At 44.1% G+C, this 144,179-nt stretch overlaps 1 long non-coding RNA gene across 2 annotated transcripts; it reads right to left on the bottom strand.

Moving 5' to 3' along the window:
• Window positions 1-8,152: 8,152 nt before the first annotated feature.
• On the bottom strand, window positions 8,153-75,180 carry LOC148147483 (uncharacterized). 2 transcript variants are annotated; one of them, XR_015759633.1, is made up of 3 exons: window positions 75,079-75,180; window positions 72,665-72,807; window positions 8,153-8,285 (listed from the first exon to the last, which is right to left on the bottom strand). It is a non-coding gene; the product is annotated as an uncharacterized LOC148147483 (long non-coding RNA). The 2 variants fall into 2 exon arrangements; XR_015759634.1 differs by lacking the exon at window positions 75,079-75,180 and adding an exon at window positions 73,415-73,583.
• Between the last annotated feature and the right edge of the window lie 68,999 nt (window positions 75,181-144,179).

Here is a 144,179-nt window from a genome sequence, read left to right on the forward strand (position 1 = left end):
ACCTGTCCTGTCTGAACAATCCTCATTGCACAATCCCTCATCCCGTTTTCAATCTATTAAACTATCTCTGAGCCACGTTCAATTCATTTATATACTTTCTTAATTAAGGAGACCAAAACTGCATACAGTATTGAGATGTGGCCTCATTAATGTCCTGTAAATTCCATTGGAATAAAGGATAGCATCCCATTAGACTTCTTGATTAAGCACCTGCACATTAACTTTTTATGATTCAAGCCTCAGGAAACCTATTTTCTGCTGCACCCACAGAAATGCACAGTCGTTCTCCATTTAATTAATATACTTTTATTTCATTTTCTCAACTAAAGTGAATAACTTCACATTTTCCCACATTATACTCCATCTGCTATATATTTGTTCAATAATTTAACCATCTATATCCGTCTGAAACTTCCTTATATCTTCCCAACAACGTATGCTTCTGCATCTGTGTCTGTATGTATGTATGTTTGTGTTTGTGTGTTTGTGTGTGTTTTATGTGGGTATGTGCCTATCTCACAGCATGTGTACATATCTGTGTGATAATGTGATGTGTATACCTCAGCATGTGTATATATATCTTTGTCTGTGTTTATCTTTCACTGTCTGTGTAAGTGTACCTGTATTTGCATGTGTACCTGTATATTTGTGTGATGTGACATTATGTCAGTTTAACTGATGATCAGTGATAATCTCTGAGAACTAACTGTCACTTTAGAGAATGAGAATACAATTGTTTCACGATGAATTAAACCTCTAGTTATTCCAAATAAAAAGTTGACTGTTTGTTTCTGACTGCGATCTTGTAGCTCCACTGTGGATATTTACTCAGCTTAACCCTCCACTGCACTGTCTAAACTTGATTCCATTATTTGAAAAGTCTTCCATGTGTCCAAATCTGCAATGTACTACTTGGACGTTTCATTTGTTGAACCCCAGAACTATTATAATGACACTATTTACTCTTCTTTGTTATTGCACACACATGAGAATTGCTGGTTACCATAGTGATAGATTGCTCTGACATTTGCTGCTTAGATTAGAAGTGTAATTTAATGCGCAGTCAGAGACCAGCCTAGGGCATTCTGTTCAAATTTCTCACTCTATTTTCACGAAAACACGTAGCTCACAAATTTCTCAGGGCCAGAGCACCCTGGATGTCCGCTGATCCTCTGCTGCTTTATATCCTCCTCAAGTGGGGTCTACTTTAAACAGAATATCAATTGTATCACAGTAGCACTCACCTTATTGTGCTCCTGCTGGTCATAGGTTCCCTCTCAATAGCTTTGTGCATTAAGGGAGTACTGCAATGTCAGAGGGGTCATACTGAGGATGCATCAAATGATACTTAACTTATGGCTATTTCTTTGTACAATGACTTTGAAACTTACAGAATTATGGTCACTGTCTCAAAATTGCTCACCCATTTAATCGGCTTCACTCCCTCAGGTTAGGTCGAGCGTCGCTCCAGCTCTGGTCAAACTATCCGCACAATGGCACAATAAAAAGCACTCCTGGATGCTGTTTGAAAATTCCACCCAATCTGATTCTTTCACACTAAGGTGATCCCAATTAATATTGGCAAAATTTAAATCCACTACCACGATAATGCATTTCCTCTCACACTTCCCTGTGATTTACTTACATATCTGCTTATCTATCTCCCTTGGAAGGCCTGTAATATAACCCCAGAAAAGTGATTGTCCCTTTTTTAATTCTAAGCTCTGCTTGGATGGCTCATTTGGACAGTCTTTTGAGACATCCTCCCTTATTCCTGCTGTGATGGTCTCCTTCATCAATGCCTCTACCTCTTCTACACACAACCCCCCTCCAAATCACCACTGAATCTTCGATACTCTGGAATGCTGAGTTACCAGTCCGTCCCTTCCTTTGACCTTATCTCAATGATTGCAACAATAGCTTATTCTCACATGCTGATCAATGCTGTCTAAGTTCATCCGTGTTACCAGTCAGGGTCCTTGTATTAGAATAAATACAGTTTAGCATTCCAATCCTGCCAAGTCCTCTCCACCTGCTGGTCTGTCCAGATATTCCTTCTATACCTGACTGAACCTTGCTCGCAACTTTGTAGCTCCTCAGTTTCCACCTCTCCGCTGTCAAATGAGTTTAAGACCTACCCACAGCATGAGCTAACCTCCCAGGAATGATATTGGGCCCATTCAAGTTCATGCAAAACCTGTCCAGCGTTTACAAGTCTGACCTACGCCCAGAAGCTGTGCCAATGATCCAAAAATCGAGAGCTCTTTCTTCTACAACATGCCTTCAGTTAAGCGTTCATCTGATCTACCTCCTATGCTCAGTATTGTGTGGCACTGGAAGTAATCCAGAGATTACACCCTTAATAGTCTTCCTCTTTAATCTGCTACCTAACTCTCTAAATTCCTATTGCAGGACCTCATTCCTTTTCTTACCCATGTAGTTGACACTGACATGGGTAAGAGAAGAAATGAGGCCCTGCAACAGGAATCTAGAGAGTTAGGTAGCAGATTAAAGAGGAAGACTATTAATGGTGTTGGTACCGACATGTACCACGACTGCTGCCCTTCACCCTCACTCTCCAGAATGGCCTATAGCCTCTCTGAGACATCCCTGACCCTGGTACCAAAGACACAACATACCGTCTGAGTGAAACAGAAACAGAATTTGTGAAAGAAACGCAGTAGGTCTGGCAGCATCTGAAGAAGGGTCACTGAACGTGAAATGTTAACTCTGCTTTCTGTCCATAGATACTGCCAGACCTACTAAGTTTCTCCAGCAAATTTCTGCTTGTTTTCAGATTTCTGCATCTATAGTTCTTTTTTTTTGTATACATTTGCTGCTAATGAACCTCCAGTCAGTTCTCCTTGCAGCATCACTGAAACTCTCCTGGTCTTTTCCTTCCCAGTGCACACCGTGGTGCCACAAGCGTGGCTATTGTTGCTTTCCCTGAGAGGCCATTCCCCTTATTACTAATCACTACAGTAAATCTGCTTGAGAGGGGGACAAGGCCACAGGGGACTCCTGCACTACCTGCCTATGTCCAATCAGATTCCTGCTAGTCACCCAAGTCTTCTGTCTCTATGTAGTTCTGACTGACAGAGTGACCAGCTTGCTAAGTGTGTTAGCAGCAACATTCTCAGCTTCATGGATGCTCCATAGTGAATCCATCTAAAGCTTTAGGCTCACTGAGCTGTCAATCAGAAGCTGACACTGAACACACTTCCTGCAGACATGGTCACCATGGAGAATGGAAGTGTCTCTGATTTCCCACATATTGTAGGAGGACCGCTCTGATGGGCCAGGTCCTCCTGCCTTTGTGATCCTGACCAACTACAAACCATTCTGCCCTGAGATCATGCAGCACTGTGTCAGTGCTGAACTTTGTGAAGTGAACCACTCCCTCAGTAATTCTGCTCCGTCAGTGTAGCATTCCCTTAGTTCTGCCACTCCCATGATGCAGAGCTCCTCCGCCTGTCCTTTTGACAGTGTCACACTCCTTCAGTTCTCGAGGGTTCAGTTAGCTCATTTGGTTGGATGGCAGATTTCTGATACAGAGTGACACCAACAGTCTGGGTTTAATTCCACACTGGCTGAGGGTACCATGAATGACTCTCCTTCTCAACTTCTCTCCTCGCCTGAGACATGGTGACCCTTAGGTTCAAATCACCCCCATCTCTCTCTAATGAGACAGTGGTCATCTGGTGACTTTAAATTCAGTTCTGCCAGTGCAGAGCTACCTCAGTCATGCCTCTACCAATCAGCAGTTGTTGCTCAGTACACTATAATGTGACAGCCTGGATGTAATGTTTGAATACTTGGAGTCAGATGTGAATAATCTCTGACTCAGAGGCAAGAACATTACCTACTGAGCCATGGCTGACACCTAATGATTTGATTTTAAAGCATCAAACGTAGACTGCAGGTTGCTTTGAAGGGTGAATTTGGACAGGTCCGAATGAGGGAAGCATTAAGAGCTGGGAGTGGGTTGCAGAGAGAACTCATAGCTGACAAAGTGCAGAAATTGTGATGTTGTGAACATTTATTAGCAAGCCATCAGGAGAGTCTCTGTGACAAATAATGAATGAGTGGGAGTTGGAAAGCAATCGGTATTCAGGAAGGCTGCCTTACTCACAGCACCCTTCGCAATTTTAAATATGTGCATATTTTTCTGGGTTATATAACACCTGAAAAGAAATAAATGTAATCTAATTCTAATGCTGCATAACACAGCTTTAAAGGATCGTGTGAAGTGAGGAGCACCATCAATCTCCCAAATCCGTAGCCAATCCATTTTAATTTGTAAAGGGATCAATGGCAGATTTGAGTTGTGTTGTATTGACTGAATGGTGTTATAAGCAACTCATTTTAAATAAATGGTAAATCAAAGCAATTTCCATGTGATTCACTCACAGACCCAAAGCTCCAAATCTACAAGGAAAATCACAGATTACAATGATGACTGTTGAATATTCCAAGGTGGGGTGAGTCAGGATTAATTCGCGTCTTTAAATGGAGTTGGATTAATGTGAGTTAAGACAAGAGTTTGTCAATTGGCACAGTGTAACAGAATGAGACTCAGCCCCTTGCTCTATTGCTGTTTTTTTGATAAAGCTGTCCAATTTGTTTCACTCCCTTGCTTTTCCTCCATAGCCATTTCTTTTCCCTTTTCAAGAATTTAACCAATTCCTTTTTCAAAGATGCTACTCAATCTTCCACTATCCTTTGCGCCAGTGCATTCCAGATCATGGTAGCTTGCTGCGTAAGAAGAAAAACACTTCCCCATCTCCATCTCAGCTTCTTTTGGCAATCACATTCAGCCTGTTTCCTCTTGTTATTGATCCTCTTGCACTGGAAACAATTTCTACTTATTCATTCTATCAAATTCTTTCATGATTTTAATGGCTGTCATGAGATTGGCCGATGGCTCTCTGCTGTGAGCCACTGTCAATGGCTCTCTGCTGTGAGGAGAACAACACCAGCTTCTCGAGTCTCTTCATAGATTTTCAATTCTGATACTGTTTGATAAATCTCCTCTTGTCTACTTTATAGGCCTTGATATCCTGCCTACACTGCATTGGACAGAATTCAAAATAATATTCCAGCTGAGGTTGAACTAGAGCTTTATAAAGCTTCAGCAAGATTTCTTTGCTTTTTTATTTCTGCCTCTACTGATAAAGACAAGGGTCTTGTTTGTTTTTCGAATGCAGTTTTCTCAACGTGTCCTGACACCTTCAAATACTTGGTGCCTCCCTGGCATTGTCTAAAGATATCAAGGGTGGAATTGAGCATTTAAAAGATATTTGGACAAGTACATGGATAGGAAAGGTGTAGGGGGATATGGACCAAATGCAGGGCAATTGGAACCAGTTAAGTTTAAGGAACTTGGCATGAACAAGTTGGACCGAAGGGTCTGCCTCCGCGCTGTGTGACTAAATGACTCTGAGTGAGGGTCCAATCGCCATGGGCGATGGAAAAAAAATCTAGGAAAGTCAGGTGAGGTCTTTTCAAACTGACTCGGCTGTCCAGGTGAGTTTCTCAAAATTATGGGAAGTTATTGTTTGTTAGCAGCCGCATTAAAAACAAATCTCACCTCTTTTTCTAAAAAAAAGTTTTATTCATTCGGGGAATGAGGGCATCACTGGTTAGGCCAGGATTTATTACCCATTCCAGAGGGCAGTTAAGAGTCAATCGATTTGCTGTGGGTCTGGAGTCACATGTTGGCCAGATCAGGTAAAGATCCAACAATTCAGAACTGCACTATGGTGTCAGCAGGATTAAATTATTCTTTGCTTCCCTAAAGGACATGTATTTGCAGATTGATATTCTACCACGGTCTATGAGGAAGCTAGATGTTGACAATTTCTGACGTGAAAGTCAGAATGGAAACCCCCAGGTGACTTCAGCTTGCCATGTACTCCTCTGGCCTGCCATTTTGGATAATGGTGTTTCAGGGTAGCCTCCAGGGGGCACTACCCTCATTCATCCCCACGTCCATGGCTTATGATATCGGCCAATCTCATGGCATCTCTAAAAGCCGCTTGCAGGACCCTTCTGAATTTTAAAGTTGCACTTTACCACCCAATGGCCACCATCATGGCAACACTGCTGTGAGGAGACACTGGACCAGGCTGCATCTCAGGGCCACTCAACTGCTTACTCAGCTCTGTCTTACTTTGTAGCTCCCTACATTCTCCCTGCATCAGTCATCCAAATATTGAAGTATTTGGACTGGCCTCAAAGGGCTTAATGGTCTACTGCTCTTGTTTTTTTTCCCAGCAGACTCCTCTAGAAGTTGATATCTGCTTTTGAAGTATGATCTAGCCAGTTTTTTATTCATTCTTGAAGTGAAATATTGATCAAAAGTTATTATGAGTTTGCCAAACATAATTTACTTCTCATTGATGTGGTATTTATGCAATATGTGAACTGATGCTCTTTCCATATGGTCAAGAAGTTTGCTAACCTGTTCAGCATTTGATTTGAAACTTAGGAATTGTGCTTTCTCCATTTGCCAATTTACTGACCTCTAGGCTACTGAATGTCTCATTCAAGCCTTCAAGTGAACTCAGTCTCTCATTAACTCAAGCAGGAAATTCTAATGCTTTGATATTTGCCACCATAGGATGTAAATTGTTGATTTTTAACATTAGGCTGAATAGCTTTGGTTGATTTAATTAACCAATAAGATATTAGTTCTTCCAAAATCCCAACCAAATCTGTTTTGGGTTTATTTTTCTGAAGTATGTGCATTGTCAGAGTTCTCCTGAAATCAGGATAAACTTCTCTGTTAAAATTAATCTTGTAAATCAAACTCCAGGAGCATGTGTGTATGCTGACATGACAGTTCCATTAACTGGACCATGGAAACAGCCAATGAATTTAATCTGGAACAAATTGAACATCAGAAAAATTTTTTTTGGTGTCTGTTTAAGTGCCATTTCCGAGCTGTGGTATTACATCAGCCTATTAACAATTAAAATGAGCCTCAGTCTGAAAATGAACCTTTTCTCTATCGCTGGGATGGAAGCAATTGTTCACAGATAAATTGGGATTCATTACTGCGCAACTTTGGAATAACATTCGTTATCTTTAGAATTAATATCTGAAGTTACTCCTGACAGCTGGGATGGAAAGCCCAGTCTCTCTGATTGTAAAGGACTTTGATAGTATCGCCTTTTGAACAATGCATCGAAAAAAATTGAAACTGCAGCACGACCCAATTAGGAAGTGAATGGGCTCTGCAATGGAAAGAATGAATCAGTCATCCTTGCTGATATTAAATGTTTGAGATTTTTGAGCATTTATGTAAGGATTTCCAGCACTATGTCTGATCAATGGCAGTCATGGCTGGCTCAGCCTGGCACCATTCATGGCCACTTCTTGGGTGACAGTATCCCCTTTATGTCAAAATCCATTTATTCTCATCCCCCTTCCCTTTCTGCCTTAGAAATATATTTCCATGTTAGAGACTCTGTATGACTGAAATTGTTACTGTTGATGTTGTTGTATTCTACTGCATTCTGTAACTTGCCAAACAAACAGGTAGGTTTACATCTGCACAGCATCTTCCCATCACCTCAAAGAGTTTTGTCGAGAATGAACCACCTTTGAAGAGTCTGACAGAACTATTGGAGTGATGTCAAGGTGAGATACATGTTTGGGACATTGGAGAACTGTTTGTTCTTCTTAAAACATAGCCATTGGTCTTGAACGAAAGGGACTCTCAGTTTAGTGCCTGATCTGAAAGACATTACATCCAACAATTCAGAACTGCACTATGGTGTCAGCAGGATTAAATTATTCTTTGGTAATCCCAAATTCCTGACAGATGGGAACAGGCATTGTTGATATTGGTCATTTGAAGAGAGACCAGGGCTCAGTTTGCATTTTTAGGAGGGGTTTTAGTTTTCAATCCATCAGGATCTCTGCAGCAGCAGTAGAGGTGGAGAATTAAACCCTGCTCTTTTGCGACACTTAATTCTTCCTGTTGAACAAATTGACAGCCAGGGCCTGTCAGATGAATATTTAACAAACCCTCAACAACACAACATGAATTCTGCGTGGTTGAATTGGATATCAGAGGAAAGGATTTCTGATGCAAAGCTCGTTTGATGTTGAATTTCTTTTAATACTTTATTAAATCCATCAGCTAGTTTCCAAGTTAAGCCTCTAAAAGCATCACATCAACATTTAGCTGGTGTTGCAGGCAGCAAAGTTGAGATTCGAGGAGCTGGGGTTCCCTGGAGCTGAGAGGGGTTGATCAGTGAATGACCTTCAGTCAAGAACTACAAATTAGGGAAGACAAAGGAGATGCAATTAAAATTCAAACAGGAAACTAAAGGCTGTAATATAACTTCCCTGGAGGGAATAGAGCAGATTGTTAACCTGACACTTGACTGTTTCCTTTGTGTTCTTATAACATTGGCCCCACCACCATTTTTAACAACAATCACCATTTTAACGCTAAGTCATTATTTTAACCATTAATCACTATTTTAACCATTGATGTCCATTTTGAAAATAGACCACAAAATTAATGATATTATCCTTTATGTTGAGGTTGGACAGAACGTTAGAGAGGCCTCTTCTGATGTACTGTGTCCAGTTCTGGTCGCCCTGTTACAGGAAGGATATTATTAAGCTGGAGAGAGTTATCAGGATATTGCCAGGTATTGAAGGTTTGAATTACAAACAAAGACAGGATAGGCTGGGACTTTTCTCACTGGAGCGTAGGAGGTTGAGAGGTGACCTGATAGAAGTTTATAAAATAATGAGAAGTATACATAGAGTTGATGATAGTTGGCTTTTCCTTCAGATGGGGAATTTCAAGACGAGGGGGCACTTTTTTAAAGTGAGACAAGAGAGGTTTAGAGAAAGATGTGAGGGGCAAATTCTTTACACGGAGGGTGGTTTGCGTGTGGAATGAACATCCTGAGGAAGTGGTGGATACGGGTACAATTACAACATTTAACAGACATTTGGATAAGTACATGAATAGGAAAGGTTTGGAGGGATATGGGCCAGGAACAGGCAGGTGGGATGAATTTAGTTTGGGATTATGTTCGGCATGGACTGGTTGGACCGAAGGGTCTGTTTCAGTGTTGTATGACTCTATGACTCAATGAAAAGTAATGTTCAACCAGTATACTGAGGGCCTGCCTGCTGTAACCCCAACTAAAGTTTAATAACATTGATGGAGCATGTCCATTTGAGGCACTCTTGCAATCTTTTGCCTGATTTACTCATCTTCAAGTGAGGCTGCTCGAAAATCCATTGCTTTGGATCCTGTGATTGGTCTTCTTGCCTCAGCATCCTGGCCACTATCTTTAATTGGATGTTGAATGTGGAAACAGTGTCTTCATTGCCTCATCCTATAACTTCATGCCAGTCGACACATGATGGAATTGAGATCTATTCTTGCACCGGATTAGATAGATAAGATTCCTCCCAATGAGTTTGACCAATGTGGAAGGAGCTACTCGCTAAATCTGCTACATGCTGCAGCATTGGATACTATTTGGAACTAGAAGAAGATACATTAACCTTATGTATCTGCAGACTGAAAGAGCTAATGTTTGCAATGTTGTCCAGTTTTCCGTCCACTGCTGTGTAAGTGTAATCCCTGAATGCAAAGAGAGCTGGCCACATTCCAAGGTTGGAGATGTTGCAATTGACTGCACACAAGCATTATGTATCATGCCTGACAAGTACTGTCATACTGTTACTTTTAGAGCTGTATTGCTTTAAGAGTTGAGTATGATAATGAATCAAAGAGTGGTGCTGGAAAAACACAGCAGGCCAGGCAGCATCCGAGGAGCAGGAGAATTGACATTTTGGGCATAAGCCCTTCTTCAGGAATGCTCAAAACGTCAATTCTCCTGCTCCTCGGATGCTGCCTGGCCTGCTGTGTTTTTCCAGCACCACATTTTTCAACTCTGCTCTCCAGCATCTGCAGTCCTCACTTTCTCCTAATGAGTCAAAGACCAAGATGACATCATATGACCAGCAGCCATGAGGAGTCTGAGCATCACCATGTTGAATCAAGGGTGTGGTCAACATTATCAGTTTGATGATGGAGTTTACTTTTCAAATAAATCAAATCTATGTTTCTTCCCAATTCAGTATGAGAGTGCAAATTCTGTGTTAAGGATCACAATGCTGGAATTTGACAGTACCATTACCAAAAGGGATACCATTCTCTCAACATTCATGTGATATCGGTCCCGACTCAGTATTATGTTGGCAGAGACAATAATGTCTTTATATTATGTGTGTCCATGGTGCTGTCTGCACTTGAGCTACCATGATAACTATTGAGTAATAAGGGCTATCTGCTGACCATATGACTTATGACACTGGTTCACCAGCACTTGGATAGTGCTTAAATATGACTCAGTAGACCACGGTCACATCAGCAGCAGAAGCTTCATTGAATGGAGCCTTGAGGTACAGAACACAACAAGCATTAAGATCCATCCCGCCTGCTGAATGCAGTACAGCCTCATAATCAGGAAACACAACCCTTGCTGAAACTAGAACTAGAATTAGAGTTAGATCTTATTGTTACATATACTCAAGTACAGGGATACAGGAGTACAGTGAAAAGTCTACTATGTCATCATTCCTGGTGCCACTTTAGGTACAAATGTACCTACGTACAAAATCTTAGGTACAAAAATAGAAAAAAATAAAGAAACAAAGTTAAAACTTCAGTGTTACAGTCCTTTTTAAATGCGTAGCCACACTCCCCACGCTCACTCCTGGAGATCTTCAATGCCTGCTATCTGCTACCAGGGCAACTATGCCAAGGAGGAGGAGGAGGAGGAGGAGCAAGATGCTACCTACCTTTCCCCTCTCTGACTGGGCTGTCTGGGACCATCTCATTCCAATGTGGCACCAGTGAACATGAACCCACGTCCCCATTCACCTACAGCTTTATCATCCTCCAATCACTTTGTTCAATCACTCTGGCCATGATCACGGAATGGAAGCCACCCAAAACGAGGTTACATTTCTAAATCAACCAGCTCCTGTAGCACTGTCCTGCTGCTCAGTTTGAATGGTCGCTTGCTGCATGTTTACTGCATCAATGCTTTTTCCTGGGAGTCCTGTATTCCTAATGATAACTGTTCAGTTGTCTCTTGTTCATTGGTGAGGTTTTAATTCACACCTTCCAGCTGCACGCTGTGGGAATATCAGAAATTCTATGAGAACTCTGCAGTGGGTGAAGTAGCAGATGGATCCACTGAAAGAGGGTCAATAAAGAGAATGGCCTAGATGGACCAATGTTCTCCATCACCTCAATTTCTCTTGGGAACGTTTTGTCAGTAGATCTGAACCATTCACTTTTGCATGCATCCTTTTGAATATCATGGGGAGGAATCATTTAAAAAGCAGTTGACAGAATTCTATGGCAACCCATTAATTGCTTTTGCATTCATGGGTGAGTATCAATTCATGCTGTGACTATGTTAACCTGTCCAGCTTTCTGGAATTTGTGCTTTTTCTGTGAACAGTGTTGACCCATTTGCAACAAGGACTGGTGATGAACCAATGAACTGGGGCCCCTGGAGAGATCTCAGAGCATCATTGAATCTCTTGCAGTCTTTACGATTGTAGTACACCGTAAACATGGAAACATAGAAAATAGGAGCATGAGTAAGCCTTTTGACCCATCAAGCCTGCTGTACCATTCATTAAGACCACAGCCAATCATCCAATTTAAGAGGCTCTTCCGGCTTTTCCCCCATGTCCTTTGACCTCTTTTGCCACATGTCCAGCTCCTTCTTGAAACCGCACAACATTCTGGCCTTGACTGCTTCCTGTGGTAATGAATTCCATAGGCTCATCACTTGCTGGGTGAGGAAATTTCTCCTCATCTCAGTCCTACTCAGTTTACCCTGTATCCTTAGATTATGGCCTCTGGTTCTAGACTCTTCACCCTTGGAAACAGCTTTCCTGCATCTAACCATATCGTCCTTTTAGCATTTTGTAGGCCTCTATGAGTTCCCCCTTCACTCTTCTGAATTCCAGTGAATATAATCCTTTCTTTGTGTGTCTGTCCCGCTATCCGAGGGATCAACTTTTGCTGCATTCTCTCTACAACCAGAATATCTTTCCTCAGATAAGGAGACCAAAACTGCTCATAATGTTCCAGGCCTATTGCTGTGAAGGCCTACATACCATTTGCCTTCTTCACCTCTCACTGCACCTGCACGCTTACTTTCAGTAACAGGTGTATGAGCACACCCAGGTCTCATTGCACATTCCCCTCTCTCAAGTTACAGCCACTCAGATAATAATCTGCCTTCCTGTTTTTGCTACTGAAGTGGATAACATCACTTCTATCCTCATTATGGTACATCTGCCATGCATTTGCCCACTCACTCAACTTGTCCAAATTACACCAAAGCATCTCTTCATTCTCCTCACAAGTTTATTCTCCCAGGCAGCTTCATATCATCTGAAAATCTGGAGGTATTACATGAAGTTCCTGCATCCACATCATTAATATATATTGTGAATAGCTGGGGTTCAAGCACTGTGGTACCCCCCAGTCACTCCTTGCCATTTAGCCATCACAGTGGATCAGTGGTTAGCACTGCTGCCTCATAGTGCTCAGCAATCTGGGTTCAATTCCACTCTCAAGTGTCTGTGTGGGGTTTGTACATTCTCCCCATGTCTGCATGGGTTTCCTTCAGGTGCTCCAGTTTCTTCCCAGGGTCCAAAGATGAGCAGGTTAGGTGGATTGACCGTTCTAAATTGCCTATAGTGCCCAGGGATGTGGAGGCGAGTGGATTAATCATGGGAAATGCTGGTGGGTCTAGGTGGGATGCTCTTTGGAGGGATGGTGTGAACTCGATGGGCTGAATGTCCTGCTTCCACACTGTAGGGATTCTATGATTCTATTTGGAAAACCATCCACTTATTCCTGCTTTTTGTTTACTGTCTGCCAACTAATTCCCTATCCTTGTCAATACATGACCCCCAATCCAATGTACTTTACTATCACACACCAATCTCTTAGTGGGCCTTTGACAAAAGCCTTATAAAACTCCAAATAAACTCCAGTTGTTGGCACTCCCTCATCAACTCCACTAGTTACATCCAATAGATTTGCCAAAGTGATTTCCCTTTCATGTTGATTCTGTCTGAACCTATCACTGTTTTCCAAATTTTCAGTTATTGATCCTTTCACTATGGACTCTACCACTATTGCCCAATACCGATATCAGGCAGACTGGTCTTTACACTGAGTTTTCTCTTTGCCTCCCTTCTTAACCCTCTAAAATAGTGAGATTACATTAGCTACCCTCTAATCTGTAGGAATTGTTCCAGACTCTAGAATCTTTGGAGATGACCACCAGTGCAACCACTATTTCAAATGCCTCTTCCTTATATAGATATTCAGGCCCCGGGGATTTATTTTTATAGAGTCATGGAGATACACAGCACAGAAGCAGACCCTTTGGTCTGTGCCAACCAGATCTCCAGTACTGATCTAGTCCCATTTGCCAGCAATTGGCCCATATCCGTCTAAACCCTTCCTTTTCATTACCCAACCAGATGCCTTTTAAATGTTGTAATTGTACTTGTCCTTCAATAACCTCAATTTCCCCAACACCATTTCGCTATCAGTACTGATTCCCTATACTTCTAATGGTGCTAATTCTCAAAACTTTTCTTTTAAATTCAGCCAAATGCATTTTTTTTAATCTTTGTGAGCAGGCACTGGAGAGTAGTTGTTTCACTAAGCTTTGTGCTTTCATACTGAAGACACATATCAACAATACTTCTTTTCCGAGAAAAGCAAAAGAAATGGAACAAAAGAAATTAAAACAAAAACTCAATGGGCCCGCCAGCATCTGTGGACAAAGAAGCAGAGTTCATGTTTCGAGTCCAGTGTGACTTTTCTTCAGCATTCCTCCAGTAGTTTCTGGGCCACCTCAAAGACTTAATTGAGCAAACCTTGATGCATACAAAGTGTAGGATCAAGGTCTCTCAAACATGGAGGACAATACATACCTCAGGGTCCATGAATTGCCAGTGTTGCTGTATGCAGCCAACTCCTGAGTTCCTCGGAGAGAGATTTCTTCACAACTGCCAGTTTGAGCCTTGAGGCATTGAGATGCTTCTGGACATTCCTGCCCTGGGGGGATATATCTTAATACTTAGCTTTGAAAAGATAAGATGGTGTTCAACCCAGCAGTTAGTGCCAGACATGGCTCTCTTTACTTGCATATCCTTTCTGTCCTCTGCCAAGCGATGACAGTTGATGAGATGCCAACGCATAGAATGACATCTTGCTAAGGGTAGGAAGGTGAAAAACCGTTGGTGATCCTCAGCTCATGTTGAGTGCACATTTCTGGCAAGAGATCAAAGTAGGTATTGCAAATGCCAACCTCATTTTGGTGATGGCCCCACTTCTGCCCTCACGATAGAGGGAAAGTCATTGATGAAGTAACTGAAGATGGTTGGACTATGATCATCACCCTGAGCAACTCCTACAGACTTTCAAGAAGCACAACCATTTGTCTTGGTGCTAGCTCTGACTTCTACCAGCAGAGAGCTTGCCCCTTGATTCCCATTGACTCCAGTTTTCCTGGGGTTACTGATGTCATGCTCAATCCAAACTGCCTCAAAGTAAAGGGAATTGCTCTCACCTCACTTCTGGAGTTCAGATATCTTTTGTCCATGTTTCAACGTAGGTTATGATGAGACCAGGAGTTGGGTAATTTTGGTGGAACCCATTTGTGAGACGGCTGCTTAATAGCACTGTCATGGACCCTAGATCACTTTGCTGACAATCAAGGGTAAACTGATAGGGGGTAACTGGCTGTGTAGCATTTGCCCTGCTTTTTGTGCACAGGGCAATTTTCCATATTGTCAGGTAAATACCTCAAGGCGGACATGAATCATCCACTCAGCACTTCTTGCAAAAGATGGTATAAGTACTTCAGTCTTGTCTTTTGCACAGCTACGCTGGGCTTCTCCAAATATAAAGAGGGGAATATTTGTGGAGTCTACATCTTCAGCAAGATGTTTATTTATCCACCAGCATTGGAGCTGGACTGTCAAGCTTACCTCTGATTTGTTGGCAAGAGATCTCCTATCTATCTATCTATCTATCTATCTATCTATCTATCTATCTATCTATCTATCTATCTATCTATCTATCTATCTATCTATCTATCTATCTATCTATCTATCTATCTATCTATCTACTTATTTATTTATTATATGCTGTTTTCATTCACTCAGTTTTTACCTATTCCTGGTATTGTTCTTGGTATACCCTCCTGATTTCTCTGATATACCAGGGTTAATCCCCTGGCTTGACAGTAATGGTAGAGAGGGAGATATAGCAGCCCATGAGGCCACACACACTATCAATGAATACAACTCATCTGGTATTGATGGCTCATGGAAGTTCAGTTTCAAGTTGCTAAATCTAGGCAAAGTCTATCCACACAGATGGCCACATCTGCAACAGATACAAAACTCCAGCAGCATCTGTGGACAGGAAGCAGAGTTAACGATTCAGGTCCAGTGATCCTTCTTCAGAATGTAGGTTGTTGAGGATAAACATTTTTCTCGCGTATTAGCATACACCACTAGTTGTTTATAAACTTCCAGATATCTGGCTAAATATGAGCCTAATGCTCTGTGGTGTATGGATTAACATCTAGAAAACCACAAGCCTATCAGACAAGAGACCCTTGCTGCCTCTACCTAGGATTGTCTGGATTGTGCACTAAAAAGTTGGGAGGTCAATGGAAAGACTTCCATAGGATTAAGGCTCCAAGGAGCAGGAATTTTGAGACTGCTAACTACTGCTGGACAATCAGAGAACTGCAATTCTTTTGCTCTGAGGCATCATCCAGGAAGTAGTGTTTTACTGAATCCCGGGGCACGGGTGACTTGATGCCGGGGGCATTTTCCAGGGTAGGTTTTACAAGAAGTGGAGGATGTGGGTCTGTACATGGACACTGGATTGGCTGTCATTGATCCCACCACACACTTACTAATGCTGAGTTTGTTGATCAATGAAGGAACAGCCTTTCTATACCCCTTCTTACCCTTAGCCCCTCACTGGCAGGAGAGCACCATCAGCCCATCAGATTTGTTTGTCTTCTCCCAGCATACCGACAGGACCAACTGCGAACGGTCCTACACCACCTGCATGTGGAAAAGGAATTCTAGGGGGTACTAATTGCCCATATAAGGGCCTCAGTGGGCATTGGAGTAGTCGGAAGATAGGCAGGCCTTTCTAACCACTGAGTTAATCAAGATTGGAGACAGGAAGATGATAACATGTCAACCTGATTAAACGTCCTCCCCTCTTCCAAAGGTGTCATGGAGCATGTCATAAAAATACACAGCTCAATGTAAACACATTGGAGACCAGGGGAGGTTGGAAGTATGGAGGTAGTTTGCAGGGATGGAAGAAGGCGGGGCTGACCTCTTCTCCGATATAGCAGGCAGATAACTTCCAGAGTGGAATGTGGGCTCAGCCTGCTACGTTGTACACTTGGCGCTCGTTGTATGTTTGAGAAGCAGGCGCAGCATCAAGCAATTCCTGGACCGTCATCTTCAATTAAGTTGTGTATTCACCGTCTGCCACAGAAAGTGACCTAAACATTCGCCCGTGATTTCCATTAAGATCAGCATTTTCTATAACTGAACTGTCATTACAACCGGCTCCTGGGAGTGACTCTGTTGTTTTCAATCAGAGGCAAAAAAGAGCAATAAAATTAAACAGAATTTAATTCCAACATCAAGCAACATTTACATATTTTACTACAGGAAGGAGATGCAATAATTTAAAATTATTATAACAATTCTACATTCATTGCTATGGTTCAGATGCTTGCCCAAGGGTATCATTTGCTTTTTACAGTCACTGATAATGTTGGTCGCTATTGGCAACTAGAGGTGGACTGGATCTTACAGTGTAGAGCAAGACACAAAAAAAAATCCCATTATGATCACACATAGTCTTTCAATGGAGCATTGTTATACTGAGGGAAAGGACACACGAGAACTGATTACCATGGGAACCAATGCCTTATTTTATAATTTCAGCCCACAGTGAGAGGCCCATGTGCATCAAATGGGATTACGTTAAGTGCACAATGTAAGAAAGTGACAGTCCAAGAAAAAAAATCAAAAAAATCTACTTTGTATATTCTACTGAACATTCACGTGTTATGAAGTAGTGATAACTTTGAAATTTAATGAAAAATAGACACATTTAATTCACACTCGAGAACGAGGTTGGACATAACAATGACCAAAACAAGTATCCCAGGATTTGAAGTGCTCAATCTCCACCTCCAATCATCACGACTGTGCAGATATTGCTCCATAACACACCAACATTGAGTACATGGGAAGCTATCAAAGTGTAAAAGACATGCAGTCTAAAGGATCCATTTCCTGAATGGCTTATTGTCCAAGGTCAATGAGATTTTGCAGCAGTGCTTCAGTCAATAGCAAAGGTCAGATACAAGTCCCTAATTCGTGTCCATGAGGGCATGGGTTCAAATGCCACCATAGTGAACTTTGAACTCAAGGAAATAAAAGCTTGTTTAATGGTGACCATGTAACCACTGTTGATCACTATTAAAAACCCACCTTGTCCACCAATATGCTTCAGGGAAGGGAAACTGCTGTCCTTCCCTGGACTGACCTGCATGCCCCTTCAGAACCGATGAGTTAGACGTAATAAGGTACATTGAGAATTAAATAATTAATTATACTGAAATGTGTATATAAAGAAGAGCTAGCTAGCCAGTAATGGGGGGTGGGGTCTGGTTGGGGTGTGGGGTATGTGTTTGGGGAAGTCGAAGCTTGTTGTGGGAGGGGTTATTTAAAATGAACATTCGAGTTCTGTGGAAAGCAATAAACAGGCTTCCCCAAAGCATTCTATTCTTGATGATATCCTCAGGGACAAATACACACACACACATTAAACATTTCCAAATAAATGCACAATTTTCTTTAGAATCTCAGTATGTATTTTATTTTTCCTGTAGGAATGCGTATGCCTACACTATTGAAATATGATTTGGAGGAGCCAGTGTAGAACTAGGGTGGACAAAGTTAAAAATCACACAATGCCAAGTTATCATCCAACAGGTTTATTTGGAAGCATTAGCTTCCAGGGAAAGAACAGCGTTCCGAAAGTTAGTGCTTCCAAATATACCTGTTGGACTATAACCTGGCGTTGTGTGATTTTTAACTTGTAAAATAGATAGAACTTCATTGTTACATGATGGGAGAACTGCTGTATAAGTACAAGCATAGTTCATTGAGCCTACATCGTCCAGATTCCAAGAGAATGTGAAGGCATCCCATTGAAAGTCATAAAGTTCCTGGCCAGATTGATGGGATGGATGCTGAGAGGCAGCTTCCCCCTGACAGAGAGAGTGTTGGACCCACTCCTGTTCTTTTTTCTTCTATATTTGCATTTTCTTATTCGGGACAGGAACATGATGGAAGGCTTGGATTAGTGGACAAAACAAATTGGTGATTATCTCCCAACTGAAGCAGAACTGCGTACAGCATTTAAAATGGTCAGAATGTTCTTTTTTTGGAACCCCCACATTTCCAAAATACTTCAGACCCTAGTTCAGTACTGTACCGAAAGATGTATTAAGACAAAATTATTAGCAATGAAGTCTTAGCTTCTTGTCAGTGACCTGCTGCTCTTAGATATGATTGTCTATTGACTGAGATAGGGCTGTGAATCCCCACGTGTGGCAGGGAAGAGAGAATTAAATGCTGCGAGCTTGAAAAGCAAATTAGTTGGAAGGAAATGAGACGGAACTGAGAGCTGGGACCAGATTCTGTGGAGAGTAAGCAGGATGATTAATGAATGGATGTCGCTCTCAGAGAACTGCAGTCTTATCTATAATAATCTGAATTGTCTTTGTTTGTGAGAGGTTAACAGCAATGCCCCACATCCTCTCTGTTCTTCCCGCATCGTTTCCAAGCTCCTCCTGTTGAATCATAGATGTTTAAGGCATGGAAAGAAGTCACTCAGCCCATTGTCTGGCACTAGTTCTTTAGAAGGGCGGCCATGTTTTGCCCCAGAATCTTGTTGCTTGTCCATGATTGGAAGTTTATTCTCAAGTTCCTGTCCAACTTGCTTTTAAAATTCTTTTTGGAATACAATACATTGCATGATGACTGCCTATTCACAGTTACTCTCAGTCAGAAACGTTAACTTAGTCCCTGTCCTTAGACATTGCGGATAACCAGTATTTTCTGTTTTTTTATGTCAGCTTTGCGATCCCTGCAGTGGGTTGCTTTAGACATTCCTTTAAAAAATGGTTAATTCAAAGTAAAAATTATTCAGAGTTGCAAAAGGAACAGGTTGTAGGCATATGCATCTCTAAAGAAAAAAAATCAAATACTCATTGAGATTTTAGGGAGCATCATGCATTTATTTGCAAATGTTTTTTCGATTAAAGTCAAATCAAATCTTAAACTGATCAATGTAATGCTGATGTGAGCCAGGAGAAAGTCTTCCTAGCACCTGGGCTGGATTAAATTACGTATGTGTGTGAGAAAGAAGTGTCCTCTAAAACTGCTTTTTTTGCTGTTTCATGATGCAGTTGTAAAGTAGCCTGATAGGATCCGAAACATTGATGACTCAGCGTTATCACACTGTTACAAATTGGTGATATTAACATCATTAGACAGGAGCTACAAATGAGATGCCAAAGAGCCACATGAGACTCCACAGTCACAGGTTGTTGACCTCTGATTTATTTCTTAAAAGGGAGATGTGCCATTGAAGCCTTCCAACATGCACTCATCAGGACAAATGCAAGAATGCCACATTTCAAGCAATGACGACAATTTATATTGCAGGGGGAAAGGGTTTGATTGGTTTGCAAGGCAATGCTGATTGACAGAAGCATTGTCACGGAGAAAGTAACATGTTCAAGCCCTCTACTATTTTTGAAGGAACTTGGGATAGCTTCTCATTTTTAAGGTGAGAGGAGAGGGATTTAAAAAAGACATAAGAGGCAATTGTTTTACACTTCTCAAGGAAAGTTCTTTTCTCTGGGGTGGGAGAGTCCAAAACTAGAGGGCTTAGGTTTAAAGTGAGAGGGGAAATACATAAAAGGGACCTAAGGGGCAATTGTTTCACACAGAGGGTGGTGCTTGTATGGAATGAGCTGCCAGACAATGTGGTAGAGGCTGGTTCAATTACACCATTTAAAAGGCATTTGAATGGGTATATGATTAGGAAGGGTTTAGAGGGATCTGATTAATTTAGGATATCTGGTTGGCATGGAAAAATTGGACCAAAGGGTCTGTTTTGACGCTGTACATCTCTACGACTACATGACTCTAAGTGGTCGATGTGGGTACAATTACAAAGTTTAAAAGATATTTGGATAAGTACGTGAATAGGAAAGGCTTAGAGGGATATGGGCTAGGAGCAGGCAGATGGGACTAGTTTAGTTTGCGATTATGTTCAGCATCGACTGGTTGGACTGAAAGGTCCATGTCTGTGCTGTATGATCCTCCAACTTTATGACTCTAGATCCCTATTGTTTTCTCCTGTCGTATAAATTGTTGTGGTCATTTGAAATTTGGCGCTCTTGCTTTCCTCCTGATGAGTGCCAGACAAAGAACTTCAGCAAGATGTCTCTCTTACAAGCCAAATTCAATCAATGGTGTTACCAAAACCTTGATTTAGTGTAGCTCATCTTTCTCCATTCTTTCAACCAAGTGCATGTGGATCCCTGTGTTAAAGATCATTAGTCATGTACCTTCCCATATCATCATCTGATTCTGAAGGAGTGAAGACCTAGAGATCAGGAGGAAAAATGGCCTGAAAAACAAGGAGATTTTACTTTGGCAAGGACGCAGTAAAGACCAACGATGCGTTTTGTGCATATTAAGAAGCAGGTTACATTTAAAATTTCCAATAAAGTTGACTACTCATCTGAAACGTATAATGGATTTTGCATGAAACTCCAAACAAGTTAAATCCGATTTTACTTGGCCTTAATGCAAGATTTCGAACGGGCGTAGGAGGGTCCAATAAGATGACCCGCAGGTGGGTGTTGTTTCATTGCGCTTTTGAAGTATTTTTGAACAGGAACTAGTGCAGATGTTCTTTTATGTGGGAGTGAATGGAGCAAAACATTATTACCAGAAAATATCTTGTGTTGCCATCAGGAACTCATTAATCATTTCAGAGGGCGATGATGAAAGAAATGAATTAGAAATGCAAATGTGAATGGAAGGAATCTAACAACAGGAAAGGTTTTTGGCCTGAATAAGCCCTCCCCTTTTCTTTTGAAAGAGAGGTATTTAAAAATCCCCACCCTCTTCTGGATTTTACTAGAAAATTAACCTAATTTGGCAGGGGGGAAGGGTGTCAGGAGGCAGCAGCAGTAGGGAGAGACAAGGTTGTCTGAGTGTAAGGAAGAGAAATAACAGTTGATCAGAGAATAGTGCAGAATTAGTTGAAAATGAGATGGATGTACCAAAAGCAGATGAGTGTGATTCTGGAATATGTGTGTGTGTTAATTTGAGGCGATAGAAGGTGATGCATTATAGATACAAATTCCTCACCCTTCTAACTCCAGCCTCTTGTACAAATACAACTTTGATAAGGGAGCTTCCGAAATGTCCACTTTCTTCCTCAACCAAGGATTCCCCAACACTGTAGTCGACAGGGCCCTTAACTGGGTCCAACCCATCTCCCAAACTTCCGCCCTCACCCCCCTCTCTTCCTTCCTGCAACAGCGATAAGGGTCCCCTTGTCCTTGCCTACCATTCCACCAGCATCCACAATCAGAAGATCATCAGACGCCATTTCTGCCACCTCCAGCGAGACACCACTACCAGACACATATTCCCCTCCCCTCCCTTGTCCATCTTCTGCAGGAACTGTTACCTCTGAGACACACTGGTCCACTCCTCCTTCACTCCCCCTCAACAGCTTCATCGCACCGCCCTCTGTAACCATTGAAGGTGCAACACCTGCCCATTTAGCTCCTCCCTTTTCAGTATCCAAGGGCCTAAATTTACCTTCCAGGTGAAGCAGCACTTTACCTGCACTTCACATAATCTAGTCAACTGCATTCGCTGCTGCCAGTGTGGTCTCCTCTACATCAGGGGAAACGAAGCATAGACTTGGGGGACCGCTTCACAGAATATCTACGTTCTGCCCACAAACAAGATCCTGAGCTTCCAGTTGCCTGCCACTTTAACACACCACCCTGTTCCCTGGCCAACATCCCTGTCTCAGGCTTGCAGCAGTGCTCCAGCAAAGTCCAGCGCAAGCTGGAAGAACAGCACCTCATTTTCTGCTTGGGGACCCTGCATCCCTCCGAACCCAATATCTAGTTTGATAACTTGAGGGCCTGAACTCTCCCATGTCCTATCCCCTTACCACACACACACCAGGTCTTGTTATCACATTGTCAGCCACTAACAGTCCCCATTAACAGCTATTCACCCTCCCAGCCACTCCTTTGTCTGTCCAAGTGTTCTTCTCTCTCTTTGAGCTATATACCCACATATCATTTACTCCTGACCCCCTCCCCCCATTCTATCTTCTGCATATGAACTGACATTTTCCTAGCCATCATCAGTTCTGAGGAAGGGTCATGGACTGGAAACATTAACTCTGATTTCTCTTCACAGATGCTGCTAGACCTGCTGAGCTTTTTCAGCCCCACCTTGGTTGACTATCTTTATTTGCCTAGGCCCAAGGCTCTGGAATGCCCTTTCTATCCCTCTCTGTCTCTCCACCTCACTTTCTTTCTTTATATTACTTCTTCAAACCGACTGAATTGACCAAGCTTTTGTCTGATCTAATACCTATTCGCAGGATTGGAATCATACTTAGATGTTTAATGCTCCTGTCAAGTCTCTTGGAAGGTTTTGGTATGTTAAAAGTGTTAAATAATTCAAAGTTGCTGTCATTGCTATGGAGATCCGAATTAAACATAGGTAAGCATGGGAACTGAATATTCCTGGTTATAATGTGCTCAGGAGACATTGGGGATAAAATATATGAGAGAGAGAGAGAGAGAGATGGAGCATTGACCAAGTGTAACATTACAGCTGTGCAGAATGATATTCTCAAGTGTTCAAAGACTGAGTCTACTTGGTCAGAAATAAGCAAAATAAACTGAGCTGGTGCAATGTTGGATGTTTACGATAGATCCAAGAGTAGGAGATAGAGGAGAAAATCTGCTGCCACATCTCCAAAAAGGGAAGTATTAGAACTGTAAAGTCAGTTCAATGTTTCTGACCAAAATCAAAAAGAAATAGAGTAAAGATGGTGAAGAAATCCTAAAACATGTACAGGATAATATCCTTAATTGACATGTTTCTAATGTAATGAGGAAGGAATCAGTGATGTGTCTAGTTCTAAGGATTCAAAGTATGCTGGTGAAGTGTGTCACAGTTGGAGAGTATCTGGGCAACAGTGATCATAATATTATTAGATCCGAAATAGTCACAGACAAAATACAAAGGAAAGTTGAACTTGCAAATATCTGTTGGAAGAAAGCTAATTCTTTGAGCAGGGTCCAGTACAGATGGATTGGAAGCAATGATTATTTAGTAAGTGAGAAATGGCAGCCCTTTAATGTGGAAGGATTGAATGAAAAACAAACATCTTTCCTTAGTTGGGAAAGGCGGAACATCCAAAACTTGAGCACTCTTGTGTGATAAAGGAACTAGAGATTAAAATAAATCAGGGGAAGGATTTTTATAGAAAATACCAGGTACGGAATGCCATAAATATGCATTCAGAACACTGCAAGTGTAGGATGTAATTGAGAAAGGATGTATGAAGAACAAACAGACAGGACAAGAAAAGATTACTGAACAACTTCAAAGGGAAACTCAAAATATTTTCTAAACACATCAAGTATAAAAAGAACCATTAGAAAAGGATGGGAGAAGTACAGAAAATAAATCTTCTTAAGGAGTCAGAGAAGATGGCCGAAAATCTTTGATGAGTACTTTGCATTTGTCTAGAATAGAGTGTCGTCTGCGTTGTGTCACAGAGGAGGGGTATAGACATAAAGAATCGGAAATTGGTAGAAAAGAAGTACTATATATGTTGGCATCAGCTCAAGTTAACAAGGGAGTCTGAAATAAAAACAGAAAGCGCTGAAAAAAGTCAGCAGGTCTGGGAGAATTTGTGCTGAAAGAAACAGAGTTAAGATGTCTGATCCAATATGGCGGTGGAAATGCAATGGCTTTTTAACTGTAGGTGGGAAGGAGGAAGTGGAACAGAAGGCTAGGTCAAAGAAAGTCAAAGAGTAAGGGATATTAGAGATCATGGGCATTGTAAGACAAAAGGCAAAGGGAATGGTGATGGTTGAAGAGGGATTGGTGCAGAGGTAATGCTAATTGTAAATATTAATGGTAGCTTATAGGTCAGCTCTGCTGAAAGCGAATTCAGGAAAACCAGACATTGGGGGTGGTAGAGGGAGCAGGGCAGGTTAGCTGGGGCTGGTGGCGGTGTGGGGGTGTGGGGGTGGGGGGTTGGGGGGGTGGTGGTATTGTGGGGGTGATAGTGTAGAGGAACAGAGGGATCTTGGGGTCCATGTCTATAGATCCCTCAAAGATGCCACCCAAGTTGATAGGTTTGTTGAGAAGGCGGATGATGTGTTGGCTTTCATCAGCAGAGGAATTGAGTTTAAGAGCTGCAAGGTTATGCTGCAGCTCAGTAGAGCCCTGGATAGGCCACACTTGGAATATTGCATTCAGTTCTGATCGCCTCATTAGAGGAAGCATATGGAAGCTTTAGAGCAGATGCAGAGGAGATTTACCAGGATGCTGCCTGGACTGGAGGGCATGTCTTATGAAGAAAGGTTGAGGGAGCTAGGGCTTTTCTCACTGGAGCGAAGAAGGATGAGAGGTGACTTTATAGATGTGTGCAAGATGATGAGAGGCATAGATAAAGTGGATAGCCAGAAACTATTTCCCAGGAAATGACTATCACGAGGGGGCATAATTTTATGTCATTGGAGGAAGGTTTGGGGAGATATCAGAGGTAGGTTCTTTACATGGACAGTGTGGGTGAATGGAGTGATAGTAGAGTCAGATACAGCAGGGACATTTAAGCGACTCTTGGATAGGCACATGGAAGATAGTAAAATGAAGGATATGTGGGTTAGTCTGATCTTAGAGTAGAGTAAAGGTTTGGCACAACATCGAGGGCTGAAGGGCCTGTACTGTGCTGTACTTTTCTATGTTCGACATTCTATAGCATCATCAGAACAAATTGAAAGGAGACAGAGTAACTGGGAAATTGAAGTGGAAGCATGGTATGAGGAAGTACAACTGTGGGAATTGGTAGGTTCGTCGTGAATATTTGGAGTGAGGTTATCCTGCTTGAGTGGAAGTGAGAAGCCAAGGAAGAGAAAGCGAGAGTCAGATAATGGACCAGGTGAAGGTGCGGGAAGGTGGGAAATTGGAAGCAAAATTGATGAATTGGTCAAGCTGCAGTTTAGACCAGGCAATGGCACTGATGCTGTCATTAATACATCAGAAAAAGAGTTGTGGGAGGAGGGGGCCCAAGTAGAACTGGAACAATGAATGTTCCACAAGCAACACAGAATGGCAGGCATAACAAGGGATATGTGTGTGCTACCCACAGCCACATCTTTTATTCGGAGCAATTAAAACACGATAAAGCAGAAATTGTTCAGTGAGTGAACAAGTTCAGGCAGGTGGAGGAAGCTGGTGGCTGGTGCGGTCTGTTTTAGGCCTCTGTTCTAGAAAGATCGTAGAGTATCCTGTTGGAGGATGGAAGTGTAGACAGACCATCTCTGCAGGAGTTTGTCAAGGGAGTGTCCTAAGTCTGACCATATTCACTTGCTTCATCAATGATATTGCCCCATTACAAGATGAGGATGTTTGCTAATGAGACAGTTTAGATCTGAAAGAGTTAATTGATATCACATGATAAATTCTTTCCATCATGATATAAAGAACTGTTCCTGGGCAGCACTACAGCTCAGTTTCCCAATGTCCTATTGGGTCTCCCTGTTGTCACCAGTATATATATAATGCTTCAATGATTACACTTCACTTGTATAACTCATATTTAAACTTGTACTATATATTTACCTTCAAGTTGATCTTGATATCCCACAAGAGAACATAATCTATCTCTGATGCAATGTGGCCAGCTATTAATTACTACGTAATAAAGCTATTCACTGTTTATAAGGAGAGAAGCTATCCGACAGGAAGGGGAGCCTAGCAGGGAAAATGGTGGAGTGGCAATGGTAAGGGTTTCTGGGAGTAATTCAGGAGACGCAGCAGAAATTCATCCCAACGAACAAGACACATCCCAAAGGGAGGAAGAGGCAACCATGACTGACAAGGGAAATGAGAAACAGCATAAAAGCAAAAGAGAAAGCATACAATATAGTGAAGATTAATGGGAAACCAGAGGATTGGGAAGTCTTTAAAACCAACAGAAGATAATCAAAACAGCAATAAGCAGAGAGAAGATAAAATATGAGAGTAAGCTAAGCAAGTAACATAGAAAGAAGATTGCAATAGTGAGATATCTAAAGAATAAGAGAGAGGCAAGAGTAGACATTGGACCACTGCAAAGTGAGGCTGGAGAAGTCGTAACGGGGAACAAAGAAATGGTGGAAGAACTGAACAGATACTTGCATCAGTTTTCACAGTGGAAGACACCAGCAGAGACCAAACTTCAGGAGAATCCCAGAAGAGACGATTATAATGGCATAACTAAGGAAAAGGTGCTGGGGAAGCTGAAAGGCTAGAAGGTGGATAAATCATCCAGAGCAGATGGATTAAACCCCAGGTTCTGAAGGAGATAGCTGAGGGGATTGTGGAGCTATTTGTGGTGATCTTTCAGGAATCACTGGAATCAGGGAAGGTCCCAGAGGATTGGAAATGGCTAATGTAACACCTCTGTTTAAGAAAGGAGGAACAGGAAACTAAAGGCCAGTTAGCCTGACCTTGGTCATTGGGAAGAGTTTAGAGTCCATCATTAAGCATGGGCTGCTGCACATGGAAGTGTATGGTAAAGTTGGGCTGAGTCAGCATGGTTTTGTCAAGGGGAGGTTATATCTGACAAATATGTTAGAATTCTTTGAGGAAGTAATGAGCAATTTAGATGAAACAACCAGTGGAAGTGATGTATTTGGATTTCCAGAGCACCTTTGACAAGGTGCTGCACAGGAGACTGCTAAATAAGATTTGAGCCCATGGCTTTAGGGTCTACGTAGTGGTATGGGTAAAGGATTGACTGATTGGCAGAGCAAGGATGACGGGGTCTTTTTGAGGATGGCAGCAGGTGACTAATGGAGTTCTGCATGGATCAGTATTGGGACCACAACTATTCAAGTTATACGTTAATGATGAGGATGAAGGACTGAGGGCATTGTTGCTACATTTGCAGATGACACAAAGATATGTGAAGGGACAGGTAGTGCTGAGGAAATGGGCAGACCGCAGAAGGACATGGGCAAGTTAGGAAAATGGGTAAAGAAGTGGCAGATGGAATACAATGTGGAAAAGTATGAGGTCATGCAGTTTGGTAGGAGGAATAGAGGCGTGGACTACTTTCTAAAAGGAGAAAGACTTCAGAACAGTAAGGCAGAATGGTAGCACACTGGGTAGCACTACTGCCTCACAACACCAAGGACCTGGGTTCAGTCCAGCCTCAAGTGACTGTTTGTGTGCAATGTTTACACATTCTCCCCGTGTCTGCGTGGGTTTCCACTGGGTGCTCTGGCTCCTCCCACAGTTCAAAGATGTGCAGGTTAGGTGGATTGGCCATGCTAAATTGCCAATAGTGTGTAGGGATGTGTAGGCTCAGTGGATTAGCCATGGAAAACATGGGGTTACAAGGATAGGATAGGGTGGGGAGGGTAGGTCTATGTATGATGCTGTTCGAAGGGTCAGTGCAGACTCAATGGGCTAAATGACTTCAATATGCACTGTAAGGGATTCTACGAAATAAACTTGAAGTACAAAGGGACTTGGGAGTCCTAGTTCAGGATTCTCTTAAGGTTATGATGCGGAGGAGCCAGTGTTGGACTTGGATGGACAAAATTAAAAATTACACAGCACCAGGTTATAGTCTAACAGGTTTATTTGGAGGCACTAGCTTCCGAAGCATTGCTTCTTCATCACGTTAAAGATTAACCAGCCTCAGTTGGCAGTGAGGAAGGCAAATGTAGTGTTAGCATTCATTTCAAAAGGGCTAAAATACAAGAACAGAGATATACTGCTTAGATTCTGGTCAGACCATATTATAAGCAATTTTGGGCCTCATAACTAAGGAAGGATGTGTTGGCATTGGAAGGGGTCCAGAGGAGATTTACAAGAATGATCCCAGGGGTTGGTGGTTCAGGACTCTGGGTCTGCATTCGATGGAGTTCAGAAGGATGAGAGGGGATCTCATTGAAGCTTTCAGAACGCTGAGAGGACAGGATAGAGTGGATGTAGAGAAGATGTTTCCACTTGAATAGGAAGGGTTTGGAGGTTTATGGGCCAAATGCTGGGAAATGGGATTAAATTAATTTAGGATATCTGGTCAGCATGGATGAGTTGGACCAAAGGGTCTGTTTCAGTGCTGTACATCTCTATGACTCTGTGACTGTGGTAGCAAAGGCTAGGGGCCAAGTACACAGCCTCAGAGTGAAGGGACGACCCTTTCGAACTGAGATGAGGAGGAATTTCTTCAGCCAGAGGGTGGGGAATCTGTGGGACTCATTGCTGCAATGGGCTGTGGAGGCCAAGTCATTGAGTGCATTTAAGACAGAGATAGATACGTTCTTGATTAGTAAGGGGATCAAGGGTTTGTGGGGGGAGGGTAGGAGAATGGGGTTGAGAAACATGTCAGCCATGCTCAAATGGGTAACCAGACTTGATGGGCTGAATGGCCTCATTCTGTTTCTATATCTTATCACCATTTGTTCTTAAGACATCATATGGGTATGCGTCCCTACATGGTATCAGTAATTTAAACCATCAGGAAGGATTGGTGGCCTTCATTCAATAATATTTGATACTGATAGAGATTGCATAAAGTTCAGCACCATTCAGAGCTCGTTGGATACTGAAGTAACTTGTGTCCAAGTGCAGCAGGACCCAAACAATGTTCAGTCTTGAGCTGATAAATAGTCACTCCATGTGAGTGCCAACAAATGGTGATTGTGAGACCGGTATCGCTTCCAGCTGGCGAAATTATAGACCATGAAAAGAAAGTTTAAAAGACATGGATGTATGTCCTGTAAAATAATTGTTAATCTTAGTTGAGCCTTCCAGTAAGGGGTTAAATCCAGAGATTAAGTAAAAGACAAGTGGCTCAGGATGAGGGCTTTAACATTGTCTAACTGCTATAATGGGTCACGGTGAAGGGAAAAGCCATCACTTGCCATTACCTGATGCAATCAAGAGATTGATCACCACATACAAATGGGATTGGACCTGGCCTGATGAAATCCCTTTGATGAATGAAATGGGTAACTCAAACCCTTGTCCATCTTGTGGCCAGGTGTCATTGCCATCTTATTTCCAAACAGCTGGAGAGATGGTTAGACCATTGTGACCTGATCATCTGAACTGCTCTACTCTTTGCATGGTCATTTCACCGATCACTCTCGGCTTGAATGTGTGTGAAACACACCAAGGAAGATTCCTAACCTTAACCATAACCCATCCTGGAAAGCATAGACAACAAGAAAATACCTGATGTGGTAGTGATACAGTTGATATGCACCATTGTAAATGGGGATGAAACTGAAGGAAATTTGTATGAAAGAGCAGGATTAGTAAGTCTGGCTGAGGCTAACAATCCAATATCATTGGACCAGCACGTTAGGGATTGTGGGTATTCCAGCAAGATCTGGGTGATCTTGGTCTGGGGACATCTAAAATAAAGATGGAGAGTCAGGAACAGTCAACCTGTCTAATGGACCTACAATTCTTACTGGAGGTCCAGCCACATAGAGGCTGGTAAATTATCGGCCAAATCTGAGAGGTACTCAGGCTGAAAGCTTCAAGTATTTTAAGGATAATAACCAAGTCCAAGGTGTCTGGGTCTAAAATGTGTGTGTGGTTTGGGCAGAGAAGTAGGATTTTGCTTGTGATTTGTGAGTAAATAGGGGAGATCATGGCCTAGTGGTATCATTGCCAGACTATTAATCCAGAAACTCAGATAATATTCTGGGGGCTAAGGTTCAAATCCTGCCACAACAGATGGTGCAATTTGAATTCAATTAAAAAACATTCTGGAATCAGAATGACTGGTGACCATGAAACCGTTACTGATTATCAGGAAAAACCCATCAAACTCACTAATGTCCATCAGGGAAGGAAATCTGCCATCCTTACCACGTCTGGCCTACATGTGACTCTAGAACCACAGCCATGTGGTTGACTCTTGGTTGCCCTCTGAAATTGCTTAGCCCCCCCACTCAATTCGAGGGCAACTGTGGACGGGCAAATAATAGCTGGCCAGCCAGCGATGCCCATGTACCATTGTGAGTAGAAAAGAAAAGGTATTTTTTCTAATAATTCTTTATGTCTTTCATCTCATTAATTACCTACCCTTCCCCTTCTTGTGTAATGCCAGCCCAATTCTCCCACACACCATACCTGGATGAACTCTCAGATATCCTGGAACAGACAGTAACGTTGCTGTAAGGAGACAATGGCAGGGATGTTGTGAGCATCCAATAAGGCACAAAGTGAACGTGTGGGTAAGTGAGTAGCCCTGAGGTGCAGCCTGCTCCAACCTATGAGCTGGCTGCCTCCTCCTGTTACAACAACGTTACAGTGTCAGCTGCTAGGACAATCTGTGGGCAGCAATACGATTCAAGCAGTTCAGAAATGTGCCATGATGATGAGGAGAGGCTTGCAAGAGTTCAATGCCAATGTCTGTGGATATGGAGTGAATGTGACTGCTAGCTGTGAGTGTGCTCTGAGATGCTGGTACCAGGTGTTCAACTGGTGACCTGGAGGTGGAAATAGAGAGTGTTATGGACCAGGCCAGACCCCCTCAAAATATCTTCAGAAGGTAGTTTTGACCCTAGTCTTTTCTTATTTTAAAGACAGATATGAAGTGGATATTCCAGGTGTATCGCAGCTGGTCAAACCACACAGCTTTAAGCAAAACTGAATTTATTGAAACACAAACAAAAGAAAACAGAACTTAGAACAACTCAACTATTGAAAAACTTAGTCAAAAGGTGTGGAGCTGGAAAAACACAGCTGGTCAGGCAGCATCCGAGGAGCAGGACAGTCAACATTTCAAGCATAAGCACTCTCCTGCTCCTTGGTTCTGCGTAACCGGCTGTGTTTTTCCAGCTCTACACTTTTTGACTCTGATCTCCAACATCTGCAGTCCTCACTTTCTCCTGTTGAAAATCTTAACTGACTTGATACAGCAGCTTAACAAAGGAGCTGTCCCAATCCAGTAACATCCCATAAACACACCCCTTGACAAAACGTAAATTCAAACACAGGCAGGAGAGAAGAAATTCCAAAGAGATCTCAGTGATAAAAGTTACTCAGGAAGATCTGCTGAAGCTTGGAACCTTTCTGCACAGCAGCAGCTTCTCACTGTTACAGCGAAACCAAACTAGAAAAAACCTGAACTGGAAGATCTGGTCACTTCTTTGCCATTATTAAACTAGAGTCTAGATTAGAGTGGTGCTGGAAAAGCACAGCAGGTCAGGCAGCATCCGAGGAGCAGGAAAATCGATGTTTCGGGCAAAAGCCCTTCATCAGGAATAGAGGTAGGGTGGAGAAATAAATGAGAGTGGTGTGGGGGTGGGGAGAAAGTAGCATAGAATAGACTCCCTGAGATTATTGTAGAGAGAGGAGGAAAACTTCTTCAAGGCAGGCATCCTTGCAAGAGGACTCGCACTCAGGTTCAAATCAACGAGGTAGAAACAAGGACTGCAGATGCTGGAAACCAGAGTCTAGATTAGAGTAGTGCTGGAAAAGCACAGCAGGTCAGGCAGCATCCGAGGAGCAGGAAAATCGACGTTTCAGGCAAAAGTACTTCATCGGGAATAGAGGCAGCGTGCCTGCAGGGTGGAGAGATAAATGAGAGGGGGGAACTAGACTCTATCCAGACTCCTCGGCACCTCTGCCTTTACAGCCCCTTCTAAAAATATCCAAGGATAAAATAACCTTGTTAAAGTGACAACATCATCACAAGAGCTGGAGTCACAAAATATAACTCAGATTTTCATGTCAGGAACTGTCAATGCTTTCTCATTGAGTGGTAGGACAGGAAACTAGATATTAATGAGGTGTGGTTTGCAGTTAATGAGCTTAATAAGAAGCAATTCTCCTCATGATTAGGCACCTCACCCCTTTGACAGAGAGAAGCTCACCTCAACATCCAATCTCTGTTTGAAAATGCAGCAAGTTGCTCCCAATATTGAGAAAGACTTTGCCTGATGTCTCATGTAATTCTCTAAGATTTCTCACCAAAGCCCACATTGTTCAGGTCTCTAGAAGATTCCACTAACCAGTTTTGTGCCTGAGCTAAACCCTGGGTCAGTGTGATTTTGTTCTTTGTAAAAATCATAAAGTTCAGAACCATCATGTTGGGGTAATGCAAACCACTTAGAGAATCTCCAACAAGACAGAATGTAACCACTATCCTTCGACAGTCAATGGTGTTACCATCACTTAATCCAACACGATCAACGTCCTGGTGGTTACCATTAACCAGAAACTGAACTGGACTAGCCAGACAAATACAGTTGCTACAAAGAACAGGTTAGAGGATATAGATACTGCAGCGAGTGATTCACCTCCTAACTCCTTCAAATTATCTACCATCTAAAAGACACATCAGGTCTCTTTGATGGAATATTCCCGATTTCCTTGGTGAGTACAGCGCTGACACCACTTGTAGTTTGACACCATTCAGGAGGTAGCAGCATGTTGAATTAGCACTCTAACACCTTCAAAATTCACTCCTTTTATCACTGATGTTCAGTAGCAGCAGTATATATCATCTACAGGATTCACTGCAATAATTCCCCAAGGATCCTTAGGCAGCACCTTCCAAACCTACAATTCTAGAAAAACAAGTTACAGACCGGGAAACACCACCACTTACAAGTTCCAATCCTTGCACACCATCATGACTCTTCCATCGTTTCCTCACTGGGACTGGGGCAATATCCTGAAACTCCCTCCTGGGCAACATTGTGGGTCTACCTACAGCACTTAGGTTGCACTTGTTCAAGGAGGCAGCTCACCTTCTCAAGGGCAATTAGGGATGGGCAGGAAATTCTGGTCTACATCTGTAAGTGAATAAAAGTAACTGCATAAAAATACATTTTGCCACAGGAATGGCAATAAAGTTCCAAATCAGGAGGGTATGTGGATTGGAAACCATCTTTTATTAAATGGTACTCCTATCTGTCTGGTGCCCTTCTCCTTCTGGGTGGTGGGAGTCATGGGTGTAAAAAGTGCTGTCAAAGGAGCCTCGATGTGTTGCTGCAATCCATTTAGTAGTTAGCACCCATTACAGCGACTGTGCATCAGGGCTGGAGGAAGTGCATGTGTGAGACTGGTGGTGACTATCCCCATGGAGTCTTCAGCAATGTAATGGTTAACAAGCTTATTGCTTCCTTTTTAACTATAATTCGATCTTAACAATAACAATAGCAAGGGAGATGATATTTAGAGCAGAGATACCAATTGGGACCTTGTTATCACAATAGCTACAAAGATTTTAATAAGGCAGTGTGATGTGAAGCAATTCTTTTGACACATCTTGTCGGTAATGGTAAATTCTAAGTCTACATTAGTTGCATACGCACCTGCAGATCTCAGACATGTCCCCAATGTAATGCTTCCAAACTTAAGCAGTTCCTTCAGTTCCTGGATTAGTTGAAAGGAAGCATAGATGAAGTTGTGTCAATTGTTTAGCTGGTTTAATTGTAGGAGAGGTTGCCATTGTGGTAGTGTCCCTACCTCTGAGCTGTGAGGCCCAGGTTCAAGTCCTACTTGCTCCAGGAAGTGTGTACCATAATAACATTGTGCTGAACAGATTGATTCACAAATATCAATTTGGAGTAAAAACAAAACCTTCACTTTCTAGAGTTTATTCCGAAAGTGTTTTTGATACACACAGGATACCATCTGCTTTCATACCTCTGTCTGTATCTGTAAAGGCTCCCGAGGTATAATCACAAAAGCATTAACCCCACTGCAGGCTTTCTCCGCAATCTGTGCCAGGAAAGTGGTGCTGAACTACAGGAAGTCCCAGTTTTCCTGACATGATTGCTGATTGCTGCAAATTGACATTTCAATAAGAAAAGGCAATCTAAATTTGTGCAGCAACTTTGGTTAGAGCTTCAGAGGCGTCCATGGTGGTTGGAGTTTTACTGTAGGGCACACATTGCTGGCAAATTCAGTTCCCAACTCATAACCCTTGCTCCAACCTCATCTCCAAAGCCAAAATCTCAACTCATAAACTCAGATCCTCAATCCCAAGTTACCCAGCTTCAAACTTCCAATGAAACTGCCATCCTTTCTAGCCTACACATGACTGCAATGTGGGTGACGCTGAACTGCCCTTTGTACCTGGGTGGCACGGTGGTTAGCACTGCTGCCTCACAGCGCCAGAGACCCGGGTTCAATTCCCGTCTCAGGCAACCGTCTGTATGGAGTTTACACATTCTCCCCGTGTCTGCGTGGGTTTCCTCCGGGTGCTCCGGTCTCCTCCCACAGTCCAAAAATGTGCAGGTCAGGGTGGATTGGCCATGCTAAATTACCCGTAGTGTTAGATGAGGGGGTAAATGTAGGGGAATGGGTCCGGGTGGGTTGCTCATCGGAGGGTTGGTGTGGACTTGTTGGGCTGAAGGGCCTGTTTCCACACCATAAATAATCTAATCTAATCAAACCACTCAATGCAAGGACAACAGATGCTTACATGAATGAATGAAAGAGGCTCCAAATTCTCAAAGCCAAACCTAAATTCCCAAACTAGGAGAAAGTGAGGACTGCAGATGCTGGACGTCAGAGTCGAAGAGTGTGGTGCTGGAAAAGCACAGCAGGTCAGGCAGTACCCGAGAAACTGGAGAGTTGATGTTTCGGGCATAAGATTGATGAAGAGTTTATGCCTGAAACATTGATTCCCTTAATCTTTGGATGCTGCCTGACTGGCTGTGCTTTTCCAGCATCACATTCTTTGTTTCTGAATTCCCAAACGCCTCATTTTAGGTCTGAAGCTGTTCTCCTGCCCAAGTCCATGTGTCATTGTCACATTAGATAGTGCTGAATGGACTCCTCAGCATTAACCTTTACACATGTACATAACTTCCTTCTGCACCCTGAGGGTAATAGTACATGGGCTGACGATGGATCATAAAGTGGAAACTAATGGAATTCAGGAATACCAGATGTCAGAGGTGCTTAAACTTGGCCTACCTGCTATAAAACTGAATGAATGGTCACCAGAAATCTGCAACCCATTGCCATGGAGAGAGTCTGCACTTGGAAACCATTATGATGCAAGTCAGGCCTAGGGCACCAGCCAACTCCAGGATGGCAGCTGGAGAATGAATGAATGAATGAATGAATGGATGAATGAATGACTTATGTATTGTTACAGGTATCTTGAAGTTACAGTGAGAAAGTGTATTGTCACCACGATCTGTCACCATTTTGAGTTCCAAAAAGAAATTACTTAAATAAGAGTTCATCTTCTGGGAGGTAAGCTCATTGACATTTGTGGGTCAACAATGTTGGCTGGGACCAGGTTTCTGTGGATCAGGGCAACAGGCCACCATGTTTGTTTTGTTAGACAGGTCAGCAAAGGATAAGCACAGGCCCCTGATAGTGTTTGACTAGGGCAGAATGGCCAGAGTGAGGGACAAACCTCTTCTGGATAGTGATACCAGAATGAAATGACTGGACATAAAGCTGGACAAATGGCTCCCCTCTGGATTACATCACCTCTTAAGGACAGTTAGGGATGGACAGTGAATGTTGGTCTTGTCTTGGCATGAGCATTTCAAGAATGAATAAAACAAAAAAATCTCAAACCCTAATCCAAACTCCCAAAGTGAAGCTCTCAATGCTGAATCTGACAAAGTAACTTCTTTACATCCAAACTCTGGTTCATACTGTAAGGCCAATGGTGCTCCTGCTACCTCCTATTATAGACATTGAAAGGTGCAGTTCCTCATGTGGGGGTAATCTGGAATGAGTGGTTATAGTTTTAGGATAAGGAGTAGCAGATTTAAAACAACAAGGAGGAGAAATAACTTTTCTCAAAGGGTCGTGAATCTGTGGAATTCACTATCCCAGAGTGTGGTGGATGCTGGAACATTGAGGAAATTTATGAAGGAGATGGACAGATTTTTAATTGATAATGGATTGAAGGGTTATGGAGATCAGGCAGGAAAGTGGAGTTGAGGCCAAGGTGAGATCAGCCATGATCTTATTAAAAGGTGTAGCAAGCTCAAGAAGCTGAATAACTGACCCCTGTTCTTAGTTCTTATGTTCTCATGCTCATTCTTATTGATTTATTTCCTAGATCAGGTACAGCATGAGGCTAGCTACCGAATTAGGATTACGTTACACTGTCCCCATCAAACCTTCCCCAGGGCATGTACAGCATGGGCTTCGATATAGAGTAAAGCTTCTCTACACTGTTCCTATCAAACACTTCCAGGACAGGTACAGCACAGGGTTAGATAAAGTGTAAAGTTTCCTCTACACTGTCCCTATCAAACTCTTGCAGGACAATACAGCACTGGGTTAGATATAGCGTAAAGCTGCCTGTAAACTGTCCTCATGAAACACTACCAGGACAGGTACAACACGGAGTTAGATACAGAGTAAAGCTTCCTCGACACTGCTCCTGTCAACAGCTTTCAGGGCTCGAATTGGCAGAAGTGTTTCCTACATCACAATGAAAAATAAATGTCAAAAGTATTTGATTGTTTGTGATGTACTTTAGGATATCTGGAGGTGGAATTTGGCATAAAGGAAATACTATTTTTCCCACTTTGAACAGTATTCTTGTGTAAAATGGTGGCACTTTGTTATATGTTGCTTGTGAGATATTTATATTTAGCAACGAACAGTTGGCTAAATGCAAAAGGTGTTATCGGATTTGGCTTCAAAAGATCCATTGAATTGAAAATTGGGAAGTCTGCCCAATATTTGGGAACAACCCACTAACTAGGAAAATTCTGCTCTTCTTTTCGCACTGCATACTGGGTGACATTTTGCATTGTACGCTAAGATTTAACTCTCAGCCAGTAGAACTGGGTCACTGATGTACAGAGTCCATAATATGTCAGGAATGCATTTGACATGTTCCCTGTCATCAAGGGGTTTAAAGACTACAACAACTACCCTTACTCCCTTCATTATGCTTCCTCCCCACTTACCCTGCCCTGTTTGCTGATAATTCAGTCCTCAGTCCCACAGCTGTGAAATGCGGTGAAGTTGCAGATTGGAATTTTAGATGAGGGTGCAAAAGCTTCTTTGGGGAAACTGCGAAATTATGCTTCTGATTAAAAAAGGGAACATAAGTAGATGGGGGACAAAAATAAGAGACTAACATAACTGATGTCGGGTAGTTGTGATTTTGGAATGTATAACTGGAATGAGTACAAAGAATTCCATAATGGTTGTAGCACACAGTGGCTCAGTGGTTAGCACTGCTGCCTTACAGCACCAGGGCCCCAGGTTCGAATCCAGCCTTGGGTGACTGTCTGTGTGGAGTTTGCACATTCTCCCCATGGCTGTGTGGGTTTCCTCCCACAGTCCCCAGATCAGGGGACTAAATTGCCCATAGTGTTAGGTGTGTTAGTCAGAGGGAAACGGATCTTGGTGTGGACTTGTTGGGCCGAAGGGCCTGTTTCCACACTGTAGGGAATCTAATCTAAAAAAATACAAGGTGTGCAGCCCAATGTGCCCTTGTTTATTATCCACACAACTCTATGCTCAGCTGACTTCATCTTCTCCCCTCCTGTGTTTATGTGGAATACATCACTTTAACCTGATAAATAATCATAAAACAATGATAAAGATAATTGGAAAAATATGAGGAGATTTTGTTTTACACACCAGTGTGTTCTGGATGCAATGCGGTAGTGGAGGCAGATGAAATCGTAAATTTCAAATGAAAATCAGATAAGTACAAAGGGAAAGATTGTGGGGGTGTCAAGCAAGAACAAAAGGGTATGGGGGACTGTATGTGTGGCATTAATTGGATAGATATTTCCAAGTGCTGGCACAGGCATAGTTGTCTGAAGGACCTCAAGTGCTGCAAAAGTCTACGATTCTATAATTCAGATGCCTTGTCAATGCCAACTGTTAGATCAATTGACAACAGAGAATAGCTTTTAAATTGGAATCATTAATATTGTGGCTCTAGTTGTATTCAGTAGGCAGGCATTCAGCAATCTCAGGTTGCTAGGGAAACCGAAAGCAGTGGTGACAAAGTGCGGATGAAGGGGAATTTTATGTCTGTGTAATTCTTTAATCTTTCCCCAGATGTACTCGTGCTGTACACGCATTTGCAATATTCTTCCAAACTTCTGTCGACTCTGGAGTGGTTTCGACAGATATCAAATGTAACTTCACTATTTGGAAAGGGAGGGAGAGGGAAAAAAAAAGAATATTGAGAACCACAAACCAGTTAAGCTAACACTAATAATTGGGAAAACACTAGAGTCTATTAAAAATGTGATCACAGAACCTTTGGAAAATATTAACAGGTTGGAACAAAGCCAACAACAGTTTATTAAAGGCAAATCATAAGTAACAAATGTAGCTCAGGAGTCTTTGACAAGGAGGTTGAGTGAAGTGATTATGCCACAATTGAAGAGGGTGAAGACATGACTGCCAAGCTGGTTCAGTGCGCTACGTGCTTGATGTGGGAGGTCAACGACTCTGGTGTGTCTGGCTTGTATCAGTGTGGAAAGTGTGTGCACGTTCAGCTACTGACAGAGCATATTGCAGCACTGATGAAAGAACTCGAGGACCTTAGGCTCATCTGAGAGAACGAGATCTTTCTGGACAAGACCTTCAGCGAGGTTATTACACCAATCGTACCAGAAGAGAGCAGAAGAGAGCAGACGATGAGGAAGGCAGAGTGACAGGTGCAAGAGACCCCAGGGGAAGTACCTGTCAGGAACAAGTTGAATCTTTTGGAAACAGTAGAGACAGATGACACTGCCAGTCCATGAGGTGGCCAGGTCTATCAATCAAAAGTTGGCGTGGAGACAAAGCGGAAGAGTCGGACATCGCACAGAGCCATGGTAATAGGGGACTCCATAGTGAGAGGAACTGATCGGGGTTTTTGTGGCAGCAGACGGGACTTAAGGATGGTGTGTTGCCTTCCTGGTGCCAGGGTTAAAGATATCACAGACAGAGTGCAGGAAATCCTCAAGGACGAAGGTGAAGAGCCAGAGGTGGTGGTACATGTCGGCACAAATGATGTCGGGAAGAAGAGGAGAAACATACTACAGCGGGACTTCGGAGAACTAGGAAGAAGGCTGAAAAACAGGACGTCAAGGTGGTTATCTCCGGTTTGCTTCCAGTTCCTTGGGCTGGTGAGGCCAGAAACAGGGAGATAATGGACTTGAACGTGTGGCTGGGGAACTGGTGCAGGAAGCAAGGAGTTAAATTCTTGGATCACTGGGGTATGTTTTGTGGTAAGCATAAATTCTACAAGATAGACAGTTTAAACTAAGTAGCGGGGGGCGGAGGGGACAAACTGGATGTTTAAGAAGGAAATTGGAGGGAAAGTTAGAACAAGGGAAGTCAAGAAAGACAACTGTATCAATGAGGCAGAAAACTCAAAGGGATCATGCTGTAAGGTTGAGTGAAATAGGAGTTGATGGGAAGGGTGAGGGCAGTAACAAATTAAAAATACTATACATGAATGCACGAAGCATTAGAAATAAGATGGATGAGCTTGAGACTCTTTTGGAAATTGGCAGATATGATATTGATAACTAAGACGTGGCTTCAAGTGGACAGGGCCTGGGAAATGAATATTCAAGGCTACACGTGCTATCGTAAGGACAGATTGACGGGCAGAAGGGGTGGGGTGGCCATGTTGGTAAGAGATGATATTCAGTCCCTTGCGCGGGGGGACCTAGAGTCAGGGGATGTAGAGTCAGTGTGGATAGAGCTGAAAAATACTAAGGGTAAAAAGACCCTCTTGGGAGTTATCTACAGGACCCCAAACAGTAGTCTGGATGTCGGATGTAAGTTAAATCAGGAGCTGAAATTGGCCTGTCGCAAAGATGTTACTACAGTTGTTATGGGGGATTTTAACATGCAGATAGACTGGGAGAATCAGGATGGCATTGGACCTCAAGAAAGAGACTTTGTGGAGTGCCTCAGAGATGGATTCTTGGAACAGCTGGTGCTGGAGCTGACCAGGGAGAAGGCAATTCTGGATCTGGTATTGTGCAACGAACCAGAATTGGTCAGGGACCTCAAAGTGAAGGAGCCATTGGGAAGTAGTGACCATAATACAATAAGCTTCAATCTGCAATTTGAGAGGGAGAGGGTACAATCGGAAGTGACAATATTTCTGTTGAATAAAGGGAAGTATGGAGCCATGAGGGAGGAGTTGGCCAAAGTTCAATGGTGCATTACCTTAGCAGGGATGACAGTGGAGGAACAACGCAATTATATTTCTGTGTATAATGCAGAAGTTGCAGGATCAGTTCATTCCAAAAAGGAAGAAAGATCCTAGGAGGAGGCATGGGTGGCCGTGGCTGACCAGGGAAGTTAAGCAACATATAAAGTTAAAAGAGAAAAAGTATAACATAGCAAAGATAAGTGGGAAAACGGAGGACTGGGAAGCTTTTAAAGAACAACAGAGGATTACTAAGAAGAAAATATGCAGAGAAAAAATGAGATACAAAGGTAAACTGGCCAATAATATAAAGGAGGATAATAAAAGTTTTTTTAGGTATGTGAAAGGCAAAAAAAATGGTTAAGACTAAAATTGGGCCCTTGAAGACAGAAACAGGGGAATATATTCTGGAGAACAAAGAAATGGCAGAAGAATTGAATTGGTACTTCAGATCTGTGTTCACTGGGGAAGACACAAGCAATCTCCCTGAGGTAACAGTGGCTGAAGGACCTGAACTTAAGGGAATTTATATTTGCCAGGAATTGGTGTTGGAGAGACCGTTAGGTCTGAAGGTTGATAAGTCCCCGGGGCCTGATGATCTACATCCCAGGGTACTGAAGGAAGTGGCTCGAGAAATCATGGATGCATTGGTGATTATTTTTCAGAGTTTGATAGATTCGGGATCAGTTCCTGCGGATTGGAGGGTGGCTAATGTTGTACCACTTTTTAAGAAAAGTGGGAGAGAGAAAGCAGGAAATAATAGACCAGTTAGTCTGACCTCAGTGGTGGGAAAGATTAGATTAGATTACTTACAGTGTGGAAACAGGCCCTTCGGTCCAACAAGTCCACACCGACCTGCCGAAGCGCAACCCACCCAGACCCATTCCCCAACACTTACCCCTTCACCTAACACTATGGGCAATTTAGCATGGCCAATTCACCTAACCTGCACATTTTTGGATTGTGGGAGGAAACCAGAGCACCTGGAGGAACCCCACGCAGACACGGGGAGAACGTGCAAACTCCACACAGTCAGTCGCCTGAGGTGGGAATTGAACCCGGGTCTCTGGCACTGTGAGACAGCAGTGCTAACCACTGTGCCACTGTGCCATCCTGAAAGATGCTGGAGTCTATTATAAAGGATGAAATTACGACACATCTGGATAGTAGTAACAGGATAGGTCAGAGTCATCATGGATTTATGAAGGGGAAATTATGCTTGACTAATCTTCTGGAATTTTTTGAGGATGTAACTCTGAAGATGTACGAGGGTGATCCAGTAGATGTAATGTACCTGGACTTTCAGAAAGCTTTTGATAAAGTCCCACATTGGAGGTTAGTGAGCAAAATTAGGGCGCATGGTATTGGGGGCAAAGTACTAACTTGGATTGGAAGTTGGTTGGCTGATAGGAAACAAAGAGTAGTGATAAATGGCTCCATTTCGGAATGGCAGGCAGTGACCAGTGGGGTACCGCAGGGATCAGCACTGGGACCACAGCTTTTTACAATATATGTTAATGATATACAAGATGGTATTAGTAATAACATTAGCAAATTTGCTGATGATACTAAGCTGGGTGGCAGGGTGAAATGTGATGAGGATGTTAGGAGATTACAGGGTAACCTGGACAAGTTAGGTGAGTGGTCAGATGCATGGCAGATGCAATTTAATGTGGATAAATGTATGGTTATCCACTTTGGTGGCAAGAACAGGAAGGCAGATTACTACCTAAATGGAATCAATTTAGGTAAAGGGGCAGTACAGAGAGATCTGGGTGTTCTTGTACACCAGTCAATGAAGGTAAGCATGCAGGTAGAGCAGGTAGTGAAGAAGGCTAATAGCATGCTGGCCTTCATAACAAGAAGGATTGAGTATAGAAGCAAAGAGGTTCTTCTGCAGCTGTACAGGGCCCTGGTGAGACCAGACCTGGAGTACTGTGTGCAGTTCTGGTCTCCAAATTTGAGGAAAGACACTCTGGCTATTGAGGGAGTTCACGAGGTCAATGCCTGGAATGGCGGGATTACCTTAAAAATGAAAGACTGAAGCGACTGGGCTTGTATACCCTTGAGTTTAGAAGACTGAGAGGGGATCTGATTGAGACATATAAGATTATTAAAGGATTGGACACTCTGGAGGCAGGAAACATATTTCCGCTGATGGGTGAGTGCCGAACCAGAGGACACAGCTTAAAAATACGGGGTAGACCATTTAGGACAGAGATGAGGAGAAACTTCTTCACCCAGAGAGTGGTGGCTGTGTGGAATGCTCTGCCCCAGAGGGCAGTGGATTCATTTAAGAAGGAGTTGGATAGAGCTCTCAAGGATAGTGGAATCAAGGGTTATGGAGATAAGGCAGAAACAGGATACTGATTAAGGATGATCAGCCATGGAATGGTGGTGCAGGCGCGAAGGGCAGAATGGTCTACTCCTGCACCTATTGTCTATTGTCTATTGTCAAATCTACTGGAGCTTTTGGAGGATGAAGCTAGTAGAGTAGACAAGGAAGAACCCAATGGATGTAGTGTATTTGGATTTTTCTGAATGCTTTTGATAAAGTCCCTCATTTGAGGTTAGTGGGCACTGCTAAAGCACATGGGATGGGGTAATAATTGGCGTGGATTGAGAATTTGTTGGAACAAACAATTTGGAAGACAAACTGAATATTCACCTTCATTGTAAGAAGGTTTTAGCACAGAGGTAGTGATATCTTACTACAGTTATACAGGGGCTTGGTGAGACCATAGCTGGAGTATTGTATGCAAATTTGGTCTCCCTATCTCAGAATGAATATACTTGCCATCGTGGGAGTGCAGCAGAGGTTCACTAGACTGATACTGGGGATGGTAGGACTTCCCTACCGAGGAGAGATTGGTTTGACTGGGTCTGTATTCACCAGAGTTTAGAAAGATGAAAGGGAATTAGATTGAAAAGTATAAAATTCTAACAGAATTGGACAGACCAGATGCAGGGACAATGTTTTCCCTGCTGACTGTATCAGGAAACAGGGGACACAGTCTCAGGATGTGGAGTAGTCCATTTAGGACTGAAATAAGAAAAGATTTCTTCATTTAAAGAGTGGGGTCCTGTGGGTTCCTCTACTATAGAAAGCTATAGAGATGAAGTCACTCCATATGTTCAAGAAATAAACTTTTATTTAGATTGTAAAGGTATCATTGGGCATGGGGAGAAAGTGGGAGTATGATATCGAGATAAGGGATCATATTGAATATTGGATCAGGCTTGAAGGGCTGAATAGCCTGCTCTGGATCTTGGTTTCTGTGTTTCAAACATTTGGCTGGCAGATATGAGATTGGAAGGAGGATCTCAGAAATTGAAGTGTGCTGTCTAACCATTCCCGTTAACAGATAATAAAGAGAAGCTGACATTGTCCAATCTGCAGCTAGTCAAACAACTATTTACTACAATCTGGCAAAGAGGTGATTACAATTGTTAAGAATTCACAGAGAAGCACAATTTTCTTTGCTTCACAATGAAATTGTGCTGTCTGGGAGCTCAATCTATCAGCCACGATCGTTTTGAGTTAATCCTCTCTGGATATAGCATGCAGTCAGTGACTCATCAAATGGGAAGAGTCCCAATCCATCTCTCTCTTATCTCCTCAGCACATCTTTCAGTCTATTACAGAGACAACCAAGTACTAAAACTCATTTCAAATACATCAAATGATAGAGCGTGAGGTACTTTGCAAAACTTGACATGCCTATCTACCTTTGCACAGATAGAATTGTTTACTTTCTTTCTCCATTGTTACTAGTTTCAGAGAAAACACATCATCCTCTTCAGCATGGATGTGATAAAGGCAATAAATTCCACCGTCACAATTTAACTTCGTTGGCAATTGGTTTATTAGAAGTTGATTTATAATCATTCAAAGATCTTCAGATTTGGGAATTGGTCATTTCCTTTTGGAAATTGCCTAAGACAAATTGAGGTTAAAGAAATGCAAGAGAAAGAAAGCAAGGAATTATGGTCCAATTAGCCTAACAAGTGTTGTCAGCGAATAGTCAATGTCATCATTAAGGACTGAGCAACTAAATACTTGAAAACTTTTCAATTAATCAATGAGAAGCCAGAATTACAAACAAAAAGTGTGGAGAAACTCAGCAGTTCTGGCTGAGAAACAGAGAGAAACAGAGCTAAATGTTTGATTCCAACATCACTCTTCTTCAGAGTGAGAGAGAGCCAGTATTGGTGGGTGGATGTCACATTGATTTCTGGATGTACTTAATCAAGGTTCTCATGAGACACTGTTAGCTGAAGTCAAAGTTCAAGGAATTGAAGGAAGATTATTGACCTGGTCAAGAATAATGTTGAGCGACAGGAGACAGAGAGTAGGGATGGTGGGAAGTAGAAAGATTGACGAATGATTTTCCACAACAATTCATTTTGGGACCTTGACTAATCAGTAACAACTTAGATGATGAGAAAGAAGGTCACATTTCCAAATTTCTTCATGCCAAAAATATAGGCAGCATTTTGTAACTGTAGATGGACACATAAAGCCGCAAAGCGATACTGATAGATTAAATAAATGAGCCAAAGTGGCTAATGGATTTCATTCCAGGCAAACAAAAGATTATCCACTTTGTACCTAAAATGAGTAGAACAGGATGAATCCTAAGTGATGAAAAGGTAGAAACAGTGCAAAGAGACTTAAATGTCCAACGACATATATCATTAAAAATATCATGATTAGATACCAAAAATTATCAAAAAGCCCAATGGAATGCTGACTTTGATATGTAACGGAGGAGAATACAATCTATATTTCATGTTTCAGCTATAGAAAGGCCTAGTTAAACCACATCTCGAATACTGTGTATAGTTCTGGGTGTCACATCCTAAAAAGGATTGCCTTGGGACAGAGCTGTATTCATTGGAGCTGATTGGATTAGTTGGAGCTCTGCTACAGAGAAAGGAGTGAGCTGCTTTTATGAGTCCCAGATAAATCATTAAGTTCTTTTCTATTCTTAAATTTTAACATAGTATTGAAACGTTAAATATAATGTGGAAAAATCAGATTCACACTAATAGACTAAATTAGGGGGCGGAGAATGATTTAGAGATAGTTTCTTTGAGAAGTGTGTTTTAGAACTGACCAGAGAGCAAGTTATATGTATTAGATTTGCAATTGTACCATGTAACAGGGTTAATTAACGACATTGGTGACTGAAGTTTACATCTTTTGAAATGGAGAGGTTTGGGGCTAAGATCAAGAGTTTAAACCTAAATAATGGCAAGTCTGTGGGTATGACAGCTTCCCTTCCAACTCCCTTCTCAGCAACCCCTCTCCCTTGCTTCCATTCCTCTGATCGACCCCCTAATGTAAAAGTCGACTCCCTAATTTTGGCCAAATAACCTGGAATTTTCCATACTTTTTTTAGATTAGATTAGATTACTTACAGTGTGGAAAAAGGCCCTTCAGCCCAACAAGTCCACACTGACCCACCAAAGCGCAACCCACCCAGACCCATTCCCCTACATTTACCCCTTCACTTAACACTACGGGCAATTTAGCATGGCCAATTCACCTAACCTGCACGTTTTTGGACTGTGGGAGGAAGGAAACCGGAGCACCCGGAGGAAACCAACGCAGACACGGGGAGAATGTGCAAACTCCACACAGTCAGTCACCTGAGGCAGGAATTGAACCTGGGTGTCTGGTGCTGTGAGGCAGCAGTGCTAACCACTGTGCCACCATGCCACCTGTATTGTGTAAAAGGAGACCCTAGTTCTTCACAGATAACAGATCAATGTTTATGAATCAGTGAGCCAGTCGTCACATCCCGCTCCAACTTTAAGGTCTGCCAGTTGTTTTGCTCCACTCCCGGTCTTCCAGTCCACTGACTATTGTGTTCTGCCCCGGATTTTCAGAAATACCATAATTCATTTTTTTCTTCTTCATTTAAAGATCATTTGGACTTCTGCTAATGATACATTATGAATTTTAACGGGCATGAATTTCAGCCCCTCAAAAATATATCCAGGTAATGGTTGACCCCATAGACTTAAGCTTAAAAAGTTGTCAAAAAAATTCGACTGTTACTTGAGTATGTACGGGTAACTGCACAAAAGTGAATGGGAGATTAGACGATTAATCTGAATGTAAAGAATACTACAGAATGACTGAAACGTTAATCAGGAGGAAGAGGATGAGAAGAAGCTGGAGGTATTTAACAAGGAAAAAGAGTGAGAATTGGAAGTTAATAATAGATTACCAGGAAATGGTGGATGACATGAACATACAGTGTGCTTCACTGTAAAGGATACAAAGAATAATACCCGTAATAGCTATAAATAAGAGCTGTAAGAGAGAGAAGAACTTAATGAAATAACAATCATCGAGGGAAGTGATATAAACTGATGGGCCAAAAGGCTGGCAAGGTTATGGGTTCAGATAGACTGCATCCTAAGACCTTAAAGTAGTAGCTAGTAGATTTATTGGTGTTAATTTTGTAGAATTCCCTAGATTCATAAAATTAATAGGAACAATGTTCAAGAGAGGCTCATTTGGCGTGGAGCCAATATCACCCCTCTACTCAATAAGGGATGGAGGCATACAACAGGAAACTATTGGAAAGTTAGCTTGACATCTGCCGTAGGAGGGTTAGGCCTGCTGTGCTTTCCCAGCACCACACTCTCGACTCTGACCTCCACCATCTGCAGTCCTCACTTTCTCCTAGTGGGAAGGGTTAGGCAGAGAAATCAAAGGTTATCAGGCTAGATGGGAATGTGAAATTGAAAAATAAGCAGATTCAATGGCAGAGCAGGTTAGAAGGACTGAATAGTCCAGTTCTGTTTCTATTTTGTATGTTCGTATTTCATTTGTAGCGTAGATTTAACAGAGTGATAGCAGGATTCATGGTGTTAAATTACTAGGATAGTCTAAGGATGTATTCCACAGAATAGGCAGTGATTTCATTGTAACATAAAATCCCTAAGTGGTTTGAGATTGGAATGCTAAAAAAATGTTTCCACTGCTTGAGAACGCGGAACATGTTGTCAAAGTGTTAGAATAAGGGTCAGCTAGGAAAGACTGAGATGAAAAGCAATTTCTTCATTTAAGGGGTTTTGAATCTGTACAATTCTTCACCTGAGAGAATTATAGATGTTCAATTGTTCAGCATATTCAAAACAAGGATTATTATGTTTTGGTAAAGTTTTGGAAATTACAGGTTTTGGGGATAGTTAAGGTAGAAGATCAGCCATGGGGCTGTTGAATGATGAAGCCAAAAGCAGCCAAGTTGTGCTCCTATTTCTGACGTAGTTAGGTTTCAGTTGTGGGTCGGTTGATAAAATGCTAATTTAGAAGATTGTAGAATCACGTCCCAGGCAATTATTTCAATTTATAAATCAAAGTTGATACTCCAGTACAGCACTGTTGGAGATGATGTCTTTCCGATGAGATAACAAACTTACAGTCTGATTTCTGCCTCAGTGGTTGATGAAAGAATCCGTGGGAAAATTGTGAAGAGTTAGAAGTACAACATTTCAAAGGCATCAGAATGGTGATATGAATAAGAAGGGTTTACAGGGGTATGGACCAAATGGGACCAGATCAGTTTCGGTTATCTGATCGGCAAGGATGAGTTGAACCAAAGGGTCTGTTTCCATACTATCCCACTCAGTGATGATAACTCGAAAAGCAATGGAGCTTTCCCTGGTATCTCGGTCAATACTTATACCTTAATCAACACAAAGGCAGACTTTCTGGTCATTATCATATTGCTAATTTTGGCTGGTTGCTGTTCCCGCTGTGATTCCGATATTATAACAGGGACTGCTCTCCAAAAATAATTCATGAGTTATAAAATGCCTTGGGGGTGGGGAGAGGGAGTGTCAGTGAATGTGGAAGGTGCTCTCTAAATGAAAGTACTTTTTTGTTTTCCATTTATCAAGGGACATAAGACAAAATATCGAGTTACACCCCAAATCAGTCATGATCTCACTGAATGGTGAAATAGAATAAAAGAACATAAGAACAGAACAGCTAGGAGCAGGAGAAGACCATTCAGCCCCTCGAACCTGCTCCACCATTTAATATGATGATGGCTGATCTCCTCTCAGCCCCAACTCCACTTCTCTGCCCACCCTCCACAACACTTTAACCCATGACCAATTAAAAATCTTTCCCAGTTATTCAATGCCCCACCATCCACTGCACTCCAGGATTGTGAATTTTATACATTCTAGACCCTTTGAAAGATACAATTTCTCCTCAAACTATGTTTTAAATCTGCTACCCCTTATCCTCAAACTGTGACCTCTCATTTAGGTTGCCCCACATGGAGAAACATCCTCCTTATATCTACTTTGCCCATCCCTTTCAGCATCATATAGATTTCAATTAGATCTCAATTGTAAGGAGCTACGTGGTCACTTCCTGTGCCTATGGTCTGAGGTAAATTTGTTCAATCACCAGGGCAGGTGGGGATAAGCAATGAATGCTGATCTTTCCAGTGACACTAATATCCCAATAATGAAAACAAAATACTAATTAGAAAAGAATATAATTTGTAAATAAGTTACTTTGCATCCTCCTCACTAAATATTTGTCACATTACTATTGTTCCAGCCAAACACAGGGAGGGTGAGCCCCTACCGATGTCTGACAAGCCAAGGAGAAAGATCTTTTACAAAACTAATTTCTCAGTCTTCAGTGAGATTTTTACTGACACTTCAAATTCAAAGTAACTATTTATTTCTTTCAATAAAGCTATGTCTTAGGCAGTTCCAGCCCTCTTATCATGTGCCGTCTCCTCTGTGCCTGTTTTCTGGATCCTACTGCTTTGTGACGAGGCAGTGTATATGGTTCCTACTCACGCATCAATGCTAGACCTGCGGCATTTTGTAGCCACACTGTGTAGTCTGTCATGTCATTAAGTTGTCATGTCTGAAGATGATGCAGTGTGCAATCTTTCAGTTAAAATGACAGCTGCAACTTTCATCCTCTCAGAGAATGTAAAGTGCAAACTTGCATTTATATAGCATTGGGATTATAAAATAAAAATCATTCATGGGATGTGAGTGTTCCTGGTTGGCTCAACATTTATTGCCTATCCTTAGTTGCCCTGGAGTAGGTGGTGGTGAGCTACCTTCTTGTACCCCTGCAGTCCATGAGCTAGTAGACCTACAGTGCTGTTGGTGAGAGAATTTTAGGATATTGAATGAGTGACACAGAAGGAATGAAGATATATTGCCCAACCAGATGGTGTGTGGCTTGGAGGGGAACATGCAGATGGTGGTGTTTCCATGTATCTGCTGCCCTTGTCCTTCTAGATGGAAGTGGTTGTAGGTTTGGAAGGTGTTGTCAAAGGACCCTTGGTGAATTTCTGTGGTTCATCCTGTAGATGGTACACACCACTGCTACTGAACTTCAGTGGTGGAGGAATTGATTGTTTGTGGAGACGGAGCCAATCAAGCGGACTGCTTTATCCTGGATAGTGTCCAGCTTTGTCAGTATTGTTGGAGATACACTATTTTAGGCAAGTGTGGACTATTCCATCACATTCCTGACTTGGGCCTTGCAGGGTGGTGAACAGGCTTTGTGGAGTCAGGATGTGAGTTACTCATTCCAGGACCTTAGCCTCTGACCTGTTATTGTAACGACAGTATTTATATGACTAGTCCAGTTCAGTCACTGGAAACTGCTCAGGGTGATGCTTGTGAAAACAATGAAGTGCTTTTGAAGTCTAATTATTGTAACAATGTAGGAAATGTGGCACCAAACTTGTACATAGTGAGAATCCCACAGCCAGTGGGGCTGTTAATCGAGCCACAGCTGGACTTCTACTAAGTACCTTCTGGAAGTCCATATAGACCACTTCAGTTGACCCACTCTTGTCCATTATGTGGGTACCCTTTTAAAAAAATGTACTTTGACATTTGATAAATTCAAATGAACTGTCTTTGATCAACTAATACTTTTCAGATTTCTCAGTTAGTCTGATCCTAATGATAGATTATAATACCTTCCTGACAACTGATGTAAGATGGACAAGTCTGCAGTTACCTCACATTACCCTCTCTTCTTTCTGAAATGACAAAATTTGCAACTTCCTCATCTGATAGCACGATTTCTAAATTTAGAGAACTTTGGGCAACTAGCACTAACATAGCTGCACCAACTCTGTATTTTGCTTTTAATGTCTTGGGTTGTAACCCATTAGATTCTGAATGTGTTTTCTACCTCTGGTCGCATTATTTTCTTCATTAACTTTCTGACTTGTTTCACTTATTAAATCTACTAATTCCATCTCTTGACTTACTTTCTAGGGTCTTTGCTGGTATTTTGTTGTCTTCCTTCAGTGAAACAATGGGTGCGAAATATCTTTTTCGTTAGCCTGCATTTATTTATTTCCCATCATAGATACCCCCGTATCAATCATGACTTGGTCCATGTTTGTGCATTTTTTTAAACTCAACGTATTGAGAAATATATGCTGTTATTTTTGCAGGATTCTGTTCCCCTTCCCTACTTTCCATTAACTTTAGTTGAAAAGATGACCCAGGCATGTTAGCCCGCCTGTCCATTCGCTATCACTCAGGTTGCACTCTCACCCAACGATGAATTTCTTAGAATGCCAGGAAATTATTTGATAAATTGTTCTCTTGCTCTTCATTAAATCCCACCACACAACAGCTTTGTGTTATGGAAAGTTCTTAAACTGAATGGTTTTGTTTACAACCATCTTTCAGACTTGAATAATGGTATATCGTTGAGTAATCATTGATTTAATGTTTGTCTAAGGATTGTTGGTGAAAGTAAATATAATAAATGGAGCTGCTGTAATCCATATAATTAAAAATAATGAATAACAAATTCCACATTTTAAAATGGATATAAAATCTGCATTTTCTAAATTAACAGTCATTTATATTGTCTTATAAAATAAAATTAGCTTAGAAAAGGAACAATAGTTTATTGTTTAATTTGTTCTGATCAGTTATATTAAAATAGGTCTTGTTTGGCTTATTTTTACAGCTCTGAAATATCACTAGGCATTTTCGTTCTCCCTTATCATTGCAACAGACTGGAATGGAGGAAGAGAAGGGTAGACAATTACCCAATTCCTATTTGCTCTGGGAACAGCCAAATCCAGTCAGCCATGGGAAAGGGATCATGTGACGTTTGAACTCTTAGGATGGCCCTAAGAGGTCCTAAGATGGTCCTAGGATGCTAATCATCCCTGGTAAACCACTAATGGAGGTTATTGGCAGACATAGAGTCATAGAGATGTACAGCATGGAAGCAGATCCTTCGGTCCAACTTGTCCATGCTGACCAAATACCCCAACCCAATCTAGTCCCATTTGCCAACACCCGGCCCATATCCCTTCAAACTCTTCCTATTCATATACCCATCCAAATGCCTTTTAAATGCTATAATTGTACCAGCCTCCACCATTTCCTCTGGCAGCTCATTCCATACATACGCCACCATCTGTGTGAAAAAGTTGCCCTTTAGGTCCCCTTTATATCTTTCCCCTCTCACCCTCAACCTATGCCCTCTAGTTTTTGACTCCCCCCATCCCTTGTCTATTTATCCTATTCATGCCCCTCATGATTTTATAGACCTCTATCAGATCATCCCTCAGCCTCTGGTGCTCCAGGGAAAACAGCCCCGGCCTAAACAGCCTTTCCTTATTGCTCAAATCCTCCAACCCTGGCAACATCCCTGTAAAGGAGATCAGAGCTGAAATGGTGTTGCTGGAAAAGCGCAGCAGGTCAGGCAGCATCCAAGGAACAGGAGAATCGACAGGAATCCTGAAGAAGGGCTTATGCCCGAAACGTCGATTCTCCTGTTCCTTGGATGCTGCCTGACCTGCTGCGCTTTTCCAGCAACACATTTTCAGCTCTAACCTTCTTCAATGTCCACTACACCTCCAATTTTGGTGTCATCTGCAAACTTACTAACATATTTGAACACAAAAAGTACCAGGTTGGTTTATCATTTTCCACGCCTCAGAAGCCGTCTCAAGAGGCTGAATGGCCTACTTTGGTATTGCTTGCTACATGTTCTGCTTCTGTTTCGTCTCCTTCACCCAGGTGATCCAGGAGATGGAGATCAAAGCTTCCAAATGGCAATGCCAGTTTCTAACTTTGTTTATACTAAACAGGGCAACTGGCATGGCATGGCAGTGACGAGTTTGAAAACCCCTTTAACTGAGCCTTCCTGTGTTCAGCTTCTAGCAGAGCCCTAAATATCTTCAAAAACACCATACCGTGTGGGAGCACTAGTAGGGCTTTCAGTCCACCGGGCCTGCCTTGCCATTCAGTGAGGTCGTGGCTGATTTAATAATCCTCAACTCCACTGTCATGTCATTTTTTTAGATTAGATTACTTACAGTGTGGAAACAGGCCCTTTGGCCCAACAAGTCCACACCGATCCTCCAAAGGGGAGCAACCCACCCAGACCCATTCCCCTACATTTACCCCTTCACCGAACACAACAGGCAATTTAGCATGGCCAATTCACCTAACCTGCAAATTTTTTTTGGACTGCAGGAGGAAACCCACGCAGACAATGTGCAAACTCCACACAGATAGTTGCCTGAGGCAGGAATTGAGTCCGGGTCTCTGGCGCCGTGAGGCAGCAGTGCTAACCACTGTGCCATAGAACTCTTTATTCCCCTCATGGCTGAAAAATGTGTCTATCTCAGCCTTAATGACCCAGCCTCTGTAGTCAAGAATTTTACAGATTCACTACACTCTGAGAAAAGAAATTCCTCCTGATCTCTGCCTTAACTGTGTGATTCCGAATTCTGAGATTCTCATTCTAGACTGCTTCACAAGGGGAAGCAACCTCTCCACATCAGTCTTGTCAAGTCCCCAAAGAATCTTATAGACGTCCATGAGGTTTGCCTCTCATTCTTTTAAACTCCAGCGTGTACAGGCCCAACCTTACTCAACTTCTCGTCATAAGACAGTCTCTCCTGGCCTGGGATCAGCCCGAAACATTGATTTTCCTGCTCTCCGGATGCTGCCTGCCTTGCTGTTCTTTTCCAGCACCACACTAAACATTGACTCTTCCCTGGATTTTCTCCAGTGCCAAAATATCTTGCATTAGGTAAGGGACCCAAAACTATCCACAGTGTTAGAGCAGTGGTCTGACTAGTGCCATGTGTAGCTTTAGCAAAACGTCCCTACTTTTGTAGTCCGTTCCCTTTGAACTATAGGCCAACATTCCATTTGCCTTCCCTGTTACCCGCTTTTTGTATTTCATGCACGAGGGCTCCCAAGTCCCTCTCTTCAGCATCCTTCTGCAGTCTTTCTCCATTTCAGTCATATTCAGCTTCTCTATTTTTCCTGCCAGAGGGTGGTGCACATTGCAGAAGGAAGGACATCCACCTGGGTTTCTTCAGTTTTGTTAAACAATTCAAATTGTCAAGTTGCATGGTGAGATTTGAACTTTGCGTGATGTGGATTTGATGGCTGTTGCTGTGATTCACGCTCCACATCAATATGTTTGACTCTCTGAGGTGACCCTGTGAATCACTTAGTTTGGAACTGCTACACAGAATAAGAAACCATTCAGCACTGCAGTCCTTCAAAGGAAAAGCTCAATACAATGAAATTAGGCGTGCAAAGGAAAAACTGTGCAGGGTCATGGGAGTGGGGGGGTAATAGTCCTCAGTGAATTGCTCAGTTGGAGAGCTGGCACAGACACAATCCTTCTGTGCTATAACAACTTTATGATTGTAGTCTCGTTACTGAGGATCTACGGATGAGTCATACTCCGAAGCCCTGAATATATGACGGCAGAAATTTCAAGTAAAGTCTTTTGAGAGTGAGGAGGTCGATAACAGGGGGCCAGAAAATATTTCTTTCCTGAGGAGAATGGGATGCGGAATCCACTTCAGAGGATAGTTGATGTGTTACTGAAGTATAGGCCGCATATCAGCCCCTACCCCGACTGAGTATGAATGACAGGTTCCCTTTGTAAGTCACTTGACAGTACAGAACCTAAGTATTGCTGAGAAACAGAGATGGATGATTGAAGTCTTTTGTCTTATCAGAACAGAATTGCATGACTTTGGAGGGCAGAATCTTGTTTCTGAGCATCAAGGGCTTTGTGTGGCAGAGCCAGAGGAGAAGGGCAGCGATGCCCATCTCGATGTTGAGATCGTATTGCCCTTTCTTTTATGCTTTTCATGGATAGCATGATGCACCAGGCAGCAATAGTTACCCATAGCCTGGACCAGGCTGCCTACCCAGGGTAGCTTGCTTGCTCTCATACAGCGCATTCACCTAGCACATACTGGCATTCCCTCATAATGCATGCTTTGCTTCATTACAAGTGACCTGAACCGTTTCTCCCTCACCCATCTGCGGAGCTGTCACTGTGCGGTGCTGAAGAGCCTATCATCCCACACTCTGTGCATCTGCAAGGTATCATCTGAATAGTGGGAGGGTGCAGGAGGCAGTCTGGCTGATGCCCCCTCTGATGCCTCAACACTGCCACCCAGAGGCTGAGGGTCTGCCTTGTGGGGGAGGGGGAATTGGTCTCTGCAGGTATCAGTGGGAGACTGTGTGCACTGGTAAGACACAAGAGACAGAAGCCAAAATGGCTACTTGCTAACAATGATGTGTCATGTGAGTGTTGCAGTGGAATAACAAGTGGTACTTAATTGACCGCTGGGATGCAGAAACACAGAAAATAGGAACGGGAGTAGGCCATTCGGCCCTTTGAGCCTGCTGTGCCATTCAATATGATCATGGCTGAGCATCCAACTTGGTATCTCATTCTCCCAATATCCTTTGATCCCTTTTACCCCAAGAACCATGTCTAAACCCTTCTTGAAAACATGGAAATCAATGTCTCTGCTTCACTGCAGGAGTGATCCCAATTTTCCCCAACAAGAGAATGGATTCTGTGCCCGACGAAGTTAGGGACATGGATCTCAGACACTTCTCCTTGCCCCCATTTCTCCAGCATTGTTCTGCCATGTCAGGGGCTCCCTTTTCCTCCAATGATAAAAAGGAGGAGAGGGGGTGGGTGCACCCTTCTCAGGCAGGAAGAATAGAGAAGCTGAATAAACTGGGTGGTAGGGCTTTTGTGGCTGGTACATGTGGAGAGAAGATGTTGAGGTGTTCTGAGGGAGTGAGGAGGCGGCTCAGAGGATATTTTAGTTGGCAGTTTTGGAGGGGGGGTGGTAACGCAGGCAAGTGAGGGAAGACTTTGCAGGGAACAGAGGGGCATTCAGTTCATGAGTCTTGTTGAGAGGCATGTGCGATGGCAGAGATTGAGTGAGTATGAGGTACCAGACAGCAGTGTATGGAACATACCCTAATGGGACACAGAAGGACTTCTACAACATATTTGCCAAATGGGGGCAAAGGCTTCGAAAATCTGAAACACAAAGGGACTTAGAAATCCTCATTCAAGATTCTCTCAAAGTTGCCTGTCTGCTTGAGTTAACAGTTAGGAAGGCAAATGCAATGTTAACATTCATTTTTGAGAGGGCTAGAATACAAGTGCAGGGATGTACTGCTGAGGCTGTATAAGGCTCTGGTCAGACCACATTTGGAATATGGTGAGCAGCTTCGTGCCCCATACCTAAAGAAGGATGTCCAGCAGAGGTTTACAAGAAAAAACTCTGGGGATGAAGGGCTTGTCATGTGAGGAGAGATTGAGGATTCTGCATCTGTACTCAATGGATTTAGAAGGGTGAAGGGGATTTGATTGAAACTTGCAGAATACTGAGAGACCTGGATAGAGTGGATGTGGAGAAGATGCTTTGACTTGTAGGAAAGACTAGGACCTGGGAGCACAGCCTCAGAGTGAAGGCACAAACTGAGATGAGGAGGAATTTCTTGAGACAGAGGGTGGTGAATCCATGTAACTCATTGCTGCAGACGTCTGTGGAGGCCAAGCCATTGAAATGGATAGGTTCTTGATTAGTAAGGGGGTCAATGGTGACAGGGAGAAGGCAAGAGAATGGAGTTGTGAAACATCAGCCATGATCGAATGGTGGAGCAGAATCAATGTGCTGAATCACTTAATTCTGTTCCTAAATCTTATGGTCTTCAAGTCAAAGGTTACTGACCTCTTTCCTCACTACAGCCTGGTACTCTGCACCTTCGCGATGGTATTGACATGGCTGGAGATCTGACAAGACTGGCATCGTCTGGTGACCTTTGACAATACTTTAGGAAGGTGACACCTCTTTGTCATACCATCCCATCCACCAGGATCTTCAGATTCCTATCTGAGAAATGTAGTTCCTATTCTTGGTACTATCTCTCAACAGTCTCTAAAACCAGATATGAGTGGTCCTTCAGTTACACGTGGAGTTTGGAAGATGGTGGGAACACAAGGGATGCTGGTCTCAAGATGGATACCTGCTGAGTGGCAAGGTATTCTGGGAATAGTGCGTGAGAAAATGGGACAGAAATCAGGTGTAAGGGATGCCATGGGGTGAGGTCTCACTGCGAGATTCTCTTCAGAAAACCTTGGACATCTTTGGAAAAATTTAAGATACAGTCCCAAATTTCAGAGGGAAGGACAATTATACTACATGAGAAGAGGGTGCTGATTAGGTAGAAAACATCTCTGATTGGCAGAGACATTGACATGAGGAATCCATAGAATTCCAAAAGTGTGGAAACAGGCCATTCAGCCCAATTAGTTTGCACCAATGCTCTGAAGAGCATCCCACCCAGACTCATCCCCATCCGACATTTTGCATGGCTAACCCACCTAGCCTATACATCCCTGAACACTCTGGGTAATTTAGCATGGCCAATCCACCTAATCTTTGGACTGTGGGAGGAAGCTGTCCGACAGGGAATCTTTTGCTTCATTGAAAATAAGATGCGCTCCTTTATTAAAGCACCGAGCAAGAATCAGCTGGGCTTTCAGGACGATCTGACAGGTCCAAAGTCACCTCTAATAATATTCAAATTCAGAGATTGTTGTGGTGGAACTTGAAATCACGTCTCCCGATCGGAAGGTCAGAGTGCATGTTATTGAAATAATTGCACTGTCAGAACTGCTGGAAGTGTGTCTGAGGCAACCATAGCTCCTCTAATGACTGGCAATACAATCAGCATAGAATTTGAAGCTTGCTTCATTGAATTTAACGTCAATTTAATATCAAAGGAAATGTACTCCTAAAATTCAAAACTGGACATATATTCCAGCCTCTGGTGATTGAAGTAAATTTTGTGCAGACCAGGGAGGGAAAACAAAATTCTTTTAATGGACCAATTTAAATCCATTGGCCATGCAACAATATATCCATTATAGAAAATAGCAGAATCTGAGAGTGCCCATTTACTGTTAATAGCTACATTTATTTAACGTCAATGCTTGGGAAAATCAATGTAGATTTTGCTGGATTTGATCATAAACTCGTAATGGCAAATGATAAAACTAAATTCTCTTCAGAGCAAAACGTCATAAAGTGAATTACATTGGTGGAATTTGATTACATCTAATGCCGTGCGTCTGTCTGCCTTTACATAAAAGTGTCATTTATTACGTCCTGAACTGATCAATAAGTTGTGCTTGTACATTCTAATAGCAGCTAGTGTCCCTCTAGAAACCAGTGTCTTGAATTTTGTATTGAAAATTTTGGGGATACAGGAGCTGGGTGAGGTAGATTTTACTGACCTCTAGGCATCTTCTAAAATGGTTCAGAGGGGTTCCTACTCCTTTCCCACATTTAAACTGCCCAGTCCTACCTTAAAATGCCGACTGGACAGCAGGTGATTCTTGGCCATTAATATGGTGTGCTGGGAGACCCAGGAAGTCATGCTATCCAAGAACAGCATTCACTCCACATCAGAGCAGATTGACACAATGGGATCAAATAAAAGATTCCCCTCCTGTTCAGCCAGCTTCTCTAACTTAGAAAACAAGTTTGGAGTCAAGTGGATTTAAATAGTGCAGGGAGAACTTTATTTACCCTGCATGCACCTAACTTGGGAGTATTTGGTAGGGATAGTTTAGAGGGAGTTTCACTCTGTATTTAATCTGTATTTCATGCTGGGAGTATTTAATGGGGATAGTGTAGAGAAAGCTCTACACTCTATCTAACCCTGTGCTGTATCTGTCCTGGGAGTGTTTGATGGGGATAGTGTAGGGAGAGTTTTACATGTTAACCACCCTATGCTGTACCTGTCCTGGGAGTGTTTGATGGGGATAGTGTAGGGAGAGTTTTACATGCTAACCACCCTATGCTGTACCTGTCCTGGGAGTGTTTGATGGGGATAGTGTAGGGAGAGTTTTACATGCTAACCACCCTATGCTGTACCTGTCCTGGGAGTGTTTGATGGGGATAGTGTAGGGAGAGTTTTACATGCTAACCATCCTATGCTGTACCTGTCCTGGGAGTGTTTGATAGGAGCATTGTAGAAGGAGCTTTACACATTATCTAACCCTGTGCTCTACTGTGTTTAATGGAGAAAGTGAGGACTGCAGATGCTGGAGATCAGAGTTGAAAATGTGTTGCTGGAAAAGCGCAGCAGGTCAGGCAGCATCCAAGGAGCAGGAGAATCGACATTTCAGGCATGAGCCCTTCTTCAGGAATAATGTTTAATGGGGACAGTGCAGAGGGAGCTTTACTCTGTACCTAAGATCGTGCTGTACATAAAACAAACACAGACAATGCTGGAGAAACTCAGCAGGTCTGGCAGCATCTATTGAGATGGAAATAGAATTCATGTTTCAAGTCTGGTATGACTCTTCTTCAGAACTAATCTTTTGTGATTAGCAAGAGAACCAAACGTGACTTCTGAGTCAGCAAGAAGTTAGTGTCTAGAATGCCCCATTCTCTGAATGTGATGGAAACTGGTTCAATTGTCATTTACGAAAGGGAACAAGATAAGCCATTGAATAACACCTGAAGACAAAAAAAGATGTAAAGGATTGGGGACAAGGGCAAGCCAGTGAGGCTAAATTGTTCTTGCAGAGAACTGGTAGGGAATTCATGAGCCAAATGGCCTTTTGTGCTGCACTCATTTGAAAGTGTTCATTCAAAAAGGGGACAAAAACAGACAAAGGATTTCAAATTTATCGAAGATGCTGGTATTCTGTGTGAATTATTTGAGTTGAACATTGTTAAGAGTTGAGCAATTGCCTTCTCTCTCTGGTACATGCTCTGAATAAGTACTCCACATTTCATAGTGGATTTTATGGGACAGAATTTATTGAAAGCTTGCACCGGTAATTAATTGATAGTATGTACAAAAGGTTATCCCATTGCTAGTCCGAACATTCGAGGCTTCTGCAGAACTATAAGAAACCATGCTTGCTTATACACAACATGCTTATGCACAACATGCTTTTCAACATCATCTGTCAATGAAAAAATTAACGATGTATATTGTTCCTGAACCTTTTGAGAACAGTTTGTTTTGTTAAAAAAATTGTAATATTTTTATTTCAAAAACACATCCTTCAAATATATTTTTTTAACTAATGGCTGGTTTAACTCTGTTTTTTTAAACTTGAGTTAGTTTGTTCTCAGGAAGCATAAATAGCGACCTCCCTCAGTGCAGCCTTGTCTGTCTTCCTTTGGTTGCACGCAGGGCAAAATGGAAGTTTGGTGAGTTTCTGAGACATGAAAAGGAGGTGCTTCTTTCCTCATCTGTTGTTTTCAGCCTTTTGTCATTGGCTTTTAATTCAGTACAGGGAAAGAAGCAAATTGGTGAGAACTGGTTGATTATTCTACTATTCTAATGGTAATAGACAGTTGCTAAAATTGTAGGACAGCAGGTGAGTTCAGCCAAGTGGGCTGTACACCCTCGAGTATGTGTGAAATCACAGAAACACCATGTGTCCCAGAGTAACACATCTGCAGGAAGGAGTAGTGCAAGCTGAACCAACTTGAGGTATGCGTATGAGTACTTGAGTTGTGATTAGATTCAGAGTTTGACATGGACAGTATGTTGTAGGCTAGAAACATGCAGGGAATGGGAGACTTTGCAGTCTACAAAAATCAGTCAGGTATTGCAGGGGCCCCCAAGTCTGCCTTGCCTGCTAATTGGTATTCCATTTTTGGATAGCGCTGATAGTGATGGTTCCTTGGGAGAGAACAGCTCAACTGTAAAAGGGAGAGGGAAAAGAATGGAAGAGCCAATAGTGATAGGAGATTCCATATTCAGGAGATCAGAAGCCATACTTAAGGATTATTGTGCAGTAATAATAACATTGGATGACTAATATAGAGGCCCACGTTATTATTTAGAGGTGATGTGTTCAACTACCACAACAGGGGGGAATGATGGTTCACAGTGTCGGGGCCCCAGGGTCAATTCCTGCATCGGGCACCTGTGTGGAGTTTGCATGTTTTCCCCATGTCTGTGTGGGTTTCCTCCCAGTCTAAACATGTGCGGGTTAGATGAATTAGCCATACTAAATTGCCCCATAGTGTGCAGAGATGTGCAGATTGCGAGATAATATAACAAGGCTGCGAAAGGGACCATTGGAGATCCACCTTCTACCCAGACAAATGCCCTTTCTATTCACTTCATGAGAAAGAAACATCAGGTTGAGGGTAAAGTATACAAGGTATATTGTAATCATGTTGTGTTTTTCTAAGTGCATTGTGAAGATTTCATAACAGTACGTTCCAGGCCTTTCCTGACATCAGGGTAATAGGCCCATAGTCCCCTGTTTCCTCTTTCCCTCAGTTCATGAAATGTGTTAAAACATAGAACATAGAACATTACAGCACAGTACAGGCCCTTTGGCCCTCGATGTTGCGCCGACCAGTGAAACCAATCTGAAGCCCATCTAACCGACACTATTCCATTATCATCCATATGCCTATCAAATGACCATTTAAATGCCCTTAAAGTTGGCAAGTCTGCTACTGTTTCAGGCAGTGCATTCCACGCTCCTACTACTCTTTGAGAAAAGAAACTACCTCCGATATCTGTCCTATATCTATCACCCTCAATTTAAAGCTATGTCCCCTCATGCTCACCAACACCATCTGAAGAAAAAGGGTCTCACTATCCACCCTATCTAATCCTCTGATTATCTTATATGTCTCCCAACTGTCTAACGAAAACTGCCTCAAATCCTTCAGCCTTTCCTAATAAGACTTTCCTTCCATACCAGGCAACATCCTGGTAAATATCCTCTGAACTCTTTCCAAAGCTTTCACATCCTTCCTATAAAGTGATGACCAGAACTGTATGCGATACTCCAAGTACGGCCGCACCAGAGTTTTGTACAGCTGCAGCATGACCTTCTTAATAACCCTATCAACCTGGGTGGCAACTTTTAGGGATCTACGTACCTGGACACCGAGATCTCTCTGCTCATCTTCACTACCAAGAATCTTACTATGAACCCAGTGCTCTGCGTTCCTGTTACTCCTTCCAAAGTGCATCACCTCACACCTTTCTGCATTAAACTCCATTTTCCACCTCTCAGCCCAGCTCTGTAGCTTATCTATGACCCTCTGTAACCTACCACATCCTTCGGCAATATCCACAACTCTACCGACCTTAGTGTCATCCGCAAATTTACTAACCCATCCTTCTACACTCTCGTCCAGGTCATTTATAAAAATGACAAACAACAGTGGACCCCAAACAGATCCTTGTGGTACACCACTAGTAACTGAACTCCAGGGTGAACATTTCCCATCAACCGCCACCCTCTGTCTTCTTTCAGCAAGACAATTTCTGATCCCACCTGCCAAATCATCCTCAATCCTCTGCCTCTGTATTTTGTGCAATAGCCTATAGTGGGAACCTTATACTGAAATCCATATATACCACATCAACTTTACCCTCAGCCACCTGTTTGGTTATATTTATTAATTTCCAATCTGTTGGCACTGCTCTGGAATCCAGGGAAATTTGGAATCCATGAGAATCATACATTCCATCTTTTTTCTAAATGTACTGCCAGCTTCTCCTGACCAACTACTTATCTGGTTCCCAGTTCCCCGTAACTTTGTGTGTGTATGCGCGCGCGCACGCGTGTTTGTGTCTATCAATGTGTGTGTGTGTCTATGGGTGTGTGTGTGTCTATGTGAGTGTGTGTGTGTCTATATGTGTGCGTGCGTGTCTATGTGTGTGTGGGTGGATGGGTGTGTGTTTGTCTATAGATGGGTGGATAGGTGTGTGGGTGTGTGTGGTGGGGGGGGAGTGTGGGGAGTGGGGGGCGCGGTGGTGGGTGTGTTTGTAAGACCGTCCCATCTGGTCGTCTCTGCTCCTTTTACCATTGAAGTTGATTCTGGGTCCTCGGTTTACTGACCCTCCTGCAACTGCAAATATTTTCTCGATATCAGTTCCACATAAACCTGTCGTGATTTGGTCCATTCTCCCCTTAACCTCCGCTGCTGTGTCAGGAAACAAAATCAGCTTCTCCAGTCTCTTGCTATTCATGAGGTCCCTCAAACCTGGTCCCTTTCCAGTATGTCTTCTCTGCATCCTTGCCAAGGCCTTGACATCCTTCCTGCAGTGTAGTGCCCAGAACTGAACACTCCATCTGGGGCTGAATCAATGACTTATAAAGGGTCAGCATAAAGTCCTCGCTTTTGTATGCTGTTGCTCTATTAATAAAGCTTAGAACCATACATTTTTTAACACCCATCTCAACTTACCCTGCTGTCTTCAAAAATTTGTGTACCTGTTCCCCTAGGTCTCTCAGTTCCTCCTTTAAGACTGCATCATTCCGCTTAGCAATTCCTGTCCCCACTCTTCCTACCGAAGTGCATCATTTTTAATACAAGAAATCACAGCTGTGTGGGATTTCCTGTGGGTCACATTAACTAATCCCCTGGAACATTTGATTGAACTTCTCTGTCCTTGTTCATTAAACACAGCTCCCCAAATCCTGTGTTTGTACAGCTGTCAGGAAGCTTCGATTGCATAAGTATCTCTTGCCCAACACCCATGGTGAGGAGTGGTACTCAGATCCTGCTGTGAAAATGCCACCCATGCTATTTCGGATCGCTTCCAGTTTTTATTTCTGTATCTGACTGAATTCATAAGAGTCATCTTCTTGGCAAAATTTCCTCCTGTCTTTCTTTCTTTCATTTATTCTGTTTGACAGCGGAAGCGTGCTGCTGATATTGTGGATTTGATCGATTCTGCAGTGAGTGAAGGGAGCAGAGGGTGTGGGGGTGGGGGGCCTCTGTGACAATCATAAAGGGAATCGAGGAGAGATTTCCTGCTTTTCAAACCTGGGCTGGAGTTTTAAATATTGCAGCCTTCCTCACAGCTGCATGTTTTAGATGCGCCACAACTAATCATATTATTTCTAAATTAGATGTTGCCGAGGTTTGAAGTCTCAGCGTAGAACAGAATTATTCCAGATTCATGTCTGTCATAGAATATGCAGAAGGTTAAATCCAACTTTCATTGATTGATATTAAGTGAAACTGTCCAGTGAGAAGATTGATCATTTACCTGAAAGTGTAAAGCCTAATTTAGCGGGCTTGAAAGGATGTTTTATTTGGTAGTCTGTTAATGACTAGAATATGGTCCATCAAGTGAAGCTCACTTGGTCACTGAATTAACAGCAGACAAGATGTGAAGATTATTACACCACTGGAGAAAGTCCTTTAGATTGCTTATAGGTATGGAAACAGGCCCTTCGGCCCAACAAGTCCGCACTGACCCTCCGAAGAGTAACCCACCCAGACCCATTCCCCTACCCTATATTTACCACTGACTATGGGCAATTTAGCATGGCCAATTCACCTGACCTGCACATCTTTGGACTGTGGGAGGAAACCAGAGCATCCAGAGGAAACCCACACAGACACAGGGAGAATGCGTAAACGCCACACAGACAGTCACCCAAGGTGGGAATCGAACCCAGGTCCCTGCCGCTGTCAGCCAACCATGCTAACCACTGAGCCACTGTGCTGCCTCTTGGCTTAAGGTCTTATTCAAAATAAGATGCTTCCAATAAGTCAGCATTCTCTTCAGTATAATTCTGTGCTACTGGTGGGGTGCTCCCTCAGTATTGCCTCTGACGGTCACTCTCTCAATGTTGACTCTTTGACCATGAGTACTTTCTCAGTAGAAACTTAGAAACATAGAAAATAGTTGCAGGAGTAGACCACTTGGCCCTTTGAGCCTGCATCACCATTCAATATGATCGTGCAATTATCCTACCCCTGCTACCTCCCCATACCCCTTGATCCCTTTAGCCGTAAGGGCCATGTCCAGGTCCCTCTTGATTACATCTAACGAACTGGACCCAACAGCTTTCTGTGGGAGAGAATTCCACAGTAGGCCATCAGCAATGCAGCATTCTCTCAGTAATGCCCCTCCAATGGACCAGCTCTGCCTCACTGACATTGCTGGGCACTCAGATTTTCTGTTGGTCCCTGGGCCCAGTTTTGAAACCACACCCTTCCAACATAAAGGTGAAAATGCTACCCACTGAGCATGGCTGCAAATCATACTGAGGTGCTTGGTGGTATATAAATGCAAGTTCTTTCTTTCCATTGAATGTGGTAGTGTAGACAGAAAGAAAGGGAAAACTCTAGCACTCTTGGATAAGTGAGAATGGAATCCTTTACATTTGTTTCTCACACCCAGTGAATCATACTCAATATTTTTGAGGAAGTAACTACATTTGTAGGCAGGGAATATCTTTGGATATGTTTTACATGGGTTTCCAGCAGCTAATCAGTAAAGTACCATTGAGACTGTTATAAATATACCTCTTCCCTTTGAAGGTGAGCAGAGGTAGAGTAGATATAATGAGCTGAACTACTAATCGAGAGACCCAGGTAATGCTCTGGGGACCCAGATTCAAATCTCATCACAGGAGATGGTGGAATTTAAAAATATCTGGACATAAAAGTGTAACAGTGATTGTGAAATCATTGCCAATTATTGTAAAAACTCTTCTGGTTTACTTGTGTCCCTTATGGAAACAACTCAACTCCTAAACTGGTCAGCATGTGACTTCAGACCCATAGTAATGTGGTTGACTCTCAACTGCCCTCTGAAATAGTCTAGCAGGGTGCTCAATCACAAAAAAAATCTCATAGAAATGGCAATGAACTAAGTACTGAAAATGACAACGGCAACCTCAGTCCCCGTTGATCCTGCAAAATCCTCCTCACTAACATCTGAGAGCTCATGTCAAAATTGGGAGAACTGTCTCCCAGACTAGTCAATCACGTCCTGACATTGTCTGTAAGGTATGATTCCATGGGTATGACTATGTCCCACACACCACCATTACCATCCCTGGGTATGCCTTGTCCCATTGGTAAAACAGAAACAGAAGATGGGGCAGTGCATTGGTCTACAGTCAGCAGAGGGGGTAGGGAGCTGTCCTGCGATTCCTCAAGGTTTACTCTGTACCCCATGAATGTTCATGGCATCATGGACAAAGAAACTTGCTGCTGATTACCACCTCTCATGCTGCCACCACTTCCCAGCTGATGAACCAGTACTCTTTAATATCAAATTCCAATTGGAGGCAGCTCTGAGGGTGGCAATGGTGTAGAATGTACTCTCAGTGAGGGGGCTTCAATGTCCATCACCAAGAGTGGTTCAGCAACAGCACTAATGACTCAACTGGTTAGTCCTAAAGGACATAGCTACTAGACTGGGTCAGCGACAGCAGGTGAGGGAACCACCAAAAGGGAAAAAAAACACACTTGACCTCATCCTCACCAATCTGTTTGTGATAGATGCAGATGTCCATGAGGGGTGAGGAATGACCACCACACTGTTCTTGCGGAGACAGAGTCCCATCTTCATGCTGAGGATTACCTGGATGGGTGCAGCGCCAACAACACTCAAGAAACTTGACACCATCCAGCGGGACCCTGATTGAGTGGCATCACATCCACAAACATCAATTCCTACCATCACTGACCTTCACCCATCGACAGTCCCACCACAAATTACACACAAACTCCATTCCTCACAGTTGGCGCCAGAGTTGTGATATGTTTCCAGCGCTGTTCATTTTTATTTCAGATTTTCCCCATTCCCAGTATTTTTCTTTTGGCTTCAAGAGGACTCTCTCATCTGAATCTAACCCCTAGAAAGTCTCTTGGAAGGAAGGATGGGCAACAATAGAAGGGGAAGCAGATATTATTAGCCTGAATACAGAGGTTTGCTTAATACCCAGGAAACATAGTGACGTTAGGTCAGATTCGTTTGAGAAACTAATGATACCTGAATGAGCTGATCATTATCAAAGTAGAAATCAATCAGCAACTTATCGTGAGGAGAGATACTCCACGTGTTGTGATTTGTCACGAGTAACCAGTGAATTTGCAGTACTCAGCTGCTCTCCCTGCAGAAATAGCCTCTCATTCTTAACCTCCCTGTGACTCCCATGAACATAACAGATTTGCATATGAATTAGCTATTAAACCTTGCCACAGAGAGTTGAGTCAAGTAAGTAACACCATAAGTTACTGTTTTAATAATGTGATAATTGTTAATGACTTTCAAGCAGCCCCTCTGACCCAGAAAACAAAGATATAATTCTGAATTGTTGCAGATTTTAATAACATTATCTTTTTATGTCTTTTGAGTACTCTTTATGCTTTCTTTCCCTCTCTTTATTTCACATTTTTAGATTCTAATCCATCCAGTTTCCTCCACAGTTTTTTTTCCCTGTTCATCCTTCCATCCCTGAGCCTCAATCATTTCAGAGATGGACTGTTTGTCCTGTCATTTAGATGTTCTCATTTGTGTTGTCAACTTTCACTTTCAGCAGCTTTGTAGACAAAACATTTTGAAACCTGCATGATCTTGAACAAATCTGTAGGGGTGCTTAGCAAGAATTGCTTCTCCAGCAAGACTTAGTATAGCTGAACCTCCTCTTTTTAGCCAGTCCGTTGACACTGAGGATCACTTTGGAGTTGAAGGTCTGAGAGTCATTGAGCCATAGAGACGTACAGCATGGAAACAGACCCTTCAGTCCAACCCATCCATGCCGACCAGATATCCCAACCCAATCTAGTCCCACCTGCCAGCACCCGGCCCATATCCCTCCAAACCCTTCCTATTCATATACCCATCCATATGCCGCTTAAATGTTGCAATTGTACCAGCCTCCACCACTTCCTCTGGCAGCCCATTCCATACACATACCACCCTCTGTGTGAAAAAGTTGCCCCTTAGGTCTCTTTTATATTTTTCCCCTCTCACCCTAAAACTATGCCCTCTAGTTCTGGACTCCCCCACCCTAGGGAAAAAAAGACTTTGTCTATTTATCCTATCCATGCCCCTCATAATTTTGTAAACCTCTGTAAGGTCACCCTTCAGTCTCCGACGCTCCAGAGAAAACAGCCCCAGCCTGTTCAGCCTCTCCCTATTGCTCAAATCATCCAACCCTGGCAACATGCTTGTTGATCTTTTCTGAATCCTTTCATATTTCACAACATCTTTCCGATAGGAAGGAGACGAGAATTGCACACAATATTCCAACAGTAGCCTAACCAATGTCCTGTACAGCCGCAACATGACCTCTCAACTCCTGTACTCAATACTCTGACCGATAAAGAAAAGCATACCAAACACCTTCTTCACTATCCTATCTACCTGTGACTCCACTTTCAAGGAGGTATGAACCTGCACTCCAAGGTGTCTTTGTTCAGCAACACTCCTGAGGACCTTACCATTAAGTGTATAAGTCCTGCTAAGATTTGCTTTCCCAAAATGCAGCACCTTGCATTTATCTGAATTAAACTCCATCTGCCACTTCTCAGCCCATTGGCCCATTTGATCAAGATCCTGTTGTAATCTGAGGTAACCTTCTTCGCTGTCCACTACACCTCCAATTTTGGTGTCATCTGCAAACTTACTCACTGTACCTCTTATGCTCGTATCCAAATCATTTATATAAATGATGATAAGTAGTGGACCCAGCACCGATCCTTGTGGCACTCCACTGGTCACAGGCCTCCAGTCTGAAAAACAACCCTCTAACACCACCCTCTGTCTTCTATCTTGAATCCAAATGGCTAGTTCTCCCTGTATTCCATGAGATCTAACCTTGCTAATCAGTCTCCCATGGGGAACCTTGTCGAACGCCTTACTGAAGTCCATATAGATCACATCTACTGCTCTGCCCTCATGAATCCTCTTTGTTACTTCTTCAAAAAACTCAATCAAGTTTGTGAGACATGATTTCCCACGCACAAAGCCATGTGGACTATCCCGAATCAGTCCTTGCCTTTCCAAATACATGTACATCCCGTCCCTCAGGATTCCCTTCAACAACTTGCCCACCACCGACGTCAGGCTCACTGGTCTATAATTCCCTGGCTTGTCCTTACCATTCTTCTTAAACAGTGGCACTGTGTTAGCCAACCTCCAGACTTCCGGCACCTCACCTGTGACTATCAAAAGATGAAACAGCAAACTTTTGATGTAGCAAGCAGGTACCACTAGGATTTGAACTCAGGATCTCCTGTTTACGAGGCAGGCATTTTAGCCATCTAAGCCATGGTGCCACAGCACTAGTGCAGGCTATAATGCATTGGCCAGGAATCAAACCCAGGCCTCCCGCATGGCAGGTAGGAATTCTACCACTGAGCCACCAATGCAACTTACTATGGTATGGAGATAAATAGCCAAATCAAATCAGTCTCACATTAATCTTATAATACAGTAAAATTAAAATACTCAATGGCCCCCAAAATTGACCTCAATGGTTTCCATACAGACTTTTCAAATACAATACAAGACTTAGGGCGGTATGGTGGTTCAGTGGTTAACACTACTTACCTCACAGTTTCAGAAATCCTAGGTTCAATTTCACCCTCTGGTGAATGTCTGTGTGGAGTTTACACATTCTCCATGTGTCTGTGTGGGTTTGCTCCTACTGTCCAAAGATATGCAGATTAACTAGATTGGCCATGGGAAATGCAGGGATAGGATAGAGTAGGGGGTTGGGTCTGGGCAGGGTGCTCACAAAGGATTGGTGTGGACTCAATGGGCTGAATGACCTGGTTCCATACTGTAGGGATTCAATGATTCTAGCTGCAGCTTTAAAAAAACAGTAGAAGATTTGTTAAGCATGATTTCCCTTTCATAAACCCATGCTGAATTTGTCTAATCCCATTAATGTTTTCCAAGTGCTCTGTTATCATGCGTTTCATAATAGAGTTTAGCATTTTCACTTTACTGATGTCAGGCTAAGTGATCTGTAATTCTCAATTGTTTCTCTCCCTCCTTGCAGGCTACCAGTCCCTGGGGACTTGTTAGCCTTTAACCCTGTTAACTGTTTTCCCTGGAGCATCGGAGGCTGAGGGGAGACCTTATAGAGGTTTATAAAATCATGAGGGACATGGATAGGGTGAATAGGTAAGATCTTTTCCCTGATTTGGGGGAGTCCAGACTAGGGGGCAGAGGTTTAAGATGAGAGTGGAAAGAATTAAAAGGGACCTAAGGGGTAACTTTTTCATGCAAAGGGTAATGCATGTATGGGATAAGCTGCCAGAGGAAGTGGAGGAGGCTGGTACAATTACAGCATCTAAAAGACATCTGGATGGGTACATGAATAGGAAAGGTTTACAGGGATATGGGCCAAGTGCTGGCAAATGGAACTAGATTAATTTAGGATATCTGGTCGGCATGGATGAGTTGGACTGCAGGGCCTGTTTTCGTGCTGTATATCTGTATGACTGTATGACTAATTTGTCTGGCGCCATTTTCTTCTGGCTAAGACTGAATTTCTTTAATTCCTTTCAGTGGACCTTGGTTCCCTAACATTTCTGGGAGATTATTTGTTCCCTTTTGTTTAATAACAGAACCAAAATGCATGTTTAATTCTTCTGCAATTTCTTTGTGCCCCATTTCTTATTGTAAGATTTATCTACACTAATCTATTTTTCTTCACAAATTTCTAGAAGCTTTTACAGTCTGTTTCTATGTTGATTGCTCAAATTTCCGCCTCTTGATTAATCTTTTTACTCTCTTTTATTGAATTCAAAAGTATTCCCTATCCTCAGTCTTGCTGCTTTTTCTGGCAATTTTATATGAGTCCTCTTTGGATCTAATGCAAGAAACTAGACTAGTTTAAATTCATTCACAGGATGAGGACACCACTGGCTAGGCCAGCATTTATTGCCCATCCCTAATCTTTAAGAGCTGAAAATGTGTTGCTGGAAAAGCGCAGCAGGTCAGGCAGCATCCAGGGAACAGGAGAATCGACGTTTCGGGCATAAGCCCTTCTTCAGGAAGGGCTTATGCCCGAAACGTCGATTCTCCTGTTCCCTGGATGCTGCCTGACCTGCTGCGCTTTTCCAGCAACACATTTTCAGCTCTGATCTCCAGCATCTGCAGACCTCACTTTCTAATCTTTAAGAGTCAACCACATTGCTGTGGATCTAGAATCACATCTAGGTCAGACCAGTTAAGGATGCCAGTTTTCTTCCTTTAATGTTGGCATATTAATACCCTCTCCATCAGTACCAGCAAACAGTCCACTGAGAATATTGGTCCCAGTCCCTGCCCAGATGCAACCTATCCTGTTTGCACTGGTCCCATCTTCCCTCGAACTGCTCACAATGCCCCAAGAATCTGAACGCCTCTCCCACCTCATTTCCTCAGATAGATATTCATCTGACATATAGAACATAGAACAATACAGCGCAGAACAGGTCCTTCAGCCCTCGATGTTGCGCCAACCTGTGGACTAATCTAAAAGCCCATCCCCTTACACCATCCCAGCATCATCCATGTGCTTATCCAAGGACTGTTTAAATGCCCCTAATGTGGTTGAGTTAACTACATTGGCAGTCAGAGCATTCCACACCCTTACCACTCTCTGAGTAAAGAACCTGCCTCTGACATCTGTGTTAAATCAATTACTCCTCAATTTGCAGCTATGCCCCCTTGTACAAGCCAACGTCATCATCCTAGGAAAAAGACTCTCACTGTCCACCCTATCTAATCCTCTGATCATCTTGTATGTCTCTATTAAATCGCCTCTTAGCCGCCTTCTCTCCAATGAAAACAGACCAAAGTCCCACAGCCTTTCCTCATAAGACCTTCCCTCCAGACCAGGCAGCATCCAGGTAAATCTCCTCTGCACCTTTTCCAATGTTTCCACATCCTTCCTGTAATGGGGCAACCAGAACTGTACACAATATTCTAAGAGAGGCGGCACCAGCATTTTGTATAGTTGCAGCATGACATTACGGCTCTGGAACTCAATCCCTCTCCCAATAAAACCTAACACACCGTATGCCTTCTTAACAGCGCTATCAACCTGGGTGGCAACTTTCAGGGATCTATGTACATGGATTCCAAGATCCCTCTGCATATCCATGCTACCAAGAAGCTTTCCATTGACCCAGTATTCTGCCTTCCTGTTATTCTTCCCACAGTGAATCACCTCACATTTATCTGCATTGAATTCCATTTGCCAGCTCTCAGCCCAATTCTGCAGTTTATCCAAGACCCCCTGCAACCTATACTGGTGCAGTGGCTCAATGGTTAGTACTGATACCTCACAGTACTAGGAACCCAGGTTCAATTCCAGCCTTGGGCAACTGTCTGTGTAGAGCTTGCATGGTTTCTCTGAGTGGGTTTCCTTCCACAGTCCAAATGTTTGGTGGATTGGCCATGCTAAATTGCCCCATAGTGTTCATTCATGTGTAGGTTAGATGCATTAATATGTATGTAGAGGAATGGGTCTGGGTAGGATACTCTTCAATGGGTTGGTGTGGATTTATTGGGCCAAATGGCTTGTTTCCACACTGTAGGGGATTCTATGATTAAGCTCTTTATCTCCCCTCTTTAATGAATACAAGTTATGCTAGGGATGTTTTTCCACTCCAAACATACACTCAAAATTCCACTGTCCATATCTTATTTGGTTTATGCGAGTGGACTGCAGTTGTTTAATTAGCAGAAAAGGTGCAAATACTCATCTATTCCAGATACTTTCTAATTTAAATCTATTTAAAGATGCACCCGAACAGCATTATCTCACTGAATTCACCACTCACGCAACTTCATAGTGAGTTCCTCCCAGTTTTCTTCACATTTCTCCCTCAATGAAAGGCTGGGCCAAAATACAGAGATAAGCTTTACCTTCCAGTTGTTTTTTCTCATAAATTGAATTCACATTCCAGGAACTACTGCAGTGGGATTTGAATCCGCACTCCCGGCCTCTCAGCGATAGTACCATTATTAAGCTCCTGCAGTTTCTTCGTCGGCATTTGCTCACAGAATCCCTACAATATGGAAGCAGACCATTCAGTCCACACTGATCCTCTGAAGAGCATCCCACCCAGACCCATCCCATCAGTAACATCTTGCATTTTCCATGGCTAATCCACCTAGCCCACATTGCCAATTTAGCATGGCCAGTTCATCTAATCTACACATCTTTGGAATGTGGGAGGAAACCGGAGGAAACCCATGCAGACACGGGGAGAATGTGCAAACTCCACACGGACAGTCCCCAAGGCTGGAATTGAACTCTGGCCCCTGGTGCTGTGAGGCAGCAGTGCTAACCACTGAGCCACTGTGCTCAGGCAACATGAGATGTCTGCTGCACCTTCTGAACACGCCTTTCCCCCCCCTTCATTCTATAACTCCCAATCTTTCCAACAGCCAACACTAATTTCTAGTCTTCAAATATCGGCTGCATTGCTTCTCAAATAGTTATCCTGCTGGCTATTATTCTTTTATTTTTTACCCTGGAGATTGTGCGTTTGACTTTGTGCAGTAGAATGTTCCTGACTAACTGCATTGTGGACAGACCTTCAGCACATAGACTGGTTCAAGACGTGGTTCTCAAAAGGCAATCAAGGGGTGGGCTGTAAATGTCAACCTTACCTGGAATGCTCACGTCCCATGACTAAATAAATAAAAGTAAGAATAATAATGGAGAAACAGAGAGGAAGAGACTGTGTGAAAATAGCAGAGCTCAACCCAGGGACTGAGATCAGCGTTATTTCGTTACTTTCAGCCTCTCTCTCTGATAAATGAGGGAAGTGTCAGGGAACTGAAAGTAGGAGGAAGAAAAGAGAGAAATGTTGAAAGTGAACCAGATTGGGAGGTGGGGAGTGAAAGACTGGAGTTAGAACAAGGAGGGACAGGCACGAACGAAAGATACAGCACAAGTCTAACTGCATGACAACTAAAGTAAATTATTAATTGGACTCAACCTGGGATGTGAAGGGAACTCATGAATTATTAACAGCACGGAAAATCCGTATAGGAACAGATGAAAAGAGCTAGCACAGATGGAGCTGAGGGAAGATGAAGACAGAATAGTGGGAACGACATTTCTACCACACTTACATAAAAATGAATTAAGGAGCAGCATAAAAGCTGCCAGGATGTGAAAATTCAGGAAGCCTGCAGTGCATTATTTATTCTTTCACATTTACAGTTAGTGAAATATCCTTTCCATATTGTTGATGTGTGCTCTACAAATTCTTTTCCCTGAGTCTCAAATCTAACAGCACAGACCTGGGGCCACTGCTGGACTGTATAATGGCAGCTAAACTTCAATTTGATTCAAATTACCCTACAGGAAGCATGGAACTTTCTCCTTTAGGAAGGAATCTCAGTCATAATTCGAACGAGAGATGAGATGACAAGCAGGCATTTAGCTGTGAAGCAGGTTGATATGAAATGAGATTGCAAAAGGCGCTACCTAAATGGAAGTCTTCATTTTGTAACATGGAAGCTGATAGATTCCAGCAGATGCAAACATGGAGAAACCTTTCTCTGTGCTGAGTCTACAGCTTGTCTAATTATCAGTCAGAAGTCGCACAATACCAGGTTATAGTCCAACATGTTTATTTTAAGTGACAAGCTTTTGGGGCGCTGTCTGTTTGTCACCTGACGAAGGAGCAATGCTCTGAAAGCATGTGATTTCAAATAAACCTGTTGGACTATAATCTGGTGTTGTGTGACCTCTGACCCTGTCTACCCCACTTCAACATCAGCCCCTCCACCTCCTAATTACCAGTGACAGAGGTTGGACTACTTATGAGTCTAAACAGAAGAGGCACATGCCTTTCATAGTTGATTGCATGAGATTATCAGATACAGTTTAACAGGCACAATTACTCAGAGGACTCTCAGCAGCTGTGCAGACTACATTTGCTCCCTTTGTGAAAAGCTCATCTGAAGGGCTGTGACACCATCAGATTGGGAACCACAGATCAATGCAATATGAACTGTCACCTTATCCTGTACCTCTCTCCCACTCTGCCCCACACCCAATATCCCAAACCTCCTTTTGCACTTTACCCACCACACTGCACTGACCCCCTCACCCTCTCCTGTTTCCGTGTACAGCTCCCATTATCTTCCACTGCTCTCTCCCACACCCTACGCCGTATCTCACTCCTCCTTCACCCCTTTCAAATGCACCCATCTGTGATGACCTGCTATGGTTTCTGCGATTTGATTTTATGTCTTTTCTCTCAGTTAGTGAACAGTGACTTCCAGAAAGGAATCATTAACATTGAGCTCAGAAAACTCACAAGCTAGTAAATTCCAATTACTCCAGAGGGAAGCCAGTGTTCATCGTACAACATAAGACAGGTGGAACCTTTTGAGTTGGAAGGGCCTTCCCAACTGTTAACAGAATTACTGTACAGATTCCCACACATTGTAACTCGCTCCCGAAATGATTGAGAAAATGGGATCTACAAATATGACACGATTCCTTTTGTGTGTGGCTGCACACGGGCAAAATAAAATCACATTCTTTAAATTTTGGCAAGTGCACAAATTAACAGGCAGTGGTGATCAAAAGCAGAGTGCAGGAAGAATAGAACCATTTGTTGTGAAAAGGATTTGAATGAATCAGTTTAATTGGGAGCTTGGGATGTGTGCTGTGGAGATAGGACCTCCTCTGAGCCTTTGCTATCTTGTCCTTATTAATAAATGTCAGAAATACTCGCCTCAGTCCAAAGAAATGTATTTATAACAAATGTTATTCTGAGAAAATCATGAATTTGTTCATGAATCACAAGTTTAGGAACATAAATTACTGGTAAACACAATCAAACCACTCAATCTTTCAGTGACTTGACATATAATCAGTGCGTGGTTAGTACATGAAAAGTTCTGTGATTTCAATATCCAGACTGATCTCTGTATGTCATGCCTGGCAGTGTATTCCTTTGTAAAATAATCTGATACCACAAATCCACGAATCAGGATGTCAGTCATTTTGAGACCATCCTCAGGAGAAGCAGAGGAGAAGTAGTTGTCAGGGAGATCTGAGAATGACATAGCATAGAGGAGGCCATTTGATTCATGGTGACTATGTGAGCTCTTTGAAATAAATGTTGAGAGCGTGGTGCTGGGTAAGCACAGCAGGTCAGGCAACATCCGAGGAGCAGGAGAATGGACATTTTGGGCATAAGCCCTTCCTCAGGAACTCAATGCCCGAAACGTCGATTCTCCTGCTCCTCGGATGCTGCCTGACCTGCTGTGCTTTTCCAGCACTACTTTCTCGACTCTGATCTCCAGCATCTGCAGTCTTCGTTTTCTCCTCTTTGAAATAGATGTCCAATTGTTGTCCATCCTGCTCTTTCCCCATAGCCCTGTGAAAAACTTCCCCTTTCTAGTATTGATCCAATTCCAATCTGAACATGATGGCTCGATCTGTATCCACCATCCTTTCAGGCAGGTTAGTTCCTGTCAGAAGAACTTACCACATTACACTGTCTGTATAATATTCTTGTCTCGTGGTGCTGCCGAAGAACATTCACAGAGTCTGCTGAGCTAAGAAAAACATTTGCTGTAATGTAAGGTAGGATGTAGTACAAAACATCTTACTATGGTTTTATCTGCAAGAGAGACACAGGTAATACTAATTGCCTCATTTCCTGTGATGATATATTCTTTGCCTCATTAACATATCACTGTAACCGCTTTTACTTCAACCTCCCTCCCTGCTTATTTTGCCAATTATCTTAAATCTTTGTCCTCTGGTACTGACCATTTGCCATGACAATTTATTTTCCACATTCACCATTGGCCTTCCCTTTAAACTCCCCCCCCCCCACCCCACCCCCGAGTGCAGTGGATTTGTAGGTCATATGTGTTCCTAAACAAACAGAGTTGATAGAGGAGGATGAGAATTCCCTCAGTCAGCACCGCACCCTGATCTCAATATCAAGATATTATTGGCACAGAGGTGACTGGATCTTACCTACACCATCCAGCAGAGAGGGAGTTCAGCCTGGGGATTCAGGGCAATGTCCCGGCCAGGACTAATCACCTGAGGCCTAAAGGTAACTTGGATAGATTCTCTTGGGGTTTGAGGAGCCAGCATCAACCACCCCCATCCTTCCTTCCTTCACACAGCATGGGCTGATCAAAGGCCACCTTTGGAGTCCTTAGTGGGTTCCTGCCTGACTGAAAACTCTGACCTCTGACCTGAAAAATTCTAGTCAAAGCACATGGCATGGCTTTTCCTGTAATTTTCCATAACTACAGCCTCAAAGTTGTAAAGTCATTGAGGTGTGAGAGAAGCAGAACCTGAGAAGAGGAAACTCAAATAATTGAAATGGGAATTGAATTTTCTTTTTTTTTGTTATTGTGCAGTATAATAAAATGATTGCTTTTGGTTATCTTTTAATGTGTAAACTCGCAGCACATCCAGTGACTTCATTCCTGAACCTCAGTAAAGCAGAGCAGGAAGTGGAGGTAAAGAAATATTATGGAATAATTCTGTTCTGATGGCAGTGCAGAAACCCTCAGTACTGATCCTCTGACAGTGCAACACTCCCTCAGTCCTGACTTCTGACGGTGCAGCACTCCTTCAGTACTGACCCTCTGACAGTGCAACACTCCCTCAGTACTGACCCTCTGACAGTGCAGCATTCCCTCAGTACTGACCCTCTGACAGTGCAGCACTTCCTCAGTACTGACCATCTGACAGTCCAGCACTCCCTCAGTGCTGATCCTCAGACAGTGCGGCACTCCCTCAATACTGACCATTTGACAGTGCAGCACTTCCTTGTTGCTGCCCCTCTGATAGTGTAGCACTCCCTCTGTACTGACCCTCAGACAGTGCAGCACTCCCTCAGTACTGACCCACTCACAGTGAGGCACTGCCTCAGTACTGACCCTCTGACAGTGCAGCACTCCCTCAGTACTGTTGTTACTACAGGGCAGCACTCCCTCATTACTGTCCCTTCTACAGAGCAGCACTCCCTCAGTACTGACCCTCTGACAGTGCGGCACTCCCTCAGTACTGACTCTCTGACAGTGCAGCGGTCCCTCAGGGATGAGATGAGGAGAAGTTTGTTTACACAGTAAGTCCTTATGATCTGGATTGCATTGTTTGGAAGATCAATGGAAGCCAATTCACTGGAATATTCAGGAGGGAATTGAACAAATGTTTGAGGGAGGAAGTTTTCAGTTATTGAGAATGAAGAAGTGAGACAGTTTGTCCAAGGAGATGGCATGATGGGTGAGTTAACTCCTTTTTTTAATCTACGGCCATATTAGTAGTAAGTGTGAACATGATGCAGTCATAAATGCTCGACTGGCTTACTAATGTTCTTTAGGGTAGGAATTACACCTACCGTCTTTGTCAAGCCTGGTCAATAATACTTCAGTAGGATTGGTACCATATTGGCCTCAGAAATTATCTAACAGTCTACTGACCTGTTCCAATCTGTTATAGAGAGCAATACATTGACTACAGTGACCCAAGATGAAGGTGCATTGCCACTCTGTCAAGTGTGCCTTGGCCAATGAAGACTGGACTAAATGCCTATTTCCCAAGATTGATTCCTTCACTGCTGTTTTTGGGCTCTGGATCTGCTTCATCCAAATTTTAGAAAATTTAACATATTTATATTTAGAAATACTAACAATGGAAGATCTCCATGGAAACATTTTTGATGTCACTACCCATCGCTGTGAAAGCAATTCATTACCCATAATAACCAGAGCCACTCATGGCCCATAGCAACCAGAACCTTTCATTGCCCATAGCAACCAGAGTCCTTCGCTACTCAGGGTAACCAATGTAACATTCTCATTGGTGACTGAAGCTAAGTGTCCTATGTGGAATTCAATGCAATTTATTCCATTTTTCTGAAGAAATTGCAGTTGGTTTGAAGTATTTATATGTTTTTTTCTTATCTATTCCTAGGACATTGATATTGCTTTCAAGACCACTGTTTACTGTCCATGGCTTGTTGATGGGGGTTTGTGGTGTTTGGCCTTCTTTCTGAATCACTGGCGATGGATTTGATCAAAATTCATTGGTTCTTTGATCCATTTCAATGGACACTCACAAGACAACCACACTGCTGTTGGTCTGGAGTTACATATAAGCCCAGACAAGGTAAGGACAGCCAATCTCTTTCTTTGAAGGACATCAGTGAAAATTTGGAACTTTACAACAATCTGACAGCATCACGGTCACCTTTAAAGATATCAAACTTTTCGTTTGAATTTCTGAAACGGTTATTGTGTAATTTAAATTCATTTCATTCAATTTAAAGTCCAGTGTCGTAACTATTGGATCATCAGTTCACTGTTTAAAAAGAGTCTTGAGCCATGTGCTCATTAAACTTATTCACTGGAAGTTGAAGACCTAATGGTATTGCTGTTAGAATACTAACCCCAAGACACAGGTGATGTTTTGGGGACCTGGGTTCAAATCCCAAAGCAGCTGAAAATGAAAGTTGAATGCATTAAAAAATTGGGATCAAAAGTCTAAGGGTGACCATGAAATGATTGTGGGAAACACCCATCTGTTTTGCTAATGTCCTTCAGGGAAGGAAACTTCTGTCCTTAATTGGTGCTTCCCACATGTTACTCCAGATATACAGCAATTCGTAACTGCTCTCTGAAATGGTCAAAAAACCCAGTTAATCAAATCGACGATAAGGACTCGACAAAGGAATGAAACTGGCCAGAACATCTGACGTTGACATGGGCACCAGAAATGACAACAACAAATTCAGGCTGAAAAGTCCTCCTTACTAACATCGTGACAGCTGGTACCAAAATCAGGAGAGTTGTCACTCAGATCAGTAAAATAACAGCCTGACAACTCCATCATAGACTTGTTGATCACTGACAGAGATATTCCAGTGCTGAGATAACTGATCACCTACAGAGATGTCCCAGTGCTGAGATAACAGATCACATAGAGAGATGTCCCAGTGCTAACTGATTGCCGACAGAGATGTCACAGTGCTGAGATAACTGATCACCTACAGCGATGTCCCAATGCTGAGATAACTGATCACTGATGGAGAGGTCCCAGTGCTGAGATAACCGAACACCTATAGAGATGTCCCAGTGCTGAGATAACCGATCACCAACAGAGATGTCCCAGTGCTGAGATAACTGATCACGTACAGAGATGTCCCAGTGCTGAGATAACTGATCACCTAGAGAGGTGTCACAGTACTGAGATAACTGATCGCCGACAATGATGTCCCAGCGCTGAGATAACTGATCAAGTAGATTAGATTAGATTAGTTACAGTGTGGAAACAGGCCCTTCGGACCAACAAGTCCACACCGACCCGCCGAAGCGAAACCCACCCAGACCCATTCCCCAACACCTAACACTACGGGCAATTTAGCATGGCCAATTCACCTAACCTGCACATTTTTGGACTGTGGGAGGAAACTGGAGCGCCCGGAGGAAACCCACGCAGACACGGGGAGAACGTGCAAACTCCACACAGTCAGTCGCCTGAGGCGGGAATTGAACCCGGATCTCTGGCGCTGTGAAGCAGCAGTGCTAACCACTGTGCCACCGTGATCGCTGACACAGGTGTCCTAGTGTTGAGAGCTGAAAATGTGTTGCTGGAACAGCGCAGCAGGTCAGGCAGCATCCAGGAAACAGGAGAATCGACGTTTCGGGCATAAGCCCTTCTTCAGGAATTAGGAAAGTGTGTCCAGCAGGCTAAGATAAAAGGTAGGGAGGAGGGACTTGGGGGAGGGGTGTCGGAAATGCGATAGGTGGAAAGAGGTCAAGGTGAGGGTGATAGGTCAGACTGGGGTGGGGGCGGAGAGGTCAGGAAGAAGATGTTCGATGGATTTGACTGAGACCAGGTGGGGGGAGGGGAAATGAGGAAACTGGTGAAATCCGAGTTCATCCCCTGTGGTTGGAGGGTTCCTAGGCGGAAGATGAGGCGCTCCTCCTCCAACCGTCGTATTGTTGTGGTCTGGCGATGGAGGAGTCCAAAGACCTGCATATCCTTGGTGGAGTGGGAGGGGGAGTTGAAGTGTTGAGCCACAGGGTGGTTGGGTTGGTGGCTCCCCTGTGGCTCAACACTTCAACTCCCCCTCCCACTCCACCAAGGATATGCAGGTCTTTGGACTCCTCCATCGCCAGACCACAACAACACGACGGTTGGAGGAGGAGCGCCTCATCTTCCGCCTAGGAACCCACCAACCACAGGGGATGAACTCGGATTTCACCAGTTTCCTCATTTACCCTCCCCCCACCTTGTCTCAATCAAATCCATCGAACATCTTCTTCCTGACCTCTCCGCCCCCACCCCAGTCTGACCTATCACCCTCACCTTGACCTCTTTCCACCTATCGCATTTCCAACACCCCTCCCCCAAGTCCCTCCTCCCTACCTTTTATCTTAGCCTGCTGGACACACTTTCCTAATTCCTGAAGAAGGGCTTATGCCCGAAACGTCAATTCTCCTGTTCCCTGGATGCTGCCTGACCTGCTGCGCTGTTCCAGCAACACATTTTCAGCTCTGATCTCCAGCATCTGCAGACCTCACTTTCTTCTCCTAGTGTTGAGACACCTGATTGCCTAGAGAGATGTCCCAGTGTTCAGATAACTGAATGCCGATAGAGATGCCCCAGTGTTGAGATAACTGATCACCAAAAGAGATGTCCCAGTGCTGAGATAGTTGATCGCCTACAGAGATGCCCCAGTGCTGAGATAACTGAACACCTACAGTGATGTCCCAGTGTTGAGATAACTAATCACCAAAAGAGATGTCCCAGTGCTGAGATAATTGATCGCCTACAGAGATGTCCCAGTGCTGAGATAACCAATCATCGACAGAGATGTCCCAGTGCTGAGATAACATATCGCTGACAATGCTGTCCCAGCGCTAAGATAACTGATCAACTACTGAGATGTCCTAGTGCTGAGATAATGGATCATCGACAGAGATGTCCCAGTGCTGAGATAACCGATCACCGACAGAGATGTCTCATTGCTAAGATAACTGATCACCTACAGTAATGTGCTAGAGCAGAGACTACCGATCACCGACGGAGATGTCCCAGTGAGAAGATAACCGATCACCGACAGAGATGTCCCAGTGCTGAGATAACTGATCACCTACAATGATGTCCAAGTGCTGAAATAACTGATCACCTACAGAGATGTCCCAATGCTGAGATAACTGATCACTGACAGAGATGTCCTTGTGCTGAGATAACTGATCACCTACAGAGATGTCCCAATGCTGAGATAACTGATCACCTACAGAGATGTCCCAATGCTGAGATAACTGATCACCTACAGAGATGTCCCAGTGCTAAGATAATGGATCACCGACAGAAATGTCCCAGTGCTGAGATAACTGATCGCCGACAATGATGTCCCAATGCTGAGATAACTGATCAACTACTGAGATGTCCCAGTGCTAAGATAATGGATCACCGACAGAAATGTCCCAGTGCTGAGATACCTGATCACCTACAGAGATGTCCCATGCTGAGATAACTGATCACCTACAGAGATGTTCAGTGCTGAGATACCTGATCACCTACAGAGATGTCCCAGTGCTGAGATAACTGATCATGCACAGAGATGTCCTAGATCTGAGATAATTGGTCACCTACAAAGATGTCCCAGTGCTGAGATAACTCATCACCTACAGAGATGTCCCAGTGCTGAGATAAACCATCACCTACAGAGATGTCTCAGTGCTAAGATAACTGATCACCTACAGTAATGTGCTAGTGTTGAGATTTCTGATCACAGACAGAGATGTCCCAGTGAGGAGATAACTGATCACCTCCAGTGATGTCCCAGTGCTGAGATAACTGATTTCCTACAAAGATGTCCCATGCTGAGATAACTGATCACGTACAGAGATGTCCTGTATCTGAGATTACTGATCGCCAACAGAGATGTCCCAATGTAGAGATGATTGATCACCTACAGAGATGTCCCAGTGGTGAGGTAACCGATCACCTACAGAGATGTCCCAGTGTTGAGAAACTGATCACCTACAGAGATGTCCCGTTGCTGTGATACTGATCGCCCACAGAGATGACCCAGAACTGAGATAACCAATCACCTGCAGAGATGTCCCAGTGCGGGGATAACCGATCAACTACAGAGATGTCCCCATGCTGAGATAACTGATCACATACAGAGACGTCCCAGTGCGGGGATAACCGATCACCTGCAGAGATGTCCCAGTGCAGAGATAACCGATCAACTACAGAGAGGTCCCCATGCTGAGATAACTGATCACCTACAGAGATGTTCCAGTGCAGAAATAACCAATCGCCTACACTGATGTCCCATGATGACGTAACTGATCCCGAACAGGAAAATCCTAGATCTGAGATAATTGATGACCTACACAGATGTCCGATTGCTGAGATAACTGATCAAGTACAGAGATGCCCCAGTGCTGAGATAATTGACCACCTAAAGAGATGTCCCACTGCTGAGATAACTCTTTACCTACAGAAATGTCTCAGTGCTGAGAGAACTGGTCACCTACAGAGATGTCCCAGTGCTAAGATAACCAATCGCCTACACAGATGTCCCAGTGCTGAGATAACCGATCACGAACAGAGACATCCTAGATCATAGATGATTGATCGCTGACAATGATGTCCCATTGCTGAGATAACTGATCAAGTACAGAAATGTACCAATACTGAGGTAACTGATCACCTACAGAGATGTCTCAGTGCTGAGCTAACCGATCACCTACAGAGATGTCCCAGTGCTGAGATAACTGATCACCTACAGAGATGTCTGGGTGCTGAGATAACCGATCACCTACAGAGATGTCCCAGTGCTAAGATAACTGATCACCAACAAAGATGTCCCAGTGCTGAGATAACTGATCACATACAGAGATGTCCTGGATCTGAGATAACTGATCGCCTTCAGAGATGTCCCAGTGCAGAGGTAACTGATCGCCTACAGAGATGTCCCAGTGCTGAGATAACTGATCACGCACATTGATATCCCAGTGCTGAGGTAACTGATCGCCTACAGAGATGTCTCTGTGCTGTGATAACTGATCACCTACAGATATGAGCCAGTGCTGAGGTAACTGATCACATACAGAGATGTCCCCATGCTGAGATAACCAATCGCCTACAGAGATGTCCCAATGCTGAGATAATCGAGCATTTACAGAGGCGTCCCAGTGCTGAGATAAAAGATCGCCTACAGAGATGTCCCCATGCTGAAATAACTGATCTCCCACAGAGGTGTCCAAGTGCTGAGATAACTGATTGCCTACAGAGATGTCATGTGCTGAGATAACTGATCACACACATTGATATCTCAGTGTTGAGTTAACCGATTGCCTACAGAGTTGTCACAGTGCTGAGATAACTGATCGCATACAGAGATGTCCCAGTGCGGAGATAACTGATCACCTCCAGCAATGTCCCAGTGCTGAGGTAACTGATCACGTACAGAGATGTCCCAGTGCTGAGATAACCCATCACCTACAGATATGAGCCAGTGCTGAGATAACTAATCATCTGCAGAGATGTCCCAGTGCTGTGGTAACTGATCACCTATGGAGATGTCCCAGTGCTAAGATAACTGATCACCTACAGTAATGTGCTAGAGCTGAGATTACCAATCAACGACGGAGATGTCCCAATGAGGATATAAATGATCACCTACAGAGATGTCCCAGTGCTGAGACAACTGATCTCCTAAAGAGGTGTCCCAGTGCTGAGATAACTGATCACGTACAGAGATGTCCCAGTGCTGAGATAACTGATCACCTACAGAGATGTCCCAGTGCCGCGATAACTGCTCACCTACAGAGATGTCCCAGTGCTGAGATAACTGATCACCTACAGAGATGTCCTGGATCTGAGATAACTGACCGCCTTCAGTGTTCTCCCAGTGCGGAGGTAACTGATCACCTACAGAGATGTCCCACTGCTGAGATAACTGATCGCCTACAGAGATGTCCCAGTGCGGGGATAACTGATCACCTGCAGATATGTCCCAGTGCGGGGATAACTGATCACCTGCAGAGATGTCTCAGTGCTGTGATAACTGATCACCTACAGATATGAGCCAGTGCTGAGATAACCGATCACCTATGAGATGTCCCAGTGCTGAGATAACTGATCACATACAGAGATGTCCCCATGCTGAGATAACCAATCATCTACAGAGATGTCCCAGTGCTAAGATAACTGATCACCTACAGTAATATGCTAGAGCTGAGATGTCCCAGTGAGGATATAACTGATCACCTACAGAGATGTTCCAGTGCTGAGATAGTAGATCACCTACAGAGATATCCGAGTGCTGACATAACTGATCACCGACAGAGATGTCCCAGTGCTGAGGCAACTGATCATCTACAGAGATGTCCCAGTGCTGAGATAACTGATCACCTACAGAGATGTCCCAGTGCTGAGGCAACTGATCATCTACAGAGATGTCCCAGTGCTGAGGCAACTGATCATCTACAGAGATGTCCCAGTGCTGAGATAACGTATCACCTACAGATATGTCCCAGTGCGGGGATAAACTGATCACCTGCAGAGATGTCTCAGTGCTGTGATAACTGATCACCTATAGATATGAGCCAGTGCTGAGATAACTGATCACCTACAGAGATGTCCCAATGCTGAGATAATCGAGCATTTACAGAGACGTCCCAGTGCTGAGATAAAAGATCGCCTACAGAGATGTCCCCATGCTGAAATAACTGATCACCCACAGAGGTGCCCGAGTGCTGAGATAACTGATTGCCTACAGAGATGTCAGGTGCTGAGATAACTGATCACGCACATTGATATATTAGTGTTGAGTTAACCGATTGCCTACAGAGTTGTCACAGTGCTGAGATAACTGATCGCATACAGAGATGTCCCAGTGTGGAGATAACTGATCACCTCCAGAAATGTCCTGAGTGCTGAGGTAACTGATCACATACAGAGATGTCCCAGTGCAAAAATAACTGATCACGTACAGAGATGTCCCATGCTGAGATAACTGACCATGAACAGAGCCGTCTTGGATCTGAGATAATTGATCGCCTACAAAGATACCCAAGTGCTGAGATAACTGATCAAGCACAGAGATGTCCCACTGCAGAGATAACTGATCATCAACAGAGATGTCCCAGTGCTGAGATAACTGATCACTGACAGTGATGTCCTAGATCAGAGATAACTGATCACCTGCAGAGATGTCCTAATGCTGGGATAACAGATCGCCTACAGAGATGTCCTAGTGCTGAGATAATTCATCGCCAACAGAGATATCCCAATGCTGAGATAACTGATCACCTACAGAGATGTCCCAGTGTTGAGACAACTGATCACCTGCAGAGATGTCCCAATGCTGGGATAACAGATCGCCTACAGAGATGTGCTAGTGCTGAGATAATTGATCGCCAACAGAGATATCCCAATGCTGAGATAACTGATCACCTACAGAGATATCCCAGTGTTTAGATAACTGACCGTCCACAGAGATGTCCCAGTACTGAGATATTTGATCACATAAACAGATGTCCCAGTGTTAAGATAACTGATTGCGTACAGAGATGTCCCAATGCTGAGATAACCAATTACAGAGATGTGCCAGTGCTGAGATAACCGATCACCTACAGAGATGTCCCAATGCTGAGATAACTGATCTCCTAAAGAGGTGTCCCAGTGCTGAGATAACTGATCACGTACAGAGAATCCCAGTGCTGAGATAACTGATCACCTACAGAGAATGTCCGAATGCTGCGATAACTGATCATGCCCAGAGATGTCCCAGTGCTAAGATAACTGATCACCTACAGAGTTGTCGCAGTGTTGAGATTACTGATCGTCTATAGAGATGTCCCAGAGCATACATAACTAATCACCTGCAGAGATGTCCCAGTGCTGAGATAACTGATCTCCTACAGAGATGTCTCATTGCTGAGATAACTGTTCACCTACAGAGATGTCCAAGGGCTGTGATAACTGACCACATGCAGAGAATCCCAGTGCTGAGATAACTGATTGCCTAGAGAGATGTCCTAGTGCTAGGATAACTGATCGCCTGCAGAAGTGTCCCCGTGCTGAGATAACTGATCACCTGCAGAGATGTACCAGTTCTGAGATATCTGATCACCTTTAAAGATATCCCATTGCGGAGGTGACTGAACCCCTGCAGAGATGTCCCAGTGCTGAGATAACTGATCACCTACAGGGATGTCCCAGTGCTGAGATAACCGATCACATACACAGATGTCTCAGTGCTGCGATAACTGATCACCAACAGAGATGTACCAATTTTGAGGTAACTGATCACCTACAGAGATATCCAGGTGTTCAGGTACCTGATCAGATACAGAGATGACATCATGCTGAAGTAACTGAACACGTGCAGAGATATCCCAGTGCCGCGATAACTGATCGCCTACAGAGATGTAGCAGTGTTGAGATAACTGATCTCCTAAAGAGGTGTCCAAGTGCTGAGATAACTGCTTCCTGACTGAGATGTCCCAGTGCTGAGGTAAATGATCACCTACAGAGATGTCCCAGTGCTGAGATAACTGATCTCCTAAAGAGGTGTCCCAGTGCTGAGATAACTGATCACGTACAGAGACTCCCAGTGCTGAGATAACTGAGCGCCTGCAGAGATGTCCCAGTGCCGCGATAACTGATCGCCTACAGAGATGTCCCAGTGCTGAGATAACTGATCACCTACAGAGATGTCCTGGATCTGAGATAACTGATCGCCTTCAGTGTTCTCCCAGTGCGGAGGTAACTGATCACCTACAGAGATGTCCCACTGCTGAGATAACTGATCGCCTACAGAGATGTCCCAGTGCGGGGATAACTGATCACCTGCAGATATGTCCCAGTGCGGGGATAACTGATCACCTGCAGAGATGTCTCAGTGCTGTGATAACTGATCACCTACAGATATGAGCCAGTGCTGAGATAACCGATCACCTATGAGATGTCCCAGTGCTGAGATAACTGATCACATACAGAGATGTCCCCATGCTGAGATAACCAATCATCTACAGAGATGTCCCAGTGCTAAGATAACTGATCACCTACAGTAATATGCTAGAGCTGAGATGTCCCAGTGAGGATATAACTGATCACCTACAGAGATGTTCCAGTGCTGAGATAGTAGATCACCTACAGAGATATCCGAGTGCTGACATAACTGATCACCGACAGAGATGTCCCAGTGCTGAGGCAACTGATCATCTACAGAGATGTCCCAGTGCTGAGATAACTGATCACCTACAGAGATGTCCCAGTGCTGAGGCAACTGATCATCTACAGAGATGTCCCAGTGCTGAGGCAACTGATCATCTACAGAGATGTCCCAGTGCTGAGATAACGTATCACCTACAGATATGTCCCAGTGCGGGGATAAACTGATCACCTGCAGAGATGTCTCAGTGCTGTGATAACTGATCACCTACAGATATGAGCCAGTGCTGAGATAACTGATCACCTACAGAGATGTCCCAATGCTGAGATAATCGAGCATTTACAGAGACGTCCCAGTGCTGAGATAAAAGATCGCCTACAGAGATGTCCCCATGCTGAAATAACTGATCACCCACAGAGGTGCCCGAGTGCTGAGATAACTGATTGCCTACAGAGATGTCAGGTGCTGAGATAACTGATCACGCACATTGATATATTAGTGTTGAGTTAACCGATTGCCTACAGAGTTGTCACAGTGCTGAGATAACTGATCACATACAGAGATGTCCCAGTGTGGAGATAACTGATCACCTCCAGAAATGTCCTGAGTGCTGAGGTAACTGATCACATACAGAGATGTCCCAGTGCAAAAATAACTGATCACGTACAGAGATGTCCCATGCTGAGATAACTGACCATGAACAGAGCCGTCTTGGATCTGAGATAATTGATCGCCTACAAAGATACCCAAGTGCTGAGATAACTGATCAAGCACAGAGATGTCCCACTGCAGAGATAACTGATCATCAACAGAGATGTCCCAGTGCTGAGATAACTGATCACTGACAGTGATGTCCTAGATCAGAGATAACTGATCACCTGCAGAGATGTCCTAATGCTGGGATAACAGATCGCCTACAGAGATGTCCTAGTGCTGAGATAATTCATCGCCAACAGAGATATCCCAATGCTGAGATAACTGATCACCTACAGAGATGTCCCAGTGTTGAGACAACTGATCACCTGCAGAGATGTCCCAATGCTGGGATAACAGATCGCCTACAGAGATGTGCTAGTGCTGAGATAATTGATCGCCAACAGAGATATCCCAATGCTGAGATAACTGATCACCTACAGAGATATCCCAGTGTTTAGATAACTGACCGTCCACAGAGATGTCCCAGTACTGAGATATTTGATCACATAAACAGATGTCCCAGTGTTAAGATAACTGATTGCGTACAGAGATGTCCCAATGCTGAGATAACCAATTACAGAGATGTGCCAGTGCTGAGATAACCGATCACCTACAGAGATGTCCCAATGCTGAGATAACTGATCTCCTAAAGAGGTGTCCCAGTGCTGAGATAACTGATCACGTACAGAGAATCCCAGTGCTGAGATAACTGATCACCTACAGAGAATGTCCGAATGCTGCGATAACTGATCATGCCCAGAGATGTCCCAGTGCTAAGATAACTGATCACCTACAGAGTTGTCGCAGTGTTGAGATTACTGATCGTCTATAGAGATGTCCCAGAGCATACATAACTAATCACCTGCAGAGATGTCCCAGTGCTGAGATAACTGATCTCCTACAGAGATGTCTCATTGCTGAGATAACTGTTCACCTACAGAGATGTCCCAGGGCTGTGATAACTGACCACGTGCAGAGAATCCCAGTGCTGAGATAACTGATTGCCTAGAGAGATGTCCCAGTGCTAGGATAACTGATCGCCTGCAGAAGTGTCCCCGTGCTGAGATAACTGATCACCTGCAGAGATGTACCAGTTCTGAGATATCTGATCACCTTTAAAGATATCCCATTGCGGAGGTGACTGAACCCCTGCAGAGATGTCCCAGTGCTGAGATAACTGATCACCTACAGGGATGTCCCAGTGCTGAGATAACCGATCACATACACAGATGTCTCAGTGCTGCGATAACTGAACTCCAACAGAGATGTACCAATTTTGAGGTAACTGATCACCCACAGAGATATCCAGGTGTTCAGGTACCTGATCACATACAGAGATGACATCATGCTGAAGTAACTGAACACGTGCAGAGATATCCCAGTGCCGCGATAACTGATCGCCTACAGAGATGTAGCAGTGCTGAGATAACTGATCACCTGCAGAGATGTCCCAGTACTGAGATAACTGATCTCCTAAAGAGGTGTCCCAGTGCTGAGATAACTGATCACGTACAGAGATGTCCCAGTGCTGAGATAACTGATCGCCTGCAGAGATGTCCCAGTGCTGAGGTTACTGATCGCATACAGCGATGACCCAGTGTTGACATAACTGACCGCCTACAGAGATGTCCGAGTGCTCAGATAACCGATCACCTACAGAGATGTCCCAGTGCTGAGATAATGGATCACTGACAGAGAAGTCCCAGTGCTGTGATAACTGTTCACGTAGAGAGATGCCCCATTGTTGAGATATCTGATCACCTGCAGAGATATCCCAGTGTTCAGATAACTGATCACCTACAGAGATGTCACAATGCTGTGAAAACCGATCACGAACAGAGATGTCCCAGAGCTGAGGTAACTGATTGCACACAGAGATGTCCACGTGCTGAGATACCTGATTGCCTACAGAGATGTCCCAGTGTTGAGATTACTGATCGCCTATAGAGATGTGCCAGAGCTTAGATAACTAATCACCTGCAGAGATGTCCCCTGCAGAGATGTCCCAGTGCTGAGATAACTGTTCACCGACAGAGATGTACCAGTTCTGAGATATCCAATCACCTTTAATGATATCCCAGTGCTGAGGTGACTGAACCCCTCCAGAGGAGTCCCAGTACTGAGATAACTGATCAAGTACAGAGATGTCCCAGTGCTGAGATAATTGATCGCCTACAGAGATGTCCCAATGCTAAGATAACTGATCACGTAAAGAGATGTCTCAGTGCTGAGATAACTGATCATGTAAAGAGATGTCGCAGTGCTGAGATAACTGATTATCTTCAGAAATGTCCCAGTGCTGAGACAACTGATCAGGTACTGGGATATCCAAGTGCTGAGATAACTGATCACCTACAGAGATATCCCAGTGTTGAGATTACTGATTGCATACAGAGATGACCCAGTGTTGACATAACTGACCGCATACAGAGATGTCCCTGTGCTCAGATAACCGATCACCTACAGAGATGTCCCAGTGTTCAGATAACTGATCGCCTACAGAGATGTTCCATTGCTGAGACAACTGATCACCTACAGAGATGTCCCAGTGTTCAGATAAATGATCACCTACAGAGATGTCCCATTGCTGAGACAAGTGATCACCTACAGAGATGTCCCAGTGTTGAGGTAACTGATCGTGCACAGAGATGTCCCAGTGCTGAGATACCTGATTGCCTACAGTGATGTCCCAGTGTTGAGATAACTGATCACCAAAAGAGATGTCCCAGTGCTGAGATAATTGATCGCCTACAGAGATGTCCCAGTGCTGAGATAACCGATCATCGACAGAGATGTCCCAGTGCTGAGATAACATATCGCTGACAATGATGTCCCAGCGCTAAGATAACTGATCAACTACTGAGATGTCCAAGTGCTGAGATAATGGATCATCGACAGAGATGTCCCAGTGCTGAGATAACCGATCACCGACAGAGATGTCTCATTGCTAAGATAACTGATCACCTACAGTAATGTGCTAGAGCAGAGACTACCGATCACCGACGGTGATGTCCCAGTGAGAAGATAACTGATCACCGACAGCGATGCTCCAGTGCTGAGATAACTGATCAACTACTGAGATGTCCCAGTGCTAAGATAATGGATCACCGACAGAAATGTCCCAGTGCTGAGATAACTGATCAGCTACAGAGATGTTCAGTGCTGAGATAACCCATCACCTATAGAGATGTCTCAGTGCTAAGATAACTGATCACCTACAGTAATGTGCTAGCGTTGAGATTTCTGATCACAGACAGAGATGTCCCAGTGAGGAGATAACTGATCACCTCCAGTGATGTCCCAGTGCTGAGATAACTGATCGCTTACAAAGATGTCCCATGCTGAGATAACTGATCACGTACAGAGATGTCCCAGTGCTGAGGTAACCGATCACCTACAGAGATGTCCCAGTGTTGAGAACATAGATCATAGAACATAGAACATAGAAGAATACAGCGCAGTACAGGCCCTTCGGCCCTCGATGTTGCGCCGATCCAAGCCCACCTAACCTACACTAGCCCACTATCCTCCATATGCCTATCCAATGCCCGCTTAAATGCCCATAATGAGGGAGAGTCCACCACTGCTACTGGCAGGGCATTCCATGAACTCACGACTCGCTGAGTAAAGAACCTACCCCAAACATCTGTCCTATACCTACCCCCACTTAATTTAAAGCTATGCCCCCTTGTAATAGCTGACTCCATACGTGGAAAAAGATTCTCACTGTCGACCCTATCTAAACCCCTAATCATCTTGTACACCTCTATCAAGTCACCCCTAAACCTTCTTTTCTCCAATGAAAACAACCCCAAATGCCTCAGCCTTTCCACATACGATCTTTCTACCATACCAGGCAACATCCTGGTAAAAATACCAGGCAACATCCTGGTAAAACTGATCACCTACAGAGATGTCCCATTGTTGAGAAACTGATCACCTACAGAGATGTCCCATTGTTGAGAAACTGATCACCTACAGAGATGTCCCGTTGCTGTGATACTGATCGCCTACAGAGATGTCCCGTTGCTGTGATACTGATCGCCTACAGAGGTGTCCCGTTGCTGTGATACTGATCGCCTACAGAGATGATCCAGAACTGAGATAACCAATCACCTGCAGAGATGTCCCAGTGCAGGGATAACCGATCAACTACAGAGAGGTCCCCATGCTGAGATAACTGATCACCTACAGATATGTTCCAGTGCAGAAATAACCAATCGCCTACACTGATGTCCCATGATGACGTAATTGATCCCGAACAGGAAAGTCCTAGATCTGAGATAATTGATGACCTACACAGATGTCCGATTGCTGAGATAACTGATCAAGTACAGAGATGCCCCAGTGCTGAGATAATTAACCATCTAAAGAGATGTCCCACTGCGGAGATAACTCATTACCTACAGAAATGTCTCAGTGCTGAGATAACTGGTCACCTACAGAGATGTCCCAGTGCTGAGATAACTGATCACATCCAGAGATGTCCCAGTGCTGAGATAACTGATCATCTACAGATGTGTCCCAGTGCTGTGGCAACTGATCACCTACAGAGATGTCCCAGTGCTGAGATAACCCATCACCTCCAGAGATGTCTCAGTGCTAAGATAACTGATCACCTCCAGTAATGTGCTAGAGTTGAGATTTCTGAGCACAGACAGAGATGTCCTAGTGAGGAGATAACTGATCGCCTACAAAGATGTCCCATGCTGAGATAACTGATCACGTACAGAGATGTCCTGTATCTGAGATTACTGATCGCCATAGAGATGTCCCAATGTAGAGATGACTGATCACCTACAGAGATGTCCCAGTGCTGAGGTAACCGATCACCTACAGAGATGTCCCATTGTTGAGAAACTGATTACCTGCAGAGATGTCCCGTTGCTGTGATACTGATCGCCTACAGAGATGTCCCGTTGCTGTGATACTGATCGCCTACAGAGATGACCCAGAACTGAGATAACCAATCACCTGCAGAGATGTCCCAGTGCGGGGATAACCGATCACCTGCAGAGATGTCCCAGTGCGGGGATAACCAATCAACTACAGAGAGGTCCCCATGCTGAGATAACTGATCACCTACAGAGATGTTCCAGTGCAGAAATAACCAATCGCCTACACTGATGTCCCATGATGAGATAACTGATCCAGAACAAGAAAGTCCTAGATCTGAGATAATTGATGACCTACACAGATGTCCGATTGCTGAGATAACTGATCAAGTACAGAGATGCCCCAGTGCTGAGATAATTGACCATCTAAAGAGATGTCCCACTGCTGAGATAACTCATTACCTACAGAAATGTTTCAGTGCTAAGATAACCAATCGCCTACACAGATGTCCCAGTGCTGAGATAACTGATCACGAACAGAGACATCCTAGATCATAGATGATTGATCGCCGACAATGATGTCCCATTGCTGAGATAACTGATCAAGTACAGAGATGTCCCAATGCTGAGGTAACTGATCACCTACAGAGATGTCCCAATGCTGAGGTAACTGATCACCTACAGAGATGTCTCAGTGCTGAGCTAACCGATCACCGACAGAGATGTCTGGGTGCGGAGCTAACCGATCACCTACAGAAATGTCCCAGTGCTAAGATAACTGATCACCGACAAAGATGTCCCAGTGCTGAGATAACTGATCACGTACAGAGATATCCTGGATCTGAGATAATTGATCGCCTTCAGAGATGTCCGAGTGCAGAGGTAACTGATCGCCTACAGAGATGTCCCAGTGCTGAGATAACTAGTCACGTACAGAGATGTCCCAGTGCTGAGATAACTGATCACGCACATTAATATCCCAGTGCTGTGATAACTGATCGCCTACAGAGATGTCCCAGTGCTGAGATAACTGATCACGCACATTGATATCCCAGTGCTGAGGTAACTGATCGCCTACAGAGATGTCCCAGTGCTGAGATAACTGATCACGTACAGAGATGTCCTGGATCTGAGATAATTGATCGCCTTCAGAGATGTCCGAGTGCAGAGGTAACTGATCGCCTACAGAGATGTCCCAGTGATGAGATAACTAGTCACGTAAGGAGATGTCGCAGTGCTGAGATAACTGATTATCTTCAGAAATGTCCCAGTGCTGAGACAACTGATCAGGTACAGGGATGTCCAAGTGCTGAGATAACTGATCACCTACAGAGATATCCCAGTGTTGAGATTACTGATCGCATACAGAGATGACCCAGTGTTGACATAACTGACCTCATACAGAGATGTCCCAGTGTTCAGATAAATGATCACCTACAGAGATGTTCCATTGCTGAGACAACTGATCACCTACAGAGATGTCCCAGTGTTCAGATAAATGATCACCTACAGAGATGTCCCAGTGTTGAGGTAACTGATCGCGCACAGAGATGTGCCAGTGCTGAGATACCTGATTGCCTAGAGAGATGTCCCAGTGTTCAGATAACTGATTGCCGATAGAGATGTCCCAGTGTTGAGATAACTGAACACCTACAGTGATGTCCCAGTGTTGAGATAACTGATCACCAAAAGAGATGTCCCAGTGCTGAGATAATTGATCGCCTACAGAGATGTCCCAGTGCTGAGATAACCGATCATCGACAGAGATATCCCAATGCTGAGATAACATATCGCTGACAATGATGTCCCAGCGCTAAGATAACTGATCAACTACTGAGATGTCCTAGTGCTGAGATAATGGATCATCGACAGAGATGTCCCAGTGCTGAGATAACCGATCACCGACAGAGATGTCTCATTGCTAAGATAACTGATCACCTACAGTAATGTGCTAGAGCAGAGACTACCGATCACCGACGGAGATGTCCCAGTGAGAAGATAACTGATCACAAACAGCGATGTTCCAGTGCTGAGATAACTGATCACCTACAATGATGTCCCAGTGCTGAAATAACTGATCACCTACAGAGATGTCCAAGTGCTGAGATAACTGATCACCTACAGAGATGTCCCAGTGCTGAGAGAACTGATCACCGACAGAGATGTCTCATTGCTAAGATAACTGATCACCTACAGTAATGTGCTAGAGCAGAGACTACCGATCACCGACGGTGATGTCCCAGTGAGAAGATAACTGATCACCGACAGCAATGCTCCAGTGCTGAGATAACTGATCAACTACTGAGATGTCCCAGTGCTAAGATAATGGATCACCGACAGAAATGTCCCAGTGCTGAGATAACTGATCAGCTACAGAGATGTTCAGTGCTGAGATAACCCATCACCTATAGAGATGTCTCAGTGCTAAGATAACTGATCACCTACAGTAATGTGCTAGCGTTGAGATTTCTGATCACAGACAGAGATGTCCCAGTGAGGAGATAACTGATCACCTCCAGTGATGTCCCAGTGCTGAGATAACTGATCGCTTACAAAGATGTCCCATGCTGAGATAACTGATCACGTACAGAGATGTCCCAGTGCTGAGGTAACCGATCACCTACAGAGATGTCCCAGTGTTGAGAACATAGAACATAGAACATAGAACATAGAAGAATACAGCGCAGTACAGGCCCTTCGGCCCTCGATGTTGCGCCGATCCAAGCCCACCTAACCTACACTAGCCCACTATCCTCCATATGCCGATCCAATGCCCGCTTAAATGCCCATAATGAGGGAGAGTCCACCACTGCTACTGGCAGGGCATTCCATGAACTCACGACTCGCTGAGTAAAGAACCTACCCCAAACATCTGTCCTATACCTACCCCCACTTAATTTAAAGCTATGCCCCCTTGTAATAGCTGACTCCATACGTGGAAAAAGATTCTCACTGTCGACCCTATCTAAACCCCTAATCATCTTGTACACCTCTATCAAGTCACCCCTAAACCTTCTTTTCTCCAATGAAAACAACCCCAAGTGCCTCAGCCTTTCCACATACGATCTTTCTACCATACCAGGCAACACCCTGGTAAAAATACCAGGCAACATCCTGGTAAAACTGATCACCTACAGAGATGTCCCATTGTTGAGAAACTGATCACTTACAGAGATGTCCCATTGTTGAGAAACTGATCACCTACAGAGATGTCCCGTTGCTGTGATACTGATCGCCTACAGAGATGTCCCGTTGCTGTGATACTGATCGCCTACAGAGGTGTCCCGTTGCTGTGATACTGATCGCCTACAGAGATGACCCAGAACTGAGATAACCAATCACCTGCAGAGATGTCCCAGTGCGGGGATAACCGATCAACTACAGAGAGGTCCCCATGCTGAGATAACTGATCACCTACAGATATGTTCCAGTGCAGAAATAACCAATCGCCTACACTGATGTCCCATGATGACGTAATTGATCCCGAACAGGAAAGTCCTAGATCTGAGATAATTGATGACCTACACAGATGTCCGATTGCTGAGATAACTGATCAAGTACAGAGATGCCCCAGTGCTGAGATAATTGACCATCTAAAGAGATGTCCCACTGCTGAGATAACTCTTTACCTACAGAAATGTCTCAGTGCTGAGATAACTGGTCACCTACAGAGATGTCCCAGTGCTGAGATAACTGATCACATCCAGAGATGTCCCAGTGCTGAGATAACTGATCATCTACAGATGTGTCCCAGTGCTGTGGCAACTGATCACCTACAGAGATGTCCCAGTGCTGAGATAACCCATCACCTACAGAGATGTCTCAGTGCTAAGATAACTGATCACCTACAGTAATGTGCTAGTGTTGAGATTTCTGATCACAGACAGAGATGTCCCAGTGAGGAGATAACTGATCGCCTACAAAGATGTCCCATGCTGAGATAACTGATCACGTACAGAGATGTCCTGTATCTGAGATTACTGATCGCCATAGAGATGTCCCAATGTAGAGATGACTGATCACCTACAGAGATGTCCCAGTGCTGAGGTAACCGATCACCTACAGAGATGTCCCAGTGTTGAGAAACTGATCACCTACAGAGATGTCCCATTGTTGAGAAACTGATCACCTGCAGAGATGTCCCGTTGCTGTGATACTGATCGCCTACAGAGATGTCCCGTTGCTGTGATACTGATCGCCTACAGAGATGACCCAGAACTGAGATAACCAATCACCTGCAGAGATGTCCCAGTGCGGGGATAACCGATCACCTGCAGAGATGTCCCAGTGCGGGGATAACCAATCAACTACAGAGAGGTCCCCATGCTGAGATAACTGATCACCTACAGATATGTTCCAGTGCAGAAATAACCAATCGCCTACACTGATGTCCCATGATGAGATAACTGATCCAGAACAAGAAAGTCCTAGATCTGAGATAATTGATGACCTACACAGATGTCCGATTGCTGAGATAACTGATCAAGTACAGAGATGCCCCAGTGCTGAGATAATTGACCATCTAAAGAGATGTCCCACTGCTGAGATAACTCATTACCTACAGAAATGTTTCAGTGCTAAGATAACCAATCGCCTACACAGATGTCCCAGTGCTGAGATAACTGATCACGAACAGAGACATCCTAGATCATAGATGATTGATCGCCGACAATGATGTCCCATTGCTGAGATAACTGATCAAGTACAGAGATGTCCCAATGCTGAGGTAACTGATCACCTACAGAGATGTCTCAGTGCTGAGCTAACCGATCACCTACAGAGATGTCCCAGCGCTGAGCTAACCGATCACCGACAGAGATGTCTGGGTGCAGAGCTAACTGATCACCTACAGAAATGTCCCAGTGCTAAGATAACTGATCACCGACAAAGATGTCCCAGTGCTGAGATAACTGATCACGTACAGAGATGTCCTGGATCTGTGATAATTGATCGCCTTCAGAGATGTCCGAGTGCTGAGATAACTAGTCACGAACAGATATGTCACAGTGCTGAGATAACTGATCACGCACATTGATATCCCAGTGCTGAGGTAACTGATCATCTACAGAGATGTCCCAGTGCTGAGATAACTGATCACGCACATTGATATCCCAGTGCTGAGGTAACTGATCGCCTACAGAGATGTCCCAGTGCTGAGATAACTGATCACGTACAGAGATGTCCTGGATCTGAGATAATTGATCGCCTTCAGAGATGTCAGAGTGCAGAGGTAACTGATCGCCTACAGAGATGTCCCAGTGCTGAGATAACTAGTCACGTAAAGAGATGTCGCAGTGCTGAGATAACTGATTATCTTCAGAAATGTCCCAGTGCTGAGACAACTGATCAGGTACAGGGATGTCCAAGTGCTGAGATAACTGATCACCTACAGAGATATCCCAGTGTTGAGATTACTGATCGCATACAGAGATGACCCAGTGTTGACATAACTGACCTCATACAGAGATGTCCCAGTGTTCAGATAAATGATCACCTACAGAGATGTTCCATTGCTGAGACAACTGATCACCTACAGAGATTTCCCAGTGCTGAGGTAACTGGTCGACTACAGAGATGTGCCAGTGCTGAGATACCTGATTGCCTAGAGAGATGTCCCAGTGTTCAGATAACTGATCACCTACAGTGATGTCCCACTGTTGAGATAACTGATCACCAAAAGAGATGTCCCAGTGCTGAGATAATTGATCGCCTACAGAGATGTCCCAGTGCTGAGATAACTGAACACCTACAGTGATGTCCCAGTGTTGAGATAACTGATCACCAAAAGAGATGTCCCAGTGCTGAGATAATTGATCGCCTACAGAGATGTCCCAGTGCTGAGATAACCGATCATCGACAGAGATATCCCAATGCTGAGATAGCATATCGCTGACAATGATGTCCCAGCGCTAAGATAACTGATCAACTACTGAGATGTCCTAATGCTGAGATAATGGATCATCGACAGAGATGTCCCAGTGCTGAGATAACCGATCTCCGACAGAGATGTCTCATTGCTAAGATAACTGATCACCTACAGTAATGTGCTAGAGCAGAGACTACCGATCACCGACGGAGATGTCCCAGTGGGAAGATAACTGATCACCGACAGCGATGTTCCAGTGCTGAGATAACTGATCACCTACAATGATGTCCCAGTGCTGAAATAACTGATCACCAATAGAGATGCCCCAGTGCTGAGGTAACTGATCACCTTCAGTGATGTCCCAGTGCTGTGATAACTGATCACCTACAGAGATGTCCCAATGCTGAGATAACTGATCACCGACAGAGATGTCCTTGTGCTGAGATAACTGATCACCCTACAGAGATGTCCCAATGCTGAGATAACTGATCGCCTACGGAGATGTCCCAATGCTGAGATAACTGATCGCCGACAATGATGTCCCAACGCTGAGATAACTGATCAACTACTGAGATGTCCCAGTGCTAAGATAATGGATCACCGACAGAAATGTCCCTGTGCTGAGATAACTGATCAGCTACAGAGATGATCAGTGCTGAGATAACCCATCACCTACAGAGATGTCCCAGTGCTGAGATAACTGATCACATACAGAGATGTCCCAGTGCTGAGATAACTGAACATCTACAGAGGTGTCCCTGCGCTGTGGTAACTGATCACCTACAGAGATGTCCCAGTGCTGAGATAACCCATCACCTACAGAGATGTCTCAGTGCTAAGATAACTGATCACCTACAGTAATGTGCTAGTGTTGAGATAACTGATCTCCTACAAAGATGTCCCATGCTGAGATAACTGATCACGTACAGAGATGTCCTGTATCTGAGATTACTGATCGCCTACAGAGATGTCCCAATGTAGAGATGACTGATCACCTACAGAGATGTCCCAGTGCTGAGGTAACCGATCACCTACAGAGATGTCCCAGTGTTGAGAAACTGATCACCTACAGAGATGTCCCATTGTTGAGAAACTGATCACCTGCAGAGATGTCCCGTTGCTGTGATACTGATTGCCTACAGAGATGTCCCGTTGCTGTGATACTGATCGCCTACAGAGATGACCCAGAACTGAGATAACCAATCACCTGCAGAGATTTCGCAGTGCGGGGATAACCGATCATCGACAGAGAGGTCCTCATGCTGAGATAACTGATCACCTACAGAGATGTTCCAGTGCAGAAATAACCAATCGCCTACACTGATGTCCCATGATGAGGTAACTGATCCCAAACAGGGATCTGAGATAATTGATGACCTACACAGATGTCCGATTGCTGAGATAACTGATCAAGTACAGAGATGCCCCAGTGCTGAGATAATTGACCATCTAAAGAGATGTCCCACTGCTGAGATAACTGATCGCCGACAATGATGTCCCAGGGCTGAGATAACTGATCAACTACTGAGATGTCCCAGTGCTGAGATACCTGATCACCTTCAGAGATGTCCCAGTGCTGAGATAACTGATCATCTACAGAGATGTCCGATGCTGAGATAACTGATCACGCACAGAGATGTCCTAGATCTGAGATAATTGGTCACATACCGAGATGTCCCAGTGCTGAGATAACTGATCTCCGAAAGAGATGTCCCAGTGCTGAGATAACTGATCGCCTGCAGAGATGTCCCAGTGCTGAGATAACTGCTTCCTGACTGAGATGTCCCAGTGCTGAGGTAAATGATCACCTACAGAGATATCCCAGCGATAAGATAACAGATCATCTTCAGAGATAACCCAGTGCGGACTTAACTGATCACGTACAGAGGTGTCCCAGTGCTGAGATAACTGATCGCCTGCAGAGATGTCCCAGTGTTGAGGTTACTGATCGCATACAGCGATGACCCAGTGTTGACATAACTGATCGCCTACAGAGATATCCGAGTGGTCAGATAACCAATCACTTTCAGAGATGTCCCAGTGCTGAGATAATGGATCACTGACAGAGACGTCGCTGTGCTGTGATAACTGTTCATGTACAGAGATGCCCCAGTGTTCAGATAAATGATCACCTGCAGAGATGTTCCATTGCTGAGATAACTGATCACCTACAGAGATGTCACAATGCTGTGAAAATTGATCACGTACAGAGATGTCCCAGAGCTGAGATATCTGATTGCACACAGAGATGTCCACGTGCTGAGATACCTGATTGCCTACAGAGATGTCCCAGTGTAGAGATTACTGATCGCCTATAGAGATGTGCCAGAGCTTAGATAACTAATCACCTGCAGAGATGTCCCCTGCAGAGATGTCCCAGTGCTGAGAGAACTGTTCACCGACAGAGATGTACCAGTTCTGAGATATCCAATCACCTTTAATGATATCCCAGTGCTGAGGTGACTGAACCCCTCGAGAGGAGTCCCAGTACTGAGATAACTGATCACGTACAGAGATGTCCCAATGCTACGATAACTGATCACGTAAAGAGATGTCCCAGTGCTGAGATAACTGATCGCCTACAGAGATGTCCCAATGCTCCGATAACTAATCACGTAAAGAGATGTCCCAGTGCTGAGATAACTGATCACGTAAAGAGATGTCCCAGTGCTGAGATAACTGATTATCTTCAGAAATGTCCCAGTGCTGAGACAACTGATCAGGTACAGGGATGTCCAAGTGCTGAGATAACTGATCACCTACAGAGATATCCCAGTGTTGAGGTTACTGATCGCATACAGAGATGACCCAGTGTTGACATAACTGACCGCATACAGAGATGTCCCTGTGCTCAGATAACCGATCACCTACAGAGATGTCCCAGTGTTCAGATAATTGATCGCCTACAGAGATGTTCCATTGCTGAGACAACTGATCACCTACAGAGATGTCCCAGTGTTCAGATAAATGATCACCTGCAGAGATGTCCCATTGCTGAGACAAGTGATCACCTACAGAGATTTCCCAGTGCTGAGGTAACTGGTCGCGTACAGAGATGTCCCAGTGTTGAGGTAACTGATCGTGCACAGAGATGTGCCAGTGCTGAGATACCTGATTGCCTAGAGAGATGTCCCAGTGTTTAGATAACTGAATGCCGATAGAGATGTCCCAGTGTTGAGATAACTGATCACCAAAAGAGATGTCCCAGTGCTGAGATAATTGATCGCCTACAGAGATGTCCAAGTGCTGAGATAACTGAACACCTACAATGATGTCCCAGTGTTGAGATAACTGATCACGAAAAGAGATGTCCCAGTGCTGAGATAATTGATCGCCTACAGAGATGTCCCAGTGCTGAGATAACCGATCATCGACAGAGATATCCCAATGCTGAGATAACATATCGCTGACAATGATGTCCTAGCGCTAAGATAACTGATCAACTACTGAGATGTCCTAGTGCTGAGATAATGGATCATCGACAGAGATGTCCCAGTGCTGAGATAACCGATCACCGAGAGAGATGTCTCATTGCTAAGATAACAGATCACCTACAGTAATGTGCTAGAGCAGAGACTACCGATCACCGACGGAGATGTCCCAGTGAGAAGATAACCAATCACCGACAGCGATGTCCCAGTGCTGAGATAACTGATCACCTACAGTGATGTCCCAGTGCTGAAATAACTGATCACCTACAGAGATGTCCCAGTGCTGAGGTAACTGATCATCTACAGAGATGTCCCAGTGCTGAGATAACTGATCACCGACAGAGATGTCCTTGTGCTGAGGTAACTGATCACCTACAGAGATGTCCCAATGCTGAGATAACTGATCGCCGACAATGATGTCCCAACGCTGAGATAACTGATCAACTACTGAGATGTCCCAGTGCTAAGATAATGGATCACCGACAGAAATGTCCCAGTGCTTAGATAACTGATCACCTACAGAGATGTTCAGTGCTGAGATAACCCATCACCTACAGAGATGTCTCAGTGCTAAGATAACTAATCACCTACAGTAATGTGCTAGTGTTGAGATTTCTGATCACAGACAGTGATGTCCCAGTGCTGAGATAACTGATCGCCTACAAAGATGTCCCATGCTGAGATAACTGATCACCGACAGAGATGTCCCAGTGTTGAGGTAACCGATCACCTGCAGAGATGTCCCAGTGCGGGGATAACCGATCAACTACAGAGAGGTCCCCATGCTGAGATAACTGATCACCTACAGAGATGTTCCAGTGCAGAAATAACCAATCGCCTACACTGATGTCCCATGATGACGTAACTGATCCCGAACAGGAAAGTCCTAAATCTGAGATAATTGATGACCTACACAGATGTCCGATTGCTGAGATAACTGATCAAGTACAGAGATGCCCCAGTGCTGAGATAATTGACCATCCAAAGAGATGTCCCACTGCTGAGATAACTCTTTACCTACAGAAATGTCTCAGTGCTGAGATAACTGGTCACCTACAGAGATGTCCCAGTGCTGAGATAACTGATCACATCCAGAGATGTCCCAGTGCTGAGATAACTGATCATCTACAGATGTGTCCCAGTGCTGTGGCAACTGATCACCTACAGAGATGTCCCAGTGCTGAGATAACCCATCACCTCCAGAGATGTCTCAGTGCTAAGATAACTGATCACCTACAGTAATGTGCTAGTGTTGAGATTTCTGATCACAGACAGAGATGTCCCAGTGAGGAGATAACTGATCGCCTACAAAGATGTCCCATGCTGAGATAACTGATTGCCTACAGAGATGTCATGTGCTGAGATAACTGATCACGCACATTGATATATCAGTGTTGAGTTAACCGATTGCCTACAGAGTTGTCACAGTGCTGAGATAACTGATCGCATACAGAGATGTCCCATGCGGAGGTAACTGATCACCTCCAGCAATGTCCGAGTGCTGAGGTAACTGATCACGTACAGAGATGTCCCAGTGCTGAGATAACCCATCGCCTACAGATATGAGCCAGTGCTGAGATAACTGTACACCTACAGAGATGTCCCAGTGCTGAGATAACTGATCACCTACAGAGATGTCCCAATGCTGAGATAACCGATCACGTACAGAGATGTCCCTGTACTGAGATAACTGATCACCGACAGAGATGCCCCAGTGCTGAGATAACTGATCACCGACAGAGATGTCCCAGTGCTGAGATAATCGATCAACTACAGAGATGTCCCTGTGCTGAGATAACTGATCATCTACGGAGATGTCCCCATGCTGAGATAACTGATCACCTACGGAGATGACCCCATGCTGAGATAACTGATCAACTACAGAGATGTCCCCATGCTGAGATAACTGATCACCTACGGAGATGGCCCCGTGCTGATATGACTGACCACTTACTGAGATGTGCCAGTGCAGAAATAACCAATTGCCTACACAGTTGTCCCATGCTGAGATAACTGATCACGAACAGAGAGGTCCTAGATCTGAGATAATTGATCGCCTACAAAGATGTCTCAGTGCTGAGCTAACCGATCACCTACAGAGATGTCCCAGTGCTGAGATAACTGATCACCGACAAAGATGTCCCAGTGCTGAGATAACTGATCACGTACAGAAATGTCCTGGATCTGAGATAACTGATCGCCTTCAGTGTTGTCCCAGTGCGGAGGTAACTGATCACCCACAGAGATGTCCCAGTGCGGAGGTAACTGATCACCTACAGAGATGTCCCAGTGCTGAAATAACTGATCACCCACAGAGATGTCCCAGTGCGGGGATAACTGATCACCTGCAGAGATGTCTCAGTGCTGTGATAACTGATCACCTACAGATATGAGCTAGTGCTGAGATAACCGATCACCTATGAGATGTCCCAGTGCTGAGGTAACTGATCACATACAGAGATGTCCCCATGCTGAGATAACCAGTCGGCTACAGAGATGTCCCAATGCTGTGATAATCGAGTATCTACAGAGCCATCCCAGTGCTGAGATAATCGAGTATCTACAGAGACGTCCCAGTGCTGAGATAACCGATCATCTACAGAGATGTCCCAGTGCTAAGATAACTGATCACGTACAGAGATGTCCTGGATCTGAGATAACTGATTGCCTTCAGAGATGTCCGAGTGCTGAGCTAATCGATCAACTGCAGAGATGTCCCCATGCTGAGATAAAGGATCACCTACGGAGATGGCCCCGTGCTGATATAACTGATCACTTACAGAGATGTGCCAGTGCAGAAATAATGAATTGCCTACACAGTTGTCTCATGCTGAGATAACTGATCACGAACAGAGAGGTCCTAGATCTGAGATAATTGATCGCCTACAAAGATGTCTCAGTGCTGAGATAACCGATCACCTACAGAGATGTTCCAGTGCTAAGATAACCGATCACCTACAGAGATGTGGCAGTGCTAAGATAACCGATCACCTACAGAGATGTCCCAGTGCTGAGATAACTGATCACCGACAAAGATGTCCCATGCTGAGATAACTGATCACGTACAGAGATGTCCTGGATCTGAGATAACTGATCGCCTTCAGTGTTGTCCCAGTGCGGAGGTAACTGATCACCTACAGAGATGTCCCAGTGCGGAGATAACTGATAGCCTACAGAGATGTCCCAGTGCTGAGATAACTGATCGTCTACAGAGATGTCCCAGTGCTGAGATAGCTGATCATGCACATTGATATCCCAGTGCTGACGTAACTGATCGGCTACAGAGATGTCCCAGTGCTGAGATAACTTATCACCTACAGATATATCCCAGTGCGGGGATAACTGATCACCTGCAGAGATGTCTCAGTGCCGTGATAACTGATCACCTACAGATATGAGCCAGTGCTGAGATAACGGATCGCCTACAGAGATGTCCCAGTGCTGAGGTAACTTATCACATACAGAGATGTCCCCATGCTGAGATGACCAATCGCCTACAGAGATGTCCCAATGCTGAGATAATCGAGCATCTACAAAAACATCCCAGTGCTGAGATAAAAGATCGCCTACAGAGATGTCCCCATGCTGAAATAACTGATCGCCTACAGAGATGTCATGTGCTGAGATAACTGATCACGCACATTGATATATCAGTGTTGAGTTAACCAATTGCCTACAGAGTTGTCACAGTGCTGAGATAACTGATCGCATACAGAGATGTCCCATGCGGAGGTAACTGATCACCTCCAGCAATGTCCGAGTGCTGAGGTAACTGATCACGTACAGAGATGTCCCAGTGCTGAGATAACCCATCGCCTACAGATATGAGCCAGTGCTGAGATAACTGTACACCTACAGAGAGGTCCCAGTGCTGAGATAACCGATCACGTACAGAGATGTCCCTGTACTGAGATAACTGATCACCGACAGAGATGCCCCAGTGCTGAGATAACTGATCACCGACAGAGATGTCCCAGTGCTGAGATAATCGATCAACTACAGAGATGTCCCTGTGCTGAGATAACTGATCATCTACGGAGATGTCCCCATGCTGAGATAACTGATCACCTACGGAGATGACCCCATGCTGAGATAACTGATCACCTACGGAGATGGCCCCGTGCTGATATGACTGACCACTTACTGAGATGTGCCAGTGCAGAAATAACCAATTGCCTACACAGTTGTCCCATGCTGAGATAACTGATCACGAACAGAGAGGTCCTAGATCTGAGATAATTGATCGCCTACAAAGATGTCTCAGTGCTGAGCTAACCGATCACCTACAGAGATGTCCCAGTGCTGAGATAACTGATCACCGACAAAGATGTCCCAGTGCTGAGATAACTGATCACGTACAGAAATGTCCTGGATCTGAGATAACTGATCGCCTTCAGTGTTGTCCCAGTGCAGAGGTAACTGATCACCCACAGAGATGTCCCAGTGCTGAGATAACTGATCGGCTACAGAGATGTCCCAGTGCTGAAATAACTTATCACCTAGAGATATGTCCCAGTGCGGGGATAACTGATCACCCACAGAGATGTCCCAGTGCTGAGATAACTGATCGGCTACAGAGATGTCCCAGTGCTGAAATAACTAATCACCTACAGAGATGTCCCAGTGCTGAAATAACTAATCACCTACAGATATGTCCCAGTGCGGGGATAACTGATCACCTGCAGAGATGTCTCAGTGCTGTGATAACTGATCACCTACAGATATGAGCTAGTGCTGAGATAACCGATCACCTATGAGATGTCCCAGTGCTGAGATAACTGATCACATACAGAGATGTCCCCATGCCGTGATAACCAATCGCCTACAGAGATGTCCCAACGCTGAGATAATCGAGCATTTACAGAGACGTCCCAGTGCTGAGATAAAAGATTGCCTACAGAGATGTCCCTGTGCTGAAATAACTGATCACCCACAGAGGTGTCCGAGTGCTGAGATAACTGATTGCCTACAGAGATGTCATGTGCTGAGATAACTGATAACGCACATTGATATATCAGTGTTGAGTTAACCGATTGCCTACAGAGTTGTCACAGTGCTGAGATAACTGATCGCATACAGAGATGTCCCAGTGCGGAGATAACTGATCACGAGCAGAGAGGTCCTAGATCTGAGATAATTGATCGCCTACAAAGATGTCTCAGCGCTGAGCTAACCGATCACCTACAGAGATGTCCCAGTACTGAGATAACTGATCACCGACAGAGATGTCCCAGTGCTGAGATAATCGATCAACTATAGAGATGTCCACATGCTGAGATAACTGATCATCTATGGAGATGTCCCCGTGCTGAGATAACTGATCACCTACGGAGATGTCCCCGTGCTGATATGACTGACCACTTACTGAGATGTGCCAGTGCAGAAAAACCAATTGCCTACACAGTTGTCCCATGCTGAGATAACTGATCATGAACAGAGAGGTCCTAGATCTGAGATATGATCACCTACAGAGATGTCTCAGTGCTGAGCTAACCGGTCACTTACAGAGATGTTCCAGTGCTAAGATAACCGATCACCTACAGACATGTCCCAGTGCTGAGATAACCGATCACCTACAGAGTTGTCCCAGTGCTAAGATAACTGATCACCGACAAAGATGTCCCATGCAGAGATAACTGATCATGTACAGAGATGTCCTGGATCTGAAATAACTGAGCGCCTTCAGTGTTGTCCCAGTGCGGAGGTAACTGATCACCTACAGGGATGTCCCAGTGCGGAGGTAACTGATCACCTACAGGGATGTCCCAGTGCTGAGATAACTGATCACCTACAGAGATGTCTCATTGCTGAGATAAGTGATCACGTTCAGAGATGTCCCAGTGCTGAGATAATCAATCACCGACAGAGATGTCCCAGTGTTGAGATTACTAATCACGTTCAGAGATGCCCTTGTGCTCATATAACTGATCACCAACAGAGATGTCCCAGTGTTCAGATAAATGATCACCTACAGAGATGTCTCATTGCTGAGATAAGTGATCACCTACAGAGATGTCTCAATGCTGTGGTAACTGATCACGTACAGAGATGTCCCAGTGCTGAGGTAACTGATCACGCACAGAGATGTCCCAGTGCTGAGATAACTGATCACCGACAGAGAATGTCCGAATGCTGCGATAACTGATCATGCACAGAGATGTCCCAGTGCTGAGATAACTGATCACCTACAGAGTTGTCGCAGTGTTGAGATAACTGATCGCCTATAGAGATGTCCCAGAGCATAGATAACTAATCATCCGGAGAGATGTACCAGTGCTGAGATAACTGATCACCTACAGAGATGTCCCAGGGCTGTGATAACTGACCACGTGCAGAGAATCCCAGTGCTGAGATAACTGATTGCCTAGAGAGATGTCCCAGTGCTAGGATAACTGATCGCCTGCAGAAGTGTCCCAGTGCTGAGATAACTGATCACCTGCAGAGATGTACCAGTTCTGAGATATCTGATCACGTTTAAAGATATCCCATTGCGGAGGTGACTGAACCCCTGCAGAGATGTCCCAGTGCTGAGATAACTGATCACCTACAGGGATGTCCCAGTGCTGAGATAACTGATCACCTACAGGGATGTCCCAGTGCTGAGATAACTGATCACCTAGAGGGATGCCCCAGTGCTGAGATAACCGATCACATACACAGATGTCTCAGTGCTGCGATAACTGAACTCCAACAGAGATGTACCAATTTTGAGGTAACTGATCACCTACAGAGATATCCAGGTGTTCAGGTACCTGATCACATACAGAGATGACATCATGCTGAAGTAACTGAACACGTGCAGAGATATCCCAGTGCCGCGATAACTGATCGCCTACAGAGATGTAGCAGTGCTGAGATAACTGATCACCTGCAGAGATGTCCCAGTGCTGAGATAACTGATCTCCTAAAGAGGTGTCCCAGTGCTGAGATAACTGATCACGTACAGAGATGTCCCAGTGCTGAGATAACTGATCACCTGCAGAGATGTCCCAGTGCTGAGATAACTGATCTCCTAAAGAGGTGTCCCAGTGCTGAGATTACTGATCACATACAGAGAATCCCAGTGCTGAGATAACTGATCGCCTGCAGAGATGTCCCAGTGCTGAGATAACTGCTTCCTGACTGAGATGTCCCAGTGCTGAGGTAAATGATCACCTACAGAGATATCCCAGCGATAAGATAACAGATCATCTTCAGAGATAACCCAGTGCGGACTTAACTGATCACGTACAGAGGTGTCCCAGTGCTGAGATAACTGATCGCCTGCAGAGATGTCCCAGTATTGAGATTACTGATCGCATACAGCGATGACCCAGTGTTGACATAACTGACCGCCTACAGAGATATCCGAGTGCTGAGATAATGGATCACTGACAGAGAAGTCCCAGTGCTGTGATAACTGTTCACGTACAGAGATGCCCCAGTGTTGAGATATCTGATCACCTGCAGAGATGTCCCAGTGCTGCGATAACCGATCACCTACAGAGATGTCCCAGTGTTCAGATAAACGATCACCTGCAGAGATGTTCCATTGCTGAGATAACTCATCACCTACAGAGATGTCACAATGCTGTGAAAACCGATCACGTACAGAGATTCCCAGAGCTGAGATAACTGATCGCGTACAGAGATGTCCCTGAGCTGAGATACCTGATTGCCTACAGAGATGTCCCAGTGTTGAGATTACTGATCGCCTACAGAGATGTGCCAGAGCTTAGATAACTAATCACCGCAAAGATGTCCCAGTGCTGAGATAACTGTTCACCGACAGAGATGTCCCAGTACTGAGATAACTGATCACGTACAGAAATGTCCCAGTGTTGAGATAACTGATCACCTACAGAATTGTCCCAGTGCTGAGATAACTGATCGCCTACAGAGATGTCCCAGTACTGAGATAACTGATCACGTACAGAAATGTCCCAGTGCTGAGATAACTGATCACGTAAAGAGATGTCCCAGTGCTGAGATAACTGATCACCTAGAGAGATGTCCCAATGCTACGATAACTGATCACGTAAAGAATGTCCCAGTGCTGAGATAACTGATCACCTACAGAGATGTCCCAGTGCTGAGATAACTGATCACCTACAGAGATATCCCAGTGCTGAGATAACTGATCTCCTACAGAGATGTCCCAATGCTGAGACAACTGATCGCCTACAAAGATGTCCCAATGCTACGATAACTGATCACGTAAAGATATGTCCCAGTGCTGAGATAACTGATCACGTAAAGAGATGTCCCAGTGCTGAGATAACTGATTTTCTTCAGAAATGTCCCAGTGCTGAGACAACTGATCAGGTACAGGGATGTCCAAGTGCTGAGATAACTGATCACGTAAAGAGATGTCCCAGTACTGAGATAACTGATCACGTACAGAGATGTCCCAGTGCTGAGATAACTGATCACCTACAGAGATGTCCCAATGCTACGATAACTGATCACGTAAAGAGATGTCTCAGTGCTGAGATAACTGATCGCCTACAGAGATGTCCCAATGCTACGATAACTGATCACGTAAAGAGATGTCCCAGTGCTGAGATAACTGATCACGTAAAGAGATGTCCCAGTGCTGAGATAACTCATTATCTTCAGAAATGTCCCAGTGCTGAGACAACTGATCAGGTACAGGGATGTCCACGTGCTGAGATAACTGATCACCTACAGAGATATCCCAGTGTTGAGATTACTGATCGCATACAGAGATGACCCAATGTTGACATAACTGACCACCTACAGAGATGTCCCTGTGCTCAGATAACCGATCACCTACAGAGATGTCCCAGTGTTCAGATAACTGATCGCCTACAGAGATGTCTCATTGCTGAGATAAGTGATCACCTACAGAGATGTCTCAATGCTGAGGTAACTGGTCGCGTACAGAGATGTCCCAGTGTTGAGGTAACTGATCGCGCACAGAGATGTGCCAGTGCTGAGATACCTGATTGCCTAGAGAGATGTCCCAGTGTTTAGATAACTGATCACCTACAGAGATTTCCCAGTGTTGAGGTAACTGGTCGCGTACAGAGATGTCCCAGTGTTGAGGTAACTGATCGCGCACAGAGATGTGCCAGTGCTGAGATACCTGATTGCCTAGAGAGATGTTCCAGGGTTGAGCTAACTGATCACCTACAGAGATGTCCCAGTGCTGAGATAACCGATCTTCCACAGAGATGTCCCAGTGTTGAGATAACCAATCACCACCAGAGATGCCCCAGTGCTTAGATAACTGATCATTTACAGAGATGTCCCAGTGCTGAAATTACAGATCGCCAACAAAGATGTCCCAATGCTGAGATAACTGATCATCTACAGAGAAGTCCCATTGCTGCAATAACTGATCACCTACAGATATGTCCCAGTCCTAAGATAATTCATCACCGACACAGATGTCCCTTGTTTAGACAACTGATCACAGACAGAGATGACCCAGTGTTGAGATAACAGATTGCCTACAGAGATGTCCCAGTGCTGAGATATCCGATCACCTTTAGAGATGTCCCCGTGCTGAGGTAACGGATCACCTCCAGAGATGTCCCCATGCTGAGATAACTGATTATCGATAGAGATGTCCCAGTGCTGACATACCGATCACCTTGAGAGATGTTCCCCTGGTGAGATAACTGATCACCGACAGAGATGTCCCAGTGCTGAGGTAACTGATCATCTACAGAGATGTCCCAGTGCTGAGATAACTGATCACGTACAGAGATGTCCCAGTGCTGAGATAATCGATCACCGACAGAGATGTCCCAGTGTTGAGATTACTAATCACGTTCAGAGATGCCCTTGTGCTGATATAACTGATCACCGACAGAGATGTCCCAGTGTTCAGATAAATGATCACCTACAGAGATGTCTCATTGCTGAGATAAGTGATCACCTACAGAGATGTCTCAATGCTGTGGTAACTGATCACCGACAGAGATGTCCCAGTGCTGAGGTAACTGATCACGCACAGAGATGTGCCAGTGCTGAGATACCTGATTGCCTACAGAGATGTCCCAGTGCTGAGATAACTGATCACCTACAGATATGTCCTAGTGCTGAGATAACTGATCACTGACAGAGATGTCCCCGTGCTGAGATATCCAATCATTTTCAGAGATGTCCCCGTGCTGAGATAACTGATCGCCGACAGAGATGTCCCAGTGCTGAGAAAACTGATCGTCTACAAAGATGACTTGGTGCTGAGATAATTGATCGCCAATAGAGACATCCTAGTGCTGAGATAACCAATCAACCACAGAGATGTCCCAGTGCTGAGATAACACATCTCCGACAGAGATGTCCCAGTGCTGAGATAACTCATCTCTAACAGAGATGCCCCACTGATGAAATAACCCGTTCACCTTTACAGATGTCTTAGATCTGAGATAACTGATCACCTACAGAGATGTCCCAGTGCGGAGAGATCCAATCACCTTTACAGATGTCCCCGTGCTGAGATGACTAATCGCCTACTCTCTGTAGGTGATCAGTTATCTCAGCACTGGGACATCTCCGTACGTGATCCATTATCACAGCACTGGGCCATCTTTCTAGGTGATCGGACATCTCAGCATTTGGACATTTCTGGATGTGATCAGTTATCTTAGCAGTGGGACATCTCCGTCGGTGATCAGTTATCTCAGCACTGAGATGTCTCTGTTGGCGATCAATTATCTCAGCACTAGGTCATCTCTGTAGGCGATCTGTTATCGCAGCACTGGGACATCTCTGCAGGTGATCAGTTACCTCAGCATGAGGTCATCTCTGTACGTGATCAGTTATCTGAACAGTTGGATATCTCTGTAGGTGATCAGTTACCTCAAAACTGGGACATCTTCTTTGGAGATCAGTTATCTCAGCACTGGGACATCACTGTGCGTGATCGGTTATCTCATCACTGGGACATCTCTGTAGATGGTCAGTCACCTTCAGAGATGTCCCAGTGCTAAGAGAACTGATCACCAACAGAGATGTCCCTGTGCTGAGATAACTGATCACCGACAGAGATGTCCCAGTGCTGAGATAACTGATTACCTACCGAGATGCCCGAATGCTTAGATAACCGATCTTCCACAGAGATGTCCAAGTGTTGAGATAACCAATCACCTCCAGAGATGCCCCATTGCTTAGATAACTGATCATTTACAGAGATGTCCCAGTGCTGAGATTACTGATCAGCTACAGAGATGTCTCAGTGCTAAGATAATTCATCACCGACACAGATGTCCCAGTGTTGAGACAACTGATCGCCTACAGAGATGTCCAAGTGCTGAGATTACTGATCACCTACAGAGATGTCTCAGTGCTGAGATAATTGATCACCTTTAGAGATGTTCCAGTGCTGAGATAACTGATCATGAACAGAGATGCCCCAGTGCTGAGATAACAAATCACCAACAGAGATGTCCCAGTGTTCAGATAACTGATCACCATCAGAGAATCCCAGATCTGAAAAAAACCTCATCAGCGACAGAGATGTCCCAGTGCTGAGATTACTAATCACCTACAGAGATGTCCAGTGCTGAGATTACTGATCACCTACAGAGATGTCCAGTGCTGAGATTACTGATCACGAACAGAGATGTCCCAGTGCTGAGATAACTGATCTCCTACAGAGATGTCCCAGTGCTGAGATAACCGTTCAGATACACAGATGTCTCAGTGCTGCGATAACTGAACTCCAACAGAGATGTACCAATTTTGAGGTAACTGATCACCTACAGAGATATCCAGGTGTTCAGGTACCTGATCACATACAGAGATGACATCATGCTGAAGTAACTGAACACGTGCAGAGATATCCCAGTGCCGCGATAACTGATCGCCTACAGAGATGTAGCAGTGTTGAGATAATTGATCACCTGCAGAGATGTCCCAGTGCTGAGATAACTGATCTCCTAAAGAGGTGTCCCAGTGCTGAGATAACTGATCACGTACAGAGAATCCCAGTGCTGAGATAACTGATCACGTACAGAGGTGTCCCAGTGCTGAGATAACTGATCGCCTGCAGAGATGTCCCAGTGTTGAGGTTACTGATCGCATACAGCGATGACCCAGTGTTGACATAACTGACCGCCTACAGAGATGTCCGAGTGCTGAGATAACTGATCACCAACAGAGATGTCCCCGTGCTGAGGTAACGGATCACCCCCAGAGATGTCCCCGTGCTGAGATAACTGATTATCGATAGAGATGTCCCAGTGCTGACATACCGATCACCTTGAGAGATGTTCCCCTGGTGAGATAACTGATCACCGACAGAGATGTCCCAGTGTTCAGATAAATGATCACCTACAGAGATGTCTCATTGCTGAGATAAGTGATCACCTACAGAGATGTCTCAATGCTGTGGTAACTGATCACGTACAGAGATGTCCCTGTGCTGAGGTAACTGATCACGCACAGAGATGTCCCAGTGCTGAGGTTAACTGATCGTGCACAGAGATGTGCCAGTGCTGAGATACCTGATTGCCTACAGAGATGTTCCACTGTTGAGATAACTGATCACCTACAGATATGTCCTAGTGCTGAGATAACTGATCACTGACAGAGATGTCCCCGTGCTGAGATATCCAATCATTTTCAGAGATGTCCCCGTGCTGAGATAACTGATCGCCGACAGAGATGTCCCAGTGCTGAGAAAACTGATCGTCTACAAAGATGACTTGGTGCTGAGATAATTGATCGCCAATAGAGACATCCCAGTGCTGAGATAACCAATCAACCACAGAGATGTCCCAGTGCTGAGATAACACATCTCCGACAGAGATGTCCCACTGATGAAATAACCCGTTCACCTTTACAGATGTCTTAGATCTGAGATAACTGATCACCTACGGAGATGTCCCAGTGCGGAGAGATCCAATCACCTTTACAGATGTCCCCGTGCTGAGATGACTGATCGCCTACTCTCTGTAGATGATCAGTTATTTCAGCACTGGGACATCTCCGTACATGATCCATTATCACAGCACTGGGCCATCTTTCTAGGTGATCGGGCATCTCAGCATTTGGACATTTCTGGATGTGATCAGTTATCTTAGTGGGACATCTCCGTCGGTGATCAGTTATCTCAGCACTGGGATGTCTCTGTTGGCGATCAATCATCTCAGCACTAGGTCATCTCTGTAGGCGATCTGTTATCGCAGCACTGGGACATCTCTGCAGGTGATCAGTTACCTCAGCATGAGGTCATCTCTGTACGTGATCAGTTATCTGAACAGTTGGATATCTCTGTAGGTGATCAGTTACCTCAAAACTGGGACATCTCCTTTGGAGATCAGTTATCTCAGCACTGGGACATCACTGTAGATGGTCAGTCACCTTCAGAGATGTCCCAGTGCTAAGAGAACTGATTACCTACAGAGATGCCCCAGTGCTTGATAACTGATCACCTACACATATGTCTCGTGCTGAGATAACAGTTCACCGACAGAGATGTCCCAATGCTGAGATAACTGATCATCTCCAGAGATGTACGAGTTCTGAGATAACTGATCACCTTCAAAGATATCCCACTGCTCAGGTGACTGATCCCCTCCAGAGATGTCCCAGTGCTGAGGTAACTGATCACCGACAGAGATGTCCCAGTGCTGACATAACTGATCACGTACAGAGATGTTCCAATGCTGAGATAACCAATCACCGACAGAGAATTCCCAGATCTGAGATAACTGATCACATACAGATATGCCCCAGTATTGTGATAACCGCTCAGTGACAGAGATGTCCCAGTGCTAGGATAACTGATCGCCTGCAGAGATGTCCCAGTGCTGAGATAACTGATCACCTACAGAGATGTCCCAGTGCTGAGATAACCGATCACTGACAGAGATGTCCCAGTGCTGAGATAACTGATCACCGACAGTGATGTCCTAGATCAGAGATAACTGATCACCTGCAGAGATGTCCCAATGCTGGGATAACAAATCGCCTACAGAGATGTCCTAGTGCTGAGATAATTGATCGCCAACAGAGATGTCCCAGTGCTGAGATAACTGATTGTCTACAGAGATGTCCCAGTGTGGAGTTAATTGTTCACCTACAGAGATGTTCCATTGCTGAGATAACTGATTACCTACCGAGATGCCCGAATGCTTAGATAACCAATCTTCCACAGAGATGTCCAAGTGTTGAGATAACCAATCACCTCCAGAGATGCCCCATTGCTTAGATAACTGATCATTTACAGAGATGTCCCAGTGCTGAGATTACTGATCAGCTACAGAGATGTCTCAGTGCTAAGATAATTCATCACCGACACAGATGTCCCAGTGTTGAGACAACTGATCACCTACAGAAATGTCCAAGTGCTGAGATTACTGATCACCTACAGAGATGTCTCAGTGCTGAGATAATTGATCACCTTTAGAGATGTTCCAGTGCTGAGATAACTGATCACCTACAGAGATGTCTCAGTGCTGAGATAATTGATCACCTTTAGAGATGTTCCAGTGCTGAGATAACCGATCACTACAGAGTAGTCCCAGTGCTGAGATAACTGATCACCTACAGAGATGTCCCAGTGTTCAGATAACTGATCACCTACAGAGATGTCCCAGTGTTCAGATAACTGATCACCATCAGAGAATCCCAGATCTGAAAAAACCTCATCAGCTACAGAGATGTCCCAGTGCTGAGATTACTAATCACCTACAGAGATGTCCCAGTGCTGAGATTACTGATCACCTACAGAGATGTCCAGTGCTGAGATTACTGATCACCTACAGAGATGTCCAGTGCTGAGATTACTGATCACCTACAGAGATGTCTCAGTGCTGAGATAATTGATCACCTTTAGAGATGTTCCAGTGCTGAGATAACTGATCATGAACAGAGATGCCCCAGTGCTGAGATAACCGATCACTACAGAGTAGTCCCAGTGCTGAGATAACTGATCACCTACAGAGATGTCCCAGTGTTCAGGTAACTGATCACCATCAGAGAATCCCAGATCTGAAAAAACCTCATCAGCTACAGAGATGTCCCAGTGCTGAGATTACTGATCACCTACAGAGATGTCCCAGTGTTCAGATAACTGATCACCTACAGAGATGTCCCAGTGTTCAGATAACTGATCACCATCAGAGAATCCCAGATCTGAAAAAACCTCATCAGCTACAGAGATGTCCCAGTGCTGAGATTACTAATCACCTACAGAGATGTCCCAGTGCTGAGATTACTGATCACCTACAGAGATGTCCAGTGCTGAGATTACTGATCACCTACAGAGATGTCCAGTGCTGAGATTACTGATCACCTACAGAGATGTCCCAGTGCAGAGATAACTGATCGCGAACAGAGATGTCCCCGTGCTGAGATAACCAATCACCCACAGAGGTTTCCCAGTGCTGAGATAATTGATCACCTACAGATACGTCCCAGTGCAGAGATAACTGATCGCGAACAGAGATGTCCCCATGCTGAGATAACCAATCACCTACAGAGATGTCCCAGAGCTGAGATAACTGATCACCTACAGAGATGTCCCAGTGCAGAGATAACTGATCGCGAACAGAGATGTCCCCGTGCTGAGATAACCAATCACCTACAGAGATGTCCCAGAGCTGAGATAATTGATCACCTACAGATACGTCCCAGTGCAGAGATAACTGATCGCCTACAGAGATGTCCCAGAGCTGAGATAACTGATCCCCTAAATTCTGAGCTGTTTTCTTTGTGTCAGATATGTCTCCAACCAGCAGTGAGTTTTCCTTGATTCTCAATGATTCCAATTTTGTGGGTGCTCCTGGAGGTCACACAAGGATTTTTAATTTGAATTGATTTGTTGTCACATCTACCAAGGTACAGTGAAATAGTACAGGCAGATCATAGGATACAAAATGCACTAAGCTAATAGAACAGAGCAAAGAATACAATGTTACAGCTGCAGGGAAGGTGCTCAAAGAACAAGATCTACATTACATTTAAAACTTGAGAGGTCCATTCAGAAGTGTAATAACAGTGGGAAATGAAGCTGTTCTTGAATGTGTTGATACATGTGTTTAAGTTTCCTTACTTAAGAGGCTGGAAGAGATTGTAACCGGGTATGGAGGGGTCTATGATTTTCCAGCGTTTTCTCTTTGGGTTCTATGATGATATTGTCTGCCTTCCTGAGGCAGCGAGATGAGTCGATGGAGTCAATGAATGGAAGGTTGTTTTTCCTGCTGGACTGGGCTGTGTTCAAGACTCCCTGTAGTTTCTTACAGTCCTGGGGCAGAATGGTCGTCTTACCAAACTATGATGCATCCAGATAGAATGCGTTCTCTGCTGCATGTATAAAATTTGGTAAGAGTCTTTATGCACCTGCCAAATTTCCTTAGCTTCCTGAGAAAATAGTGATATTGTCATGCTTTCTTGACCGTAGCATCAATGTGGGTGGACCAGGACAGATCCTTGGTGATCATCACTCCTAGTAACTTAACGCTCTCAACCATCTCCACCCCAGCTCCAGTGATGTAGATAGGGGTAAGCCCTCCATCTTGCTTTCTGAGGTCAATGACCAGTTCTTTCATTTTGTTGACGTTAAGGGAGAGATTGTTATCCTTACGCCATACCATCAAGCACTTTATTCCTTTATTCTGTCTTGACATTGTATGAGATCTATCCTACAACAATGATGTTGTCAGTGAATTTAGATGTAGTTAGGATGGAATTTGGCCACACAGTTGTGACTGGATGGGGAGTACAGCAAGGGATTGAGTAGGCATCCTTGGAGAGCACCAGTGTTGAGGATTATCATGGAGGATGGGTTGTCACTTTTTCTCATTGGATTTGCTCTGTGGGTCAAGAAGACATGGATCCAGTTGCTGAGGGCGGAGCGGAGACCTAGGTATCAGGGTTTGGTAGGAATTATGGTGTTGAAGATGGAGCTTTGGTCAATAAGTAGGAGAAAGTGAGGACTGCAGATGCTGGAGACCAGAGTTGAAAAGTGTGGTGCTGGAAAAACACAGCAGGCCAGGCAGCATCTGAGGAGTAAGAGAATCGACATTTCGGGCATAAGCCCTCCTTCAGGAATGAGGCTGGTGTGCTAAGTGCACTGAGATAAAAGGTAGGGGGAAGGGAATTTGGGGGAGAGGCGCTGGGAATACAATAGATGGAAGGAGGTGAGGGTGAGGGTGATAGACCGGAGAGGGGGTGGGGGCAGAGAGGTCGAGAAGAAGATTGCAGGTCAAGAGGATGGTGCTGAATCCGGGAATTGGGACTGAGATAAGGGGGAGGGGAAATTTCCCACCAGCATACCAGCCTCATTCCTGAAGAAGGGCTTATGCCCAAAAAGTGGATTCTCCTGCTCCTCGGATGCTGCCTGGTCAATAAGTAGGAGCCTGATATAGGTTTTCTTGTTATCCAGATGTTCCAGGGATGAGTGTAGGACCATGGAGATGGTGTCTGCCTTGGACCTGTTGCGACGGTAGGCGAATTGCAAGGCCAGGCAGGCTGGGATCCTTGAGATGATACGGTCCACGACGAACCTCACAAAGCACTTCATAATTAGGGAGATCACCGGGCGGTAGTCATTGAGGCAGGCTGCATGAATTTTCTTCGGCACTGGGTGGATGGAGGTCTTCTTGAATCAGGTCGGGATCTGCCATCGGAGTGAGGAGAGCTTCGAGATGTCAGTGAATACTCCCTCCAGCTGGTATGGGCAGGATCTGAGTACACAGCCAGGGACTCCATTTGGACCAGCCACTTTCCAGAGGTTCACTCTCAGAAAGGCTGATCTGACGTCTGCAGCGCTGACTGAGGGAACAGGTGCATCTGAGGCTGTAGGGGCAGGTGACATTATTTCACTGACCTTCTGCTCAAACTGAGCATAAAATGCATTGACTCCATCAGGGAGAGATGTATTTTTGTCCTCTATTCTGTTCTACTTCAATTTGTAGCCCATTATGTTATATAAGCCTTGCTGCAAACAGTGAGCCTCTATGCGGTTAGTGTGTGGCTCTAGCTTAGTGCTTCCTGGTGTCTCCAGTGACCTTATTTGGATTTCCTGTAAAGGTCAAGGTCATCTGACTTGAATGCCTCACACCTGGATTTCAGTAGACTATGGGTCTCCCGGTTCATCCATGGTTTCCATTCAGAGAACATTCGGATTAACGTCTTTGGCACGCAATTTCCTTAACATGCACACATGGATTCTGGTAGATTGGAGGTTGTCAGCAAATAGTTTTATTCTTTCTGTTTCTGTGTATCACTCGCTGACTGCATGAATGAACATATTTTGAGATGGTGATGTGCTGGCTATATCACTGGACCAGTAACCTCGTGGCAAAAGTGTAGATCCTGAATCGATGAGTTCAAATCCCACCATAGCGACAGCTGGAATTTGAATTTGATTCATTAACCTGTAATTTAAAAGTAGCCCACTCTTGGTGACCATAAAACTATCACGAATTATTTTACAAAGCCCATCTGTTTCATGAAAGCAAATCTGCCACTTTTACCTAGTCTGGCATCCATGTGCCTTCAGACCCACAGCAAAATGGTTGGCACTTAACTGCCTTCTGAGCTGAGCAAATCACTCAGTTAAAGAACAATCAGGGATAGACAAAAAATTGTCAGCAATGTCCATATGCCATTATTTTTAAAAAAATGTTGCAACAATGAAAGGCACAACTAATTCTTTTGGCTTTTGCTATCTTGACAGTAAATTTTATGCAGCATGTGGAGATCATTTTCACTTCCATTATGAACGGTGTCCAGGAGATGAATTCCAATCCCATACTATCAGAATTTGGATAGTTTATACAATTTCAGCTGTAGGCTTAATCCTTTCAGCTTCCCCACTGCCACCACACACACACACACACAGACACAGACACATGGAGACACACACAGACACAGACACACACACACAGAGACACAGACACATTGAGTCACACACAGACACATTGAGTCACACACAGACACATGCAAACACACAGATGCACACAGAACAGACACACACAGAACAGAGTTGAAAAGTGTGGTACTGGAAAAGCGCAGCAGGCCAGGCAGTATCCGAGGAGCAGGAGAATCGACGTTTCGGGCATAAGTCCTTCATTCCTGAAGAAGGGCTCATGCTCGAAACGTCGATTCTCCTGCTTCTCGGATGTTGCCTGGCCTGCTGCACTTTTCCAGCACCACACTTTTCAACTCGGGTCTCCAGCATCTGCAGTTCTCACTTTCTCCTTACACACAGAACACACACAGACACATGCAGACACACACAGACACAGACACATGCAGACACACACAGAGACACATGCAGACACACACAGACACACAGACACATGAAAACACACAGAGGCACATGCAGACACACACAGACACATGCAAACACACACAGACACAGACACACACAGACACATGCAGACACACACACAGACGCATGCAGACACATGCAGACACATACAGACACATGCAGTCACACACACAGAGAAATGCCCACAGACACACATACAGGCACATACACACACACAAGCACTGACATATGCACACAAACAAAAACATATAGACTGACACAGACACAGATACCGACACACACACACACATACACACAGACTTGTCCATTTCACTCTCAACGTCTCAAGTGAATTAAATGAGGGAACTGGATGTTTACTAATGGCACAATGGTGGGAAGGATAGGACACTTGTCACACAGTGGAATTATCCCCGAAGGCCTGGGTTCAAGTCCCACTTGCTCCAGGTCTGTAATGACAGGTTGACTCAAATTACATACAAAGGTGGGAATGTAAGCAGTGGAAAAAAGTGTAAGGTGTCTGTTATTGTGTTTACTTATTCTGTGTTTGATTATGTGAGTCTGTTACTATTTGTACTTGATTGGTTAAGTCTGGGTGTGTACTTAGAGAAAGTAAACAAAGCCGTAGAAAAATCTGAAAGCCAAGTCTAATGTATAGAGCAGACATTTTAAAATGTTTTAAATAAGATCTGTTGCAAATTGGATAAATGCGCACCGTTCTGCTATAACGTGTTTTGTTAACACAAATTCACTGTAACGCAATTGATGAGTTGGGGCTACTGGTTCTAAAGAACTTTTAAAACGTGTGGTGATTGTAACGCAATTACATCACCAACACTTTAAGCGCTGTTTCTAAATTGTGATTTTTCTGTAATGCAGGGTTATGCAAGAATGCAATCATCGCGTTATAGCAGAACTAGCTGTACATGAGTAAGAAATATTTACAGGGAAATGGATCAAGTGCAGGCAGGTGGGACTTATCTAGGGTGAGATTAAGGTCAGCATGGATTTGTTTGACCGAAGGGTTTGTTTTGCATGCTGTTTGATTCTATGACTCCATTGTAATTTCTGCAGTCATGTCAACTGTTATGAAGGGATATGGTCAGTTTGAGGGGGTGGGAAAGACGATGGCAGATGAAACATAATCTGGGGAACTGTAATATTACGAACTTTGGAAGGAAATATAGAAATGTAGAGTACTTTTAAAGAATGGAAAGCTGGACAAGGTTGATATTCATTGCAACCATCGATGTGAATCACAGAAACTTAGCATGCAGGAAGTAATCTCTCAGCATTGATTACAAAAGGATTAGAATAATCGTGCCTTGGTGTGATAACACCTGAAATGATGGATACAGTTTTAATCTCCTTATCCGAGGATGGATACACTTGTGTTGGAGAGAATACAACTAATATTGAATAGATTGAAAGAATTGTCCAAGAAATCTCTTGATCAGAATGGACCTATATTCTCTGGAATTTGGAAGAAGAACAGACAATCTCATTATTAGGTGTAAATTATTTAAATGTTTGCTGCTATAGGAGAGATGTTGCTAAACTTGAAAGGATTCAGAAAAAGACTTACAAGGATATTGCCAGGATGAGAGAGATTCAGCTAGAGAGAGAGGCTGAATAGGCTGGGCTATTTTCCCTGGAGCGAGGGACAGGCTGAACAGGCTGGGGCTGTTTTCGCTGGAGCATCGGACGCTGAGGGGTGACCTTATAGAGGTTTATAAAATCATGAGGGGCATGGATAGGATAAATAGACAAGGTCTTTTCTCCAGGGTAGGGGAGTCTAAAACTAGAGGGCATAGGTTTAAGAGGGAAAAGATTTAAAAGGGACCTAAGGGGCAACTTTTTCACACAAAGGATGGTGCATGTATGGAATGAGCTGGCAGACGAAGTGGTGGAAGCTGGTACAATTACAGCATTTAAAAGGTATCTGGATGGGTACATGAATAGGGAGGCTTTAGAGGGATATGGACCAAATGCTGGCAAATGGGACTAGATTAGTTTCAGCATGGACGAGTTGGACTGAAGAATCTGCTTCTGTGCTGCACATCTCCATGACTCTGTGACCTGATGTATGCTGGGATTTTTCTTAGAGTCATAGAGTCATAGAGATGTACAGCATGGAAACAGACCCTTCGGTCCAACCCGTCCATGCCGACCAGATATCCCAACCCAATCTAGTCCCACCTGCCAGCACCTGGCCCATATCCCTCCAAACCCTTCCTATTCATATACCCATCCAAATGCCTCTTAAATGTTGCAATTGTACCAGCCTCCACCACTTCCTCTGGCAGCTCATTCCACACACGTACCACCCTTTGTGTGAAAAAGTTGCCCCTTAGGTCTCTTTTATATCTTGCCCCTCTCACCCTAAACCTATGCCCTCTAGTTCTGGACTCCCCGACCCCAAGGAAAAGACTTTGTCTACTTATCCTATCCATGCCCTTCATAATTTTGTAAACCTCTATAAGGTCACCCGCTCAGCCTCTGACACTCCAGGGAAAACAGCCCCAGCCTGTTCAGCCTCTCTTTGTAGCTCAGATCCTCCAACCCTGGCAACATCCTTGTAAATCTTTTCTGAACCCTTTCAAGTTTCACAACATCTTTCCGATAGGAAGGAGACCAGAATTGCATGCAATATTCCAACAATGGCCTAACTAATGTCCTGTACAGCTGCAACATGTCTTCACAACTCCTGTACTCAATACTCTGATCAACAAAAGAAAGCATACCAAACGCCTTTGTCACTATCCTATCTACCTGCGACTCCACTTTCAAAGAGCTATGAACCTGCACTCCAAGGTCTCTTTGTTCAGCAACACTCCCTAGGACCTTACCATTAAGTGTATAAATCCTGCTAAGATTTGCTTTCCCAAAATGAGCACTTCGCATTTATCTGAATTAAAGTCCATCTGCCACTTCTCAGCCCATTGGCCCATCTGGTCCAGATCCTGTTGTAATCTGAGGTAACCCTCTTCGCTGTCCACTACATCTCCAATTTTGATGTCATCTGCAAACTTAATAACTGTACCTCTTATGCTCGCATCCAAATCATTTAAGTAAATGACAAAAAGTAGAGGGTCCAGCACCGATCCTTGTGGCACTCCATTGGTCACAGGCCTCCAGTCTGAAAAACAACCCTCCACCACCACCCTCTGTCTTCTACCTTTGAGCCAGTTCTGTATCCAAATGGCTAGTTCTCCCTGTATTCCATGAGATCTAACCTTGCTAATCAGTCTCCCATGGGGAACCTTGTCGCACACCTTACTGAATTCCATATAGATCACATTTACCGCTCTGCCCTCATCAATCTTCTTTGTTACTTCTTCAAAAAACTCAATCAAGTTTGTGAGACATGATTTCCCACACACACAGCCATGTTGATTATCCCTAATCAGTCCTTGCCTTTCCAAATACATGTACATCCTGTCCCTCAGGATTCCCTCCAACAACTTGCCCACCACTGAGGTCAGGCTCACTGGTCTATAGTTCCCTGGCTTGTCTTTACCGCCCTTCTTAAACAGTGGCACCACGTTTACCAACCTCCAGTCTTCCGGCACCTCACCTGTGACTATCGATGATTCAAATATCTCAGCAAGAGGCCCAGCAATCACTTTTCTAGCTTCCCACAGAGTTCTCGGGTACACCTGATCAGGCTTGGGGATTTATCCACTTTTAACCGTTTCAAGACATCCAGCACTTCCTCCTCTGTAATCTGGACATATTGCAAGATGTCACCATCTATTTCCCTACAGTCTATGTCTTCCATATCCTTTTCCACAGTAAATACTGATGCAAAATATTTATTTAGTATCTCCCCCATTTTCTGTGGCTCCACACAAGGCCACCTTGCTGATCTTTGAGGGGCCCTATTCTCTCCCTAGTTACCCTTTTGTCCTTAATATATTTGTAAAAACCCTTTGGATTCTCCTTAATTCTATTTGCCAAAGCTATCTCATGTCCCCGTTTTACCCTCCTGATTTCCCTCTTAAGTATGCTCCTACTTTCTTTATACTCTTCTAAGGATTCACTCGATCTATCCTGTCTGTACCTGACATATGCTTCCTTCTTTTTCTTAACCAAACCCTCAATTTCTTTAGTCCTCCAGCATTCCCTATACCTACCAGCTTTCCCTTTCACCCTGACAGGAATATACTTTCTCTGGATTCTTGTTATCTCATTTCTGAAGGCTTTCCATTTTCCAGCTGTCCCTTTACCTATGAACATCTGCCTCCAATCAGCTTTTGAAAGTTCTTGCCTAATACCGTCAAAATTGGCCTTTCTCCAATTTAGAACTTCAACTTTTAGATCTGGTCTATCCTTTTCCATTACTATTTTAAAACGAATAGAATTATGGTCGTTGGCCCCAAAGTGCTCCCCCACTGACACCTCAGTCACCTGCCCTGCCTTATTTCCCAAGAGTAGGTCAAGTTTTGCACCTTCTCTAGTAAGTACATCCACATACTGAATCAGAAAATTGTCTTGTACACACTTAACAAATTCCTCTCCATCTAAACCTTTAACACTATGGCAGTCCCAGTCTATGTTTGGAAAATTAAAATCCCCTACCATGACTACCCTATTATTCTTACAGATAGCTGAGATCTCCTTACAAGTTTGTTTCTCAATTTCCCTCTGACTATTGGGGGGTCTATAAGACAATCCCAATAACGTGATTATCTCTTTCTTATTTCTCAGTTCCACCCAAATAACTTCCCTGGATGTATTTCCAGGAATATCCTCCCTCAGCATAGCTGTAATGCTATCCCTTATCAAAAATGCCACTCCCCCTCCTCTCTTGCCTCCCTTTCTATCCTTCCTGTAGCATTTGTATCCTGGAACATTAAGCTACCAGTCCTGCCCATCCCTGAGCCATGTTTCTGTAATTGCTATGATATCCCAGTCCCATGTTTCTAACCATGCCCTGAGTTCATCTGCCTTCCCTGTTAGGCCCCTTGCATTGAAATAAATGCAGTGTAACTTATTAGTCCTATCTTGTCCCTGCCTGCCCTGACTGTTTGACTCACTTCTGTTCTCAGCTGTACCCATCTCAGATCGATCTCTTTCCTCACTATCTCCCAGGGTCCCATCCCCCCAATATCTCCCTGGGTCCCACCCCCCCCCCCACCTTATTAGTTTAAATCCTCCCAAGTAGTTCTAGCAAATTTCCCTGCCAGTATATTAGTCCCCTTCCAATTTAGGTGCAATCCGTCCTTCTTGTGCAGGTCACTTCTACCCCAAAAGAGATTCCAATGATCCAAAAATGTGAATCCTTCTCCCATACACCAGCTCCTCAGCCATGCATTCATCTGCTCTATCCTCCTATTCCTGCCCTCACTAGCTCGTAGCACTGGGAGTAATCCAGATATTACTACCCTTGAGGACCTCCTTTTTAAATTTCTGCCTAACTCTCTGTAATCTCCCTTCAGAATCTCAACCTTTTCCCTTCTTATGTCGTTGGTTCTAATGTGGACAATGACCTCCTGCTGGCCCCTCTCCCCCGTGAGAACATTCTGCACCCTCTCTGAGACATCCTTGATCCCGGCACCAGGGAAACAACACACTATTCTGCTTTTTCTCTGCTGGTCACAGAAACGTCTGTCTGTACCTCTGACTATAGAATCCCCTAACACAATTGATCTCTTGGAAGCCGACGTACCCCTCGTTGCATTAGAGACAGTCTCAATACCAGAAACTTGGCTGTCGTGCTACATTCCCCTGAGAATCCATCACCCCCTTCATTTTCCAAAACAGCATACTTGTTTGAAATGGGTATATCCACAAAAAAACTCCTGCACTAGCTGCCTACCTCTCTTACCCTTCCTGGAATTAACTCATCTATGTGACTGTGTCTGAGACTTTCTCCCCTTTCTCTAAGTGTCATCCGTCACATAGAGAGTCTGGAACTAAAATACATTGTCTTGGAATAACGAGTCAGGCCAAAAACCGATGCTCAGTCATTGAGTATATTAGAGAATGAGATGTTAGATTTTTTTTTGGTTATTGAAGGAATTAAGCAATGTGGAGACATAGCAGGAAAGAGGGACTGACTTTCATGTTCAGCCATGGTCACAGTGGTGGAACAGTGTCTTCAGATCTGACTCAGAGTGTGTGTGATAGATCCCACTCCAGGACTTAAGCACAAAAGTCAAAGCTGATAGTCCACGCATTACTGTCAGAAGTGCTGGTTTGCCGTTAATATTTTAAACCAAGGGGCCATCTGCTTTCTCATGACATAAAAGATCCAGCTGCACCAATTCCAAAAAAAATGGAGGGATCTTCTTCCTGGTGTCCTAGCCCATATTTGTTCCTCATCCCACATTCCCAGTGTGTACTCTCTCCAAGATGCACTGCAAAAATTCACCAAAGATCCTTCAACAGCACTTTCTAAACACACAACCTCTACTACCTGGATGGACAAGGGCAGCAGATACATGGGAACACCAGCACCCCCAAAACACTCGCCATCCTGACTTGGAAATATACCGTCATTCCTTCAGTGTCACTGAGTCAAAATCCAGGAACTCCCCTTGTAAGGACATCATGAGTTAACCGACAGTATGTGAACTGTATTGGTTCAAGAAGGCAGCTTACCACCACATTCTCAAGGGGCAACTAGGGACATGCAATAAATGCTGGTCTATGATAAAATGATAAAAATCACGCGAATGGATTATCTGGTCAATAGGTTCCTGCTGTGCTCAAACTGGCTGCTGCTTCCTACATTATGACCATAGCTACTCTTCAAAATCACTTCATTGGCTGTGATTTTGAAAGGTGCTATATAAATGGAAGACCTTCTTTCCCTTTTTAGTCCATATTTTTTTCATTTCAGAGAAAGTTGAGGAACTAAACCCCAGGGAGGAAGCAGCGAGGGAGAACAAAGCGAGCATTTTGACAACGAACAATGAATGAAAAATTGACGAAACAAGGATAGGCTTTCAGGAGGATCAGTTTCTGTAGGTAATAGTGATTGATCTGATATGAAATATCTCTTTGCATTTTCAGACAAAGGAAAGTCAATAAACGGAAATGGTCGCTAATGCTGCAAAGACAGTGAGATTAATCACCAAGGCTTCAGCTCCTGATTAATACACAGAGATTGAGGAATAACATTCTCACGGCCATATATACTTCTGTAAATGAGGGTGGGAGAGCAGTATAACTGATGGGGTGGGAGGTGAGTTTGGAGGTTTACTGATGGAGTGGAGTTTGTGTGCGTGGGTATTGTTACTGGGCTAGGTTTAGGGTTAGGGGTTAATTGAGAATTCTGGCTCTTCTGTCGATTTTGCAGAATGTTTATTTACACAAAGTAAAGTGGTTCGAGTACATGTGGAGCACAGAACACTCTGAACAATTCATAGCAGAGTCAAAACATAAACTCTTGTTTCTTTTGTCACGGAGGCTGCCAGATCTGCAGAATTTTTGCAGCAGTATCTGTGTTTGGTTCAGATTTCTAGCATTAAAAATATTTTGCTTCTGTATAACTCATTCTTGTTTGTGAGTTCGCTTCAAATTCTTCAGATCATGTCGCTCCATTCCCTTATACGTTGAACCAGACCTTTAAATATCAGTTCATCAAACCAGCATTCCTCACTCCTGTGAAGAGTGATTACTGTACTTACATTATCCTCAATCCTGTTGAGTTGGGGCCATCACTTTAAAGCTTTCAGTGCCTTCTGTACACTGAATTGTAGCTGGGACTGAATGAATTTGGGAGCTGTTTCATTGCTTCACCCATTGTCTGATTTAAGGTCAGCATTCATTCTCACAGAAAGAACAGCACTTCTCAATTCTTATGTCACCAGGAGAACAATTATGAGCTCGCTCTGTAAGACTTGCTGTGTCGAAGCAGTAAAACTGGTGTAGTTGTTAGCAACAATGGGTTGGATTTTCATTATGTTACCCAGGTATTAAGCTGGTGATTGCAGTTCAGATTTCCTTTACAGAAGCCCCTGATATTCATTCTCATTAATCTTAATAACAGACAGCTCCACTCACAAGTGAAAACAAAAGGTGCTGGAGAAATTCAGAAAGTCTGCACACATCTATGGAGAGAGAAACTGAATAAATATTTCTAAATCCAAAGACTCTCCTTTCGAAATCAGGTGGGCCAGAATTTTTTTTTTATATATGCTGTTGGCAAAGGGGGAGTGAAATCAGTTCACAAAGGCTGGTATCCCATCACCAAATCACCTTTTACTTACACAGACATAATACATGGTACCGACCCTGCTATCTCAGAACTGGTTCCTGGAGAGGACAGAACTGCTGACATTTTTGTTTTTTTTTCCTGAAATAACTCCACAGAGGCCGGTATCCTGTTACCAAGTCACCCTTTATTTACGTGGAGAGTCCTTGACACTGATCCAGCTCCCTCAGAGCCAGGTCTCAGAGTGAGCAGAACCTCTGACATTAATCACTCATCCTTTTTTCCTGCAGAACCTCTGACCCTCCTGTTCATTTTTTTTGCGGCCGTACATTTTTGTTTTTTTTTCTTTTTTCTTTGTTTTTCTTTTTTTTAAAAACCCCCCACACTACCACCTAACTGCGGTAGTGCTTATTTTTCCCCAGCACCCATGGTGTGTGTGTGTGCAGGTGACATTTTTGTTTATATCTGTCAGCTAGGGTTCTCTGATTGGACCAGATTAACACTCCCAATCAGGGAACTCATATCCTATTCCAATCACTACAGGGAAGAGGAGCAAATGGAACAGATGATGAGGGTGCCAGAATAAAAGATAGAGGGAAATATAAGCACTACTACAGATATGCGGTAGTGTGGGGGTAAAAAAGAAAAAGCCAAAAAAAAACCCAGGAGATTTAGAATCTCGAAATAAAAGAAAAAGAAAGAAAGAAAAAGATAGAGGGAATGCACATTTGTAGAAAAAGAGAGGGAGTGCTACTCGCTAAAAAGAAAGGAGCTATTGAGACACAGAATAGGTGTTAATGCCGTGTGTGAATAGTCAAAATAGGTCAGCTCTTCTGAGAGCCAACCCCTGCAAACAAGACACTTAATAGAGAAAGTAATCAAAATGGAGGACAGATATCATCCACGGAGTGTGTTGAATTTAATGTTGAGTCCTGATGGTCAGAAAGTGCCTGAAGGGGAATTGAAGTTCAGTTCCTCCAGTTTGCAATGCTGCAGGCCTAGGAGAGAAATGTTAGCGTTCCCAAGGTCAGTGTTACCCAGGGCAGAAGGTGGAAACTTTCTCCACAATGTCTTGAGCAGGGTTCGATTCCCACATTTATGGAATAGCTGTTGCACATTGAATCAATGTTGAATTCCTGGTTTTTGTTGAACGTCTTTACAAACTGAAATTATGCACATTTTTAAAAATTAAGCTAAAAGGGGAGGCTAGATAAATACCTGGGGAACAATAGGGAGGCTGAGTTGTCACAATTAAATGAAGGAGAATGTGAGCAGTCTACAACTGAGTAATCATGCATGATCCTCGGACAGCAGCTTCCAAACCAATAGCCACTTCCATCTAGAAGGAGAAGGGCAGCAGATGCGTGGGAAGATCAACACCCACAAGTTCCATCTCCAAGGTCCAAATCTGATGCTGGTTCAGAATTTCGGAATTCCCTCCCTAACAACACTCTTGGTGTCCGTACAACACAACAACTGTAGCAGTTCAAGAAAGCAGCTCACCATCAATTGTTCCAGGGCAGGTTAGAATAGGCAACAAATGCTCATTCCCCACTACCAAACAATAAAAAAATACAGCATGGGATGGTTGGCCAAATAGCCATTTCCTGTGCTTTGCACTCTCTGCAGTAAAACACTGATGCATTTTTCCTTTGGAGTGTGAATCGCAACAAGATATCAGCAATTATTGGCTGCATATTCAGTTTGGCAATGCCCATAATGTGAATGTGATGTGTGCCATCTTGGCCACAAATTGGGTCTCGAAGTGGCACATTATGGTAGGGGCTATGCTGGGCACCATTTCAGTGAGGGTGAGGAAGTGCAGTTATCAGGAATGAATGCCTGAAACCTGCATAGGAAAAAAGTAATGACGTCCAGTCAGAGTGACACACTGATTTCATTTCACTTAGAGAGGAAGGCTGAGGGAAGATTTCATGATGGAACAAATAGTAAGGATTTTTTCCCAGTCGCATGCAGTTAAGGACGAGAGGGTGCAGTTTTTTGTAAAAAGAGCAAATGTGAGGTGAGAAGAAACTCTTTTCACAATGTGCAGTCAGGGTGCGGAATGCACTGCCTGGTAGGGGAGGCTGGTTTGCCTTCCCCAAGAGAACCTTAGACAATTATTTAAAGAGAAATAACGTGCAGCATCAGGGGAAAAATCAGGAGTTTGGCACTAAATCAAAATACTCAGCGAGCCAGAACAGATATAGTGGACAGAATGGCCTCCTCCGATACTGTAAGAATTCTGTGACTCCTGTGGTGCCATTTTCAAATTCAACACTGCATCTAACTCTCTTTCTTGAGCTCACACATGAGTTCAAACAGAAAACAGGCCCTCCATTATTAATTAAAGATCCATTACTTTCAGACAAGTTGTCGATGGTTTCAACCTTCCGAATTTAAAGTAGGTGAACTCCACAAGGGGTGGTGTCGCCCATGGCGGAAGACCCGATTCTGATTTCAAAGAATCTGCTTCGAGCACTTGCTTCTGGTTTGTTCTCATGTGAATGGCTAATGGTCTGTTGTCATGTGATCTCGTCCATCATTAATGATACATACTGACAGTCTACATATTTAGCACTAAACTTTTAGATCTCCAGGAGCTCTGACAGTGAGGGAAATCAGTAACTGATATTGGGCCCAATGCTCAAAAAATTTCAATCTATAAAAAACTCTGACAATTCAGTCACTTCCTCCTGCTTTTCTGACCTACATTTAACCCTCAACCAATCCCACGAAGAAAAAAGAACACAATCCTCATGATCTGGTCATTTTTCGAATGTTGTGGGACCTTGCTGTGTGCAAAGTGGCAGCTGGGTTCTTTAATTAGATTACTCACAGCGTAGAAACAGGCCCTTTGGCCCAACAAGTCCACACCAACCCACCACCCACGCAGACCCATTCTCCTACATTTACCCCTTCACCTAACAATACGGGCAATTTAGCATGGCCAATTCACCTGACCTGCACATTTTTGGACTGCGGGAGGAAACCGGAGCACCCGGAGGAAACCCACGCAGACATGGGGAGAATGTGCAAACTCCACACAGTCAATCGCCTGAGGCGGGAATTGAACCTAGGTCTCTGGTGCTGTGAGGCAGCAGTGCTAACCACTGTGCCACCGTGCCGCCCACTATCCTATTCTCTTATGTAGGATTAGCCAAAGCACTTCAATTCTTTGACATGTTTCTCAGAGGTGCACCTCAGTGACTATATTGATGCCAGTCTTTCATTCTCTTATTTCACTGCTATTTGTGAGAATTGTCTCTACGGAAAATAACTGCCACATTCACTGCAAAATATCAGCGACTTTGCCTCATGAAATATTTCATTGAAAACAAAGTGATCTGGGACATCCTGAGGCCATAGGAGGTTCGATTGAAAGGCCAGCTCTTTGCAGAGTGGATAGGGAGAGACTGTTCCCACTGGCAGAAGAAGCAATGACGACATGAGAAAAGTCGCCTTCTCTGTACGAGGCCCCTTAAATCATAAGCCAATCATACAGCAAACATTTAAGGATGGAATGCACTGCCCCAGAATATGATGTCAGAGGTCACATGACACCAGGTTATTGTCTAACAAATTTATTTGAAATCACAAGCTTTCGGAGTAGTGCTGCTTCGTTGAATGATGAAGCAGTGGCACTCTGAAAGCTTGTGACTTCAGATAAACCTGTTCGATTATAGCCTGGTGTCGTGTGAATTCTGACTGTGCCCACTCCAGTCCAACACCAGCACCTCGATACCAGAATACAAGTGGGAGCAAATTAAATCAACATCTTTAAAAGAGAAATTGCTCGTTATCTGAAAATTAAACATGGCAAAAGTGGGGACTGAAGATGCTGGAGATCAGAGTCAAAAAGTGTGGCGCTGGAAAAGCACAGGCAGTATCCAAGGAGCAGGAGAGTCGACACTTCAACCATAAGCTCTTCATCAGGAATGATGCTCTTGATCAGCCCACATACTTGATAAAGAGCTTATCCTTGAAACTCAACTCTCCTGCTCCTTGGATGCTGCCTGACCAGCTGTGCTTTTTCAGCACCACACCTTTTGACTGACAATTAAATTTGTCAGAGCTACGGAGAGAACGAGGGGCAATTTTTAATGCAGAGAACCAGCATAGGCGTACTGATCTGAAGGATGCCTTTTGTTCTGTAATTATTATTTCTCCTTTTTCTGTCTTAACGTCTTGAACACATCAAAATGAATCTTCTCTCATTCTTCTCTTACTCAGTCTGTAGCTGACATAAGGGCTGACATTCTATCTTTATCCTACACCCTAGGCTTATTTTAATATGATCTTGTGATCCAAATATGTATTATTGACGATTATGATATGATCTTTATGTTGGAGTGCTTTCTGCTTTTTTCTGTGTCCCCACGTGTAGATGCTGTTAAGTTAGGACTGAGCACTGGTATAAAACAAGATAGGATCATTTGTTTCCTATTATCTGCAGTCGAGAGACCTTGACAGTAGTTGGCTCAAACTTTCAGGTTTCTTTACATGACCGAGTGCAGAACAATATCGGAATGATTCACAGAGGCTCAGTTCATATTCCAGTCTGTTCTTTTCTTCTTGCCAAGACTGCGAGATTACATTTAAATCTGCAGTAATGATGATGAGTTCTTTCAAACAAAATGGTAAAAGTATAAAAACCAGTTCGTGTCGAATCATTCAAATGCAAATCAAATGCAGTACTTTCAGAAAATAATACTTTACAGTTTGGTAATTTGAGACAAGGGGCAGACATTTCTGTCCCTTCCCACTCTGTATTTGGAGGTAGGGGGTGGGCATTTCATTGGGTAATGTCCTTCCATTCCCTTTCTGCCAAAATTAATTCCATGGCTGGCAAGTCAACTGGCTTCCTGCCAGTTCAGACCCTGAGGTGGGTGATTAGTGACCAGTCGAGGGCTTTGCCCTGTTAATGTGGGTGTTAGTCTAGTCGTGGGACTGCAGTGCTGCAGTAGTCCCTATCTCCGGGCCAGAGGATCTCACAGAGATGGCTCAGAATACCTCTCAACAGGTTGATTAAAGTTCAATTTTAACCCAGCAATGGTCTGGTCAGTGACCACATGGGGACTGTGATAGTAAACCTGTGCTGCCTGCTCTGGTCCCCTGTTGAAAGTGGTAGGGGGAGTGGTGACCCTTATTCAAAGGCACAAAGTGTTTGATCAAGGAACCTGGCCTCAGGAAAAGGTGAAGGCTGTGCTTGTTATGAGCTGTGTCCCTTGCCTTTGTTTCAGTCTCCAATGTACACTGCCACCTGCCCTGGCTGACCAACAGCCCTGGCTCACTCCTTGAAACTGCACTCTCTGGTTGTTCTGGCAGCTGTCCCACCCCTAGCCCCTAGCTGCACAGCCACACACACACAGACAGACACAAACACACACACACACACACACGCACACACAGACACAAACACACACACCCATACACAGACACAAACACACACAGCACCACACAGCTAGATACACACACAAACACACACACACACACACACACACAAACACACATGCAAACACAGACGCACACACAGACACACACACACACAAACCCAAACACAGACACAAACACACACACAACCACACACACACAAAAACACACACAGACACAGACACACACACAGACACACACACAAACACACACACAGACACACACACAGACACAAACACACACAAACACACACAGACACAAACACACACAGACAGACACACACACACAGCCAAACACACACACAGACAGACACTGACATAAATACATAGACACAAACACCCACACACAGACACAAACACACACACACAGACACAAACACACACACACAGCCTCACACATGCACAGACACACACACACACAAACACACACACAGACACACACAGAGCCACAAACACACACACACATATACACAAACACACAGACACAAACGCACTCAAACACACACAGACACAGACACAGCCAAACACACACAGACACGAACACACACACACACACAGCCACACACACAGACACACACACAGACACAAACACACACAAATACGTACAGACACAAACACATACACAGACACAAACACACACAGACACACACACACAAACACACACACAGACACACACACAGCCAAACACACACACACAGACACAAACACACAGACACTCACTAACAGACACAAACACACACAAACACACACCCATACATAGACACAAACACAAACACACAGACACTCACACACAGACATAAACACACACAAACACATACACAAACACACCCACAGACGCACACACAGCCAAACACAGACACAGACACAAACACACACACAGAACACACACACAGGCATAAACACACACAGACACAAATACATAGACACAAACACACACACAGCCACACACACACAGCCACACATACAGACGTAAACACACACACACAGCCTCACACACATACAGACACAAACACACACAGTCACAAACACACAGTCACTCACACACAGACACACACATACAGCCACACACACAGACACAAACGCACAGACACAGACACAAATACACAGACACTCACACACAGACACAAACACATACAGACACAAACACACACACAGCCAAACACACACACACAAACACACCCACACAGACACATACACACACACAGCCACACACATAGACACAAACACACAGCCTCACACACAGACACAAACACACACACACAGACACAAACACACAGGCACACACAGACACACACACACAGACACACACACAGACACAAATACATAGACACAAACACACACAGATGCAAACACACACAGATACACACACACAGACACAAACACACAGACACACACACAGACACAAACACACACACAGCCAAACACACACAGACACAAACACACATACACACACAGACACAAACACACACAGACACATACATAAACACACAGAGACACACACACAGACACAAATACACACAAACACACACACACAGCCACGCACACAGACACACAGACACAAACACACACAGACGCAAACACACACACAGACACACACAGACACAAACACAAAGACACTCGCACACAGACACAAACACACACAGACACACACACACAGCCACACACACAGACACAAACACACACACAGCCAAACACACACAGACACAAACACACATACACACACAGACACAAACACACACAGTCACACACAGACACAAACACACACAGCCACACACACAGACACGAACACACACACAGCCAAACACACACAGACACAAACACACATACACACACAGACACAAACACACACAAACACACACAGACACAAACACACACAGCCACACACAGACACAAACACACACACAGCCACACACACAGACACAAACACACACCCCCATCCATACACACACACAGCCACTCTCTCTCACACACACACATCCACTCTCTCTCACACACACACAAACACCCCCCCCACACACAATCCCACTCACTCACACTCACATTCCCTCTTGCACGCACACACACTCACCCGCCCACACACACAGACACACTCACACATACACTCACAAACACACTCTCCCACTCACTCACACTCACACATACTCCCACTCACTGTCTGGCATACGCACACGCACACACACACGCCCCAAACACACAAACACACCCGTCCCCCCACACACAGACACACACCCGACCCCCCACACACACACACCCGCCCCACACACACCCGTCACACACACCCTCACAGACAGACTCTCTCTCACACACACACATTCACCCCTACACATATACACTCACACCCCACAACCCCTCACACACACACTCACCCCACAACCCCACACACACACACTCCCACTCACTCACACTCACACATACTCCCAACTCGCTGTCTTGCATACGCGCACACGCACACACACACATGCCCCATGCACACACACACACCCGCCCCATGCACACACACACACCCGCCCCACACACACACACACCCGCCCCACACACACACACCCGCCACACACACACCCTCACAGACTCTCTCTCACACACACACACTCACCCCCCTACACATATACACTCACCCCCCACAACCCCTCACACACACATTCACCACCACAACCACACACACACACACACACACACACACACACACACACACACACACACACACACACACACACACACACACACACACACACACACCCTGAACAAAAGAGCTGCCGGTCAGTGACTCTCGGCCAGTGGGACTTTACACCCCTTAGTGAGGGGCCCATGATCCCGTGGAAGGTGACTTCTGTCCTCATTGGTTTGGGGCTTGAGGAGTCTTAAGGAGATTAAACAGCCATCCGACAAAACCCAACATGACTGCAACAAAATTTCACCCGTGAGGTTTTGCAAAGGTTAGTGCACCAGGGGAGGGTAGGTGACCTTGGATCTCTTGATATGAAGCTGGAAGAGTACAGCAGATCAGACAGCATTTGAGATGCAGGAATATCAACATTTCCAAAGGGTTTCAGCCCAGAATGTTGACATGCCTGCTTCTCAGATGCTGTCTAACCTGCTGTGCTCTGCCAGCTTCATATCTATTGACTGATTTCCAGTATCTGCAGTCCTTACTGTCTCCTGGATCTTGAATTTCTTGTTTTGAATGCTCAACCACCACCCAGGGTTTCCCTCCCCCTCAGCCTGGGCCTGCTCTGGATAAATTAATAGGAGATGGAGTGAACGGTTCTGTTGTCATATCATGTTCCTACCAAGGTGCTCAAAGGAAAACTAAATGCCTCTTGGCCTAATGTCACTCAGGACTTCCTATTTTCCGATGCAACACTCGGAACCACCAAGAAAGTTTGGAATAAAGCTGGGTACTGTAGGAAGTTAGAACATAGATCAGCAAAAATGTATTTTCTCACATGGACTTACTAAAATTGAGATGTCACCGTCCATCACCCTTTACCATTGTGCCCAATGACCTGCATTAGCTTCCAGGAGAATGTGAAGATTGCAGATACTGGAGGTCAGATTGGAAGAGTGTTTTGCTGGAAAAGCATAGCAGGTCAGGTCAGCATCCGAGGAGCAGGAGAATCGACGTTTCAAGCATGAGCATAAGGTTTCCTGATGAAGAGCTTATGCTTGTAACGTTGACTCTCCTGCTCCTCAGATGCTGCCCGTCCAGCTGTGTTTTTCCAGTTCCACACTTTTTGACTACATTGGCTCCCAGTCCAACAACTTTAAAGTTCTTATTCTTGTCTTCAAGTTAATCTGTGCCCTCACAGTATCCTTCTTCTGTAACCACTACCAATTCTAAAAAAGATTAAGACCTCCACTTTCTTCCAACACTGGCTATTTGGGCATTTTTAGCTTTTAGAACATAGAACATTACAGCGCAGTACAGGCCCTTCGGCCCTCAATGTTGTGCTGACCTGTCATACCAATCTGAAGCCCATCTAACCTACACTATTCCATGTACGTCCATATGCTTGTCCAATGATGACTGAAATGTACTTAAAGTTGGTGAATCTACTACTGTTGCAGGCAAAGCATTCCATACCCTTACTACTCTCTGAGTAAAGACAGTAAAGATCAGTGGCATCTGTGCTGTTACTTGGGGCCTTGACTCTAGAGTACCCTCTCTGAACTCCACCTCTCCTGTTCTGTTTTATATTAGATTAGATTCCCTACAGCGTGGAAACAGGCTCTTCGGCCCAACCAGTCCACAACGACCCGCTGAGGAGTAACCCACACTGACCCATTTCCCTCTGACTAATACAGCTAACATTTTGGGCAATTTAGCATGGCCAATTCACCTGGCCTGCACATCTTTGTGATATAGGAGGAAACCAGAGTACCCCACGCAGACACGGTGAGAATGTGCAAACTCCACACAGACAGTCACCCAAGGCTGGAATTGAACCTGGGACCCTGATACTGTGAGGCAGCAGTGCTAACCACTGAGCCACTGTGCTGCCCGTTCATCTGTAGAGTCACAGGGTTTTCATAGCACACAATGCTGTGAAATGCTCAGCCCATCATGTACACATCAGTATAAGCCTCTAACAATTCTAATCACATTTTCAGCAATTGGTCCATAGCTTTGTGTGTGATGGCATTTCAAGTGATCATCCAAATAGCCCTTCAATGTCTTGAGGGTTTCTGCCTCTAGCAATGTTTTAGCCAGAGACTTCCAGATGCGCCAAACTTTCAGGGTGAAAAAGTAATTTACTCAAATCCCTTCAAAACCTCCTGCTACTTATTTTAAAATTGTGCCTGTGGTTTTGATCGCTCCACTAAGGGGAAAATTCCTCCCTACCTACTCTATCAGAGGTGGAGGGGTTCAGAGAGGGTACTCTAGACTGAAACCACCAAGCAACAGCATGAATACTCCTGAGGATGTGGCGAAATCTGAAAACGCTCAAATAGCCAGAGTTGGAAGAACTGTGCATTTCCTGAAAGAGTTCAGAAAAGATTTACAAGGATATTGCCAGGGTTGGAGGGTTTGAACGACAGGGAGAGGCTGAATAGGCTGGGTCTGTTTGCCCTGGAGTGTTGGAGGCTGAGGGGTGACCTTACAGAAGCTTATAAAATCATGAGGGGCATGGATAGGGTAACTAGACAAAGTCTCTTTCCTGGGGTAGGGGAGTCCAGAACTGGAAACCATAGGTTTAGGGTGAGAGGGGAAAAATTTAAGTGACCTAAGGGGTAACGTTTTCACATAGAAGGTGTTGCGTGTGTGGAATGAACTGCCAGAGGAAGTGGTGGAGGCTGGTACAATTACAACATTTAAAAGGCATCTGGATGGGTATATGAATAAGAAGGGTTTAGAGAGATATGGTTGAAACTTTATTGCTGGAACAGCACAGCAGGTCAGGCAGCATCCAGGGAACAGGAGATTCGACGTTTCGGGCACAGGCCCTTCTTCAGGAATGAGCAGAGAGTGTTCAGCAGGAGAAGATAAAAGGTAGGGAGGAGGGACTTGGAGGAGGGGAGTTGGAAATGTGATAGGTGGAAAGAGGTCAAGGTGAGGGTGATAGGTCGGAGTAGGGTGGAGGCGGAGAGGTCAAGAAGAAGACTGCAGGTCAGGAAGGCGGTGCCGGGCTGGAAGGATCCGGCTGAGACAAGGTGGGGGGAGGGGGGATGAAGAAACTGGTGAAGTCCAAGTTCATCCCCTGCGGTTGGAGGGTTCCCAGTCGGAAGATAAGACGCTCCTCCTCCGACCGTCGGGTTGTTGTGGTTTGGCGGTGGATGAGTCCAATGACCTGCATATCCTCGGTGGAGTGGGAGGGGGAGAGAGATATGGGCCAAGTGCTGGCAAATGGGACTAGATTAGGTTAGGATATCTGGTTGGACCAAAGGGTCTGTTTCTGTGCTGTACAGCTCTATGACTGAATGAGTCTGTGCCTGTCCTAACTTTGTACACCTCAATCAGACCACATTTCAGTCCTCTCTGTACAGGGGAACACTCCAGCTCATCCAGTCTTTCTTCACGGCTGAATCACTGTGGCCCATGTAGCATCCTCCTCGACACTGTCTCATCACATCTTTCTTGTAGCGTGATGACCAGAATTACACAAAGTACTCCAGCTTGGCCTAACTAATGTTATATACAGCTGCAACATAATATGCTTGCTGTTAACCTTGCTGTTCACTGCCTTGACCAATAAAGCCAAGTACCCCCCATCTGCCTTCTTAACTACCTTCCCTTTAAGTCCTTAAGATCCACCTCTTGGACCAAGCTTTTGGTCACACCCTAATATTTCCTCATGTATAAAAGTTTGATTATGTTCTAATGAAGTACTTTATAGTTTTTTTTGCTATTTTATTTTATTTGTAGGAGGGGATGTGCATGTCGGTGGCTAGCTTGGTATTTATTGCCCATCTCGATTTGCCCTGAACAAGCTGGTTGGGGTGGGCAGCTTACTTGAATCACTTCAGTCCTTGTGGTGTAGGAACTATATTCAGGATGCTATATAAACGCAAGCTATTATTGTTGCTGTTGCAGCATCTGACCATCTGATCAGTCCGAGAGCCGAGGAAGGAGAACACCAGGATATGGGCACCCTATTCTCTCTCAGTGTTCTCAAACAGGTTCCAGTACAATGATACAGAGCAGAATCTGCATGCTACCATTAAAAAAAATAAATTTTAAATGTGCTCTTAGCACATTTAAAATAGATTAATGATGGCTTTCCTTAAATTTCCTTTCAAGGCTGAAAGCCAGTATTTCTAGCCCATTTCCTAAATGTTCATGGGAAGGTGGGGATGCACCACCTTCTTGAACTGCTGTAGCGCATGTGGTGCAGTCACCGCCTTAGCGCTGTCATTAAGGGAGTTCCAGATTTTCATCCAGTAATAAGGAGAAACCCAGGAATTACAGAGCTGTGAGCCTGACTTCAGTTGTAAGTTAGATTAGATTCCCTACAGTATGGAAACAGGCCCTTATGGCCCAACAAGTCCACACCTGCCCTCCAAAGAGTAACCCAACCAGAGCCATTTCCCTCTGACTAATGCTATAAGCAATTTAGCATGGCCAAATCACCTGAGCTGCACATTTTTGGACTGTGGGAGGAAACCAGTGCACCCAGAGGAAACCCACACAGACATGGGGAGAATGTGCAAACTCCACACAGGCAATTGACCAAGGCTGGAATTGAACCTGTGTCCCTAGCTCTATGAGGTAGCAGTGCTAACCACTGAGCCACTGTTCCACCCAATCAAAAGTGATTCTGAAAGATAGGATATACATGCACTTGGAGAGGCAAGGAATGATTAGGTATAGTGAGCATGGTTTTGTGTGAGGGAAATCATGTCTCACAAACTTGGTGGAGTTTTTTGAGGAAGTAATCAAGAATATTGAAGGCAGAGTAGTGGACATTGATTACTTGTACTTTAGTAAAACCTTTGACAAGGTTTTGTATGGTAGAATAATTAGTAAAGTTAGATCAATAGGATTCAGGGTGAGTTTGCCAATTGGTGACATAATTGGCTGAATGGTAGGAGACAGAGGGTGGTGATAGAGCATTGTTTTTTGGACTGGAGGCTTGTGATCCGCAGTGTTCTGCAGGGATCAGTTCTGGGTCCATTTTTTAAAAATCATTTATATAAGTGATTTCGGTGAGAATATAGAAAGCATGGTTAGTAAGTTTGCAGATGACACCACGTTTGGTGGGAGAGTGGACTGTGAGGAAGGTGATCTATGATTACAAAGAATTCTTCATCAACTGCATCAACTAATGAGCAGCAAATGGAGTTTAATTGAGATAAATGCTAAGTATTGCATTTTGGTAAAACAAAGACAAAACTTAAACAATAAAAAGTAGGGCTTAGGGCAGTGTTCTAGAACAGGGGGATCTAGGGTTTCAAGTATATAATTCTTATGAAGTATGCATGACATATAGATAGGGTGATTAATAAGGTGCTTAACATGCTTGCCTTCATTGCTGAGACCTTTGGAGGAATTTGACTTTGAATTGAATTGAATTTATTGTCACGTGTACCGAGGCACAGTGAAAAGCTTTGTCTTGCGAGCAATACAGGCAGATCACATAATTAAGTAGCATAGATAAGTAAATAATAGGTAAACAGCAGCAAAACAAAAACACAGGGACAGGCGAATGTTAGGGGTTTGAGAGTCCATTCAGTATTCTAACAACAGGAGGGCAGGACTGGCTGGTGCGTGTGTTCAGGCTTCTGTACCTTCTCCCCAATGGTAGAGGCTGTAGAAAAACATTGCTAGGGTGGGATGGATGTTTAAGAATGCTGGTGGCCTTTCCTTGACAGTGGGCCTGGTAGATGGATTCTATAGATGGGAGGTTGGCCTTTGTGATTGTCCAGGCCGAGATCACTACTCATTGTAACCATCTCTGATGTTGAATGCTATAGTTGCCATTATAGGTAGTGATACATCTAGACAGAATGCTCTCGTTGGCGCACCTATAAAAGTTGGCAAGGGTATGCACCATCATGCCAAGTTTCCTCAGCTGCCTGAGGAAGAAGAGACATTGTTGGGCCTTTGTAACCAGTACATCCACATGCAGAGTCCA

The sequence above is a fragment of the Chiloscyllium plagiosum genome, unplaced genomic scaffold, assembly GCF_037043375.1.
Source record: "Chiloscyllium plagiosum isolate Xiang-an unplaced genomic scaffold, Cpla_swu_hap1 HiC_scaffold_16, whole genome shotgun sequence".
Taxonomy (NCBI): Eukaryota; Metazoa; Chordata; class Chondrichthyes; order Orectolobiformes; family Hemiscylliidae; genus Chiloscyllium; species Chiloscyllium plagiosum.